The sequence below is a fragment of the Neoarius graeffei genome, chromosome 7 (assembly GCF_027579695.1).
Source record: "Neoarius graeffei isolate fNeoGra1 chromosome 7, fNeoGra1.pri, whole genome shotgun sequence".
NCBI lineage: Eukaryota > Metazoa > Chordata > Actinopteri > Siluriformes > Ariidae > Neoarius > Neoarius graeffei.
In genome coordinates this window covers 34,635,249-34,775,219 of record NC_083575.1, presented here as the reverse complement: position 1 = coordinate 34,775,219, position 139,971 = coordinate 34,635,249, and the positions used below count along the sequence as shown (strand labels likewise).

Below are 139,971 nucleotides of genomic sequence, written 5' to 3'. Positions count from 1 at the left end.
CCTAACTCCTAACTGCTGTTAGCATGGCTGCCCACTGCTCTGGGTATGTCTGTGCTCATTGCTCGTGTGTGTGTTCACTGCTTCAGATGGGTTAAATGCAGAGAGGAAATTTCACAAGTGTGTGATGAATAAAGTTGTGCTTTCTTTCTTTCTTTCTTTCTTTCTTTCTTTCTTTCTTTCTTTCTTTCTTTCTTTCTTCAGTCCAAAAAGACATGCAGGTTAGGCAAATTGATGGCTCTAAATTGACCATAGGTGTGAATGTGAATGGTTGTGTGTCTCTATGTGTCAGCCTTGCGATGATCTGGCGACTTGTCCAGGGTGTACCCCACCTCTCGCCCATAGTCAGCTGGGATAGGCTCCAGATCGCCTGTGACCCTGTAGGACAGGATAAGTGGCTATAGATGATGGATGGATGGATATTGCATCAAGTCTTTAAAGGCCCTATATCTTAATATCCATCCATCCATAACCACTTATCCTGTGCATGGGCAAGCTGGAGCCATCCATCCATCATCCATTCATAACCACTTATCCTGTGCAAGGTCATTGGCAAGCTGGAGCCTATCCCAGCTGACTATGAGTGAAAGGCAGGGTACACCCTGGACAAGTCGCCAGGTCACATTCACACCTATGGTCAAGTTGGAGCCAGCAATTAGCCGAACCTGTATGTCTCTGGACAGTGAGGGAAACCGGAGCACCTGGAAGAAACCCATACAGACATTGGGAGAATATGCAAACTCCACACAGAAAGGCCCTCGTCAGCCACTGGGCTTGAATACAGAACCTTCTTGCTGTGAGGCGATAGTGCGAACCACTACATAATATTTTCAGACATTTTTTGATTATTCCTGTGTCTATAAAACACATTTCAAGTGAAAACCATGTCTGTGTGCCTTTAATAAATCGGTGTAAGACTTTTCTCTGCTTCCTTAATTCATAGCCAGTTTTCCCTGACCTGAGTTATTATATCCTTCACAGAAAAATTCCCGTGCAGGGATTGGCCAAGGATGGCTCACATGACATAAAATAGTTCCACCATTGATTAAGCCATGTATCTCGTGACATCAAAAACTAAAAAAAATATATAAATAAATTAAAAATAATATGTGTGTCCAATGTGGTGTGAGTCAGTCATGGTATACCCTGGGTATACCATGAATTGACATCACAATTTCAAGCTATATGGCCGACTTGAGTCGCAGCTGTGGCTCCATGAGCATTTCTGTGCGTGTAGATCTATGTATCATGATCATGCCTAGTGAGGTAGGTGATAGCATGGTACGTTGCACATGTTCAGGTTGAAGGTTGCTCTGATGTAAACAACAAACATGGCTGCCTCCAGTGAGTTTATGCTGAGATTCAATCTTAACACTTTTAGTTTGGAATTTTTTGATGAGGGATATATACCATATACTGAGAAGCACAGGTAATTATGGATTCTCTTCAGTGACTGGCATAGTACTATGTTCTTCAGGGCGCCCTGGAGAACATAGTGCTATGCCAGTCACCGAAGAGAATGTGGTGAAACTTCAAAAACTTTGCCAACTTATGCTGTCATGCAAAAGACTTTGGGCCACCAGCTGAGTGACATTTCTTTGCCACCAGCAATGGAAAATCCCCTTGTGATGGAATTGGAGGGACTGTGAAGAGGTAAGTCACTGGAGCCAGCCTCCAGCACCCTTTGGAGGGACACATAATGTATACAAGAGAACTGTATGTTTGGGCTATGACTAAAATTACTGGAATCCAGTTCTTCTGGGTTGATCAGCATGATGTGGCTGCTGTCACCGTGTCCCAGTAAGAAGGATTTGCACAATACCAGAGTGTTCCACGCACAAGGGAACACTGTCTTGTGCCTTTATCTGATTGCCATCTACACGTAAAACATGCATCACAGGACACCATAGCATTCTCTTTGCAGACATGCAAAGATGTGAGAAAGTGTTAGCCAGTAAAAGCTTCAGCAGAGGCCTTGGATGAGCAGAACATACATATGCATCCTTGCCAGCCTGAAACCACAGTTGAGATAAGTCCTGGCTAGTATGTAGCTTGTCTGTATGATGGATACTGGTGGATAGCAAATATTATTTCAGTCTCCTCAAAAGCTGAATATGACTTTCTTTGATGACATTATGATGACATGATGAAATGAAAGTAGGCCTACAAGTAAATGTCTACTTGTAGGCTATACTTGTTGATTTCTCAGTATTATTTTATCTGTCAAGCTCTCACTCGGTAACGGTAACCTTACTCTGAGAATATTAACGTTAAGGTAGTTTAATGTCATGAATTTGGAATTGAGTCTCATATCGTAAATGTTATGTTTGGAGTTGTTGGAGTTATGCATTGTTATAAAGGCTAATGGTATATGTCCACATGGCATTTGAATCTGAGCACCAGCCTCTTTTTTCAATTTTTCCCAATACAGAGAGAGCATATGCTGCCACATGTGACCGCTTAGAGAAAAGTACTGCACCCAGCGTTGTTGTTTTTTTCACAGCTCTCTGCCATTTTTTGCAGCCGCTCTGAGCGCTTCAAGTTGAAAATGTCTGAAGTTTTCAGAAAGGTGCTGGTGTCATCACTGCCACACCTTTCCAAACAACCCATCATGCTGTCGCTCCTTTCCAAGCAACCCATCATACTGTCGCTCCTTTCCAAGCAACCATCATACTGTCGCTCCTTTCCAAGCAACCCATCATACTGTCGTTTAGTGTTGACATGTTTCAATAGTTTTTGATGAAGAGCTACCCAATGGCTGCTGGCATTTTTCTGCCATTTTAAGGATTTAGCTTTTCTGATGATATTTGTATTACTGTCTCCTCCATGTAGTTATTGAAATATGGTTATTTGAATATTGATTGTTAGAAACTTCCCTGAGGTAACTTGTTAGGAAGCTGCAAGAGCAAGTAAATGTTGACAATGGTTTATTGTATACCTATTTCAAACTATCAAAATTGTCAGAGCTGAAACCTTACTTTCATAAAACTGTTATAATCATTGACGACACTGCCAAACCCAATCTGGGCTTAAGGCAGACCATGTTTGGTTGGCTTGGCCAGAATTGCAGCAGTAGGGTGGCTAGTTCTTTTCTGCACACTCACACACCCACCTATGGACAAGTTAGAGTAGCCAGTTAACCTAACCTGCATGTCTTTGGACTGTGGGGGAAACCAGAGCACCTGGAGGAAACCCACACAGACACAGGGAGAACATGCAAACTCCACACAGAAAAGCCCTGTCAGCCGCTGGGCTTGAACCTTCTTGCTGTGAGGTGACAGTGATAACCACTACACCATCAGAGGCTCCAACTCTCCCGCTTTAGGGAACATTTAGAAAATCCTCCCGACCTCCCGCTGACAACATAAAAACCTCCCGCTCGCCCTTACTACACATGATTAGTTAAAACAATATATAACTTGATACGTTTATGTTGATGAAAATTAATAGTTGACTTTCCGCTTTTCGTGTGCCTGACATTGTATGGCTGGACTCAAGTGTGTACCCCGCGGTATATGCCAATTCCCTGGTCGGTACACCGATCGGCGTAACACGGGGGGATTGGAGGGAATGCCGGAGGCATGCGCACGCAGATCAAGTGTGCATATGAATGGAGCGGAATTCGGTACGCCACAGGGTACACACTTGAGCCCACCCAATGTCTTAGCAGTTACCGATGAAGCATACAGATGGCGCTATTAATGATGCGCGTGAGAGAACGAGAAAACCTGCGACACTCAACCATTTTTTTTTTTGCTTCTGCATTCCGTCTGCATTTATCCTCTGCTCGTCTTTAACTTTATGTTCTCTTGAATGAAATAATGAAATGAAGTTCCGTTGGTGGAAATGGCAAAAGCCAAACTACGAAGAAAAAATATCAGAAAATCACCAAGATAAAGTTGGGTTCGCCCGTCGCGATGGTCGCCAGGGACGAATGGCGGACTATTTTGGACGGCAGCAAGACGACCCTATATCTGACAAGGTTAGATCACCAGACCAGACGTTAGATTCTAACAAACTTGTCTGACTTTTTTTGTCTGACTTTTACTAACTTAGACTTAGAAACAGAATATTATTAGAAGAACATTATCATCAGAAGGTCTACCACTGGCAATTTATAATAGTCATTATTGACATTAACATTGACTTTAGGCATATTAAAGTTTGGTCTGTAGTCACTGGATTTATCTAGATCTGTTACTATTAATAAGATTTAATTGACACGAAATGTGGTGAATCATTCATATATATATATATATATATATATATATATATATATATATATATATATATACACACACACACACACACACACACACATATCATATATATAAAACTCGCCTTTGCGCCTACGGCACTCTCCCTCCGAGCTACTTGCAGAGAGGGAGAATCTCCCTCTTTGCAATTTCCCAAGTTGGAGCCTCTGCACCATTGTACTGCCCAAATCTGTTAATTTAGGATGCAGCGGGAAGTTGCTCGAAGAAGAGAAGGTTTTTCTGCCTGTAAAAAGTCTGTTCTCTGCAGTCAGCATTTTAGAGAAGATGACTTTGAGAGGACTGGACAGATGGTTCAGATCAGAGGAGGAGTCATTCCATTCTCTTTCCCAGGTCATCTTCAAAGGTTAACTGTAACTCAGTAGAAACCCAGTTTCCTAATTTTATTAAAACTAATTTAATTTAATTCAAAACATATTCGTAATTTTATTTTCCTATCACTTTCTTTGGTTTCTGATTCACCAAACTATGTTTATTTGAAGTTATTTGGTTGGTTTATGTGCCTGTCAAGTGTAATTAATTGTAATTGACCAAATCACCCAGTAGCATAATGCTATTGGAGGGAGGAGGCAAACCCCCCCCCCAGGTAGCAGTCGCAGTAGTACACACACACACCGGAGCAGTGAGAGATGAGAAGTAAATCCCTTGGCAGTTATTCCACAAAACTTGGTTCTAACTGTTTAAAAGTGTTCAGAAGTGATACTGGAGGTGACCTGAAGCCTGTTGACATGGGTTTATTGTATGCAGACCATCTTGGCTAAGTTTTTGATTCCACTGGAAACTTCTTGGGATTCTGGAAACCGGAACTGGATTTTCTTCCTGACGAGGGAGATGGCGAGCCACTGGGAGATTTGATTGCTTCATTCATCACTGAGGGAACTCATCTATTCCTTCTTCACAAGTTTACAAGTTCACTGGTGTGAACACGATTTGACACGACATCCACCTGATGTTGACTAAAAGACACTTACCAAACGTCAATAACCTCTTGGACTACACTTAAAGGATCTGACTGACAAACTATATGAGTTGACTGACCTAAACTGTGCAGAACTATAAGTGGTTTCAAGTACTGGAAGCAGAGAAACTGAACTGATCTGAGTTGAAAACTGAACTTTGTTACAATGTTTTAAAAGTGCACTTATTGATGTATTTCCCTTTCACAGAGATGCCGGTTGTTAAGTTGTAAACTTTATTTTTATTTATTTTATTTATTTATTTATTTATTTTTTACAAGATACCTAAATATAAGGTGTTCCTGGGTCTGTGTTCATCCTTCCTGGCTATTACACAGCACAGCATTTACCTCCACGAACCTAGTCACTGGTCCACTACTCAACCAACTAATCAGAGCTTACTTTTGGTCCTCCACCACTACAGGCAGGTTTGCTGGGTAATGGGTTACATTTTCTTGGCGAGCCAGCCAGGACGTAAATGAATGAATTGGCTATTGTAAATTAAGATTGATGTCGAACCAAAATAGATATCATTCAGAAACATTCTATCAAAATTCCAAATGCTGTAATAGTCAGTGGGATAGCTGGGGATGAGAGAGATGAGGGGATTGCAGATTTCCTGAAACAAAGATTCAAAGATTCTTTATTGTCAATTCACTATATATCCAGGACATATAGGAGAATCTAAATGCCGTTTCTCTCTCACCTTACCTGTAAAAAACAAATAAAGATTACACACACACACACACAAGAATAGCTGCAGTTTTGCTGCAGCTAATGGGGATCCTAATAAAATAAAACAATAAAACACACCAAAAAAAATTATGAAAAACAATATATATAAATATTTATAAATATAGATTAAAAAATTAAGAAAAACAATATATATAAATATAGATAAAAATACACTCTAAAATCAAACAATGTGCAAAATAGCAGTAGTGCAATACAGTACAATAACGGAGAAGGTGCTAGAAGAGCAGCTTATGAGGTGTATATGACAGTAGTGCAAATGAGCAATAGCAGCAGATACAGCAGTAATGCTAATGTTTGTGGTGTGATGTGCAAACGGATGAGGTAGTTTTCTTGTGTGAATGAATGTGTTACAGACCAGGGGTAGGTAGTGGACAGAGTTCAGCATCCTGACAGCCTGGTGGATGTAGCTGTTTAGCAGTCTTGTGGAGCAGGCCCGGAGGCTCCGGTACCTTTTCCCTGAGGGCAGGAGGCTGAAGAGTGAGTGTGAAGGGTGGGAGATGTCACCAGCGATGCTGATGGCTCTGCAGGTGAGATGGGAGTGATAGATGTCCATAAGGGAGGGCTGAGGGGTAATGATGATCTTGCTGGCCGTGTTCACTATGCGTTGCAGAGTCTTCCGGCAGGAGCCACTGCAGCCTCCATACCATGCAGTGATGCAGCCAGTGAGGACACTCTCAATGGTGCCCCTGTAGAATGAGCACATGATGGGGGGTGGGACTCGTGCACTCCTCAGTTTGTGGAGGAAGTAGAGGCGAGTTTGAGCCTTCTTGGCCAATGATGCAGTGTTGTTGGACCAGGAGAGGTCCTCAGCGATGTGCATCCCTAGGAATTTGGTGCTGCTCACCCTCTTCACTGCAGCACCATCAATGGTCAGAGGGGGATGCTGTGAGTGACCTCTCTTGAAGTCGACTACAATCTCTTTGGTCTTCTCCATGTTCAGGAAGAGATTGTTGTCTTTACTCCACTCGACCAGTTGGCTCACCTCATTCCTGTAGTTGGCTTCATCATTGTTAGTGATGAGGCCCACCGCAGTCGTGTCATCTGCAAACTTGATGATGTGGTTGGTGTTGTAGATTGGTACACAGTCATGGGTCAGCAGGGTGAAGAGCAGCGGGCTGAGCACACATCCTTGTGGGGCCCCTGTGCTCAGCATGATGGTCCTGGAGGTGTTACTGCCGACCCGCATGTTCTGTGGCCTCCCTGTAAGAAAGTCCAGCACCCAGTTACAAAGAGAGGCATTGAGTCCCAAATGTCTGAGTTTTTGTATTAGCTGCTGGGGAATGATTGTGTTGAATGCCGAACTATAATTCAAGAACAGCATTCGCACATAGGTATTCTTTGAGTCCAGGTGAGTGAGGGCTGGATGTAGAGCAGCGGAGATAGCATCCTCTATGGACCTGTTTGACCTATATGCAAACTGGAATGGGTGATGAGAGGGAGGGAGAATGGACTTGATGTTCTGCATGACCAATCGCTTAAAGCACTTCATGATGATGGAAGTCAGTGCTACGGGCTGATAGTCGTTATAGTTAGATGGGAGGGGCTTCTTTGGCACTGGTATTATGGTTGTAGCTTTGAAACACGTGGGGACAACAGCTTGGTTCAGGGAGATGTTAAAGATGTCAGTGAGGACATCCCTGAGCTCCATGGCACAGTCCTTCAGAACACGACCAGGTATGTTGTCTGGTCCAGCTGCCTTACATGGATTGATCCTGGAGAGGGTCCTCTCCACGTTGGCTGGATCCAGACATACAGCCTGTTCATCTGGGGGAGGAGTGGTCTTCTGTGCTAGTGTGTTGTTTTGTGTTTCAAAGCATCCAAAGAAGTCATTTAGGCAGTTTAGCAATGTGATATCACCCTCACGGGTCTGTGGTGGGGGTTTGTAGTTTGTGAGGGTTTGAATGCCACGCCAGAGAGACTGTGCATCTCTGGTGTTGCTGAAGTGTCCAGATATTTTATTGCTGTACTGACGTTTTGCCTCCCTGGTGCTGCGGGAAAGGTTGGCTCTGGCTGCTGTTAGACTTGCAGTGTCACCGGCCCTAAAGGCTGTGTCTCAAGCCTGCAGGAGCCTGTGAACCTCTCCTGTCAGCCAAGGCTTCTGGTTAGCACGAACAGTGATGGTTTTGCAGTGAGTGACATCATCAGTGCATTTAGCGATGTATGATGTGACGGCCTCAGTGTATTCCTCTAAGTCTATGTGGTCGTTGTAAGTGGCTGCTTCTTTGAAAATGCCCCAGTGTGTAGTGCTAAAACAGTCTTTCAGAGCATAGGAGGCCCCCTCTGGCCACACACGTACCTCCTTTTGTGTTGGTCTGATGGCTCTCACTCTGGGTCTATTGAGGTATTTCACCCACATGACCAAGTCATGTGATGCTGCCATTTTGGACGGCACGGCTCGAATCAGTTTGAATGCGAGGAAGGCGACAAACGAAAAACATAAAAGAAAAAGGAGCGAGATGCAGAAAACACCTTCACTATCCAGCGACGTAGGGCATTTACAGGGCGAGCAGAGGGAGAGGTATTTGCAAAAATTGAGGTTAGCAGGTTTAGAGAACGACGTTTACCTGCTTCCACCAGGATTGTTCACTGACGTACGGAAGTACACGAAGCCCTCGTCTTTACCTGACTTCGGCCCACATGATCTGTATACCTATGTCGTTAAAAACCCATCGCCATACACAGGTATTGATCTGAAAGTGTATGAGTTTGGATACCTACAAATATTTTGTGTCAGGCTGGGTAACATGCCTACATCAGCGGGTCGTCCCTGGAGCCGGTGGTCGCCATCTGATTACAGCTAAGGTTTGTTCACATTTTCATTTACTTTCGGTCCTCAGGATAAACAAAATGTTATTAAATGTCATTGAAATAACTTCTTAGTCTGTTGAGACATGGCCCGTTATAAATTTGCTGTTACCAGGCAGTGACCAAGAACTGTATTATTAGGGTTGGTGTCTGTGTTGTAGCAGTGTACTAGCAACTAGCTGTTAGCACTAGCTAATGTCAACAACATCATAGCTGGTATGTTACTGTAGCAATGTTTACGTTCAGTCATTTGGATGACTGTTAAAACCTTTCAGTCTCAAGTTTTTCCTTTACTGGATTTACTAGTTTACTGAGCTAGCATGCTCGGGCAAGCTGGGAGCTAGCGCGCACTAGCCTGCCAGCGGCTGGCGCGCGCTAGCCTGCTGGCGGCCGGCGCGCGCTACCCTGCCGGTGGCCGGCGCGCGCTAGCTCAGTAAACTAGTAAATCCAGTAAAGGAAAAACTTGAGACTGAAAGGTTTTAACAGTCATCCAAATGACTGAACGTAAACATTGCTACAGTAACATACCAGCTACTGTTGTTGACATTAGCTAGCTTGACATTCAAAATGGCGGACACCGGGGCGTCACGTGACCCTGTGACGTCAGGTGAAATACCTCAATATGCAGGTCTTAGCATGATGGTAATGTGATCAGAGAGACCCAGGTGGGGGAGGGGGGAAGCCTTGTAAGCTCCTTTGTGAGTTGTATACACCAAGTCCAGTAAGTTGTCACCTCTTGTTGGAAAGTCCACATGCTGATGTAATTTGGGCAGTAAAACCTTTAAATCTGCATGATTGAAGTCACCTGCTGTGATGAGGAATCCATCTGGATGTGCTGTCTGTTGTTCACTGATGGCCTGATAGAGTTCACTGAGTGCCTCACTCCTAACATTGGTGTTAGCGGTGGGAGGTATGTAAACAGCGATGAGCAGAATCGATGTAAACTCCCTCGGTAGGTACAACCCCAATTCCAAAAAAGTTGGGACAAAGTACAAATTGTAAATAAAAACAGAATGCAATGATGTGGAAGTTTCAAAATTCCATATTTTATTCAGAATAGAACATAGATGACAGAGCAAATGTTTAAACTGAGAAAATGTATCATTTAAAGAGAAAAATTAGGTGATTTTAAATTTCATGACAACAACACATCTCAAAAAAGTTGGGACAAGGCCATGTTTACCACTGTGAGACATCCCCTTTTCTCTTTACAACAGTCTGTAAATGTCTGGGGACTGAGGAAACAAGTTGCTCAAGTTTAGGGATAGGAATGTTAACCCATTCTTGTCTAATGTAGGATTCTAGTTGCTCAACTGTCTTAGGTCTTTTTTGTCGTATCTTCCGTTTTATGATGTGCCAAATGTTTTCTATGGGTGAAAGATCTGGACTGCAGGCTGGCCAGTTCAGTACCCAGACCCTTCTTCTATGCAGCCATGATGCTGTAATTGATGCAGTATGTGGTTTGGCATTGTCATGTTGGAAAATGCAAGGTCTTCCCTGAAAGAGACGTCATCTGGATGGGAGCATATGTTGCTCTAGAACCTGGATATACCTTTCAGCATTGATGGTGTCTTTCCAGATGTGTAAGCTGCCCATGCCACATGCACTAATGCAACCCCATATCATCATGCAGGCTTCTGAACTGAGCGCTGATAACAACTTGGGTCGTCCTTCTCCTCTTTAGTCCGAATGACACGGCGTCCCTGATTTCCATAAAGAACTTCAAATTTTGATTCGTCTGACCACAGAACAGTTTTCCACTTTGCCACAGTCCATTTTAAATGAGCCTTGGCCCAGAGAAGACGTCTGCGCTTCTGGATCGTGTTTAGATACAGCTTCTTCTTTGAACTATAGAGTTTTAGCTGGCAACGGCGGATGGCACGGTGAATTGTGTTCACAGATAATGTTCTCTGGAAATATTCCTCAGCCCATTTTGTGATTTCCAATACAGAAGCATGCCTGTATGTGATGCAGTGGCGTCTAAGGGCCCGAAGATCACGGGCACCCAGTATGGTTTTCCGGCCTTGACCCTTACGCACAGAGATTCTTCCAGATTCTCTGAATCCTTTGATGATATTATGCACTGTAGATGATGATATGTTCAAACTCTTTGCAATTTTACACTGTCGAACTCCTTTCTGATATTGCTCCACTATTTGTCGGCGCAGAATTAGGGGGATTGGTGATCCTCTTCCCATCTTTACTTCTGAGAGCCGCTGCCACTCCAAGATGCTCTTTTTATCCCCAGTCATGTTAATGACCTATTGCCAATTGACCTAATGAGTTGCAATTTGGTCCTCCAGCTGTTCCTTTTTTGTACCTTTAACTTTTCCAGCCTCTTATTGCCCCTGTCCCAACTTTTTTGAGATGTGTTGCTGTCATGAAGTTTCAAATGAGCCAATATTTGGCGTGAAATTTCAAAATGTCTCACTTTCGACATTTGATATGTTGTCTATGTTCTATTGTGAATACAATATCAGTTTTTGAGATTTGTAAATTATTGCATTCCGTTTTTATTTACAATTTGTACTTTGTCCCAACTTTTTTGGAATCAGGGTTGTAGAAGGGTCAGCACTTGATGATGATAAACTCCGCCAACAGAGAAGAGTGTTTGTGCACAACAGTAGCATTCCGGCACCAAGCATCACTGATGTAAACACATACTCCCCCGCCACGAGTTTTGCCTCCTTCAACAAAGGCTCTGTCAGTGCAGTAGCATGTCAGCCCAGCTAGCTGGATAGCAGAGTCTGGGATGTTGTTATTCAGCCAGGATTCCGTAAAGATGAAAACACAGCAATCCCTCGCATCACGTAGCACAAATTGCATGAGTTCTATGTGATCTATTTTGTTGTCTAGTGCGCGTCCATTGGCCAGAATGAGGGATGGTATCGAGGGTCTGTGCGGGCTAGCAGCTAGCCTAGTGCAGATACCGCCACACTTCTGTTTCCTCTCAAACCGCTTCTGGTGCCTCCTCTCTGGGTGAGACACAGCAGGCGAGTCCGGTGATGTTGTAGTCTGGCGGAGAAGACCCAGGCCTTGAAGTTCCTCAATGACTTTCTGGTCCAAGACAAGATGTTTGGTCATATTTCCTATAGCTAGAAAGCAGTGGCGACAATATCTTGTGACTGACATTGTCAGTGCACTACTCGCACATGTACGTAGACATAAATCACACAGACATACACTAGAACATGCACTTTTAAACACTAAACACAGAGAGAGAGGGGCCGCTGCATCAGTACGCGCCGCCATCTTGAGCTTGAACAATATGATTCAATTAACAGGATCACAAAAGTAGATTATCTTACCTCAGAGCTTGATCAGAACTTAGTTGTGGAATACAACTCAGGAGCTGCTGTAGAGAACTTAAACCTGCAATTGCCATGTGTTCATGTAATTGATGATACTGATATTAGTTATCACATCCAGAGTCTCACTAGTGTCTACACAAAGAGTGTGAGGAACAGCACAACAGAGTCTTACCTTACTGAGCTTAAACAGTAAGGTATAATCCCTCCCACTAAACTGAGTGGGAGGGATTATACCGACATTCGTAAGGACATGATGTCCCACATTAGTGAGTCAATCACAGATCTTTCAACTGCTTCCCCAGAGGGAGAAGAGTTAAATGGTAACACACCTGATTCACCTATAGTCGAACAACCGCCTTCTGCGGTGGCATCTCCTATTAAAGGCACATCTTTGAAAGTTGATGAGCCACCTCGTGTAGCACAATGTAGTGGATCACAGAGTATCCCAGCTCTCACAGCACAGGATTTAAGCCCCCCAGAAGTACAACATGTGGTGGTAGAGCACATTGTGAAAAGGGACGATAGTGCCCTGCAGACGCAGTCTTCACTGAGACTCCATGCTTTTTCTGGCAAAGTCCCTTGACCTTCACATGAACCAGATGGTGTTCCATGGCGTTCCAGTTTTGAACTGATCATGAATGATCCTTCCATATTAGACATCCAGTGATCTAGGAGAATCCTTGAAAGCCTCTTACCTCCAGCAGCTGATGTTGTGAGACACTTGAGTCCCAATAGCTTACCAGCTGATTACCTCCAATTGTTAGATTCTGCTCATGGAGCAGTCCAAGATGGTGACAAGCTGTACGCCAAGTTCCTTGACACTTTCCAGGATGAGGGTGAGAAATGCTCCACATATTTGCAGCGCCTTCAAGTGGCCTTGAATCTTGTTGTGAAAAGAGGTGGGGCCTCAAGTGATGACATTGACAAACAACATCTCACACAATTCTGCAGGGGATGTTGGGATAATTCTCTTCTTACAGAGCTCCAGTTAAAGCAAAAGAGATCAAACCCACCCTCATTTCCTCAGTTGCTATTGCTATTGTGCACAGAGGAAGATCAACATGCAGCAAAAGACAACATCTTGCCATGAAACACAAAATGACATCACATTACAGTCTGTTCATAGCCATGACGAAGGAAAAGATGAATATGCTGCTTTAAGTACCATCACCCAAGAACTCACTAAGCAGGTAGCAGCCATTCAAAGCCAGTTAGCAACAATAACTGCCAAACAACAGAAACCAAGAGCCCCCAATGCTAAGGGAGCTTACAGTAACAAACCAAGAGAGAAACAGAGATCAGAGCAACAGGAAAAAAGGTCTGTTAACTAGATAACCAAAGCTCTAAACCTAAACCATGGTACTGTTTTCATTGTGGAGAAGATGGTCACATTAAACCTGATTGTGAGTATAATGCAAACCCAGCTCTAGTCTCAGAGAAAAGGAAGCTGTTTAAAGAGAAGCTAAGGCAATGGGAGTTGAAAAATCCCACAGCTGCAAATGAACAGTTAAACTAGAGACAGTCTCAGTTATGGGGCGAACAGGGACTGTAGCAGGTCAATCATGTCTGGCTAGAAATAAGAACAAGCAGTATGCGAACCTTAAAAAGTCCTTCACCAGAAAAACAACCTATGAACTGCCCAAATGTTTAGTAGGATCCAAATGCATGGCTTCAGTCAGAATAGCTGGTGCTGATTGCAACTGTATTCTAGATAGTGGTTCACAAGTAACTACAGTCTCAGTCATTTTACAACCACAGCTTTCCTGATCAAGACATCAAACCACTTCACAACCTTTTAGAGGTAGAAGGTGCAGCTGGTCAGTCTGTCCCCTACCTAGGCTACATAGAGATGTCTCTTATATTCCTGAAACACTTTCTTGAAGTTGACATTGAAATACCCACACTTGCTCTTGTTGTTCCATATGTTCACTCTGACAACCAAATCCCTGTGCTAATCAGAACCAACACACTGGATGTGCTCTATGAGCAATACTTAGGCCTTAAATGCCCAAACTACCTACCTGGTCCTTACAGTTTGAGAGCCTTTCTGTACACACTTCAACTGAGATACAAACAGAACAAGGATGGCAAGGCAAGTTTACTCACTTTGTTGGGCAAGACTGCAGCTGTTGTCCCCGCCGGTCACACGGTTGTTCTTGAAGGGGCAGCCAAGGCTTATCACTCTTCAGCAGACAAGTGCATTATTATTGAGCACCCTACCCAGTCCTCCTTGCCTGGTGGCCTCTGTGTCAAAAGTTGCCTGATCACGCTTCCTGCTCATGCGCCATACAAAGTTCCTGTTGTCATCACCAATGAGTCAGAACAGGACCTCACTATTCCACCTACCTGTGTCATTGCAGAGCTTGGAGCCTTTAACTGTGTTTTGTCTCAACACAGTGTGACCAGTGCAAGTGGCTCAGACAAACCCCAAACATCCAAGCTGAACTTTAATTTTGGTGACTCTCCCATACCACCAGAGTGGAAAGAGTGAATCTCCAAAAAGCTGAATGACATCCCTGAGGTTTTTGCTCACCAGGACCTAAATTTTGGTTGCACGGACAAGGTGAAGCATAAGATCAAACTTCATGATGAGACTCCCTTTAAATATCAGGCCAGGTGGATACATCCTCAAGACCTGGAGGCAGTGAGGAAACACCTCCAGGAGCTGCTGGCTGCAGGTGTGACAAGAGCGTCTCAGTCTCCCTTTTCCTCACCAGTTGTGGTTGTAAGAAAACAAAACAATGATATACACTTATGCATCGATTATCGGAAACTCAATCTACAAACCATAAAGGATGCATACGCACTACCTAATCTGGAAGAGACCTTTTCAGTGCTAAATGGATCCAGGTGGTTCACAGTGCTCAATCTCAAATCTGGGTATTACCAGATTGAGGTAGATGAAGGAGACAAAGCCAAGACAGCATTTGTCACACCACTTGGGTTCTGGGAGTTTAACTGCATGCCGCAAGGCATAACTAATGCACCTAGTACCTTCCAGAGACTCATGGAGAAGTGTGTTGGAGACATGCACTTAAAGGAAGTCTTCGTCTTCTTAGACGATCTTATCATCTTCTCAAGGACTCTGGAAGAGCATGAAAACAGGCTGATGCGAGTACTCACCAGACTCAGAGACTATGGTCTCAAGCTGTCTCTGGAAAAATGTAAATTTTTTCATACAACCGTTTGCTACCTTGGGCATGTTGGATCTAAAAATAGAGTAGAGATAGATCTGGAGGAGATAAAACCCTTAAAAACCTGGCCAAGACCCAAGGATCTGAAGGAGCTTAGATCTTTCATAGGCTTCTCAGGCTATTATTGTCATCTCATTAAGGGCTATTCAGCTATACTGTGGCCACTCAACGAACTGACCCCCGGGTACCCACCACTCTGCAAAAGTTCAAAGGTCAAAGTGAGATCTGATGAGTATTTTGACCCCCAATGACCTTTTGAGGAAAGATGGACACCTGATTGTCAGAAAGCCTTTGAGATGATCATTGATAAACTTACCTCATCCTCTGTTCTCAGTTTCGCAGATCCAAAGCTGCCTTACATCCTGCACACAGATGCCAGCACTACTGGTCTGGGAGCAGCATTATACCAAGAACAGGAGGGTCAACTTCGAGCTATTGTTTTTGCCAGTCAAGGTTTGTCATGAAGTGTGTCACGGTACCCAGCCCATAAACTAGAGTTTCTTGCTTTAAAATGGTCTGTGACTGAGAAGTTTCATGACTATTTATATGGCAGCCAGTTTACTGTCATAACAGACAGTAACCCTTTAACTTACATACTCACCTCTGCCAAGTTAGACACCACCAGCTACTGATGGCTCTCAGCTTTGTCCAACTACTCCTTTACACTCCAGTACAGGGCAGGCAAACAAAATCATGATGCTGACAGTCTTTTTAGATGACCTCATGGGGAACTGCTTAATGATGCCCAGTCAAAGAAAGAGCAAGAGCGCATAAGCTGCTTTACTCAACGTCACCTAGCTGACATGGAAACCTTAAAGGTTGTTAACAAGGATGTTGTTTAAGCAATCTGTCAGACCCAGCTTTTTAAAATCCCAGACTCCTGTTCAAATGATTGTGGTATCACATTGGTTGAGTCTCTTGCAGTCTCTACAGATGCCATTCCTGAAAGCTATGTTTCAGAAAACCACCATGGGTTACCAACCATCCCTTCCTTGTCCCATGCTGAGCTCAAGGACAAACAAAGAGCTGATCCAATAATCAGAGAAGTGATAGCTCAAGTGGAATGTGGAGAGACACCTCCTCCTACTTCACATAAGGAACTCCCTTATCTTCCCCTTCTATTAGGGGAGATGAATCACTTAGAGCTACATGATGATGTGTTATATCAGAGAAGGCAAGACACTGATCAAGTAACAGCTCAGTTAGTTCTTCCAAAAGAACTCAGATCATCAGTGCTACACAGTTTGCACAATGATATGGGGCATATGGGCATTGAGAGAACTTTAGATCTTGTCAGAACAAGGTTCTATTGGCCAAGAATGTCTTCTCATGTGGAACTAAAGGTGAAAACGTGATCACTGCACTTGCAGAAAAACTGTCCCTGAAAAGGCGGCCACCCTTGCGAACATCAGGACTTCAAGACCATTAGAGTTAGCATGGGTTTCTTAAGTCTTGAACCTGATAGCAGTAACACCAAAAATATTCTTGTAATGACAGACCATTTTACCAAATATGCAGTTGCCATGCCTACACCCAATCAGAAAGCTAAGACTGTTGCAAAGTGCTTGTGGGACAACTTCATTGTCCACTATGGCATACCAGAGTGGCTACACAGTGACTAAGGTCCTAATTTTGAGTCTAAGTTGATCAAGGAGCTATATGAAGTTTCAGGGATCCAGAAAATCAGAACATCCCCATACCACCCAAAGGGTAATCCTGTGGAAAGATTTAACAGAACATTGCTGAGCATGCTAGGAACTTTGGAGGACAAGCAAAAGTCGCATTGGCATGATTTTGTTAAACCCTTAGTACATGCTTATAATTGCACTCGCCATGATGTTATAGGGTTCACGCCTTATAAGCTCATGTTTGGATGCAAACCCAGATTGCCCGTTGACCTAGCTTTTGGGTTACCCTTGAAAGGAGACCAGCAACAGTCTCATTCACAATTTGTGCAGAATCTCAAATCCCGTTTGGAAGAAAACTACAAATTAGCTTCCAGAAATGCACAGAAAGTCACTTGCAAAAACAAGGCCCGATTTGACAAAAAGATGACGGTCTCTGATCTGGAACCTGGAGACAGGGTCTTAGTAAGAAATGTGCGACTACTAAATAACTAGACAGGACAAATTCCTCAGTGTGTTCACTGCATATCACATGACTGGCTTGATGTAAAAGGTAACACACAAATAGCCTACTCCAGTGATTGCTAACAAACTATCATATGCAAACACTGCCAAATTGCATTTGACAAACTGTCATATGCAAACATTGTAATATGTGTGATATTCACCAGTTTACTGCAAGGCCTTTTCTAAATCCTTTACATAAGCTGAAAGGAAGGATTCGATAGACAGTTTTTTTCCTTATTCATTCTTAATGATTAAGATTCAGTATACTTAATAATAATAATAATAATAATAATAATAATAATAATAATTAAAGCTGCTAGCGGCCTTGACGGGCCCTCGCACGTGTGGTTCCGCAACCCAGGACATCTCGCCACCCAACAAAAGAGTCACATGTCATATATTCATCAAATGTTCATCAGACAGGCCCATAACGGCTAAAGAGTATCAGAATCAGAATCATATTACAAGATATCGAGTTCAACATTCAGCAATATCCTACAGATATCAAATTCAACATTCAGTAATATCTTGGCATATTATATGTTATAATATTTCAACATATTACCATATATCAAAAATCATTGTTCATTTTGTCTGCAACAAAATGCGCAATGATAGAAGGTCACTATTATTGTGTGTGTGTGTGTGTGTGTGTGTGTGTGTGTGTGTCTGTTCGATTATTTGGTCCGCACCAGGCAGTAAAATTGTTACATTGTAGCATACAGACTGTGTGTGGTCTGCGTTCACACATGCAAACGAACCAATGCATCAGAATCAGAATCATATTACAAGATATCAAGTTCAACATTCAGCAATATCTTGGCATATTATATGCTATATTATTTCAACATATTACAACATATCAAAAATCCCTTAGCAATTCAACTTCAGCAATATCTTGGCATCATGTCTGCCAAGTTTGACATGAATTTGATGAACCGTCTAGGAGGAGTATGTTAAAAATGACCATGTGTAATTTCACTCCAAATGGCCTTATGACATCATCATTCCAAAGTTCTACCCATTCATTTCAATGGGAAATGGAAAAAGGGGCACTATGAAGTCCCTGGGCCATGCCCGGGGCCAAAAGTCTGTGGCTGAGTAGCGATGACAATGACTGATGTGTGTAACAAATTTCATGAGTTTTCGTGCATGGGAAATACCTCAAATAAGGCCAAACGCAGCGAATAAATAATAATAAGAATAAGATTTAAAGCTGCTAGCAGCCTTGACGGGCCCTCGCATGTGTGGTTCCGCAACCCAGGACATTCCACCACCCAACAAAACAGTCACATGTCATACATTCATCAAATGTTCAAAGGTGATGTGCATGTTGCAAATGCCATGACTGCTTGACGGATGAGAGATAGACAGACAAAGACTGTAAGTGTGTGTGTGTTTCTGTGGTGTGAAAATGTACATTTATATATGTACAAAACTAGACATGTGTCTCCTCCTTATCTCTATCTCACGCTGTAATCTTAAGTCATCTTAGCTTTCCTGTGTCTGCAGTGTGTGTGTACATGCAGAGTTTTCATATGTCTGCAACAAAATGCACAATGATGGCAGGTCACTAATATATAGATTTAGGCACTGCCTAAAAGCAGAGCTCCCATCTGTTTCTGGGTTGTAGAATTTTCTTATATCCTAGCCAGTCTCTTTTGTTTTATTTTTTTACTGGCTAGCACTGGCCACTAGGCAGTGTGTATGACTGGTAATTACTAACACTGGCCACTAGGCGGTGTGTATGACTGGTAATTACTAACACTGGCCACTAGGTCGTGCGTATGACTGGTAATTACTAACACTGGCCACTAGGTGGTGTGTATGACTGGTAATTACTAACACTGACCACTAGGCGGTGTGTATGACTGGTAATTACTAACACTGACCACTAGGCAGTGTGTATGACTGGTGGTACACGCACACAGACAAACCACAAAAAATCGACTCGATCGGTTTACCATTTTTTCTTAGGTATGGTGCTCCGCTGGAGCTCCGCTATTATTGTGTGTGTGTGTGTGTGTGTGTGTGTGTGTGTGTGTGTGTCTGTTTGTCAGAGGGAGAGATAGAGAGAGAAAGTGTGTGTGTGAAAGAGAGTGTGCTCATAGATGTTGCGTGTGCATGTGAGTGCATACTTGTGAGAGAGTGTATGTGTGTATGCATAAATATGCATATGACTGTGATTGTGTGTATAAGTGTGCACAGAATTGTATATGTTATATCATCAGACTCATGATATCCAATATTTTGTAAAGTTTCAGATCAATCCATCAATGAATTGAACATTTTTCCCCATTTCCTGCTCGGCCAGATGGTGGTGCTGTGCTAGGCATCTGAATTACACATGTGAATATCATCACAATCATAATACACAATATTTTGTAAAGTGTCAGATCAATCAGTTAAGGCATTCCCAATTTCTGGCACATTTCCTGCTTGGCCAGGTGGTGGCGCTATAACAGGCAGGCCCATTGGGCATCAGGTTATCATAATAATCATAATACCTATTGAAGTGAGAAGTGTCCGACCATACAGTCAATGCACTGTGGCTTTCTGACACATTTCCTGTTTATGTGGCAAGATATTAAAATCATAAGGCCATTTCAACATATTACAAGATATCAAAAATCCCTTCACAATTTAATATCAGCGACATCTTGGCATCACGTATAACAAATTTCACATGAATCTCATGAACCATCTAGGAGCATGTTAAAATTCATCATGTGTCAAAACACACATATTCAAAACCCTATTCTTTCCTTGGCCAGTTGGTGGCGCTATACCAGACAGGCCCATAATGACTAAAGAGTATCAGAATCAGAATCATATTACAAGATATCAAGTTCAACATTCTGCAATATCTTGGCATATTATATGTTATAATATTTCAACATATTACAACATATCAAAAATCCCTTAGCAATTCAACTTCAGCAATATCTTGGCATCATGTCTGCCAAGTTTGACATGAATTTGATGAACCGTCTAGGAGGAGTATGTTAAAAATGACCATGTGTAATTTCATTCCAAATGGCCTTATGACATCATCATTCCAAAGTTCTACCCATTCATTTCAATGGGAAATGGAAAAGGGGCGCTATGAAGTCCCTGGGCCATGCCCGGGGCCAAGTCTGTGGCTGAGTAGCGGTGACAATGACTGATGTGTATACCAAATTTCATGAGTTTTTGTGCATGGGAAATGCCTCAAATAAGGCCAAACACGGCAGAATAATAATAATAAGAATAAGAATAATCCTTCGAAAAACAATAGGGTCAATGGTGCTCGGGCCCTAATAATAATAATCCTTCTTCTCATCTTCATGTGCTAGATTGGGACTTATACAATTCAAAGTTCTACATAGAGTTCACTTAAGCAAGGCGAGACTTGCAAACATATACCCTGGGACAGACGATAGCTGTAATAAGCGCTCTCTCTCTCCAGCCAACTTAACACATTCTTACTGGTCCTGTCCGCAACTTTCGCACTACTGGGGAATCGTTTTCAAAACACTTAGTGAGGTGCTTGGACTGAGGTTGGAACCCTCTGCTCTTGTAGCAATATTTGGTGAGGCAGATAAGGCTTTGAGTTTAAATACAAACCAGTCTGACATCATAGCTTTCACATCCCTTCTGGCCCATAGGAGAATTTTGTTAGGTTGGAAATCTCCCTTTCCCCCGTCAGCTTCTGCTTGGCTAGAAGATGTAATGTATTTCTTAAAGCTGGAAAAGATTAAATTTACATTGAGAGGGTCTGTGGAAAAGTTCTATTCCAAATGGAAACCATTTTTGTCATATTTTGACAATCTGAAAGAATTGCCCATGGACTGAGTATCCCTCATACCTGTTTATCTTTTCTTTACTCTCCTCTTTAATGTTTATTCTCATCTGGTTTTCTAATTCCTCAGTACATATGTATGTATGTGTAGATATACTATGTATATATCTTTGAATGCCTCATGGGATGGCAAGGACTGTCATTATACCACCTAGTTGGTTATGGACATATATGGACCCATGCTTAAAATGAATATTGACACACGACTGTGAAAACATATATCTACATTTGGGAGATGGAACTGTACACAGTAATGTATACTGTACATTGTTTTACTTTTTTATTTAATTTTTTTTGTATTTGTATATATGTTGCATTTATTTTTGCTTCTATTACTATATTTGCTGCAAAAGGTGAATGGGGAGGGTGGGTGAGGGTTGTGTTCGTGTTTTGTCTGTTGATTTAAAAGAAAAACCTGGAGGAAAAATATTTTCTGATATTACCTGTATTGTTTAAATCCTTCAATAAAAATATATATTTAAAAAAAATCCTTCAAAAAACAATAGGGTCTCGCACCGAACGGTGCTCAGGCCCTAATAATAATCCTTCGAAAAACAATAGGGTCTCGCACCGAATGGTGCTCGGACCCTAATAATAATAATCCTTCGAAAAACAATAGGGTCTCGCACCGAACGGTGCTCGGGCCCTAATAATAATCCTTCGAAAAACAATAGGGTCTCGCACCGAACGGTGCTCGGGCCCTAATAATCAAGACATTGCAAACTTTCATGAAGGCCCACAAGACCCTGTCAACTGCCGGTTTAGAAGAAATGGAACCTCTGCCCAACAACATGGGTATTTGTACTAACCATATACAAAACAGCTATGAATGGGATGACAGATATTATTCAAACTAATTTCCTTTCTTTTTTGACAAGGACCATGTCTATGCATTGCATGGTTCCCCCAGTGTTGTGAAGGCCAGGTTCAATCAAGCACTGGCTAGAGTGAAAAGTCTAGACAGAGTAAACAAAGTTTTGTGATATATTGGCAAACAGTGTGTGGCAGTGGGGGCGTGGCTGAGCATCAGTCTGTGAATGGAGGGTGGAGTCAGGGAACGTGAGTGGTCGTATCGCTACACCTGTTGTCAATTAACATGTGTTTGTGTGTCTCTTCCAGTGACTGTGCCCCATAAAAGAAGAGTGAGAAGGGGAGATTGGCGCCGAGGGCTTGATAATAACTTGTGTGTGTGTGTGTGTGTGTGTGTGTGTGTGTGTGTGTGTGTGTGTGTGTGTGAGAGAGTTCGAGTGTTTTGTGCTGAAAAGCCACAATAAAGAAAATAATTAAGGAACAAACAACTGCCTGCCGTGCTTCTGTGCTCCACCCACATCAGGGTCTCACTATAGTGGTACCGAAACCTGGGAGTGCAGAAGGGAACAGCCCCATGGAGTCCTCTCCATTCAAGGACCTGATCCATGCCCTCGCCACAGCCCAGCAGAACCAGCACCAAGTGCTGGTCGCCCTCCGAAAGGAGCAAGAACAACGGTTTGAAGCCTTGGTGCTGGCCCAACAGGAAGACCGCCAGGCGTTCCGGCACCTGCTCGTGTCGGCGGGGTCCATGACCGCCACCGGAGCGGACCCTCCCCACCTCACCCTAACAAAGATGGGTCCACACGACGATCCAGAAGCCTTCCTCATGCTCTTTGAGCAAGCAGCGGAGGCGTGGGGTTGGCTGGTTGACCAGCATGCAGCACGCCTCCTCCCCCTGCTGATGGGCAAGGCGCAGCTTGCTGTACTGCAGCTCCCTGCCGACGGCCGGCTTGTGTACATGGACCTCCAAAGAGCCATCCTCCAGCGTGTCAGCCGCTCCCCAGAGCAACAGTGGCAGCGCTTCTGCTCGCTGCGCTTGGAGGAGGTCGGCCGACCGTTTGCGTTCGGGCAACAACTCCAGGACACCTGCTGGCGGTGGCTGAGGGCAGATGACTGCGACGCCAAGGGAGTTATCAACTTGGTGACACTGGAGCAATTCATCGCGTGACTTCCGGAAGGAACAGCGGAGTGGGTCCAGTGTCATCGCCTGGTGTCGCTGGACCAAGCTATCAAGCTGGCAGAGGACCACATGGCAGCAGTTCCGATGGCAGGAAGATGTGTTTCCTCTTCTTTTCTGTCCTCACCCCATTTCCCCACTGCAAAGGTGGGGGCCGGCTCCCCCCCAGCCAGCCCGGCGCACCCGTGGAGTCCTCCCATTTTTCCCTTCCTGGTCTGTGTCTTCTCCCCCCCAGGTGAGTGATGTCCGTAACACCTGTGCAGAGGGAGAGCCTGGGCCAGTGTGCTGGCCCTGCGGTGAGCTGGGACATCTCCAAAATCAGTGCTCCATGATGGAGGTGGGCGCGGTGGTCCGTGTCCCCGACATGCCAGAAACCGCCCTCGATCGGGCCAGAGCGTATCATATACCGGTAAGTGTCCAAGGGGATACGTACCAGGCTTTGGTGGATTCCGGTTGTAACCAGACCTCAATCCACCAAAGCCTGGTGCAAGGTGAGGCATTGGGGAGAGCACGAATGGTGAAGATGTTGTGTGTGTACGGGGATGTTCACAACTACCTTTTAGTGTCCGTCCACATTCTATTTTGGAGGGAAAAGCATAGTGTAAAGGTGGCAGTTAACCCTTGTCTCACCCACTCGCTGATTTTGGGGACTGATTGGCCGGGTTTTAAGGAATTAATGATGCACATAGTAAGGAGTGGGTCCTGCAGTAATCCATCTGGGGAAGACCCTGGACTAGCATTGGTGGGAGAAGCTGTCACAGAGCCGTCTACGTCAGCACAGCGTCAGGGCGATACGTGGAGTGAGGAGCACCCCGCCCCTCATCCCTCTCTCGGGGATTCCCTTGGGGATTTCCCGTTAGAGCAGTCATGAGACGTGACTCTGCGGCATGCATTTGACCAAGTGAGAGTAATCAAGGGTCATATTCTCCAGCCAAATGCGATGCCAGCCTTCCCCTACTTTGCTATTATTAAGGATAGGTTATACCGAGTGACGCAGGACACTCAAACTGGTGAAAAGATCACACAGTTATTAATCCCAAAGAGCCGCCGGGAACTCATATTCCAGGTGGCTCACTTTAATCCCATGGCTGGATACTTAGGGCAGGATAAAACACTAGCCCAAATAATGGCCCGGTTCTATTGGCCAGGGATTCGTGGAGATGTCCGTCGGTGGTGTGCGGCGTGCCACGAATGTCAATTAGTAAATCCCGCTGCCACTCCAAAAGCGCCTTTAGGCCCTCTCCCTTTAATCGAGACCCCTTTTGAAAGAATTGGGATGGATCTCATCGGGCCATTAGATCGGTTGGCACGGGGATATCGCTTTATTTTAGTTCTGGTGGACTATACAATGTGATACCAAGAAGCAGTGCCTCTTCGCAATATCTCAGCAAGCAGTATTGCGGAAGCGCTCTTCTGCTTTATCTCCCAGGTCAGGATTCCGAAAGAAATCCTGACAGACCAAGGCACTATAGTTATGTCATGCACACTGCATGAGCTGTATGGGTTACTGGGGATTAAGCCTATCCACACCAGCATCTATCACCCACAAACTGATGGCTTAGTGGAACGGTTTAATCGAACTCTCAAAAATATAATTCAAAAGTTCGTAAGCGAAGATGCATGTAATTGGGATAAGTGGCTCGAGCCCCTGTTATATGCAGTACGGGATGCCCCGCAAGCCTCCACAGATTTCTCACCATTTGAATTATTATATGGGCGTAAGCCACGTGGCATTTTGAATGTGCTACGTGAAAATTGGGAGGAGGGACCTTCACCTAGTAAGAATGAGATTCAATACATTCTCGACCTGCGCACCAAACTCCACACACTCACGCACTTAACCCAGGAGAATTTGCGGCAGGCGCAAGAACGTCAAGTCCGACTGTACGACAGGGGCACGCACCTTAAAGAGTTCACACCGGGAGACAAAGTACTCGTATTACTGCCCATGTCGAGCTCCAAATTTAATGCCAAGCGGCAAGGGCCCTTCAAGGTCACACGGTGAGTCAGGGACGTCGACTGTGAGGTGAGGCGAACGGACAGGGGTGGGGCATTGCAAATTTACCACCTCAATCTATTAAAACGTTGGAATGAGGAGGTCCCCGTGGAGTTGGTGTCAGTAATCCTGGAGAAGGCGGACCTAGGGCCGGAGGTTCAAAAAAGAAAATTGACATCACCCAATACTCCGGTTCCCTGTCGAGACCACCTCTCCCCAGCCCAACTTACGGAGGTAGCCCAGTTGCAGAAAGAATTTTCCTTGTGTTTTCGCCCCTGTCTGGCCACACCCTCCTCATAGAACACCACATTGAGATGCCCCCAGGGGGTGGTAGTGCGCAGCTGCCCTTACTGCCTGCCCGAACACAAGAAAAAGGTGGTCCGGGATGAACTCGAGGCCATGCTCGAAATGGGCATAATCAAGGAGTCCCACAGTGACTGGAGCAGCCCAGTGGTCCTGGTCCCCAAGACTGATGGCTCAGTCTGGTTCTGTGTGGACTATAGGAAAGTCAACGAGGTATCTAAATTTAACGTGTACCCAATGCCTCGCATTGATGAGCTGCTCGATCGATTAGGCATTGCTCATTTTTATTCGATACTGGATTTAATGAAGGGATATTGGCAGATCCCCTTGACTCCTCTGTCCCGAGAGAAAATGGCCTTTTCCACACCGCTTGGCTTACACCAATTCGTCACACTTCCTTCTGGGTTGTTTGGGGCGCCCGCTACGTTCCAGCGACTTATGGACAGGGTCCTCTGCCCCCACACCACCTACGCAGCCACGTATCTTGATGATATTATCATCTACAGCAATGACTGCCCGCGGCACCTCGAACACCTTAGGGCCATCCTAAAGTCGCTGAGGTGGGCGGGTCTCACAGCTAACCCAAAGAAGTGTGCAATTGGGCGGGTGGAAGTATGGTATCTGGGTTTCCACATAGACCATGGGCAGGTGCGTCCCCAAATTAATAAGATGGCAGCGATTGCGGCCTGCCCGAGGCCCAAGACCAAAAAGGGGGGTGAGACAGTTCCTGGGGCTGGCTGGCTACTATCGTAGGTTCATACCTAATTATTTGGACATCACCAGCCCGCTGACTGATCTCACTAAAAAGGGAGCACCAGATCCAGTCCAGTGGATGGAGCAATGCCAACAGGCTTTCTCTAGGGTAAAGGCTGCACTGTGTGGGGGGGGCACTGTTACACTCCCCTGACTTTTCTCTCCCCTTTATTTTACAGATGGACGCAGCGGGCAGAGGGCTGGGGTCCATTCTGTCCCAGAAGGTGGAGGGGGAGGAGCGTCCTGTGCTGTACATTAGCCAGAAGCTGTCAATGCGGGAAGGAAGGTACAGCATGATAGAGTGCCTAGCCATCAAGTGGGCAGTCCTCACCCTCCGGTACTACCTACTGGGATGCCCGTTCACCCTCTGTTCGGACCACACGCCCCTCCAGTGGCTCCACCGCATGAAGGATGCCAACACGTGGATCACCCGTTGGTATCTTGCCCTCCAGCCATTTAAATTCGAGGTGGTCCACAGGCCGGGGGCGCAGATGGTGGTGGCAGACTTCCTGTTCCATCAAGGGGAGGGGGAGTCTGCTGCAGGCCGGACGGCTCCCTGGCCTGAGTCGGGCGGTGGGGGTATGTGGCAGCGGGGGCATGGCTGAGCTGTCTGTGAATGGAGGGCAGAGTCAGGGAAGGTGAGTGGTAGTATCGCTACACCTGTTGTCAATTAACATGTGTTTGTGCATCTCTTCCAGTGACTGCGCCCCATAAAAGAAGAGTGAGAAAGGGAGATCGGTGCCAAGGGCTTGATAATAGCCTGTGTGTGTGTGTGTGTGTGTGTGTGAGAGAGAGAGAGAGAGAGAGAGAGAGAGTGTTTTGTGCTGAAAAGCCACAATAAAGAAAATAATTAAGGAGCAAACAACTGCCTGCCGTGCTTCTGTGCTCCACCTACATCAGGGTCTCACTACACAGTGTAATGTGACATGTTTAGAATTAAGAAGTCTGATGGCATCAAGAACAGTTTTTATTATCAGGGCATCAGACTTCTTAACTTCAACACCTAAACATTCCACATTGCACTGTTTACCAATATATCACAAAACTGTTTACTTTGTCTGTAATGTTAACTGTGCAACCACTAATTGGTACTCATATTTAATTTGTCTTTCCCCAATGTGCAATTATTGGTACTCACATGCGTCACTTTCTCCAATGTGCAATACTGGTGTTTATGCTACACCCCTCCCCCCAAGATAATGCATGTACACACTTTCCCTTATATATGACTTTTAATCATTTCTATTTTTATTTTAATTTAATTTCTAGTTTATATTTATGACTTAATTTTTATATCGCTCTACTTAAAGTTCTGTAAGGCTCCAATCCTGAGATACTTATTTCTGTTTCTTCTCTCATGCAATGCATTTCATTGTAAAGCTGACAAGATAAGTGTGGCAGCGGGGGCGTGGTCAAGCGCCGGTCTGTGACAGGAGGGCGGAGTCAGGGAGGGTAAGTGGCAGAATCACTACACCTGAGAGCAATTAACCTGTTTGTGTGTCTTCCCAGTGACCACGCCCTACTTAAGGAGGGAGAGCGAGAGCAGAGGGGCTGATCCCTGAACTAGACGCCAGTTGTGTGTGTCGTTTTGGTGTTGCAATTGTTCACTGCAAAGTGTGGCAATAAAGCCTATTTTGAACCTGATCTCTGTCCTGCCGTCCTCTGTGCTCCACCCCCGCATACAGAAGTGTTACAATAAGATAGCCTTTTATTATCCTACAAGGGGAAATTTGCATTAAAATTTCCCTTTGTTAACATACATATGACAAATCAAAACTGAACTGAGAACTGAGAAATTTGAAGGACAGAGAACAGAGGTCAGGGAGTACTATACATGGTCTTCTGGAGGAACTGAAAGAGAATAATCAGAAAAATGAGGAGCTAAAAAAACTTGTATTTTACTTGGATAAAATTCCCATCTCATCTCATTATCTCTAGCCACTTTATCCTTCTACAGGGTCGCAGGCAAGCTGGAGCCTATCCCAGCTGACTATGGGCAAGAGGCGGGGTACACCCTGGACAAGTCGCCAGGTCATCACAGGGCTGACACATAGACACAGACAACCATTCACACTCACACCTACGGTCAATTTAGAGTCACCAGTTAACCTAACCTGCATGTCTTTGGACTGTGGGGGAAACCGGAGCACCCGGAGGAAACCCACGCGGACACGGGGAGAACATGCAAACTCCACACAGAAAGGCCCTCGCCGGCCCCGGGGCTCGAACCCAGGACCTTCTTGCTGTGAGGCGACAGCGCTAACCACTACACCACCGTGCCGCCCCTTGGATAAAATTAAAAAATAAATTTTAACTTCATGTCTTATGTTTAAACTTTTCCTGATGATTCTTTTAGGTGCATGGAACACTCATGGTTCTTGGGAAAAATAGGAACTGGAAGACAGACTTGTGACAACTTTATTGAGATTAAAAGACTCTTCATATTTTTTAATTAATAAAAATGACTTCATGAACATAATCATGGACTCTTGTTTCTTGTTACTTCGTCGAGCGGTTCTTGACGTGATATGGATTATTACGGTTGTCGAATAAGGCTATTTACTGTATTTATTATTATTTACTCCGTCTCAAACACACTAAGAAGGCAAGAAATCCACTAATTAACTTTTGATGAGGCACACCTCTTAATTGAAAAGCATTCCAGGTGATTACCTCATGAAGCTGGTTAAGATAATGCCAATATTGTGCAAAGATGCCATCAAAGTGGGGCGTTGTGGCTCGGGTGGATAAGGCGCCATGCCATAAATCCGGGGACCCGGATTTGATTCCAACCCAGGGTCATTTCCTGACCTCTCTCCTGCTCATTTCCTGTCTCTACGCTGTTCTATCCAATAAAGGTGGAAAAATCCCAGAAAAAATCTTTAAAAAAAAAGACATCATCAAAGTAAATGGTGGAAAGTAAAACTTTGAAGAATCTAAAATATGGAGCATATTTTGTTTTTTTAACCATTTTTTGTTAACCACATAATTCCATATATGTTCCATATGTTATTTCATAGTTTTGATGTCTTCAGTATCCTATGTAGAAAACAGTCAAAATACACACAAAATTATGCATGAGTAGGTGTGTCCAAACTTTTACAGGTATTGTACATAATCTGAAATTTTTAGCCATCTTTAATGGTTCACACACATGCACACACACATAGCATTATGCTTGCTCTCTGTCTCCTCACTGGCTTCTTTGCAAACGCACACACACACACACACACACACACACACACACACACACACACACCCACATTACTCCGTTGCCAGTGATTACACACAGGTGAGACTCATCATGTGTTACCTGCTGGTTCTACCTGACTCCTCCCTACCCAAAACCAATGCACGATCATGACCCTGCTGCCAGATACCCCCACTGCCTGACTCAGACCAAGGGGCTGTTTGGCCTGCAACTGACTCCCTCTCCAGCGGGAGAGGTAATCAGCCACCACCATCTGTGCCCAAGGCCTGTGGACCACCTCGAATTTGAAGTGCTGTGTAGCTAGATGCCGATGGGTGATCTGCACATTGGCATCCTTCATGAGGTGGAGCCACTGGAGTGGGGCATGATCTGAACAGAGGGTGAAAGAGCACCCCAGCCCTCTGTCCAATGCATCAGTCTGCAAAATAAAAGGGACAGAGAAGTCAGGGGAGTGTAATAGTGGCCCACCACACAGTGCAGCCTTTAAGCCTTTCACAGTCTTCACACAGTGAAAGCCCGTTGGCAGAGCTCCACAGGACCGAATCTGGTGCCCCCTTTTTAGTGAGATCAGTCAGCAGGCTAGTGACGTCTGAATAGTTAGGCATAAACCTACAATAATAGCCAGCCAATTCCAGGAATTGTCTCATCCCCTTTTTGGTCTTGGGCCTCAGACAGGTTGCAATGGCTGCAGTCTTATCAATTTGGGGACGCACCTACCCATGACCCAAGTGGAAGCCCAGATACCATACTTCCACCTGTCCAATTACCCACTTCTTTGGGTTATCCATGAGCCCTACGCACCTCAACAACTCTAGAACAGCCCCAAGATGTTTTACGTGCTGTGACCAATCATTACTCTCTATGATGATGTAATCGAGGTAGGCCACGGCATATACAGCATGCAGGGGCAGGACTTTGTCCATGAGCTGCTGGACCATCACCAGGGCCCCTGAATAACTCGAACAGAAGAGTACCAAACTGGTGTAAACCGGACATGGTGGAAAAGGCTGTTTTTTCATGGGATAGGAGAGTCAAGGGGATCTGCCAATATACCTTTGTTAAATCCAGTGTTGAATAAAAATGAGTTGTGCCTAACCAATCGAGCAACTCATCAATGCGAGACATCGGGTACATGTCAAATTTAGACACTGCATTGACTTTTCTGTGGTTCATGCAGAACCAGACTGACCCGTTGGCCTTGGGGACCAAGACCACTTAGCTGCTCCAGTCACTGTGTGACTCCTCAACTATTCCCATTTCGAGCATGGCCATGAGTTCATCCCAAACTATGTTTTTTTGTGTGTGTTTGGGTAAGTGGTATGGGCAGCTATGCACCACCACCCCTGGGGGCATCTCAGTGTGGTGTTTAATGAGGTGGGTGTGACTGGGAAGGGGTGAAAACAAGTCGGAAAATTTTGCTTGCAACTTGGCAATCTTTGTGAGTTGGGATGGTGAGAGGTGGTCTCCACAGGGGACCAGGGTGTATTGAGCGGCTACATTTGTTTTTACCTTCGGTCCCAGCTCCTCCCTCTCTGGAACTACCATCGCCAATGCCACGGGGACCCCCTTATTCCATAGTTTAAGTAGATTGAGGTGGTATATCTACAGCACCCTGCCCCTATCTGTTCGCTTAACCTCATACTTGACATCCCCAACTCACTGTGTGACCTCGAAGGGCCCTTGCCACTTGGTGAAGTAGGTACAGCGTCACAGTCCATCTAAGAACTACAGATCCCATCAACTAACTTCTGCGTTGACCTACGTCACGGCTGGGCGGGATCACCTACGTCACTTCCTCCCTGACCCCATAAGTGACGGAGCCACGCTTCCGCTCTCTCTCTCGTCTGGACCATCGCGTCTTCAGGCACAAAGAGACCTGCTCATCAGAACACCCAAGATAAAGACATCTTTCTTGCGAGTAAAAGAGATTTAGCGCGCTTTCGTGTTTTCCGCTGGCCACGGTAAAATTACTACCTAAGTGCGTTGTCTCACTCATTTTGAGTTACAACCGGTTGTTTTTTATTTGTTCATTATAAGTAACGTTACGACTGCAGCCCAAAGCAGTTTAATTAAAAGTTAGAAGCGACCGGATTCCTTCTGACTTAATCGCTGTGCACATTGTTTGATCAGAGAATCTTCCTCACGAATGACGAAGCGTCGGACCAATAATTCTCTGCGCTTTTCACAGAAAACAACCCACATTATCTGTGAACTCCAACCTCTTCAGGACATCCCGGCATCCTACACAGAGGCAAAGTACTAGAAAGTAAGACTGGCATTTTGGGCAAAACTAGTCTTAGGAACTAACTTTATGAAGTAGTGTGAATTTAAACTCAGGAACAGTTTAACTGTGCACACACTGTAAAAAAAATCCCGTTGTTTTTACGGAAAAAAACTGGCAGCTGGAGTCACCAGAAAAAATCCGTAAAATATACAGCAAAACGGTAATTGCTTTTACAGCACAGCATGTACATTTTACAGTTTAAAGTAGCAAATATAACAGAAGTCCAGTGTTTTATATGCTGGATTTAACTGTAAAATGTACAAGCTGTACCGTAAAAGCAATTACCGTTTTGCTGTATATTTTACGGATTTTTTCTGGTGACTCCAGCTGCCAGTTTTTTTCCGTAAGAACAACGGGATTTTTGTATGCTGGTTTCAATGATCTACTAGACAGATATTTTTTTGGGGGGGCTTTTTTCACCTTTATTGAATAGGACAGTGTAGAGACAGGAAATGAGCTAGAGAGAGATTGGGAAATGACCTTGGGTCAGAATCGAACCCAGGTCCCCAGATTCACGGTATGGCGCCTTAGTCGACTGAGCCACGACAGTGGCCGTTTTTGTATTTTTTTTAACAGGGCAATTATGTAATTTTAACTATCACATTCTGTTTTAGTATTACAGTTTGTCTGTGTTTAAACTACAACAATTTGTAAATTCTACAAAAAAATATGATCAATTCAACATATTCTTACTGTTAAATTAACAGTGGTATTTGGTGAGGAGTTTTACAGTATATTGATGTAAATTACACACTGCTTCATTGTTTTTGTATTTACAGTTTTTTTATGTCATGATTTTACATAAATTCCCTGTTAATTCTACGGACATTTTTTACAGTGCACTGTAGACACTCAGGGTGTTGAATTGATCATTGTTCTATTTTTGCTATCTCAGTTGTTTAATAGATAGGCTTTTGCATGCTTCTCTATCCTTTCTAACACTTTTAATTTCATTATTACACATATTTTGACCTCATCAAGATTTCAGTGAATTTGGTAATGTTGTAAGCTAGTGAATTAGCAATCTGGGCTAATCCTTTGTTCTCCTCAACCCCACGTGGTGACCCCCCTTCGTCCTTCACCACGAGGTCCTTTGTCTCAACCTTAGATAACATTCCAAGCTCTGATTCATTTCAAACTTTGCAGCGCATTCTCCCGGGCTCACATTCAAACCCTCTTTGTCTCCTTCTTCCCATACTGCGCAGTCGCGCACACACACACACCCTTTTCTCTCTCTCTCTCTCTCTCTCTCTCCTCGAACACACACACATACACACACACTCTCTCACACACACACACACGCTCTCACATATACACACATACCTCACTGTTTGCTGCTGACTTATTGAATGTATTCTAAACCACTATTACTCAATTTTATCATTTTTACAATAAATTCAATTAATTGTTAAACTGTGTCTGTGTTGCTTCTATATATTTTTGAAGTCATCCAATCTCAAAAGACCTCCAAATTGCCTTCAGTGTGCCATTGGCTGTAGCATTTATGTAATTCGGTAAGTGATACATTATTGCTGCATTGGAAGTGATCATAATAATTTGGAATATACCATCATTTAGCTGTTTGGTAATTTATTATTACGCACCAAAATTAATGGTATTATTAATGAGACTGATTTAATGAGACTGATTTACTGATTTAATGAGACTGATTTAATGATTTAATGACATTGATCACTTAAGACCAATAGCACCCTACAGTGATTAATTTAGAGCACGATGTGGGCAATAATATGTGAACCTTATCTCCTGGTGTGAACTCTCACAGGCATGCACCCCTGTTGTGCAGCTGGGACTGATGTTCCTGCACCTGCCGCAAATTCTCCTGGGTTAAGTGATCGAGTGTGTGGAGTTTTACACGCAGATCAAGGATGTATTGAATTTCGTTTTTACTATTAGAAGGTCCCTCCTCCCAAATTTTGCACATGACGTCTAGTACACCACATGGCTGACACCTGTACAATAGTTCAAATGGGGGAAACTCTGTGGAAGCTTGAAGAACCTCTTGTACTGCCAATAACAGGGGCTCATGCCATTTATCCCATTTACGAGTGTTTTCGCACACAAACTTGTGAATTAAGTTCTTTAGAGTTTGGTTAAATTGCTCAACCAAGCCATCTGTTTGTGGATGATAAACACTTGTGTGGATTGATTTAACCTTCAATAACTCGTAGAGTTCATGAAGGGTGCATGACATAAACTCAGTGCCTTGGTCAGTTAGGATTTCTTTTGGAATCCCAATTCGGGAGATAATTTTTAACAGTGCCTCTGTGACATAATGTGCAGAAATGCTATGCACCGGTACTGCTTCCAGGTATCGTGTTGCATAATCCACTAGGACTAAAATAGAGTGCTGCCCTCATGCTAATTGATCTAATGTTCTGATGAAATCCATCCCAATTCTTTTGAAGGGGTCTCAATTAGGAAAAGAGGGTGCAATGGCACTTTTGGTGTGACTGCTGGATTCATCAGCTGGCATTTGTGACATTCCGCACACCACCTACTGACATCCCTATGAGCTCCTGACCAGTAGAAACAAGCCATGAGACAGTTGAATGTTTTATCTTGTCCTAGGTGTCCTGCCATAGGGTTATAATGAGTGGCATGGAATACGAGTTCCCTGCAGCTCTTTGGGACCAACAACTGTGTCACTTTTTCACCAGTCTGAGTGTCCTGCATCACTCAGTATAGTCTGTCCTTAATCCTAAAAAATACAGGCAGGTGAGCACAACGTTGGGCTGGAGGGTTTGACCATCGACTACTCTCACTTGGTCAAAAGCATGTTGCAAAGTCTCATCCCGCCCCTGCTTGAGAGGGAAATCCTCTGAGAAATCCCTGAGAGAAGGGGGGGCTTGGGTGCTCCCAACTCTCCATGTCACTATGACGTGGAGCTGATGTATATGGCTCTAGGACCACCTCCCCAGGCAACGCTATGCTGGGATCCCCTTGTGACGTGTTACTGCAGGACCCACCCACCACTACTCACTCCATTAAATCCTTAAACCCCGGCCAATCTGTTCCCAGAATTAGTGAGTGGGTGAGGCTCAGACTAACCGCTGCCTGCACACTATGCTTTTTCCCCCGAAATTGGATCTGGACAGTCACCAGTAGGTACTCATGAACAATCCCATGCACACACAGAACCTTCACCAAATATGCTGTACCCAATGCCTCACCTTGCATCAAACTTTGGCAGATGGAAGTCTGATTACATTCTGAATCCACCAACGCGTGGTATGTACCCCCTTGGATACTCACTGGTATACAGTATGCTCTAGCTTTATCAGTGGCTGTCTCTGGCACATCAGGAATCTGGACCACTGCCCCCACCTCACGTGGCACTGGTCCTGGAAGAGCCCAGGCTCCCTGCAGCACCAGCACACCGACCCAGGCCTCACCTCTACAATGGTGGCATGGGGATCACTCACCTGCAGGAGAGGAGACATAGATACACAAGGGGAAGGGGGGACCATGGGCTCGTTGAGCTAGCTGTGGGGGTTTGGCCCATGCTTCCATAGTACAGGGACAGGGAGGGGGCAGGAGGAAGAGAGAGAGAGAGAGAGAGAGAGAAGAGGCAGGATGCCCACCTGCCACCGGAACTGCTGCCAAATGGTCCTCTGCCAGGGCAATGGCGTGGTCCGCTGATGCTGGGTGGTGGCACTGGACCCACTCCACTGTTCCTCCCGGCAGCAGAGTGATGAATTGTTCCAGCACCAACGTATCACTGATCCCCTCAGGCCAGTCAACCTCCTCCTGATTCAGCACATGAAAGTGCTGACAATGTTGCTCGGGGGTGTGGCCGATGCCCTGCAGTATGGCTCGCTTCAGGGCAGGATACTTCAGCCTGCTGTTCGGAGGTATTTGTTGTGCAGCGAGCTGTGCTTCCCCGGTCAGAACCTTCAAGCCGCCACACCTTGCCTGAAGAGAGTGAGGAAGGCCTCTGGGTTGTCGTGGGGCCCCATCTTTGTCAGCGTGAGGTGAGGAAAGCCCACTGACACTGCAGCTGGGGTACCTGCCAATGCGAGCAAGTTCTGGAATGCCTGGCAATCCTCTTGTTGGGCCTGCAGCAGCACTTCGAAGCACTGCTTCTGTTCATTGCACAGTGCAACCACTGCCTGCTGCTGATTCCGTTGGGCGGTGGCAAGGGCATGGATGAGGTCTTTAAATGGAGAGGACTCCATGTCTGCAATCCACTTCAGAGTTCCTGATTTCGGCACCAGTGTATTGGACCCTGCAGTGGGGTAGAACACTGAAGCATGGTGACAGGTGGGTGAATTCCAAAACATTTTATTGAGGCTTTTGAGCTTAAATGCACCTACCCACACATCTATCTATCTATCTATCTATCTATCTATCTATCTATCTATCTATCTATCTATCTATCTATCTATCTATCTATCTATCTATCTATCTATCCAGTGGTGCTTGAAAGTTTGTGAACCGTTTAGAATTTTCTATATGTTGGGGTTCACCCAGAAAGAGACCCCGATTCCTTCATGAGCCACCCTCGGATCCGAGGACGATAATGATCAGGTCGAGAAAAACAGACAAAGAATCAGAGATTCACATGCCAGTTTATTCGCACAGTCACTTCGTCAAAGATGAAAGATTACAAACACCTTTTATAACAAATCATAATCTCTCCAAATGGCTATTGTGTCTGTCAAATGTGTGTGTGTTTGTATGTGACCTCAGAGAGGGGTGTGTGTGTGTGTGTATGTGTGTCTGTCTATGGGAGGGTGTGAGTGAGTGACATCATTTTGATATCTGAGTCTATGTGCTAGGTCAGCAAATCACATCTTAATTCCATATGTATGTGTGTGTGAATGAAACCTTCAATCATAAGCAAAATAATATTTCAGCAATTCAGCAATTTCATTTACGTATGTCAAAGCGCGTGAGATGTTTTTACGACAATGTTTTAAACAAAGACTATGTTTGGTCTAACAAAGAAGTGTTCTTCTCCACTGGACGAAGGTCAGGCTACACAGGAACAGTTTAAAATCACTGCCATAGTATATGCAATAGTCCAAAATAATAAAGGATCTTAAAAAGCTCTAAAATATACTATAAGTAATATATACTATAATATATACTATAAAAATATAATATAAGAGTCTTAACTCTTTGTTTAGCAATAAGGCTACCATTACATCCAACATTAAAGTGTGTGTGGGTCGATCTGACACTAAAACAGACCTTGGTGGGTCCTTCAGACACTTCTCTGTTCAAAATACACATTTCATAAACAAAATGTTCCCAAACAATGTCCAGCTGAGACAGAAGGTCATTTTTAACTGAACCTTAAGTTAACTCTTAATTTTGTCACCATTTTAATAATAATACTTATAAGAATAATAAGAATAATACTTATATAACCCTAACACTATATTTCTGCATAAATATGACCTAAAACGTCATCAGATTTTCACACAAGTTCTAAAAGTAGATAAAGAGAACCCAGTTAAACAAATGAGACAAAAATATTATACTTGGTCATTTATTTATTGAGGAAAATGATCCAATATTACATATCTGTGAGTGGCAAAAGTATGTGAACCTCTAGGATTAGCAGTTAATTTGAAGGTGAAACTAGAGTCAGGTGTTTTCAATCAATGGGATGACAATCAGGTGTGAGTGGGCACCCTGTTTTATTTAAAGAACAAGGATCTAACAAAGTCTGATCTTCACAACACATGTTTGTGGAAGTGTATCATGGCACAAACAAAGGAAATTTCTGAGGACCTCAGGAAAAGCATTGTTGATGCTCATCAGGCTGGAAAAGGTTACAAAACCATCTCTAAAGAGTTTGGACTCCACCAATCCACAGTCCGACAGATTGTGTACAAATGGAGGAAATCCAAGACCACTGTTACCCTCCCCAGGAGTGGTCGACCAACAAGGATCACTCCAAGAGCAAGGCAGGTAATAGTCTGCAAGGTCACAAAGGACCCCAGGGTAACTTCAAAGCAACTGAAGGCCTCTCTCACACTGGCCAATGTCAATGTTCATGAGTCTACCATCAGGAGAACACTGAACAACAATGGTGTGCATGGCAGGGTTGCAAGGAGAAAGCCACTTCTCTCCAAAAAGAACATTGCTGCTCATCTGCAGTTTGCTAAAGATCATGTGGACAAGCCAGAAGGCTATTGGACAAATGTTTTGTGGACGGATGAGACCAAAATAGAACTTTTTGGTTTAAATGAGAAGCATTATGTTTGTAGAAAGGAAAACACTGCATTCCAGCATAAGAACCTTATTCCATCTGTGAAACATGGTGATGGTAGTATCATGATTTGGGCCTGTTTTGCTGTATCTGGGCCAGGATGGCTTGCCATCATTGATGGAACAATGAATTCTGAATTATATGAGCGAATTCTAAAGAAAAATGTCAGGACATCTGTCCATGAACTGAATCTCAAGAGAAGGTGGGTCATGCAGCAAGACAACAACCCTAAGCACACAAGTCATTCTACCAAAGAATGGTTAAAGAAGAATAAATTTAATGTGACCTTAATCCAATCGAAATGTTATGGAAAGTCCTGAAGTGAGCAGTTCATGTGAGGAAACCCACGGAGGAATGGGCTAAAATTCCTCCAAGCCGGTGTGCAGGACTGATCAACAGTTACCGGAAACATTTAGCTGCAGTTATTGCTGCACAAGGGGGTCACACCAGATACTGAAAGCAAAGGTTCACATACTTTTCCCACTCACAGATATGTAATATTGGATCATTTTCCTCAATAAATAAATGACCAAGTATAATATTTTTGTCTCATTTGTTTAACTGGGTTCTCTTTATCTACTTTTAGGACTTGTGTGAAAATCTGATGATGTTTTAGGTCATATTTATGCAGAAATATAAAAAATTCTAAAGGGTTCACAAACTTTCAAGCACCACTGTGTGTATATATATATATATATATATATATATATATATATATATATATATATATATATATAAAATGTGTGTGTGTGTGCACATGCGCGCGCGCACACACACACACACACACACACACACACACACACACTCCTATATATAGGTATACCAAAAGGCATACAAAAGGTACAGTATCTTGCAAACGTATTCATCCCCCTTGGTGTTTGCCCTGTTTTGTTGCATTACAAGATGGAATTAAAATGGATTTTTAGAGGGTTAGCACCATTTGATTTACACAACATGCCTACCACTCTAGAGGTGCAAATTGTTGTTTTATTGTGACACAAACAATAATTAAGATGAAAAAAAAAACAGAAATCTGGAGTTTGGATAAGTATTCACCCCCTTTTGTATGAAACTCCTAAATAAGAGCTGGTCCAAACAATTCACTTCATAAGTCACATAATTAGTTGATTAAGCTCCACCTGTATGCAATCAAAGTGTCACATGATCTGTCAAATGATGGTTTGTATAAATCAACCTGTTCTGGAAGGACCCTAACTCTGCAACACTGCTAAGCAAGCAACATGAAAACCAAGGAGCACTCCAAACATGTTAGAGACAAAGTTGTGAAGAAGTATGGATCAGGGTTGGGTTATAAAAAAAATCCCAAACTTTGAATATCCCAGGGAGCACCATTAAATCCATCATAGCAAAATGGAAAGGATATGGCACCACTACATATCTGACAAGAGAAGACCACCCACCAAAACTCACAGACCAAAACTCACAGCAGAGATGGGAGTATCTGTCTATAGGACCACTTTAAGCCATACACTCCACAGAGTGGGACTTTATAGAAGAGTGGCCAGAAAAAAAGTCATTGCTTAAGAAAACACGTTTGGAGTTTGCCCAACAGCATGTGGCAGACTCCCCAAACACATGGAAGAAGATTCTCTGGTCAAATGAGACTAAAATTGATCTTTTTGGCCATCATGGGAAATGCGATGTGTGGTGCAAACCCAACACCCTGAGAACACCATTCCTACAATGAAGCATGTTGGTGGAAGCATCATGCTGTGGGGATATTTTTCATTTGCAGGGACAGGAAAGCTGGTCAGGACTGAAGGAAAGCTGGATGGCACTAAATACAAGGCAATTCTGGAGGAAACCCTGTTTGAGTCAGCCAGAGGTTTGAGACTGGGACAAAGGTTCACGTTCCAGCAGGACAATGACCCTAAACATATGGCTAAAGCTACACTAGAGTGATTTAAAGGGAAACATTTAAATGTCTTGGAATGGCCTAGTCAAAACCCAGACCTCAAGCCAATTGAGAATCTGTGGCATAACTTGAAGATTGCTGTACACCAACACAACCCATCTAACTTGAAGGAGTTGGAGCCGTTTTGCCTTGAGGAGTGGGCAAAAATCCCAGTGGCTAGATGTGCTAAGCTAATAGAGACATACCTCAAGAGACTTGCAGGTGTAATTGCAGAAAAAGGTGGCTCTACAAAATATTGACTTTTGGGGGGTGAATACCTATTCATGCTCCAGATTTCTGTTTTTTTTCATCTTAATTTTTGTTTGTGTCACAATAAAACAACAATTTGCACCTTTAAAGTTGTAGGCATGTTGTGCAAATTAAATGCTGCTAACCCCCTAAGAATCCATTTTAATTCCAGCTTGTAATGCGACAAAACACAAAGGGGGATGAATACTTTTGCAAGACACTGTATGTCCCATGCTGCCTGCACAGCTGCCACAATGCCACCAGGCAACAGCACTTAGTGCGCTGCTCCATGCACACACATTTACACCTGGGTGCAGATAGTGTAGCCAATCCACCACCTACTTGCATGTTTTTAGACAGGGGCAGGAAACTGGAGACCCCGGAGGAAACCCATGGGAGCACAGAGAGAACTTGCACAGAAACTCCACGCAGACAGTGACCAGAGCTCAGGATCAAACCCAGGACTCTACAGCTGTGAGACAGCAATGCTACCCATTGCACCACTGGGCCTTGAACATGTGCTCCAAATAACCAAACATCACTAAAAGGCTAGCAATTTTTTTCTTTTGTATGTAGATAGATAGCGCCATGTGGATTTCAAAAGTTTATCATGTGTTGGGATATCTGTTTTACAAAGGGTTTTGACAAGGTGGTGAATTAACTGTGTGGGACACATTCTCCTTTAGGTCTAACCTTTTCCTACCTAAGAAACATCACTAGGTGGCAATGTTACATTAAGTTAAACGACACCAACCCAAGCAAAGTTTGGAAATTTGTGAGCCTAATTTATCGGATTAACAACTGTAATCAAACAGTGAGTTTTCTCAAACATCATACTTTACACCTCTATGGAGTTGTCCGTAGAACAAGATGATATGCACAGATGAAATGGTGACAGGCATAATTTGGTTTAAATTGGCTATGATTTTCGTAACATGACGGCGTGGTGCGTTTAGGATGTCCCAGAGCGGATTGCTCTTTAGGACCAGGAGGAAAGCGAGCGGACTTATATAAAAGGACAGTACACACGCACCCACACAGCCCCGACACCCTGGATGAAGCGTGTTTGAAATGCAGGAGTGTGTGTAATAGCCTACGCTGAGAAGAAGAAGAAGAAGGAGAAAAACAGTGTCACCATGCAGCATCCTTTACACCGCTTCTACACGAAAGGCGCGTCCACTCCATCTGTCTGATTTTCCATCTCATTTCACAAATAATGACACTTTGGATTGAGGTTTTTCTTTAACCTTCTCTACACACATACAAGACGGACATAAAACAGAAAATTCCGCGAATGAATGTCAAATGGCACGCGCTTGGCTCGGAAGGTAAGCGCTTTGCTTTGCCAGTCAGATCACGAACTTGTACAGCAAATGAATGATTGCACCAAGATGCCGCCGACGCATAACAGCCTCCTGAAGCCAGGTCTATTTGATTTACGTGTTTCAAAAGGTTTGGTATTTGTCTCTTGAAATGTTGGTGTTAATTCATAGCACTGGCAATTTTACGCGTAACTGAATGTAATTGCCAGGTCTGTCTGTGAAGGTACCTATTAGGAATCTTATTCTAGTTTTTCTGTCTTTCTTCCTGGAAGGTTATATTTCAGCACCACGGACAGCTCTCACCGCGGCCCCAAAACGCCTGAGAGTCTGATAGTAAAAAATCAGGCTACTTAACCAAAGCGTGAGGAAGCAATTCATTGTGTGCTGTTTGCATGCATTCTTTTCGTAATGAATCATTTGGTGCAACTACAAACCTACCTACTAGCCTATTCATGTACAGTACTGTGCAAAAGTCTTCAGCATCCGATTTGTTTTTCATACAAACTTTGTTATAGATTTATATTTTATGACTTCTAGAGTTCCAAACATTCATTTTCCAGCATAAAATTAAATGTTACAGAAAAAAAAAATGTTTGTATCTGAGCAGCATATTACATAAGAGACCACTTTTCAGATTTTAAAAAAGAAAACATAATGAAGGCTACTGGGTTTTGCTGCAAAATTAAGAAGCAAGTGTGACAGTCAAAGTGTCCAAAAGAACTGTGGCTGGTTCTGTAAGATCTCATCTCATCTCATCTCATTATCTCTAGCCGCTTTATCCTGTTCTACAGGGTCGCAGGCAAGCTGGAGCCTATCCCAGCTGACTACGGGCGAAAGGCGGGGTACACCCTGGACAAGTCGCCAGGTCATCACAGAGCTGACACATAGACACAGACAACCATTCACACTCACATTCACACCTACGGTCAATTTAGAGTCACCAGTTAACCTAACCTGCATGTCTTTGGACTGTGGGGGAAACCGGAGCACCCGGAGGAAACCCACGCGGACACGGGGAGAACATGCAAATTCCGCACAGAAAGGCCCTCACCGGCCACTGGGCTCGAACCCGGACCTTCTTGCTGTGAGGCGACAGCGCTAACCACTACACCACCATGCCGCCCGGTTCTGTAAGATGCTTAGTAAAACCTACAGCTCATTTCCTTATAAAACTGCACTCACTGTACCTGAGACTACTTTTTTTTTAAAGCAAAGGGTCGTCTCACACCAAATATTGACTTTGTGTCATTTATTATGGCTGACTGCTGTATATGTTCTTTTTAAACATCGAAACGTTTCATTTCATTATTTTTAAGCCATTTTTGGTCTAAAGCATTTCTCATGTGCCTACGACTTTTGCACAGTACTGTACTTTCAAAGTGATGGAACATTATCACAAAAAACTTTCTATTCAAAACGATTGTTGCTATTTGTATTTGTATTAACCCTTTGTATTCAGCTTATTATTTACTTAAGCATTGTAACTAAACTCATTTGTTGTGATCAGTTTCCATCAAGGCTTTATTTGGAATCTTTTCTGTTGTATAACATATAACCTTTTAGAGTTTCCCCCAGAGGGAGAAACAGAACAAATCATTTAGGGTGCTCAGCAGAACCTTTTATTCTAAGAGTGTATAGTGTTACTAAACAGAAAAGGGATTGTAATTACATAAGTAAGCACTGTGACTCTGGACTCACCAATGGGTACTTGAAATTTAAAAGGTTAAGTAGACACTACTATGGCAATAAATATTGTGTAAAGAATAATGTTAATCATTGTCAACTTAAATAGGTCGCGCATCGACATTTGTATTCTTAGTGATGATATGCATATTCCATATCATATTATGTTAAAACACTCCCATGCCTCTTGAGGTCAGAGAATAAACAGAACAAGAGGTAGAGCTGCTACGAGAGATATGATTTGATTATAGTGATATTTACAGACAGGCAATAACCATAACAAGCAACAGAAGAAGTTATTTGCTGCAATAACATGAATAACAATATAGCAGTCCAGAAACTCTGGAGTACAATCAAAGCTCATGGAGAGCAGACACCACCACATCTGACATATTAAGTACTACAGGTGTAGCATTTACAATTAAACTCAATTAAGCACTCATACTTTTAACAAGCCCTATGTTCATGGGCATTTAGTAATTCCTAAATACTTTGGTTTTGCTTTACAATCATAATTACAGCTTACCTTTAGTCACATGTGAACATATTCACTTATATACTCCTGTGTATGAATTTGTACTCTCTACCAGAAGAACTGAATATTGTGGTTTACACAGTGAATAAGTCCAGAACCTTTTATTACCATTTGGCAATTTCTAAATATAGTCATCCTGGATAGCTCTTGATAGAGCAGAATAGTGGAATATACTAAGATCTAGCCTCCAGATCTTGTCTCCATATCTTGAGCAGTATCTACTGAACTAGGGAACTGAACAAGGAGCAAAAGTCAGTTTATGTTCTGTTAGCACCACATTTGAAAAGAAAGACCCACAACTGAGCAATGAATACTGTTTTCTTTTACAAAGTCTACATTTTTTTTTCTTCATAGGATTCAAAAGTAAAACCAACATAGCTCTTACTGCTGGGCTGTCTCAGTAGTGAGTTCTTTATAAAATACTTCTCAACTATGTACTGTATTTTGCTATTCATGAGACCAAATTTAGAAGGCTCACTGACTCATCGTTATGATCTGCCATGAATAACATTGGTATGTTCCAACTGGAAAATAATGAGTATTAGAGCTATTTTGAATTAGCTCTAAGATTGGTTAGAAATTTTATATGACATGTTTACAGTGCACTAGACGCAAAATACGGTTTACATGGAGTGCATTGGGGGAACAAGAGAACATCTCTTAACCTAGAGAAAGGGTTTTCTTGCTGAGCTTAGCAGAAAAGCGTGTGTACATCCCCTGGAATGGGGCCATACAGTTTCAGATTATTCTGAGGCACACAGAGAAGAATCAATGACTTAAGGAAGTATGATATTTTGTACAGCAGAATTTGCTTGACTGAAGGGTTGGATTGTTGTTTTTTTTTAAAAAAAAACTTCAATTCCGATAAATAGTTTTAATTACCATCATATTATTTAAAAATAGATTATATAGTCAACCATACATCAGGATCCATTTTTGCATTTCAGTATTTTTGTAATGAATTATTTGAATAAAATGAATAAATAAAATCGTTTTCATGAATATGGGTGGCATTACAACACAGAATTGCTAACTTGTGCACTGATGTAAAGTAATACATTAACCATAACGAATGCCATTATTGATCACTAATATATCTGTAACATCACATAGCAATAGAAAAATATTGATCTTGCGCAGTCCTGATTATTATGATTGTCTATAACAGACATTCCAAGCACAACTTTTTAAACTCTTAAAAATCAATATTTTTTAAGAGAATAGATAATATATGTTAAGCCAATAGATATTTCTTCTGAAGAATGTATGTGTTGATCCTGGGGCCTCATTTATAAAGATACATAAGACTTGCATAAAAGAAATCTAAATGAGGATGCATGATTGTTCATTTGAAAATCTGATTTATAGAATGTCTATGCACAGAAAAATATTCCTAATTGCTTTTTAAATATGTAAAAATATTGATTTGTATGTCACTTTTTAACAAAAAAACAAATTGGTAGGTAATAGGAAATTTTATTTTATTTACATTTTTACAAATGAGGCCCTGGGGCTGGTGGTAGCCTTGTGATAAGAAAAGACTCCTGACTTTATGTAATTTGGGAGCTACATATAGAAAAATGTCTTCACAATTGAGTTGATTGTGAATATTAAAAAAAAATAAGAAGCTCTAATTCTAAATCATTATTGACCCTGTTTGCTGTGGTTCTATATAGGAGAGAACAGGGCAATGCTTCCACCTCATGTTTTCTCTCATGGATCACTCATGAGGCAAACTAGTGCCTGGACAGGGACCATCCTCAGCATCAGCTCTCACTAGGCCAGAATGGAGACAGGGATCAGAACTGCCTCCAGAGCAGAAGAGGAGAAAGATCCTCCTGCTCAGAGGAAGTTATCAACAGCAGGTGGTGGTGACCTGGGACCTGAGTGCTGCAAATGCAAAGGTCTGATCAACACCCGAAGCGTAATGGTGGAGACCAAGGAAGGACGGGTGTCAGTGTACTCGGCTCCACAGTATCAGGGCCATGTGGTGGTCAATTATTCCCCTGAGCATGCAGGTCAGGACAGAAATGGGACACGGATAAGTGGGCACCATCCGCAACTGCTCAACCCCAGTGCCTTGCCCCAGGCTCTGGACCCTTTTTATAAGCCCAACCTCATCCTGTACCCAGAAGGAGTGCTGAGAGTGTGGGGGGAGGGAAGCGACTGCTGCGAGACCACGTTCATTGAGGATATGGCTCCTGCCAACTCCGCTGCTACCGTTACTAAAGATGGACTCGTGCTCACTGACAACAAATTCCTGGATTTATCGATGGAGGATACCAAGATTCATACACTGTCCTATGATGTGGATGATGACGATGAGTTTCAAGAGCTGGAGGTAGGATTTGGACATATGTTATTGTTATAATCTATAAACTTGATGATGATTTATTTATATATAAAACTTTATTCATATAGTGCATATCATAGTATATAACTTTTATTTATAAAGCACCTTACAGTGAGTGAAAACCAGTATAGATAATAAGCATAAGTATACAAATATAGACACAAAGATAAACATAAAAGTGGAGCATTAAGCTTACAGTTTCAGCATGAAGACAGACTGTGATTTGTCAATTCCAAACAGTACAATTCAGCATTTTTTGGGATCTGAAGTAACTTGTAATTTGTCATCATTTCTTTCTTAACCTTCACTGGGAGCAGGTTTCTTGAAATCTATCCAGATGCCTAGCTGTTTTTGTGTGTGTGTGTGTGTGTGTGTGTGTGTGTGTGTGTGTGTGTGTGTGTGTGTGTGTGTGGTGGAAGAGAGGGGAGGGATCTGAGTGTAGGGGCAGTCTGGACAGCCAGTTTCCTGCTGTTTCCAACCTGTCTCGGCCACATGTTCTGAGACTGCTGCATATTCTGCAGGTTTCTGTGTAGTGACAATAATGTTTGGAGAGGAAGGAAGCATACAGATGTGCTGTGGTGTACTCAGGTTGTGATCTATTCACTGTCATCAAATAACCTCTAAAAAACCTTGAGCTGATGTTCAAATGAGCGTCACACTCATAACCTGCTGGTATTCATATTGGCATATAATACTTACATGCAGGGTTTTGCCGCAACCCAAACAGGATGGATGGATGGATGCAGGGTTTTGTCCAATACTCTGAAAGGTTTTGTAGTCAGGTGCATAATTACTATAAGTAGAAGAAAGGAATTTAATTGTACTTCAGAATGATGTTATGAACAATGCTTAATGTACAATACCTGATGTGTTAAAGGGACACTGATATGCTTATGAACCTTTGTATAGTGAAACCTAACACACAAGTTGAAAATGTGTAAACAATGCAGAATAAACAGAGGTTGCACAAGTACACACATTCTTTGCTTAAGTAGAAGGACAGATACTTGTGTAAAAATACTCTGGTAAAAGGAGAAATACTGATTCATATGACAGTGTATTAGGGCCATTGTAGGTATTAAAAAAAAGTGGAGCTGAGGCAGGGGTAATATTCTGAGAAAAAAAAAACCCTCAGAATTTCCACGATTAAAGTTGTACATTTATGAGAAACCTCGGATATTCTCAGAGATTATAAAGTCATAAATTTGCACTATCATGCTTCCTGGCTGCAGCACATTCTGGAAAATGTAGGAGAAACACTCTTAGCACTTTAATCATTATATTGCGAGCTCCAGGAGGAGATCACGCCTTGCTCCGCCATTTCAAAGTAACAGATTTGGGCAGATGAGAAGAATCCATGCACTGAAAGTAATGAGATACTAGTCCTGCATAATAATTATATGTTTATAAACAGCTATGACAAAAAAAAGGATAAACAAACCTATGTGGTTTATACATTCATCTCCTGTTAAATCCATGAAGTGCAACAATTAATCACATGTGTCCCGGCTGCATTGCATTCTGGGAAATTCAGTTGAAAATCTCTTAGCACTTTATTCTTCTAATATTGCGTGATCGAAGAGGAAAGACTACATTTCCTATAGCTCTTGGGTCAGCTGTGGCATGATGATGTTGATCCAGTCTGGCACAGTGAAGCAATCTGGTTCCTTGACAAACAAGCAAAAAAACAACAACAAAAAACAAACAAACAGACAAACAAACAAACAACCCCCCCCACACACACTATTTTCCCGTGTTTTCCCTGTAAATTTGTGACTTTTTAATCACGGAATTTCTGAACATTTTTTGTGGAATTTCTGGGTTTTTTTTCCTTATAACTTTATGACTTCTTATTCTTGGAATTTCTGACTTTTTAATCCTGGAATATCCAAGCTTTTTCTTGCAAATTTATAAGACTTAATTCTTGGAAATTTTGAGGTTTTTTTGAAGGGTACTGTTGATGTCATACTGTTATCATTGCATTCTAATGGCTTATTGTATTGGCTTATGCAATTTATGAATTGACATGGCCTACCTTTAGTTCACTACCACTGGTAGCTGGGACCCTATTATTAGGAACCTACTAGTGCAGTATTGAAAGGTTTATATGATTTCCTTATTACTGCTGTATCCCAATACAGAATGTTTTTCCAACACTTAAATAGATGAGATTATAGATGAAAGACTGATAAAGAGCCTGTTTGGTATTTTTGTATTAATGTAACATATTGTGACATGAACTGACTACCAGCTGGGATTGGTTCTAGTTTCCCCCTGACAGATATGTGGTATAGATAATGGACTGATTACCTATATTGACAAAAATCAGGTACATAAGCACACATAAAATGTGTTTATATGATTTCAGAACATTTTATATCGATATATGCATCCTTATGTAGAGAGAGATAAATTATATTCAAATAAATGCTACGGTATGCAATGCCTGCAGGTTTATCATTTCAAATGTATACATTCTAATTTTGAGCCTTTTATGTCTCATGAATATATATGAATTCATACTTCACCCTCTTGTCATGTTGAATGGACCACAGTAATATTCATTCTTTACATATACTTTCAAGGACAGATTAATGATTCTCGTAATGAAAAAAAAGAAAATTTCATTATACTGTCAAATAGAAATACTGCATAATTTTACTTACTGTTTGAGTGTCTTAAATGATTTATGTCGTTAACTGCTCTCCGTTTTTATGGACCAAGTGCTCCTGATCGCTGAACAAATTGCATTTGGCGAGTCTACATAGCATTGGTACAAGTCTCTCTCAGTACTGAAAGTTCCTTACATCCTTTAATATATATTATAGAGGTTTAGGATATATATATACACACAGTGGTGTGAAAAAGTGTTTGCCCCCTTCCTGATTTTCTTTTTCTTTTGCATGTTTGTCACAATAAAATGTTTCAGATCATCAAACAAATTTAAATATTAGACAAAGATAACACAAGTGAACACAAAATGCAGTTTTTAAATGAAGGTTTTTATTATTAAGGGGGGAAAAAATCCAAACATACACGACCCTGTGTGAAAAAGTGATTGCCCCCTAAACCTAATAACTGGTTGGGCCACCCTTAGCAGCAATAACTGCAATCAAGCGTTTGCGATAACTGGCAATGAGCCAGTTCCTCCACACAGCGCTGTGGAGGAATTTTGGCCCACTCATCATTGTACAATTGTTGTAATTCAGCCACATTGGAGGGTTTTCGAGCATGAACCGCCTTTTTAAGGTCATGCCACGGCATCTCAATCGGATTCAGGTCAGGGCTTTGACTAGGCCACTCCAAAGTCATTTTGTTTTTCTTAAGCCATTCAGAGGTGGACTTGCTGGTGTGTTTTGGATCATTGTCCTGCCGCAGAACCCAAGTGCACTTCAGCTTGAGGTCACAAACAGATGGCCAGACATTCTCCTTCAGGATTTTTTGGTAGACAGCAGAATTCATGGTTCCATTTACCACAGCAAGTCTTCCAGGTCCTGAAGCAGCAACACAGCCCCAGACCATCACACTACCACCACCATATTTTACTGTTGGTATGATGTTCCTTTTCTGAAATGCTGTGTTACTTTTACGCCAGATGTAATGGGACATACACCTCCCAAAAAGTTCAACTTTTGTCTTGTCAGTCGACAGAGCATTTTTCCAAAAGTCTTGGGGATCATCAAGATGTTTTCTGTCAGAACTGAGATGAACCTTTTTGTTCTTTTTGCTCAGCGGTGGTTTTCGTCTTGGAACTCTGCCATGCAGGCCATTTTTGCCCAGTCTCTTTCTTATGGTGGAGTCATGAACACTGACCTTAACTGAGGCAAGTGAGGCCTGCAGTTCTTTGGATGTTGTTATGGGGTCTTTTGTGACCTCTTGGATGAGTCGTTGCTGCGCTCTTGGGGTAATTTTGGTCGACCAGCCACTCCTGGGAAGGTTCACCACTGTTCTATGTTGTCGCCATTTCTGGATAATGGCTCTCCCTGTGGTTCGCTGGAGTCCCAAAGCTTTAGAAATGGCTTTATAATCTTTCCCAGACTGATAGATCTCAATTACTTTGTTTCTCATTTGTTCCTGAATTTCTTTGGATCGCAGCATGATGTCTAGCTTTTGAGGATCTTTTGATCTACTTTGTCAGGCAGGTCCTATTTAAGTGATTTCTTGATTGAGAACAGGTGTGGCAGTAATCAGGCCTGGGTGTGGCTAGAGAAATTGAACTCAGTTTTCCAAAGATGTGATAAACCACAGTTAATTTATGTTTTAAGGGGGGGAGGATCACTTTTTCACATAGGGTCATGTAGGTTTAGATTTTTTTCCCCTTAATAATAAAAAAACCTTCATTTAAAAACTGCATTTTGTGTTTACTTGTGTTATCTTTGTCTAATATTTAAATTTGTTTGATGATCTGAAACATTTAAATGTGACAAACATGCAAAAAAATAAATCAGGAAGGGGCAAACACTTTTTCACACCATTGTGTATATATATATATATATATATATATATATATATATATATACGGGCGTCTTGGCTTGGCGTAGTGGTTAGCGCTGTTGCCTCACAGCAAGAAGGTCCGGGTTCGAGCCCCGTGGCCGGCGAGGGCCTTTCTGTGCGGAGCTTGCATGTTCTCCCCGTGTCCACGTGGGTTTCCTCCAGGTGCTCCAGTTTCCCCCAAAGACGGTTAGGTTAACTGGTGACTCTAAATTGACCGTAGGTGTGAGTGTGAATGGTTGTCTGTGTCTATGTGTCAGCCCTGTGATGACCTGGCGACTTGTCCAGGGTGTACCCCGCCTTTCGCCCGTAGTCAGCTGGGATAGGCTCCAGCTTGCCTGCGACCCTGTAGAACAGGATAAAGCAGCTAGAGATAATGAGATGCTATATATATACAGTATATATATAATAAAAAGATAAATTTGAAGTTCATTTTGGCATCTAGTTAATGAAGCAAATACCATTCATGGTATGCAGCCTCACTTGTGAATCTATGGTTACTGCAATGGTCATTTCTTTTTATGACTGTCAGTAAACCTGGTGAGAACATCCAAACTACAAACATGGACACTGAACTGTAATCCCCAAGAACCACAGCACCCTCTGTCACCAGACTATTGATTACAGCTGCCACTCATCTCCCTAGTTACCTCTCTCCCTACTTAAGCCACTCTCTCATGCAACTCCAGTGCAAAGTATCATTCTGTTTCATCCAGTTCATACCAAGCCTTGTACTTTCTGTCTGCCTCTCAACTTTCTGACCTTTGCTTGCCCTATTTCATTTATGCTCTTTGTCTTGCCTCTACAACTTTGTTTGGTGATCGCCTGACCCTCGCTACTTTCCTGACCTTGCTTCCTGTCTCTCGTCTTGGCTTTGTCTACAGTCTGCACCCCACACTCCTCTGCACATACATCCGTAAGTGCCTGCACTCTGGCAGGATACTTCGCCGACCATGGGTGTAGCGGAAGAGGCGAAGCAGACTGCTCTGAATGCTCAGGGATGCTTATTAGGAGAACATCAACAGATGCTAGCAGACCTCAACACCTGAATGATGCAACTAGCAACCGTGATGTCACAGGCCCTCCTACCACACCCTGAGTCCATTCCTAGCCCCAGTCTACAGCTCCCTACACCAGAGAAATTCGCCAGAGATGCTCTTGACTGTAAAAGTTTTTTACTTCAATGCTCCATGTATTTCGCTACCATGCCAAACCTTTCTGATAAACACAAGACCGCTAAGTTCCTTTCCTTTCTCACAGGTAAAGCACTCCACTGAGCAAGTGCCATGTGGAACAAGGACAATGAGCAGATGACATCATATGAGCAGTTCCTCTCTCTGTTTAAGAGAGTGTTCGACCATGAACCTGAAGGGATTGAAGTAGATGAAAGTTTGCTCACCATTTCACAAGGTTCCCAAAGCATGGCTAAGTATTTAAGCCCTGAAAGCTATTTTCCGCCAAAGTCTGCACCCAGAGATCCTTAGCCAACTAGCCTGCAGAGATGAACAACTCACGCTGGACTCTCTCATCGACTTAACCATTCATCTTGATCATCTATTAGCACACTGACCCTCCATTCAGGAAAGTGCTAAGCCGGTTACAATTTCTGAGGACAGCTCACCCATGGAAGTAACATGCACCCAATTAACATGCTCAGAGGGTAAAAGGAGGAAAAGGGAGGGTTTGTGCTTCTACTGCGGGAGCTCCGAGCATCAGCTCAATCACTGTCCTATCTGTCCATCCCCTGCAGCTCCAGCAGAAGGTCCAACACACACTGTGAGTCCGGTGAGAAAGTTCAATGCCAAATCATTTAAAGTTCCATGCAGTGTTACTAAAATTGACATCCTCCACACGTTCTTTTGGCTTTTATTGATTCAGGGGCAGAGGGGAACTTTATCAGCCGCACTATCGTACAGAAGTTCAACCTGCCCACAACCTCTCTGCAAAGCGCACTCAGCATTAGGACCATCAACGGAGGACCTCTAGGAGATGATTTCGTCACTATGCATACCACACCAATTCATATCCAAGTGGGAGTCCTACATTCAGAGCATATCTCCCTTTATGTCACCACCACTGTAAGTCATGATCTCATTCTTGGTCACCCTTGGCTTCAGCTTCACGACCCCTTGATATCATGGCAGAACAAGGAAACTCTCCAATGGTCGTCCACTTGCTTTCAGAACTGTATTTCTCATCCCCAAGTCAATCTTTCATCCACCTCTGTGGAGAGTCCTCAACCAGACTCCATGGATAAGTTTCCTGAATGTTGCATGGACCTGCAGGAGGTCTTTAGCAAGGGAAAGGCTTGCAGGCTACCATTACATTGGCCCTATGACTGTGCTATTGACCTACTGCCAGGCATGTCACCACCACGGGGGCGTATATATCCCCTGTCCCAGAAGGAACAGGCAGCCATGGAGGAGTACATTCAAGAGGCCCTTAAGCAAGGATACATCCACCCTTCTAAATCTTCAGTTTCTGTGGGCTTCTTCTTTGTGGAGAAACAAGGTGGTGGACTTTGACCATGTATTGATTCCAGAGGTTTGAACCAGGTATCTGGCAAATATCCTTATCCCCTTCCTCTTGTTCCTGCGGCCTTAGAACAACTCAGATCAGTAAAGATCTTTTCAAAACTAGACTTATGCAGTGCGTATAACCTAATCAGGATAAAAAAGGCAGTGAATGGAAGACTGCTTTTAGCACCACTGCCGGCCATTTTGAGTACCGGATAATGCTGTATGGCCTTTCTTTGGCACCTATAGTGATCCAGTGTCTAATTAACGATGTAGTACGGGACATGCTAGGTAGATATGCCATCGGGTACGTAGACGACGTCCTGATTTACTCCCCAGACAAAGGAAGTCACCAGGAGCATGTCTGAGCTGTTCTCAAACGCCTGCTAGAGAATCACCTCTACGTCAAAGCAGAGAAATGTGAGTTTCATTAAGTTCGTATCTCCTTCTTAGGATACATTATTAGCACAGATGGAGTTAGCATGGATTCATCCAAGGTCTCTGCGGTTATGTCCTGGCCCACACCCTCATCCATAAGGGATCTTCAGTGTTTCTTGGGTTTCATGAACTTCTATCGTCGGTTCATTAGGGGTTTCAGTAGGATAGCTGCTCCCTTAACAGCTCTGCTTAAAAAGGGACCTAAGCGCCTCCAGTGGAACCCCATGGCCGAAGAAGCATTCCAGCGTCTCAAGCAGGCCTTCACCTCTGCTCCGGTCCTCCATCATCCTGATCTAACCAAACCTTTCACCTTGGAGGTGGATGCATCCAACACTGGAGTAGGGGTGATTCTGTCTCAGTGTTTTGGGGAGAAACAGAAACTTTATCCAGTAGCCTTCTTTCCAAAACCCCCCCCCCCCATTTCTGCAGAAAGGAACTATGATGTTGGCAACAGAGAACTGCTCACCATTAAACTAGCCCTTGAAGAGTGGTGACATTGGCTAGAGGGAGCCACTCACCCATTTGTAATTCTCACTGACCACAAGAACCTTGAATATCTCAAGAAAGCCAAGAGGCTAAATCCTTGCCAGGCCAGGTGGGTGCTCTTTTTTATGAGATTCAATTTCACAATTTCATTTCGCCCTGGTTCTAAGAATACCAAGGCAGATGCCCTATCTTGAACCTTCGGTCCTTCTCACCAAAATTCTCTCACTGACCCCATTCTCCCACCCCACTGTTTTGTACAGTCCATCACCTGGGACCTAAACAGAAAGATAAGAAGTTCTCAACTGCAAACTCTCCCCACTAACCTCCCACCTGGCTTACTCTATGTGCCTAATTGGCTTCAAGGTTGACTCATCACATGGGCCCATGTATCTCCCGCCATGGGACATCCTGGTAGTCAATGTACTCATCAAATGCTGAAGAATAAGTATTGGTGGGAGAACATGCTCACTGAGATTAACCAGTTCATTGCATCATGTTCTATTTGTGCCCAAACAAAGGTTCCTAGAACCCTTCCTGCCAGCAAACTGTGCCCCTTCCCTATTCCTCAGAGACCCTGATCCCATATAGCCATTGACTTCATCACTGACCTCCCTCCCTCAGAAGGTAACACTAGCATTATGGTAACTATTGGCTGTTTCTCTAAAGCTCTCAAGCTCATCCCCTTACCTGGCATCCCAACGGCATCCCAAACAGCAGAACTACTCTTCTAGGAAGTATTTAGATACTATTGTATCCCCAAGGATATAGTCAGTGACTGGGGCTCTCAGTTCATTTCACGTTTCTGGACCTGCTTCATGGAAAGGTTAGGGGTATCAGTGAGCCTTACATCTGGCTACCATCCTCAAGCAAATGGCCAAGTTGAGAGAGCCAACCAGGAAATTGGTTGCTTCCTGAGGATCTTCTGCATGCGTAACCAGGGGGACTGGGCACATTTTCTCCCATGGGCTGAGTATGCACAAAACTCTCTCAGACATTCTGTAACACAGTTAACATACTCAGTCATACTCGGCTATCAACCGCCCTTGTTCCCCTGGGACAATATAGCAAGTACAAGCTGTGGAAGACTGGTTTGCATGTAGTCAGACAGTATGGGAGGAGGTACACCAACATCTGGAGACAATCAATGCCAAGTATAAAGAATATGTGGACAAACACAGAGGAGACAATCCAGACTTTTCTCTGGGTGACAGATTATGGGTGGCCACAAGAAATCTCAGAGAGCCCAACACCTGCAGAAAACTTCAGCTACATTACATTGGGTCACTCAAGGTACTGCGTCGCATTAATGAAGTCTCTTATTGCTTAGAACTCCCCCCTCACAGCAGGTTATCTCCCACGTTCCATGTCTCCAATTTGAAATCGGCTATCCTGGGCCCTCTTGCCAAAAACGCACCGGTTCAAGAACACCCAGAACACTACTTAGAGGGTGAACCCATCTACCAGGTAAATAAGATTCTTGACTCTAGACGTAGAAGAGGGCAAGTCAAATACCTGGTAGATTGGGAGGGTTATGGACCTGAAGAACAAAGCTGGGTTTCCACCAAGGACATTCTAGATGTAGGTATCATGCCGCCATCTTGTGTCAGAACTACAATTCCCAGGCAACTTCCGTGTGACCTACGTCACGCGTGGGCGGGATCACCTACGTCAGTCTGCCATGCACGCATAAATCCAAGCGGAAGCTCCACCATCTTTGTCTCTCACGTCTGGCTTCCGATGAATCTGGACGTATAAAGAGGCGCTCTCCACCCAAAAAGACGTCTTCTTTCTTGCAAGATCCATCACTCAGCGCGATTTTTCTTTCTTACCCTTGGCAAAGGTAAACTCTAGAGTCGCGCGATCTTTAAACTCAACCTGAGTTACAACCGGTTTACTTGCATTAGAAGTGACGTCACGACTGCAGCCCAGGCAGTTAAAAGTTAAGAAGCGATTGAATCCTTTTTAACTCAAAAGCGCTGTGCATCTTATTCTGATCAGAGACTTTTCCTCACGAACGCTGAGGTTCGGACCAAGAATCCTCTGCTTTCCACGGGACCCACCCAAGTGCTCCGCTGGACCCGAAAGTTTCTACGCCTCCATCACGAGCGGCTCACGTGCTCCCACGGCGAGGCCTGAAACTACACCGGCGAATAGTTCTTCATATTTTGCTAAAGGCAGGATTAAGTAAGATTTTGGCATTTGGGCATAATTAGGATAGTCTTAGGAATTTGCTTTTATTTGAAATAGTGTGAATTTAAACCCAGGTTTATTCATTACACTATTAGACACGCAGCGTGTTTTATTTTGGTTCTATGTTCTCTCAAGTGTTTAATAGATAGGCTGCGCATGCTTCTCTCTCTCTCTCTCTCTCTCTTATTCTGACTAACACTAATTTCTTTATCATACATTTTGACCTTATCAAGGTTTCAGTGAGTTTGGTAATGTTGAGTGTGGAATCTTTTGTTACTGAGAGAACACGTGCTCACCAGGCCTGATACACTTTAGATAGCTTCCCTTTGTCTTTAGCAACACGTGCTCAGTAGGCCTCACCAGGCCTAACAAACACACTTTAGCTAGGCCATAGGGCCTTTAGCAAACTCACACTAGCAACACAAAGCTAAACACAGAGCTAATCCTTTGTTCTGTTTAGATAACATTCTTTTGTTTAGCTACCAACAAGCTAGGCCTCCACCACGTGTAGTTAGCTACACGGGGCTAAACACATGGTCAAGTCCTACACACACACACACACACACACACACACACACACACACACACACACACACCCCTACCTCACTGCTTGTATATATTGATTTATTATTTTATCTTTTTATCTTTGTATAATTTCATTTATTAAACAAACTGTGTTTATTTGTGTGAACAACAATATCTGAAGTCCCCAATCTTCTCAAAGAATTCAAAAAGGGTGCATATGTTATGTAATATGGTAAGTGATCGTAATAATTTGGAAATATACCATAATTTAGCTGTTTGGTAATTTATTATTAAGCACCAGGATTAATGGTATGATTCACTAAACGATTCATTGAATGATTCACTAAATGATTCATTGAACGATTCACTAAATGATTCACTAAACGATTCACTGAATGATTCACTTCAAATGAGACTGATTCTATGGTATGATTCAATTCAAACGAGTCAAATTAAACGATTCAATGGGATTGATTCATTTTAATTATTAACCTTCAAAATTTAATGAGACTGATTTAACAAGATTGATCACTTAATATCAATAATTAACTGATTGCACCCACAGTTAAATTGGTGCCCCGTGTGAGGCAGATCGGTTTGTTGACTTCTGGAATATTGTTCAACAACAAATAAAGTCAGTTTAATTCAGCAACTGCTAAGGTATATCCCCAGGTGTGTTAAAACGGTTAACAGTAGTGTGATAACCATATCACCAATACTCATAACCTATTCAACTTAGGATAAGAGAGCATTTCCAAATAAACCTTATTAATTAATTACATAGTTAATTAATAATGATTAAATTAATAATTAACTTGATTAATTATCTAGTATCCAGCCTAAGAAAAATGGCATCCCCTCGTGTCTCAAAAATGGAAGACAACGCTCAAGACGTGTCTCTCCTTGAGGTCATCGCAGACCATATTCACTGCTCTGCCTCCGAAACGGCAAACATTAAGTACACGAGTGAGAGTGAATGCCAAAACAACTTAGATAATTCAAACAAACATACGAGAGATCCAAAAAGAACAACTATTAGTGTCCAAGCGGCACTAGGTAAGCTATTCCTATCATACTTCCAAAATGCTGATTCAGAAATCAGATGCCTTCGCAGAGAGGTTGAAAGGCTGACCACCAGCAACGCCAAGCTGACAGCCGATAATAATGATTTACATAGGGAGTGTGAGCTCTTGAAGACCTCCCTTGATGATTGCACCGAACGGCTAGAGAAAGCCGAAATGGTTGCTAAGAGGGCTGCCCAGGAGCAGACCCCCCAAGAGCAGCGCGAGGGGCATGAAAGACCCCCAACAATGCGCCAAAGCTCAGAGCGGAAAGAGGCATCCGAACCGGACACTGTAAATGATCTGGTCGAGAACCAGACACCCCGCCAAACTCCAACTCGCTACACGACTCCGTCGTCTAGCCAAGATGGAGCCATCCTGCGCTCATCCGGAGCCCAGGCCCGTAGCACACCTAGGTCAGTGCGCTTCAGTTTCCCTGATCAATCTCCAGATGAATCAGATTATGAATCTAGTGCGAAACGGGAACAACACCAGAGTAGCTTAGATAGTGAGTGCTCAGAAGAGCCAAGAAAGTCGCACAAGGACGTGCACCAAACCCTTCGCTTACGGCAAATTGACCTACTTGCCCAAGATATCGAACAATTCGATCCCGACAATCAAAGAACTAACGTAAATGATTATTTACGAGGAATTGACCGATGCCTGATGGACCTGCCGAATGCCACAACACGTGAAAAACTGAGACTAATCTGGAAGACCTCCAGTAGTAGCGTTCGTGCCTTTTTAGAGACACTACCCCCAAACATTTGCGATAGTTATTCGAAACTTCGCAATTACATGAGGGAAGAATATGCGCCATACACGGACGAAACCTCCACGATATTGTGTGCATTACAAGTCAAACAAAAACGGTCTGAGGCGCCTCGTGAATATTACAGACGGCTACGTACCGCCTATTTCCAAGGTAGTAGCGCACCAGGGTTGGAAGAAGATAGAGGTTTCATATCTCTCTTCTTACATAACCTCCACCCAAGCGTGCGGACCCATGTCACACTGACGTGTCGACAAGGTCGCTATTCGATGAGGGAAATTAGGCGACTAGCCCAAATGACCTGGGAGACCATCGTCAAAACCGCAAACGGAAACGATGATGACCCCAGAGTCCTTAGGCTCCAGGATGCAAATGGGCCCCCGCTAACCTTAGGAGGCGACGCTCCAAAAGGGGGACCTACCTGGAAAAATTCCGGTCCAGCCCGATCCTTGCCGAGCCATCACAAGGGTGAGTGGAAAAATTGACAAGGTAAGGCCAGGAGGGACCGAGGGCGAGTCCACAGTGACGATGGCAATCGCCCATCACATGAAAAGGGTCATAGGGAACAAAACGGTTGGCAGCAAAACCGTCATCCCCACTCTGACCAGAAACGGCAGAAGCATTCTGACCGTAGCTCTAAACGCAAGGGTAGAGACGACCAACACAGTGACTCAGACCAACCTGGTGAGTTCCACTCAGAGCTGGACTCTTTAAAAGCCCAGTTGGCTGAGATTAAAGAACTGTTACAGGAGACGTCAGACCCCTCAACAGATAAAACAAAAGAGCCCAAGAAAAATGGCAAAAAGCTATTTGCTGGCATGACTAGGCCAGGAACCACGGGTATATCTCGTGAAAGGGGGAGGAGATCCCTCTGAAACAGCAGGCGAGGGTCAGGATGTAGGGCCCCCCCCCGGTGGCGAAGGCAAACACACAAAACGCACCTCTCATGTGCGCTAAAGTCTTCACCACCATTTCTCAGACACACGGCTCTCACAAGGCGACCCAATCCCAACCAAGCCCTGTGACATAAACTTAGTCAGCTTCACACAAAACCCCACAGTCGTTGGATCCCACAAAATATGCACAAAACCGTTGTGACGAGATTAGTGCGAACACCGATCAACCGAGTGCCACGCAAGATCAAATTTCTGATGAACTTCAGTTCATGTCTTTGCGCACCGAGTCCGGTGTCGAAACACCCGACATCGCGATTCCCCCTAGTGGCCACAACTCTTTGAAAAACCTCCCTCTATCCATCGACTCAGAAACAGACACCCATTTCACCACTGGTGTAATGGCTGCGCTGTGGAACATGTTAGGTGTCGAGGCGAAATTCCATATCGCGTACCACCCTCAATTCTCTGGTCAGACTGAACGAGCCATTCAAACCATTGTGAGCATGCTGCGAAAGTATATCACAAACCATGGTAAAATTTGGGACGTGAAACTTCCCTTGGTGCTAAGGACCATTCGGTCCACCCCTCATTGCGCCACTGAAGTCACACCCTTTGGGATGATGACTGGGCGAGAGTCGGTTCTTCCCCCGCATCTCCTATACAAACCAGAGGCCATGAGCGTCGCGATTGCATACACCGCACGTCAACATGTCGCCGACCTACAACGCCACCTACAGTCAACCTTTACAGGTGCCCAAAAGAATCTCGATTCGAGAGTAGAAGGACACAAAGCCTACTACGCCCAAATCTCAGAGAAGTTCCTACCACCCTGGTCGAGACCTTTCGATCGTGGGAAAACCGTTCCCCGTCGCGTATCACATTAGGACATCTAGGCCTAATCAAATGCTTTCATGTCGATTTCCATGATAATCAAATCAAACCTTTTGAACAGTCCTCACTCCAAAAGGGGGTGGACGACAGCTAGGCCCATCATGTCCACCTAGCTTGTACGCATCACTCAACCATAAGTGTACGCTAACATTCCCGGTCAGACTTCACCAACACAATGAAGTAACCCTTCAGTATAACATGGTAGATAAAATACTAAAATCCGCTATTATTACTAGTGTGTATTCATCGCAAATACACCTGGCATATAGTCTTGGCAGTGCTATCCTCACTTTTGTGAATCCACAAAACTTAGAGATGTGCACCTTCACGAAAGACATCCACTGGGTCTGCCCAGGCAACCCATACATAACACTACACACCTAGCTAGATAAGATGGTCTGTGTCCCCGACAGCTAGCCGCAGTAGCGCACGCTTTCTAGCCAGACCCCCCACTGCTATCACCTTCCCAGAAGATTAGGTTTGCCAACCCAAACACTAATACTTCTTTCCTTCCTTCATTTCTTCTCTTTTCTTGTTTTTTTTATGCATAAGAAATTGAACACTACATGTTTCATGTTCCATGTTTAGTTTTTTTGATGTGGTTTTGATCTAGTTAGTTAGTGATTATATGCCCAAAATGCCCATAGTGATATGCCCAAAATGCCTCTGTCTCCAACTGTCTTACTGGAACTCACAAGTTTACACAGTCTCCGCAGGACACCATGGACTGTGCAGAGCAAGTCTACCTCAAGGACTATGGACACGGCGATGATACGATACGGTGCTCTCAGTGCTACGACTCCGTCATACCCCTGAGACCAAAAGGGGGACTGTAGGTATCATGCCGCCATCTTGTGTCAGAACCACAATTCCCAGGCAACTTCCGTGTGACCTACATCACGCGTGGGCGGGATCACCTACGTCAGTCTGCCATGCACGCATAAATCCAAGCGGAAGCTCCACCATCTTTGTCTCTCACGTCTGGCTTCCGATGAATCTGGACGTATAAAGAGGCGCTCTCCACCCAAAAAGACGTCTTCTTTCTTGCAAGATCCATCACTCAGCGCGATTTTTCTTTCTTACCCTTGGCAAAGGTAAACTCTAGAGTCGCGCGATCTTTAAACTCAACCTGAGTTACAACCGGTTTACTTGCATTAGAAGTGACGTCACGACTGCAGCCCAGGCAGTTAAAAGTTAAGAAGCGATTGAATCCTTTTTAACTCAAAAGCGCTGTGCATCTTATTCTGATCAGAGACTTTTCCTCACGAACGCTGAGGTTCGGACCAAGAATCCTCTGCTTTCCACGGGACCCACCCAAGTGCTCCGCTGGACCCGAAAGTTTCTACGCCTCCATCACGAGCGGCTCACGTGCTCCCACGGCGAGGCCTGAAACTACACCGGCGAATAGTTCTTCATATTTTGCTAAAGGCAGGATTAAGTAAGATTTTGGCATTTGGGCATAATTAGGATAGTCTTAGGAATTTGCTTTTATTTGAAATAGTGTGAATTTAAACCCAGGTTCATTCATTACACTATTAGACACGCAGCGTGTTTTATTTTGGTTCTATGTTCTCTCAAGTGTTTAATAGATAGGCTGCGCATGCTTCTCTCTCTCTCTCTCTCTCTCTCTCTCTCTTATTCTGACTAACACTAATTTCTTTATCATACATTTTGACCTTATCAAGGTTTCAGTGAGTTTGGTAATGTTGAGTGTGGAATCTTTTGTTACTGAGAGAACACGTGCTCACCAGGCCTGATACACTTTAGATAGCTTCCCTTTGTCTTTAGCAACACGTGCTCAGTAGGCCTCACCAGGCCTAACAAACACACTTTAGCTAGGCCATAGGGCCTTTAGCAAACTCACACTAGCAACACAAAGCTAAACACAGAGCTAATCCTTTGTTCTGTTTAGATAACATTCTTTTGTTTAGCTACCAACAAGCTAGGCCTCCACCACGTGTAGTTAGCTACACGGGGCTAAACACATGGTCAAGTCCTACACACACACACACACACACACACACACACACACACCCCTACCTCACTGCTTGTATATATTGATTTATTATTTTATCTTTTTATCTTTGTATAATTTCATTTATTAAACAAACTGTGTTTATTTGTGTGAACAACAATATCTGAAGTCCCCAATCTTCTCAAAGAATTCAAAAAGGGTGCATATGTTATGTAATATGGTAAGTGATCGTAATAATTTGGAAATATACCATAATTTAGCTGTTTGGTAATTTATTATTAAGCACCAGGATTAATGGTATGATTCACTAAACGATTCATTGAATGATTCACTAAATGATTCATTGAACGATTCACTAAATGATTCACTAAACGATTCACTGAATGATTCACTTCAAATGAGGCCCTGTCCACACGGCAGCGGATTCGTGTGACTCCGATACAATTGCTTATCGTTTAGGCCTGGCGTCCACACGGCACCGGCGTTTTGGGTGCCCAAAATGCAATCTTTTTGAGAACGGGTTCCAGAGTGGAAAGATCTGGCAACGTTGCCGTTGTGAAGTCGTCTGGATGAGTAAAACGGATTTGTTTACGATGACGTCACAACCACATGACTGTGAGTGCTTCACGCCAGGTAGAAGTGTAATGAATATCACCAGGAAAAAGCCTTACAGAGCACTAGTGAGAGTGAAACATGAGCTTGGATATTATTATTATTATTATTATTATTATGTTCAGTGTTAGTGCACAGTAGTAAGGCAAGAAGCAGAATAGTGACAGTAATAGTGAAGCAAAAACATGCAATTGTACAAACACTGCAGCTCTACAGCAAAATATTCATTTATAAAATGGTCTGATTCTTAACACCAGTAGTGCCAATGATCTCATTGCGATGCGAGTTGTCAAGAAATCCTATAACTTGGTTCATGAAACGCGCTTACAAAATATTTTCACTGTGAATATTTATTGTGTAATGCCTGGTGCAAAGTGAGAGAGAGAGAATAGCCCTTAGGGCAGAGTCAATCCCGCCAGCAAAAATAAGGGGAAAAAAGGAGCGATCTCACCTCTTCAGATGATGGTTTAAGTCCTACAATACATTCCTCAAAAAAGGGCGTAGAAAAGCAAATTAATCCATCAACGTGTATCATTCAATTTATTCCGGACAATTAAAGACGCCGCCTTCCGCGTACGTCATCCTCGTCGCCATTTTGGAAAGGTCAAAGCGGAGAATAAAGATTAGCTGCGTTTAACTGTACCAACAGGTTTACCGTCCAAAGGAGATCACATGGGATTACCTTTCACAGGTGAGAAACAGCAAATTAATCCATCAACGTGTAGTATTCAATTTATTCCGGACCATTAAAGACGCCGCCTTCCGCGTAGAATCATACGTCATCCTCGCCGCCATATTGGAAAGGTCAAAGCGGAGAATAAAGATTAGCTGCGTTTAACTGTACCAACAGGTTTACCGTCCAAATGAGATCACATGGGATTACCTTTCACAGGTGAGACTGGAAAAATACTTTTCATTGTATTTGGTCATTATAATGTAATTTTACGAACAGATTTTCCTGACTTTGTGGCTAATATGAAGTCTCGCGCATAATAGTTTATGCGCATGCGTCCTTACTTCTATTCCCATACGAAAAAGAACAGTAAAGAACTTATAAGAGTTTACCACTGTCTTAGTAGTAAATCCTTATAAATATAAGGATAAATCCTTATAATGATTTATAAATAAATATATATGCCATGTATGATTTACTCCTGAAAGTGGCCCATTTTGCATTTTCCTCATGCAAATTTTTTATGAAAATCTAGTATGTATGAAGTGAACATTGTGCATGGTTTTTACAGATAATGTGTATGATGAATTACACTGTCTTTGTATGCTTCATGTAATGTTTGTAGTTTTAAATTATATTTTACAGTTTAAAATGTATATGCCTTTTATATGTAAATAGTTGGATTTACATATAAAAGGCATGTACATTTTAAACTGTAAAATATAATTTAAAACTACAAACATTACATGAAGCATACAAAGACAGTGTAATTCATCATACACATTATCTGTAAAAACCATGCACAATGTTCACTTCATACATACTAGATTTTCATAAAAAATTTGCATGAGGAAAATGCAAAATGGGCCACTTTCAGGAGTAAATCATACATGGCATATATATTTATTTATATTTATAAGGATTTACTACTAAGACAGTGGTAAACTCTTATAAGTTCTTTACTGTTCTTTTTCGTATGGGTTGTTCTGGTGTGTCCGAAGGGACCGTCTTACAGCGCCCCTAGAGGTGTGGCATGTGTATTGCATCGTTTTCAGCAAGCGTTGCGTTGCCATATGGACCTGATTTCTACTGATCGTTGCCCATTTGGAGGCGATATTTTTTTTAAATAACATCACGTTGCCGTTGTCGTGTGGATGTGGCCTGAGACTGATTCTATGGTATGATTCAATTCAAACGAGTCAAATTAAACGATTCAATGGGATTGATTCATTTTAATTATTAACCTTCAAAATTTAATGAGACTGATTTAACAAGATTGATCACTTAATATCAATAATTAACTGATTGCACCCACATAGACCTGCTCCTCAAGCAAGAATTCCATGCTGTACACCCGGACAAACCAGTACCTAGAGGTAGGGGGTGTCCTCAAAAGAATATAGCTCCCAGAGGGAGCTCATGGGGGGTGGGGTGGGGGTTTGTTCTGTCAGTAAACCTGCTGAGAATGTCCAAACTACAAACATGGACACTCTGAACTGCAATCCCCAAGAACCACAGTGCCCTCTGTCACCAGACTATTGATTACAGCTGCCACTCATCTTCCTAATTACCTCTGTCCCTACTTAAGCCACTCTCTCATGCAACTCCAGTGTGAAGTATTGTTCTGTTTCATCCAGTTCATACCAAGTCTTGTACTTTCTGTCTGCCTCTCGACTTTCTGACCTTTGCTTGCCATATTTCGTTTACGCTCTTTGTCTCACCTCTACTACATTGTTTGCCGATCGCCCGACCCTCACTAGTTTCCTGACCTCGCTTCCTCGCTAGGTTCATGACAATAAATTCATTCCTTCTTTAAGTACACTCACTGGCCACTTTATTAGGAACACCCATACACCTGCTGTTTTATACAGTTCTCTAATCAGCCAATCCCTTGACGGCAACACAATGCATAAAATCATGCAGATAAAAATCAAGCCCTTCAGTTAATGTTTACTTCAAACATCAGAATGGGAAAAATTGTGATCTCAAAGTGTGACTTTCACTGTGGCATGGGTTTTAGTGCCAGATGGACTGGTTTGAGTATTTCAGAAACTGCTGATCTCCTGGGGTTTTTACACACACAACAGTCTCTAGAGTTTACACAGAATGGTGCAGAAAAAAAACCCCATTGAATTCTGTGGGTGGAAACACCTTGTTCATAAGAGAGGTCAGAGGAAAATGGCCAAATTAGTTTGAACTGCTAGGAAGGACATAGTAACTCATATAATCACTCTTTACAACCACAGTGAGCAGAAAAGCATCTCAGCATGCAACAGCAGAAGACCACATTGGGTTCCACTTCTGCCAGCCAAGAACAGGAGGCTTAGAATCAACAGCAAGTTCCTATTAAAGTGGCCTGTGAGTGGATACTACATGGGTTGCATTCTACCTTACTTGTATTTACATAAATAAATGTACATTTTAATATTATACAAGTAATGCAAAAGAAGTCGTCAAAAGAAGAGGTCAGTGTAAAAGATTACAGCTTATTTATTACGATCTATTTGATGGCTTGTGGCAGCTTTATGGAAGCTCTAGTGCTGGAGTTAAACAGGTGTACATTATAAGCTGTGTGATAGTGGCATTGGCCTTACACTGAACCCTAGTCCCTCAGCCTTCTCATGATAATTGTGGTTTATTTAATAATTTAATCTTGTCTGTTATATGTCATCTCTTCATTTGGGCTTCAAACTCTGAATGTTATGATACAGTTTATGCAGATGCCACACAATTCTTTATATATATATATATATATATATATATATATATATATATATATATATATATATATATATATAAGTTTAAGGGTTTTTACACACATCTGATAAAGAAAAAAATTGGAAATTCATTTGTTATATATGTAAACATTTCTGCTTGCTTTTGACTTCTTTCTGACTGATATATTTTGCTGGGCTTATGTGGGGGTTGGTGTGAAATCCTCCACACTGTTACAGGTCTTCATTGTCTCTTCCTCTGCAACATGTTTCCCTAATATTCCAAAAATTATGTTGCCATGGCACATAGAGTATGGCTTAGAACTGAACAGCGTTGTGTAATTGAGAGAGAGAGAGAGAATGAATCACTGTCCACTATGTCCCTGTGTATGAATATATGCAAAAGGCCATCTTGGTACAAATTGGTGTCAAGAAAAGCATGTGGTGCAATCTGTTTCAGCTTAGACATGTAAATAGTAAGGTGACAGTAAGTAACAACAGCCATCTGGAGTTCACAGATAAATCATATATATATATATATATATATATATATATATATATATATATATATATAGTGGCAGCGGGGGCGTGGTCAAGCGTCGGTCTGTGAATGGAGGGCGGAGTCAGGGAAGGTAAGTGGCAGAATCACTGCACCTGACGTGAATTAACCTGTGTTTGTGTGTCTCCCCCAGTGACCACGCCCTATAAAAGGAGAGAGAGAGCAGAGAAAGGGGGTCTCTCCCCAACCTGGACACTTGTGTGCATGTGTGGGCGAGCGAAGTAAGCCGCTGAAAAGTGCAAAATAAAGTTTTTGTAAGAACTCAGTTTTGGCCTGCCATGCTTCTGTGCTCCACCCACCTTCAACTATTTCTACAGTGGTGCTGAAACCCCGGGATGGAGTACAGAAGAGAACAGCCTCATGGAGTCCTCCCCCTTCAAGGACCTGGTCCATGCCCTCACCACAGCCCAACAGAGCCAGCACCAGGCGCTGGTCGCCCTCCGGAAGGAGCAGGAACAACAGTTTGAAGCCCTGGTGCTGGTGCAGCAGGAAGATCGCCAGGCATTCCGGCACCTACTCGTGTAGGCGGGGTCCACCATCACCACCACCGCGGACCCTCCTCACCTCACTCTAATGAAGATGGGTCTGCAGGATGACCCCGAAGCCTTCCTCGTTCTTTTTGAGCAGGCAGCAGAGGTGTGGGGTTGGCCGGTGGAACAGCGCGCGGCGTGCCTCCTCCCCCTGCTAACGGGCGAGGCGCAGCTGGCCGCGCTACAGCTCCCCGCTGACAGCTGGCTGATCTACGCCGACCTCCGCAGGGCTGTTCTCCAATGTGTGGGGCGCACCTTGGAGCAGCAACGGCAGCGCTTCCGTGTGCTGCGCCTGGAGGAGGTTGGCCGGCCATTCGCTCACTTTTGGCCAGCAACTCTGGGACGCCTACTGGCTGAGGGCCGACAACTGCGATCCCGAGGGAATTATCGACCTGGTGGCGCTGGAACAATTCATCGCCCGTCTTCCAGAAGGAACAGTGGAGTGGGTCCAGTGCCATCGCCTGGCGTCGCTGGATCAGGCCATCGTGCTGGCGGAGGACCATATGGCGGCTGTTCTGACGGCAGGACAGTGTGTCTCCTCTTCTCTCTCTCTCTTCCCTTCTGTTCCTCGTCCTCGCCCCATTCCCCCACCGCGGAGGCGGGGGCCGGCTCCACCCCAGCCGGCCCACTGCACCCTCAGTGCCCTACCATTTCCTACTTCCTTGTCTGTGTCTCCCCCCCCAGATGCAGTGATTCTGCCACTTACCTTCCCTGACTCCGCCCTCCATTCACAGACCGACGCTTGACAACGCCTCCGCTGCCACACACACACACACACACACACACACACACACACACACACACACACACATATATATATATCTATATATATCTATATCTATCTATCTATCTATCTATCTATCTATCTATCTATCTATCTATCTATCTATCTATCTATATAAAATGTGTGTGTGTGTGTGGTTACAAGTCAAAAAAAATTTCAACCTTGGTGATTTTTTTTTTACCTGGGTTAAAATGTTTAACCTAGTTCATTATTTCCAACCTCGGTAAAATTTTGGATTCTCTAAGATTCTTAAAAGGGACTTTCCATCACTTTTTTGTCTCTCTTTCTTCCATCCCTTTCCTCTCTATCTCCACCTACCTAGTATTTCCTCTTGTCTGTTTGTTTACCTAATTATCATTTTTTAAAAATGTCTTTTTTCATACTTAATTGGGATTTGAACTCATAACCTTCTGATTCTTAACCCAAATCCTCACCCTAAACAGAGTAAGTCTCCCTAATACAAGTAACAAATTATGAACTGGGTTAAAAATTCTAACCTAGGTTGAAAAATTCCACCTGACCTACAATTCTGGCCCATAACATATACAAACTCTATTATAAGGATGTAACAAATACAATTTGAGGTCTTCCTCTCTGGACAGACCTACAGGGTGCTTTGTATAAGGGAGGTAGCCGTGTTTTATCAAGTCATAGTCAGTATTTCCTAGGGATCAGTACACAACTTTTCTAGGTCCAATCATCCACTCAAAGCACCGACCCACATATAGTCACCCATACAACCCAGTGTTCCATGATCTGTGGATGAACATCATCTAGATTTACATTCATTGCATGGCTTATTGTTTCATTCATTCTATTCCTTATACATGGTTCCACAGTGATGGAAAGAGCTCCTACCACGCTGGATCTTTCAGAATCTCTTGCAATCCTCAGTAGCATCAATGTTGTCTATTATCTGTAGTCTGTATTATGAGCTGTATGCTTGAATCACACTTGCCTCATGTGTAAGTTGCTTAGGATAAGGTTCTGCCAAACAAATAAGTATAAATGATTAGAGGAATGTACCTTTAGAATCATTCCTGTGTGTCTTCTACTGTGTGACTAAAGTATGATGTGATGTTTGATCAATGACAGCCACCATCCAAGATATTATATGGCAGTCATCTCGAAAAGAAAATTACATTTCTATTCAAAAACAGATTATCTTTCCCTTTAATTAGAGCCATAAATTCCAATGTCATATTCATCCATCCATCCATTATCTGTAGCTGCTTATCCTGTACAGGGTCACAGGCAAGCTGGAGCCTATCCCAGTTGACTATGGGCAAGAGGCAGGGTACACCATGAACAAGTCGCCAGGTCATCACAGGGCTAACACATAGAGACAAACAACCATTCATACTCACATTCACACCTACAGTCAATTTAGAGCATGTCGTATTCAATGGTTACTTGAACAGCTGGCTATTCTATTGTTTTGGAGGAGCAATATGATATACCTTCGGGAATAACACAGATGTATATAGCACAGATGAATAAATAGTTATTGGTCAATGATTACATGTTCTTCTAAATGTGCTGTGTGATCCTAAATGTGCATCTGAAAAGTAGTGTGAGCGGCTTCACCTCAGTATCAATTCATCTGACATACAAACAGATGATATTAGAGACATCAAAAATCAGCCAATAGGCTGATGTTTTCTTTGGCTTGGAAAGGAAATAAACATGTACAGAATCCAAATGAAGTAGAATAACCTGCCCTTGATAAGATGTCTAATCTGTTTAGCCTTCCTTGTGTCTTTGTGTACTTTCTGCAGAGTGAGTACTCAAGTGACTCAGAGAGTGAGGACAACTTTTTGATGATGCCCCCGCGAGACCACCTGGGCCTCAGTGTCTTTTCAATGCTGTGCTGCTTCTGGCCCCTGGGCATTGCTGCCTTCTACCTGTCTCATGAGGTAAAGCTCTCTCAAAACCTGCTCCTCATAGCACAGAGATAGCATAGAGATATCAATTATTATTTGATCCACATTCACTGGATATGAGCAATTGCGCGCTCTCATTGGCGACTCTACTACTAGGATATCAACTTATATACTGTGAGTAGAGAAAAACAAAATGGCAGTGCGCATCAAGTCAGATATATCACTTTGCTGTCAAGTATTTAAAAGAAACAGAAATAGCTAAATAAAAAAATGGTCCCCCCCCCACACCAAGTATCTCCTGTTCCACACTCCAGCCCAGTCGGCAGTGGTAATGCACCTTTAAATTGGTTTGCCAACCACCAAAAAACAAAAGGAAAAAAAAAAGACTGACCATGTCACTGACCCAACCGAGAATGAAATAAAAACACTACTCGAAAACAATACCCCAAAAAATACACAAAAAAGCAACAAAATATGATATAAAAGTATTTGATGGTAAGAACATATCTTTTTTAGTTTTCAAGAATTATTACTATAGTATTTTTTTTACAAATTGCTACTGTCATTTCGCCGGTTTGTTTACATTCTGTCAGGGATGGGTAGGAGATGGACATATGTGCAGAATAAGTAATATTTATTAATAAAATCATTTCACATCAGCAGGCAATATCATAAACGAGGAACGAGCAAAGGGTCAGGCGAGGCACAAACAGAATATCACAGGCACAGAGAAAAAACGGAAACAAGGAACAGGAACAAGAATCAGGAAACCAGGAAATCTACTATGGAAACAAGGCTCGGTAAAGTGTCACAAAGAACTCGATACTTCGCACTGAATGTGCATTTTCTCAGTCTTTATATAGGTGTGCGGATGTGCCTTAATCCAGTGCAGGTGTGCATGATTAACGGCGCGCATGCAGTCCGGAGCGCTCCCGAGAGTCTGACAGATGCACCCGCCACGGCGCGCAGGTGTGACAAATTCTAAGTGGAAATTATTTTGTCAGATGTTTTGTATAAAGTTTTAATTTATCAAATTTGCAAAAAATAAAAATGCTCTGTTTCTCAAAATCCAGTGAATGTGGATAGAATAAAACAGTTATTCCACTCAATCTCGTCGTACATGGCTTATAGCCAACTCTGTGCTACGCGCCTCATTAGCTATCAGCTCATGTATGACTTGATTTCGTGGAATAACTGTCAATTATTGTTATCTCATTACTGTTTATTGAAATTGAAGATCACTGGAGCAAAAGTGAAATCCTTAATGAGCTTTGTTTTTTTTGTTAAAGGTGTGCATATGAATACATGTCTCATTTATTACTGTAAACCCAACAACAGCAATACAGGATAAAGATTCATTGGTACATTATCCTGTCCAAAAAAGGTGACTTCTCCTTTCTGCATAGTCAAGTGTGTTTTTAGCTCTCTGTGATGTACACTCTGGAGTACAGCATGAAAAAGAAAAGGAGAAGTGGCATTTGTCAGTGGTTCCAAGAGAATGTATTTTACATCTTTATTTTATCGTACAAATACTACTCTTTTTTTTTTTTACCACAGATAAATTATGAATAGAGTATTACTGAAATCAAGTAAAATTACTACTTTGTTTGCATTTGAAACAAGTCATTATGTTTGCATTCTGGGTAAATTGCCCTGGCTTTTAATCTTATTTAAATGCTGACTTTAAAAACAGCAAGCAGCTCAGCAGCATCTCACTTGCTCACATCACATCACATCACATCACATCACATCACGACTAAACACCTACAGCTCTCTAATTCTCCATATGAAAGAAAAAAAGTTTACTCAGCCTGGCCCTAGCAACTAAGCCCACGCCAAAATCAATTCCCTTAAACCCCCTATGAATCCTCTGAGCTTATCTCATACACTGGAATGGTAAGAAAACAGGTTCTCTGAAGTATTTTGGAAGCCATATTTCTGCACAGTAGTGTACTATAGTACATGAATAATTTATTCGTATGCATGAAATTTTGGATTAGCATAGAAGAGCAATAAAAACATCATTTGTCCCCCTTTTTTATGTCTAGTGGACATTAGGTAACATTTAAAATCCCAGAATTGCTGTACTGCTCAAATTACATGACATTTATTGCTTGCAGGCTGTTGTGTTCTCAGTGTAGCAGTGTGCACACTAAATAGTCAAGTGCAGAGAAGTCTCCCACACACTGCATGATCTTTCACATGCAGAGATCCCTGACAAACAGAGCATGAAAATAAAATGGTCACAGAAAAATAAAGGCAATAGATAATCAAAAATAAGCAGGAGAGATTGGGGATTTTTTGCTCTGAATGTCAAATAATGTTTCCTCCATTTCCTGGTTACACAGACTGGGAAGAGTCTTCATTGCTGTTCTAGTTTATTACTGATCAATCATTCTAGAAAAATATCAGGGTCCGTCACAATGCCTGCTTGGAAACTATATAACTTGCATTGCAGCATTGCTCACACTTGTCTGTGAAACATGTTTGTGTCTTGATTAGTGACAAAAATATGTAGCAGCCTGTGAAAATCTGTCGCATGTCACTGAACAGCTATAAAAATCAGGTTTTGACCAAAATCGAGTTTCTCAGCCAACAAAATACTTTGACAAGAAATTGTTAAAGTTATGTGGAAATGTATTTATTTAGGTTACAACCCTGATTCCAAAAATATTGGGACACTCAATAAAACGTAAATAAAAAACAATGATTTACAAATCATTTTTGACCTATATTCAATTTAATACAATACAAAGACAAGATGTTTAATGTAATACATTTTATTTTATTTTTTTATTTTTTGTAAATATACACTCTGAATTTGATGCTTGCAACACGTTCCAAAAAAGTTGGAACAGGGCATGTTTACCACTGTGTTACATCACCATTTCTTTTATCAGCACACAGTAAGTGTTTGGAAACTGAGGACAATAATTACTGAAGTTTTGAATGTGAAATTCTTTCCCATTTTTGCTTGATATACAACTTCACTTGCTCAGTAGTCTGGGGTCTCTTTTGTTGTAGTTTGCACTTCATAATGCACCATACATTTTCATTAGGTGGCACGCAGGCCAGTTTAGCACCTGCACTCTTTTACTACAAAGTCACGCTGTTGTAACATGTGCAGAATGTGGCTTGGCATTGTCTTCCTGGAATAAGCAGGGATGTCCCTGAAAAAGACATCATCTGGGTGGCAGCATATGTTGCTCCAAAATCTGTATGTACCTTTCAGCATTAATGGTGTCTTTAGAAATGTGCAAGTTACCTGTGCCATGGGCACAAACATACCCCTATACCATCACAGATGCTGGCTTTTTAACTTTGTACTTGTAACAATCTGGATGGTCCTTTTCCTCTTTTGGACACAACATCCATGATTTCCAAAACCAATTCTAAATGTGGACTCGTCAGACCATAGCACACTTTTCTGCACTGCGTCAGTCCATCTCAGATGAGCTCTGGCCTAGAAAATGTGTCGGTGTTTCTGGATGTTGTTGGTATATGGCTTTTGTTTTGCATGGTAGATGCAACAATGAACTGTGTTTACTGACAATAGTTTCCCAAAGTGTTTCCGAACCCATATAATAATATCCTTTGTGCATGTTTTATCATGTTGGTACAATGTTTTAATGCCTTAACATAAACAAATCTATATAAAAACACAATTTAACCAGCAGACAGACAAACCTGGCTGAATTAATTAGTGATTATTTCCTTACCAATTAGCGTGAATAGAGCTTGAGCAAATGAAATGACACTGATGAGGCTTGTGTTTAAATGCCATAGATGTATTTTACCTCAGGTGATGAGATAGACTGGTGTAGATGATGCTGATAATTAGCGTGATAACTAATTTCCCAAACTGTCAGTAATATTTTCCATAAATAGGTTAGGTTACAGATGTAGACGTATTTGGAGCATTTGCTTGCCTGTATTCTTAGGGTGATATCACATTAAGATCATTCCAGTTGAGATAATATTGAGATGAACAGTTTACAGTGTACATTTAATCATTTGTAATAATCTACAAATGTCTGCCTTTTAAAAATAAGGGATAATATTATTAAACAGATGGGCAGGACATCTGCCAGTCAGTATTCTGAAAATAAAGGCTGCTATAAAGAATGCCATAGTTCTCATAATATTATTTCTAATTTGTATATTTATTTATTACATTTTAAATTCAAACCATTAAATGGAATTTAGCCTTTTTTTTTTTTTTACTCTTGGGGAAAACCAGACTTTAAAATGCAATATCTTTACTTTTCATTTCAATTCCAGTTCAGGAAAGCTTGTATTTTTCAGAATTATATACTGTATGTAAAAAATTGGACCATTTGAAGAGTTTTCCAGGCTGCCAGACATAAATTACTTACAGTCACACAGAGGCTTTTTTGTAGCACTTTTCAAAACTTTAGGGTGATATGTCTTGCAAAGAGTCAGCTAGATGTTTCATTTGAACAGTTTGTTCCTGCTTAGAATGCCTAGAATATCAGCATGATTCCTCCATAACTCTCTGATTTTCTTCTCATTGTGTATGTTCCAGCATCATTTTGTAGATGTGCACATTTATGGAGATGACTTCACAAAAAATTCCATCCTCAAACAAATTCTCAGTTATGGAAAAAGAAGCCTTGGAACTGCTATTCTGCATGTGTGTATATGAACTGCAGCAATCTGTTTTTGCTAATCTTGTGTACATAATCTGATTTATTGGTTTTCGAGCATGCTCTGTGAGTAAACACTTTATGTAATATACTGGCTTGGGAATGTGCGAGAGTAGGACTCGTATGGCATAAGCTGTGAAAAATACCTTTAATGCATTGAATGCACGCATTAAAAACAGCACTTTCCACTTTACATGTATATACTTACAGCCGTGGGTGTTCTCACAGTCTTGTTTGTTCAGGAGATATTTACTCTGCCCTATTTCATTACTTTATATGCATCATTATAATATTTTAAATAGTGTGACATACTTCATACATCTTCAGTTTTATCTTCAGTTATGCTTGCAGTTAGCTTGGTGGAGCTAAGGCCTATCCTGAGAACACTGAGCATCCATGAGTCCATCACAGGGCATCATGCACACTTAATCACACACTCATTCACACCTTTGGGAAATTTAGAATTGCCAATCCACCTACTGGCATGCTTTATTGGAGGTGTAAGGAAACCAGAGAACCCAGATGAAACCCACAGGGACATGGGCAGAACATTCAAAACTCCTGAACTCAGGATGGATAAATATCTAAACTGGAAACCCTGGAACTGTGAAGCGACATCTCTACCCACTATGCTACCATGCCACCCATGTACTTATGCTTTGCAATAATATCCTCCTCGTATTCAGTTTTAGAGATACACTAAACAGGCAGCCATGACCTGAAGGTTAGAGAAGCATTCTTGGGCCCAAAGGGTCACTGGTTTGATTTCTGGGACCAGCAGGAAAAATGTGAGGGGAGTTCATGGCTGAAGTGCCCTTGTGCAAGGCACCTAAACCCCAACTGCACCCTGGGTGCTGTAGCATAGCTGTCCACTGCTCTGGGTATGTGTGTGTGCTCATTGCTCACTTGTGTGCACATACGTGTGTTCTGTGTTCGCTGCTTCAGATGGGTTGAATCCAGAGGAGGAATTTCGCTGTGCTTGAGTGTACATGTGACACAAATAAAGGCTTCTTCTTCTTAAATCTACTGCTTCATTTTGAAGCATGTCCCCCCCCCACACACACACACATATTATCATTAATCTTTTCCTTGTATCTCCACTACTGAGCCATTGTTAATCAGGTTTGCTTTGATTTAGTGTTAATCAGGAGTACTTAAAGTAAGACAGTAATTACAAGAGTTACTCATCTGTCCAGAACAATAGAATTGTTAATCTTATTTGCATAGTAAGTGCCTGCTTATGCCTCAAGGGAAAGAATTTCAAGAATATTTTTTTGATATGAACCCAACTTAATTTGCTCTCTTTGTTCAATGTTGGCCAGAGAAGGATTTTTAAATCAGCCATCTGTAGGCTATTCATATTAGTTTCATAATAAAGCCTCCAATACCTGTCTGATTTAAGGCATGAATCAATCAGTGTATAATAATAATAATAATAATAATAATTTTATACAGTGCCTTTCACAGACCCAAGGTCACTTTACAGGAAAAAAATTGCAAGACTAAACAGAGGAGGAGGAAGAGATGTATTAATGGAAAAGAAAAGTCTTTAAATCAGATTTGAAGGTTGAGAAACAAGAGCAATCAGGGAGAAACTGAGGGAGAGAATTCCATAGCTTGGGGGCCATGGCACTGAAGGACCTGCCTCCCAAGGTGGATAGTCTGGTGCGTGGGACAGTAAGTAAGTTACAGGAAGAGGACCTGAGAGAATGAGAGGGAGAGTAGGGAGTCAGGAGTTCACGGAGGTAGAGGAGAACCAGGTTATAGAGCTTTAAAAGTGAGAAGCAGTATTTTGAATTTTATCCGGGACAGGACTAATAACCAGTGTAGCTGAGAGAGGATGGGAGCGATATGGGCCATGAGTTTTGTGTAGAGTATGGAAGCTGAGAATGTCCGTGCTTACATTAATAGTTTAATGCATTTTAATCTGGTTTCTCGAGATTACAAGTTAGTGATTTATTATTGATGATTAATTATTAATAATTGTATTTAATTTTATTCATTTTGTTTTGTCTAGTTATTTATGTATTTTATTCATTAATTTTTTCTTCATTCGTCCATTATTGACAGAATGAATGAATGAATGAATGAATGAATATGAAATCACTCCCACCCAGAAACTGAACATTTTTTTAATGTTTTTAGAACGTTTGCATAGAATTGTTCGCGAACATGAAACGAACATTGCACAAACATTACATAAACAAAGAATGAGGACAGGTAATGTTCGTATGCGAACATTATATGAACATTATACAAATGTTCACAAACATCATATGAACAGTTGAAGCAGAACATTCTATGAACAGTTGAAGCAAAACATTCTATGAACATTTGTAGCAGGTGTCCATCCAACCACACCAGGGAGCTGCTATTCACAGGGAATCTGGATATTTACATACAGGCAGTGGGCCTACAATTTTTATGATTGTATTAGAGGCTTACTCTCCAATATTGAGAACTAAAAATAAAGTAAAACAAACTTTATCAATGTTTTAAAATTCAATGTTTTATTCCAATAATGACTTGCAAACAATACGCCGGATAAACAAACACTACTAAATCTCCACTTGACAAAACAAACTCTACACCAAACTTTTCATGTAGACATCTACATACAATTAATAATACATCATCATATTTAAGAGCAAAACTGAACAGTTTTAACACAAACACATTACAATCAATAAATTTCCTGAGAAAATTCATATGAAAAAATACTGTAAGTTTTTATCACAAAGAGTTGAAGACTCAGTATTGCAGTAGTCAGATTCAACACAATGCAACTGAACACGTGCATCATTTTTAAGAGCAAAACTGTGAACAGTTTTAACACAAACACATTACAATCAATAAATTTCCTGAGAAAATTCATATGAAAAATTATATCATACAAAAAAAAACAAATTTAATAATTAAAATTAATGTTTAATCTCCAGAGAAAAAGTTTCTCCGGAAGTAAAATTCAATTTTATCAAAAATATTGTATAATGCAAATCAAATGCATGCTGCTAATCTGCCCGAAAGCTTTGATATTATAAAAAAATAGTCGTTCTACAGATAATACGACAAAACAGGCATGTATCACAAAAATAAACTTTGCAAGATTGCCACTAAAGTGACCAATATTCCCCCACCACAAGCCATCAGAAACTCTTAAGTCAAGGTTGAGATTTTTTCAAAGTTAAATTTTACCACGTTTTTCTCAAAAAATCTTGAATTTACGAAGAAACAACTAAAGCAATATTATTACCTTTCTTGCAAAATTATAAATTGTTTAAAACCAATAAATATTTCAAGCATAAGCACATTCTGAAAAACTTTAACCAGACGGACAGACGGCCCCTATTTCTATATATGTCCCCTCGCTCCTTTTCAGAGAAAAGGTGGGGGGACAAAAAAATTTAGATACAATATCTAAAAATAAAAAGGCCTCTTAATAAATTTAATACAAAATGTGTGTAAAAAAAAAAGTACAAGTTAATAATATATAAAGGAACACACATCCTATTAGAAAAAATGTTACGGTTTCTCAAACCTGTAATCTGGGTCATCATCAGAGTCATCTGAGTAACCCACTTCCAGTTCTACCTCTTCGGATTCAGAAGAATTCTGACTAGAAAGCAGTACATGACACACACTGATGTCCGAATTTAAAACGAGAAAAATGTAGCCCACACTACTGATGCCTGTGTGGTAATACACACTACTTAGAGATTTAACCTGAAAGATAGCAGATGGACAAACAACCCAAAAACATGTCTTTGCTAGTGCAACATGGGGGCATAAAACACTGCATAAATATCTATATCCCTGACATTTGGCCATGCAAATAAAAATATATCCTCAGTACTATGTTATATAACTGCACTAAGTAATTGCTATCATGCAATGTTTATACAATCAAATTATGTTTTATAGCAAATGCCATGCAATTTTCAAGTCTAAAAAGGGTTTTGACACTATATTATCAAATCATGACTAGTCAGAAGTACATAAGCATGCATCAATCCAAGCAGTGTTTGGGCACAAGTTTCATCTTCATTTTCCTGATAAAGCCTTCAAAGCAGTGACAGATCTGCAAAATAAATAAAGCATGCAAATGATAAAATACTCATGCATAATTAAGGCCTGCAAAGGCTATTGTAATACCAGAATGGATAAAAACATGGACAAAATTTTAATTCTAAAGGCCTGTCAAAAAAATTGCTTGTTTCCTGTCACTCGCCCGACCCTGCCTAAATATTCCCAACCCTAAGTTTTAAGTCTGGGAGCATGAAATTTCAAGTCGAGCCATGCTCAGTTTGACGTCAGCAAAAGTAGAGGAATTTTGCAAATCAACATCATGCTAGCTGAAAACAAGCATGCAAATACATGTACATCAGAAACTATCACATAACAATTTTGTGGGCAGTGTTGCAAGAAAACATATAAAAAAAATTTATTTGACAAAAAAAAAATCTGAAAATAATTTTTTTTTTTTAAATTTCCGACCGTCCGCCCCTGAATTTTTTTGAGGCTGTGACAGGAAACACACAATATTTTTGATAGGCCTTAATTAAAGGACTGCAATTTTTATCCATATGATATTTTACATTTCAGCTGGCTAATATTACTATTATTAGGCAAAAGAGACATCTTATGGGAGAAAAAATGCCAAAAATGGCACTTTATCATATATACTAGAATCTATATCATACACAGTGAAACCTGTCATTCAAGATCACTACTTTGTCCACAAAAATGTGGTCTTCGTTTTTCAAGACAGATGGTCTTAAGATACATGGATAATTTATAAATATGAACTGTTAACTTAAAACAGGTGGTCTTACAATCAAATGTCAGCCAGACTTAGGCTTAATTCAAATTTCAAATTATGAATGCGTTAAATATCTAGTAGGGCCCATTTTGTTTTTTTGCTATTACTTTATTATCATTTTCACTGTATTCTAAAAATTTTCTAAAACTCCATAAAAAAAATTTCTATATTATACAGTGGGGCAAAAAAGTATTTAGTCAGTCACCAATTGTGCAAGTTCTCCCACTTAAAAAGATGAGAGAGGCCTGTAATTTTCATCATAGGTATACCTCAACTATGAGAGACAAAATGAGAAAAAAAAAAATCCAGAAAATCACATTATCTGATTTTTAAAGAATTTATTTGCAAATTATGGTGGAAAATAAGTATTTGGTCAATAACAAAAGTTCATCTCAATACTTTGTTATATACCCTTTGTTGGCAATGACAGAGGTCAAACGTTTTCTGTAAGTCTTCACAAGGTTTTCACACACTGTTGCTGGTATTTTTGGCCCATTCCTCCATGCAGATCTCCTCTAGAGCAGTGATGTTTTGGGGCTGTCGCTGGGCAACATGGACTTTCAACTCCCTCCAAAGATTTTCTATGGGGTTGAGATCTGGAGACTGGCTAGGCCACTCCAGGACCTTGAAATGCTTCTTACGAAGCCACTCCTTCGTTGTCCGGGCGGTGTGTTTGGGATCATTGTCATGCTGAAAGACCCAGCCACGTTTCATCTTCAATACCCTTGCTGATGGAAGGAGGTTTTCACTCAAAATCTCACGATACATGGCCCCATTCATTCTTTCCGTTACACGGATCAGTCGTCCTGGTCCCTTTGCAGAAAAACAGACCCAAAGCATGATGTTTCCACCCCTGTGCTTCACAGTAGGTATGGTGTCCTTTGGATGCAACTCAGCATTCTTTCTCCTCCAAACACGACAAGTTGAGTTTTTACCAAAAAGTTCTATTTTGGTTTCATCTGACCATATGACATTCTCCCAATCCTCTTCTGGATCATCCAAATGCTCTCTAGCAAACTTCAGATGGGCCTGGACATGTACTGGCTTAAGCAGGGGGACACGTCCGGCACTGCGGGATTTGAGTCACTGACGGCGTAGTGTGTTACTGATGGTAGCCTTTGTTACTTTGGTCCCAGCTCTCTGCAGGTCATTCACTAGGTCCCCCTGTGTGGTTCTGGGATTTTTGCTCACCGTTCTTGTGATCATTTTGACCCCACGGGGTGAGATCTTGCGTGGAGCCCCAGATCAAGGGAGATTATCGGTGGTCTTGTATGTCTTCCATTTTCTAATAATTGCTCCCACAGTTGATTTCTTCACACCAAGCTGCTTACCTATTGCAGATTCAGTCTTCCCAGCCTGGTGCAGGTCTACAATTTTGTTTCTGGTGTCCTTTGACAGCTCTTTGGTCTTGGCCATAGTGGAGTTTGGAGTGTGACTGTTTGAGGTTGTGGACAGGTGTCTTTTATACTGATAACGAGTTCAAACAGGTGCCATTAATACAGGTAACGAGTGGAGGACAGAGGAGCCTCTTAAAGAAGTTGTTACAGGTCTGTGAGAGCCAGAAATCTTGCTTGTTTGTAGGTGACCAAATACTTATTTTACCGAGGAATTTACCAATTAATTCATTAAAAATCCTACAATGTGACTTCCTGGATTCTTTCCCCCCATTCTGTCTCTCATAGTTGAAGTGTACCTATGATGAAAATTACAGGCCTCTCATCTTTTTAAGTGGGAGAACTTGCACAATTGATGGCTGACTAAATACTTTTTTGCCCCACTGTAGGTAATAAATAGATTCATCAGTTAAATTTTTTACCTGCTTGGATAGTGGACGCTAAGTCAATATATAGGGGATTACTACAGATTAGGCCTAATTTGTCAAATTTATGGAATTATATTTAATAAGCCAGGTATTAAAATGCAAAAATGTGCATGGTTTTAGACTTACTGACTACACATTTGTATGGTAAAATATATAGTAAAACCAGGGGGAATGCGCTTGCTTGTCTACTATAGGCCTAAATAGCGCTTTATATTATTTTACGTTTGTAGAATGTAGTTTCTCAATATATATGGAGAAAAGAAACAGCATTTCATGTCATTTATCTAATATTTTGGCCTAAAATTCCAGACACTACTTGTAAACATACACATAGAAGCATCATAGGTTTGATATTTATAAGAACTATTTGTATTTATAACACGCCTATATAGAACACGTCTAAGTACAACACATCTGAACAGCATACCATCCATTAAGTGGGGCTAATTTTGAGCGTGTCTATTTAGACGATTTACGGCGATAACCCTCCCTGGCGAAAACCTGTCATTGAAGTAGACGAAAACCTCCCAGCAGAAAACAAAGGAGGAAGTCGACCATAACAATGGCGAGTCAGGGAGGTTTTCAATCATAATTTTAACTGTTGAGCAAACAAACCTTCCATCTGTTGACAGACAACAGGGACGTTTTCGACTTTTGTGAAATTAGTAAATGTCAGATAAACAAAATCCCAGGCCAGGACCTTTTGAAATCTTTTGAAGATTATTGCCAGTATTAAAGTAATTAGCCAACTGGATAACATGATATGTTTATGTTTGTTTATGCCTACATGCAATTAGGCAATTCATATACATTTAGTAAATTATATAAAAATATTATTTACAAGTATGAATAAATATAAATATAGTAAATAAATAGTCCCAACAGCTTCAATTGCGAATAAACAATAATAGATAATCACATGATTACTGCAGTGATTGATTTATAAAAGGCATCTTGAAAGATTTATATCCGTAAGCTGCTTACTGTATTTACACTTAAAAATATAAGGAATATAAGGTATCTTTACACTCATAACTCAAAGCACTTAGGCCGATTTATCTGCTTAATATCTCTGGGTTGTGAAAAGGTCTTTAAAAATGCAAGTCTTAAATTTAATCTTATTTTTTATATAATTGCCAGAGGCCAGGGTAGGTAAGGAGGTTATTATTTTCACATTTTTAGTTATGTATGGTGACAGTAAGTAAGTTAAGTCAAAATATGTATGATTTATGTGTTAAAATATAAACTATAGTATAAAACATAGGCTAGTATCAAAAAACTCCTAAATAATATACACCAGCCCAGTTGCAGCTTTTTAGTAGGCCTAAAAAACACAAGTGACGAGTGTCGGACAAAATGCTCACTTATGAAACTGGAAATATTATGATCTTCCAAATAACGACTGATTAGGACAACCTTAACATTATACCAAAGATGCAAAAATATACATTTAAAATTTTATTATACATTTAAAATATTATCATATAAATTAATAAATGGTGAAGTGGCTCATGCAGTTTTCCAGCACTGTTTATTGTTAGATTAGAATACTTCTTTTTATACTAATTTTAATATATTTAATTTGTTGATTTATTTTTGTAATTTTATTGAATAAAATCATTATTGTCTTCACAGTAATAAAATATTTCATGATCATAAAATGCTATGTTGTTATCTTTTATTCAGTGAATTGCATTGGTACATACTCAATCTTGTCCCCCTACAGTACATATTTAATGTTCTGAAAATCTCATCTCATCTCATTATCTCTAGCCGCTTTATCCTGTTCTACAGGGTCGCAGGCAAGCTGGAGAAAAGAATTATTGACTGAAAAAAGGAAAAAGGGCAATGCCAGGGCAATCAAACAAAAGATGGCACGAACATTTCCTTACCAAAGACATGAAGTTATCAACCTGTGCCCCAGTGACAGAATTCAGGGAAAGATGGCCTGCTATTTTTGAAACATCTCATCTCATTATCTCTAGCCGCTTTATCCTTCTACAGGGTCGCAGGCAAGCTGGAGCCTATCCCAGCTGACTACGGGCGAAAGGCGGGGTACACCCTGGACAAGTCGCCAGGTCATCACAGGGCTGACACATAGACACAGACAACCATTCACACTCACATTCACACCTACGGTCAATTTAGAGTCACCAGTTAACCTAACCTGCATGTCTTTGGACTGTGGGGGAAACCGGAGCACCCGGAGGAAACCCATGCGGACACGGGGAGAACATGCAAACTCCACACAGAAAGGCCCTTGCCGGCCACGGGGCTCAAACCCGGACCTTCTTGCTGTGAGGCGACAGCGCTAACCACTACACCACCGTGCCGCCCCGTTCTGAAAATAATTAAAATTATTCAAACAATAGTTTAATGACGGAATAAAAAAAAGAAAGAATTATAGTATGTTCATCGCCCTGTTACAAAAGAAAGTTCTGCTATTGTTTATATAAAACGGTACTCACACTGTTAATTACCCTTATTAAGCTTGGCCTTGATTAAACCATCTCCTAATTCTTGTTTGTACAAGCTGTTGGTCAGTGGATGCTTGACAAACAAATCCAACTTAATTACAATTGCTCACAGACTGTATAGCCACTGGATAACAAAATGGACCAATGAAATTCTTTCACCACAGAAGAATGAGTTGTACAAGTCAATTCCTGTTGGCCAGTTAGGGTTTGGGAGTCTAAAGGAATCATGTCAAATTTCAAGTTAATTCATTTATTTTCATTTGATTAAACTTTAGTGAAATAAACCTTCTATATTTAAATATATCTAAATAAACCTTCTATTGCATTCATTATTAAATTTTGAGTCACAATTTACATAGTTTGCTAAAATAATTTGGCCTAAATAAATTTACAAGGAACACGTACATTTTAGAAATATTGGCATACCGTATGTTAAAAGAATGATCTCTAATGCTATTGCTTTCATTATTAAATTTTAACAGTCACAGTTTAAATAGTTTGCCAAAATAATTAGGCCAAAATAAATTTACAGGGAATATTTTGTCTCTTTAAAATATTGGCCTATTTTAAAATAATAATTATTAGAATATGCCAGTCAGTATAATAAAAACAATTATTTTTATAGATTTTATTAAAAGGACCAAATAAGTATGTTTTTTGGTATATTGGTGACCACTGGGATTTTTAACATAAAGATGCAACAAAATTATGCCACAAGCTATTAGTCCATTAATTGATCAAGGATTTATAGATCTGCTCAGATTTGGGGGGGGGGGGGGGGGGGGGGGAGAGTGGGTTTGACTGATGAGGGAGGATTTCAACTGATTTACTCAATTAACGCCTGAGATTAATCAGTTGAAAACCCCCTCGTGTCAGGCGAAAACCCCACAAAGTGAGTAGAAAACCTCCCTGTGAGGTTTCTGATGGGAGGTTTTGGACAGGGGAGGTTTTCGCCGGATCCCATTTAGACTCGTGTCTATCCAAACTTTTAGACAGATTAACTATGTCGTGATCATCACATATTTATACCATTTCATCGTTATGTAGGCCCAAAGTGGGATTCTTATGAAATTAAAGTCGGTAAAGCAATGTAATTTCAAAGGCGCACACGTCAGATCAATTTGAAAAGAAAACATAATAACGTAATAACAAAGACAATAATTATAATATGTAGACCTACGTAAAACCACGAAGTGCAGATAATGTTTCTAGTGTGCTTTAAAGTGTAGTAATAGATATTTCTTACCTGATGGCACTAGATTTTAATCCACAAATTGGCTCAATTTCAAGTCAGTCTCGATCAACAAAACGGCGACGGGAAGTCAACCACAAGGCTGTGCACAGGTGCATACCATCCAGGGCAGTCTGTAGCCTTCCGGGTACCGTCCGGAACCGTCCAGGTACCGTCCGGACACTTTTATGGGGTATCGAACGTATGATATGATTGTCAACATGTAAATGCTATACTATAGGCCTAGGCCTAATTGCAGTTTCACTTAGGGCCTATGCACCCGACCTATTATAGGCCTACATGTCTGTTAAAGTGCAATTGCAACATTTTGTCAGCCGTTTGTAGGCCTATCTGTATGCAAAATTTATTTATTTATTTATTTATTTATTTATTTTATTTAAGTTTTATTGAGCACAGTTAAAGTTGGGGGCTGGTGCAGAAATATTCCAAATATAACATGTAAACATTCAAAATATAAAATAAAAATTAAAAATAACCATTAAGCCATTAAAAAAAATCATAATTAGGGTTCATGTAATGAGGTATGTACAGAGTCCATAATATTAGACCTATAACTATCACCAACAAAAATATTTTTTATTTTTAATTTTAAAAATGAAGTTTCAAGTAATGATTTCATATGTATATGAATATCGTTTAAAAACGTAGCATAGGCTAAATTTGCTACAAAATTCCTAGCTACATATACATTAATTTTGTAAGCATAGGATATAATTATAAACTATACAAGCATTTATTTTCAAGTTTTATAATACACCGTGTCAATTAAGCTGACTCTGATATCTATAGTAAAATCATAAAGTGTAACTTTTTATGAAGTTTGTTTTAATAACTCTCTAAACACAAGCACAACAATTAACAAATTATAATGAAAACGTGCCATGAAATAACGAGATGTTAATACACCATGTCAATTATTCCCATGCCATGATGTATGTACATATAGATCTTCCTATGGCAAAAGCTAAATAAATTAAATATATATATATACCACTACCACTCTGGAATGCATTTTAGCACTTATCACATGCTCTCCAAACTAGCAATACAATCAGAGAACTAACCAGCCTTCTGAACCTGTGACCTTCAGAATCAGACCCACTCTATTGTTGGCTGGTTACTATGCTTCTGTACGATTTTCCAATGAAGTGTAATACTACAGAGCTTAAAAGTATAACATGGCAACAAGCAAAAAGGTGAGAGACAAGGCCTTTTGTTAGGGTTCATTCTCCACCTAGTATGTCCTTTTCCTGTTGGACATTGGTTATGTGTGCCTGGAGAAAGAGAGAAACAAGACATACGCAGTTGCCAGGTTTTGCTCAATCTAAAATTTGGGACATTGATTGCACAGCTAAGATTCTCTCTTCTGTTTCTCAAGAAATAAACACACAAAAAAGACAAAATATGTATTTTCTTATTCTGGAATGGGAATCAAGTACAACTGCATCCGTTTTTACATTTTCTTCTGTTAAAGGCCACTGAAGCTAATTTCAGGTCACAAGCCCTTTATAGTAATGATGAAAGTAAGGGACTATCTAAAAAGTGCATGACATGGGCAACTACAGTTGTGGTCAGAAGTTTACATACAGTGAAATGTCATCTTGGATATGAATATCACGGTATCAGAATGCAGGCACTTATGAATGTAAATGCAGAGGAGAGTGGGGAAGCAGACTGTCAACAATGCCAAAATGATAGACTAGAAGCAAGATCAGGAAGCAAGTGAGGGTCGGGCAATCGGCAAACAGAGTAGAAGAGACAAAGAGCATAAATGAAATAAGGCTAGCAAAGGTCAGAAAATCGAGAGACAGATAGAGAATAGCAAGATTTGATATAGACTGGATAAAACAGAATGATACTTCACATTGGCGTGGTGTTTGAGAGTGGCTTAAGTAGGGGAAGAGCTAATTAGGGAGTGTCAGCTGTGATTAATACTCTGGTGACAGAGGGCGCTGTGGATCTTGGGGCTTGTAGTTCTGAGTGTCCATGTTTGTAGTTTGTGTGTCTTCAGCAGGTTTACTGACAGAGACCCCCCCAAGGAGCTCCCTCTAGGAGCTGAAGTTTTTTGAGGACACCCCCTACCTCAAGGTGCTGGTATGTGTAGATGTTGGGCATGGAATTCTTGCCTGAGGAGAGGGTCTAGGATGTCTTTGGTAGGAACCCAACTTTGTTCTTCTAGTCCATAACCTTCCCAATCTACCAGGTATTCGACCTGTCCTCTATGTCTGGAGTTGAGGATGTTATTTACCTGGTAGATGGGTTCCCCCTCTAGAAGGGGTTCAGGGTGTTCTTGGACTGGAGTGTTTTCAGCAAGAGGGCCCAGGATAGCTGATTTAATGTTGGAGACATGAAACATGAGGGATAATCTGCTGTGAGGGGGGAGTGCTAGGCGGTAGGAAACTTCATTAATGCGTTGTAATACCTTGAATGGCCCAATGTAGCGTGGCAGAAGCTTTCTGCAGGTGTTGGGCTCTAAGATTTCTAGTGGCCACCCATACTCTGTCACCTGGGGAAAAGTCTGGATTTTCTCCTCTGTGTTTGTCCACATATTCTTTATACTTAGCATTGATTATTTCGAGATGTTGGTGAACCTCCTCCCATATCGTTTGGCTGCGTGCAAACCAATCCTCCATGGCCTGTACTTGGCTTGGTGCATCGTCCCAGGGGAACAGGGGTGGTTGATAGCTGAGTATGCACTGAAACAGTGTTAATTGTGTTGCGGAGTGTCTGAGGGAGTTTTGTGCATACTCGGCCCATGGGAGAAAGCGTGCTCAGTCCCCCTGGTTGCGCATGTAGAAGTTTCTTAGGAAGCAGCTGATTTCCTGGTTGGCTCTCTCAACCTGGCCATTGGATTGTGGGTGGTAGCCTGATGTAAGACTCACTGTGACCCCTAACCTCTCCATAAAGCAGGTCCAGAAGCGAGAAATGAATAGTGAGCCCCAGTCACTAAATATATCCTCTGGGATACCATAGTACAGGGGTGTTCAAATTGATCCATAAAGGGCCGTGTGGCTGCAGGTTTTCATTCCAGCCATGCAGCAGCACCCTGATTTGGCTTATTCAATTAACTGACACACCCACCCTTTAATCAAGGGTGGGTGTGGCTGCAAGTATTTGACTGTGTGAAGACAGTTCAGTTGATTGAATGAGCTAAGTCAGGTGTGCTGCTGCATGGCTGGAATGAAAACCTGCAGCCACACGGCCCTTTATGGATCAATTTGAACACCCCTGCCATAGTACCTAAACACATACTGGAAGAGGAGTTCTGCTGTCTGAGATGCTGTTGGGATGCCCGGTAGGGGGATGAGCTTAAGAGCCTTCCAGAAGTGGTCAACGGTTACCATGATGACAGTGTTCTCTTCTCAGGGAGGGAGGTCCGTGTTGAAGTCAGGCTTAGCACTTTCCTGAATGGAGGGGCGGTGTGCCTACAGATGATTGAGTTGAATGGCTAAATCGATAAGAGAGTCCAGCGTGAGTTGTTCCTCCCGGCAAGCTAGTTCACTAAGAATTGCGGGACATAGACCTTGGTGAAAGACAGCTTTCAAAGCAGGTTTGTTCCATCCACTGGCTGCTGCTAGTGTTCTGAAGTTGAGAGCATATTCTGCCATGCTTCGGGGACCTTGTGAAATGGAGAGCAGACTTTCACCAATTTTGATACCCTCCAGTTCATGGTCGAAAACTCTCTTAAACAGAGAGGAATTGTTCATAAGAAGTGACTTACTCTTGGTCCTTGTTCCACACTGCACTTGACCAGTGTAGCGCTTTGCCAGTGAGGAAAGAAAGGAATTTGGTGCTCTTATGTTTATCAGAGAGGTTTGGCATGGTAACAAAATACATGCAGCATTAAAGCAAGAAACCTTTAGAGTTGAGAGCATTTCCGGTGAACTTCTCAGGTGCAGGAAGTTGTAGCGTGGGGCTGGGAAAAGACTCAGGGTGTGGTAGGAGGGCCTGTGACATCACACTTGCTAGTTGCATCATACAGGTGTTGAGATCCGCTAGCATCTGTTGATGTTCTCCTAATAAGTGTCCCTGAGCGTTCAAAGCAGTCTGCTTCACCTCTTCCACTACATCCATGGTGGTGAAGTATCCTGTCAGAATGCAGGCACTTATGGATGTAAATGCAGAGGAGAGCGGGGAAAGCAGACTGTCGATGATGCCAAAATGATAGACTAGAAGCGAGGTCAGGAAGCAAGCGAGGGTTGGGTGATCAGCAAACAACGTAGAATAGAAGACACAAAGAGTGTAAATGAAATAAGGCTAGCAAAGGTCAGAAAATCCAGAGGCAGATAGAGAATAGCAAGGCTTGGTATAGACTAGATGAAACAGAATGATACTTCACATTGGAGTGGTGTTTGAGAGTGGCTTAAGTAGGGGAAGAGCAAATTAGGGAGATGAGTGTCAGCTGTGATTAATACTCTGGTGACAGAGGGCGCTGTGAATCTTGGGGCTTGTAGTTCTGAGTGTCCATGTTTGTAGTTTGTGTGTCTTCGGCAGGTTTACTGACACACAGCAATATTTGGGCTTTCAGTAATTTCTTTGAACTGTTCTTTTTTTTATGGCAGAATGTACAGCATACATATTTAATAAAAAAAAACACTAGAATTTGGTGCACAAATTTTAATTTTCTTTGGGTTTTCTGAAATCAACACAGGGTCAAAATTAAACATACATGGTCAACAATATACATACAGCACACCTAATATTTGGGTAGAATGCCTCTTCGAAAGATTCACCTTGACCAAACATTTTTGTTTACCATGAACAAGCTTCTGGCAGAATTCTGGTTGGATATTTCATGACTCTTCATGGTAGAATTGGTAGAGTTCAATTAAATTTGTTTTTTTTTTCCTTGGTATGGATTCGACTTATATGCACCGTTCATATATTTTCAACAGGGTTGAAGTCAGGACTTTTTTTAAGCTTAATGTTAGCCTGCTTTATCCTCCACAACCAGCTCTAATGCGTGTTTGGCTTAATTGTCCTGTTGTAACTCCCAAGTCCCAAATTGTGTTCAAGTTTCTGATGGTTTATGTTGAAGAATTCTGAGGTAGTCCTCCTTCTTCATTATTCCATCCACTTTGTACAATGAACCAGTTCCACTGGCAGTAAAACAGCCCCAATGGAACAGGGCTGTGCCATGGTGGTTCCCAGGTTGTTCCTGACCATCCAAACCAATTTCCTTTCAGCTGAGGGTGACAGTTTGGGTTTTCTTGAAGCAAAGTGGCTTGGGAAAGTGACTTGACAAACAGGAATGAATAAGCAGTACTATATTACTATATTAACACCTAAATCACTACTATTAACTGCTTATGAATACTGGGATTGTCATCAATTGTGAAACTCCAGGAAATATATAACACTCTGTAATTATTGTTTATATCATAATGAACTGCACAACAATTAGTTTAATATTATTACTGAGTAATTACTGAGTATTCATTTGGAATTTATAAAACAGTCTTGGTTGTTAATATAGTACAAGTAATTAATTTCTGCTTCATTACCTGGATTATTGAATAATATTGTAGTCTTGCTCTAGGTAGTTTCACTGTTGTTTCTGAATGATTTAGCGCAGTTAATAAATAACATGCTGCTAAGTGAATTTGAAGAAGTGAATTTCAGTGAGAGGAACAGCGCACAAAGCAGCATGGTGGTGTAGTGGTTAGCACTGTCGCTTCACAGCAAGAAGGCTCTGGGTTTGAGCACAGGGGTCGACGGGGGCCTTTCTGTGTGGAGTTTGCTTGTTCTTGCAGTGTCTGCATGGGTTTCCTCCGGGTGCTCTGGTTTCCCCCACAGTCCAAAGACATGCAGGTTAGGCCAATTGGTGGCTCTAAATTGGCCATAGGTGTGAATGTGAGTGTGAATGGTTGTTTGTCTCTATGTGCCAGCCCTGCGATGATCTGGTGACTTGTCCAGGGTGTACCCCGACTCTTGCCCATAGTCAGCTGGGATAGACTCCAGCTTGCCCGTGACCCTGCACAGGATAAGCGGTTATGGATAATGGCTCGATGGATGGAACAGAGCACAATTGTGATGCCATATGCGTGTAAATGTGTTCGAGCACTTATGTGCAAATGTGTTAGAATGATTATGTGAAAAAGCACTTATGATAACATTAAGCTTGATTTTTTAGTAATGTATTACCTTGATACTGACTGTATTTTTTAAATTCCCCTTTGTAAGTATTTTGAAAAGCAAATGGATAATGCACTGTTTGCACAAAAGCATGAGTAACTGATTAAGGGCTACAATTTTGTAAACATCCAACAGGATACCAATGAACAATGTAAAATATAATTCTACACTATAGGAGGTAATTCAGCATTGGCATATTACCCGTGTTCCAGTAAGAAAATATGAATGAAGAGAAATAGTCAACAGATATGATAAGAAATGGAATGTTACAGAAAGCAACTGCTTTTTGTTCTCTTAACAAAAATAAAGTTATTTTAAAAACAGGATAAGAGTATAAGCAGATATAATGTGATATACATAGAGGATATTACATGGTTGCACAAAAAATATGAAGTTTATCTTTGAGTGGTGAATATTTTCACAGGTGAGTGAAGCAATATTTTCAACATGAGAAGAAACTTCATAACACTGTGTAATGTTCTTTATATTATATGGACGCAACCACAAAAAAATATACACAAGTTAAAAGAATTTTAAGTTTGAACCGGTTTGCCGTTTTGACAATGTGCGTCTAGTCAGCGGGAAAACACTAGGAGTGACTGTCATTGGAATGAAGATATTGGGAAATATATCACTCAGCTCCATGATATATTTCATATGAAAAATGTGAGTTTTTTAACACGAGAAGACAGACTTCAAATCTTCAAACCATTGTGTGATTTTCTTTTTATTATTTCGACACATTCACAAACAAAAAGTACCCAAATTTATCAAAACAGTTCACCAAATTCCTCGTGAGTGACATACAGAGATTTATGTCACGGTTTTGGTTCTCCATGTCCCGGATGTAGCTCATATGAAAAATATGAGTGCTGTATTTCCCAGTAAAACACTCGTGTCCACATAATATATTGATTTCTCCTGCCTACATTGGTCAAGGACAGAGGATGCCTGTTAAACCAGCATGTGATAGTCCCTAAGGACAGCAGTGTATGTTGCATACATATGGACTGTATAGATAGTTTTCACATGACGTCACAGAGTCGGGGATTCCCTAGTGGCGGCCATCTTGCGGGTCAAGCTTACCGTACGGGTCACTGAGCACACATTGTAAAGCATGAGTACAAAGTCTTCAGAAGAACCCAAGCAGGCTATTTAAAGCTAGCAATGGTGCACACCTGTTGTATTCACGGCTGTCGTAATAGGTCAGATGATGACGTCAAACGGAGCTTTTATGGAATTCCCACTGTATGAGAGCACGAAGGCGAGCAAACAAACAAACTCAGCATACAAAGGAGAAATCTATGGCTTGCAAGAATCAACCGCAAGGATTATCAGCATTCCAAACACAGCAAAGTCTGCTCCGATCATTTTATAAGTGGTAAGTTGTTTAAATAAACAATCAATTGTGTTTAAGTTTGTTTTTGGTAACCAAAACATCATGTAAACAATCTCTGGAGAATGCCTAACTGGAACCGCTGAGTGTACGTTTATATTGTAATGTACACTTAATATTGCTCGTTTGTCACGTTTCTATTTGAAACTTGTCACTGCACTCATGCAAGGGTCATTTTTGAAAAACATTTTAGGTGTATTCTGTATGATTTGATTTGTGTTTGGGATGCAAACAGCGCGCCTTTTGGCGGATGCCGCCTGAATCGCGCAAATCCGATTTTTTTTTTAGGGGGGGCATTGGAGTGTCTGATTATAATTTCAAAGTAAATTCTGTATTAAAATTACTAAATAAGCAAATCCGTTACAGTCCATGAAACAGGAAGTATAAGGATGAGAAAAAAACAGTTTAAATTGGAAAGCTGCGCACATTTGCGCAGCCCGAGCGGTGTGCAGGACTGCGCAAATGTGCGCAGCTTTACGATTTAAACTGTTTTTTTCTCATCCTTATACTTCCTGTTTCATGGACTGTAACAGATTTGCTTATTTAGTAATTTTAATACAGAATTTACTTTGAAATTATAATCAGACACTCCAATGCCCCCCCTAAAAAAAAAATAAAATCGGATCTGCGCGATTCAGCCGTGAAAAAGGCGGCATCCGACAAAAGGCGCGCTGTGAATATATAAAGTTGTATATATCAGACAGCCTTTAAAGTTTGATGAAGTCAGTTTCAGGCTTTGGAGCAGGCTTTGGCAGTTTCAGGCTTTGGCAGCCCTGCATAGTCACTTGAAAATGCATCTTTGTCCACTTCGTAGGGGTCAATTCCCCCAATCAAGGCCAGTTTGGCTGCATACCGTTGTCGTGAGATGTCATCTAATGTATCTATATACTTCTGTTTGCTTGATTTTGCCGACATTGATCTTTATTTTAGAAAGCTGACTATATAACTTCATAAATTCGTCTGAGATAACGTAGCCGGTAATGGCGATGGTCCGTTTTGTTTGCCCCACAAGATGGTGGCTGGAGGGCATTCCCCGGAATGCCGTGACGTCAGTGAAAACTATCTATATGTAGGATTTCTATAATAATGAACAATTCCTCTATTGTTTCAAGCAGTATGCCTCAGGAAAGAAAAAGGATGACAGAGCAATGGATAACAACTAGTTGGATTGTCCCTGTTGTTCAAGACTTAATATTTATATCCTGACAAAATCATATATGCTTATCTTCTTAATAGGTTTGCAGGGCTGATATACAGGTTTGCACTGTACACCCAGCAAGGCTTCTGTGTTTTTCAAAGTGTCATGATGATGTCATTCAGTGTTTTAGTAGATTAAATTCTTAATAACAGAAAAAAACAACCAAGGACCCAAATCAGATTCAGTATACATCAGAAATAAAGATACATAACTCTAACAAAGATTAAGCTCTGTTGCCACAAGATATTTTTTTATAATCCCAGTTTTTACTGAGATTTGTAAATTGAACTTAACAACAGAAGACGTCTCACAGAATACAATGTGACGACATCTAAAGTTCGGTTTGTTCAGAGGAGAAGACACTTATTAGTGCAAATTATACTTGAAACAAGTGACTGTGAAACTTCAGCATAAAATAATGTGCACACAGGTCCCACTATTCCCTCATGCTCTGCAACCTCTCAAATTCCCATGCCCTAAATTATTCTATGCTCTGGAGAAAGTGAAATGGATTGCATTTTCATAATCCACCAGTTACAAAGGGTTACTGCCTAAAATCAGCTCCCCGAAATTGAGATAATCCTCACACTCAGTTGGGATATCAGTGTGTGACACAACAGCTGGAGCAACACAAAAGAGATCTTGCAGAAGAAGCTATAGTTAAAAGCTCATGCAAAAGCACAGCAACAGTTACAGTAAATGCTATACTTTTCTTTACTCACTCGTACTGATTGCCAACTTGCTTGTGAACTCAGCAGGTACACTGTAAAAAATGATAATGTTAAACTTACTTAAAAAAACGAGGTAACAATTTACACTCACTTTAATTGAGTTGATCTTACTTCCAGCCTTTTTAAGTAAATTGACTTAGAAAGACTAAGTAGATACAACTCACCTAAAATTTGTTCAGACTACAAGGACAGCCTAGAATTACATTTAAGATTACTCACTTATATTAAACTAGCGGGTTACCTGGCCTTGCCTGGGTTTTGCAAAATTCTGGGTTGCCCCCAGACTTCCATGTCAAATTTGGTGAAGATCCATCAAGAAATGGTGATTGTTAACCCAAGACAAACAAAAATCCAAACATCCACCACCCAGGGGCCCACCGGGGACCCCCTGGGGCCCAAATATGGAATTTCTGAGTTCCGCCAAATTGTGGCTATCTCCTGTACTTACGTGCCAAGTTTAGTGATGATCTGTCGAGAGTTTGTGTTGATAAATGTAACGTGAAAGGCATTGAGGGAGGAGGTGGGTGGATGTTGTGCCTCCCAGGGACCTCCCTGGGGCCTGTACACGAATTTTGTTTATATCTGCAAAATTCTAGGGCATCCCCTGACCTACTTGCCAAATTTGGTGAACATTTGTCAAGAAATGGCAACGTTAGCTTAAGACAAACAAACAAACAAACAAACAAACAAACAAATATAGATTAAAAATATGAATATGTGAATAGTTTGTTTTATATGTACTTAATAATTATGATAACTTGTACTTCTATGTAATTAATAATTAAGTTATTATTACTTAAATAATCCCAAATTAAAATTTTGTATTACAAAAAAAAGTTTGTATATACTTAAATACAAAGCATTACAGACACTACAGAATTTTTTGACAGCACATTCATTTTATTTAGTCTTTGCTAAAAAACTTGTTTCCAAACATATCCTCAGTAGGGTGATAACCTTATGAGTTTTACAAGAAAACTTTATGAGAGAACCTCATGAGCCTAAATGAGCTTAAATTTAAGTGGCAGTATTCACCATACATATTTTTACCATACAAAACTAATATAGAATGCCTCCTTACTGAAAAAACATGGAAGAAAAAGGATTTTATAAAACACTGCAAACTTTTTAAAGACTTCCAAAAATTAGAAAATATGAAAAGAAACCCCTCAATAATCAGGACTCCTTTGTACAATAAACCCAGCAGTAACAGAAGTCCCAGCAAGGCCAGTGCCTCTTAAGCCAATAGTTTGTTCTTTAGAATCTTATAAGTCTTACAAGAGAAAGTTATGAGAGACGCTCATGAGCCTAAAAGGAGCTTAAATTTTAGTGGCAATATTAACCATGCAGGTGGTATACTGGTTAGCACTGTCATCTCACAGCAAGAAGGTCCTGGGTTCTAGCCCAGTGGTTGACGGGTGCCTTTCTGTGTGGAGTTTGCATGTTCTCCCTGTGTCTGTGTGGGTTTCCTCCACAGTCCAAAGACATGCAGGTTAAGCTAATTGGTGGCTCTCAATTGACCGTAGGTGTGAATGGTTGTTTGTCTCTATGTGTCAGCCCTACGATGACCTGGCTACTTGTCCAGGGTGTACCCTGCCTCTTGCCCATAGTCTGCTGGGATAGGCTCCAGCTTGCCTGTGACCCTGTACAGGATAAGTGGCTACAGATAATAGATTGATGCAAAAATTGCAAAACATAAAAAATCAATAACCAGGACTCCTTAGTACAATAAACCCAGCAGTGACAGAAGTCACTATACACATGTTTAATCTCATTGTACATGTGTATAGTGACAATAAAGGCATTCTATTCTATTCTATAAGTCCCAGTAAGGCCAGTGCCTCTCAGGCCAATAGTTTATTCTTTAGGCTGTGCAGCTTGCCTGAGAGCTTTGCATCTTCCACTTCCACCAAAAGTTTCTGAAAAGCCTCAAATGTGTACCTCAGCTCTTTGGGGTAACTGAGGTTCAGTGAGTAGGTCAGGCCAAGAAAAGTGGAGCATGCCCGTGCCACACTTCCCAGACCACTCATCACCTTGACACCCTCTAGGACGATTCCAACATCTTCTGGGCTGTCAGTTTCTGAGGGACACACACACTCACTCGAACACATGCATGCACACACTTATGTGCGCACCTTTCCTGATGACATAGATTTTCATCACCTGTTGTGCAATGTCCTCTTGGACGAGGTCATCTGCCTCCTCTAAAAACCAGAAATTGATGCATTCAGGACCATGTTGTTGGATGTGCAATGTCACAACTTCCTAAAGACATATTAGTTCAGTAGCCCTTTACTCACACAGTATTCTTTTGTCAGGGCCATTTTGTTCTCCCTCAGGTAGTCCATCAGGCACTGAATAACCACTTCTCTTTTGAGATCAATACTGGTAGGATCCTGTGAAGATAGTAACAAACATTTCTTTCTTCGCTGTACCTCCTTCAACACAGCACTCTCTCCACAGAATATTCTGTTTGCCAAAACAAAAAGACTGAGAAGTCTCCTCAAGCCATTTGGATTCTTAACAATTCATCTTGAGAGCATGGACATTGTGTGTGTGTGTGTGTGTGTGTGTGTGTGTGTGTGTGTGTGTGTGTGTGTGTGTGAGAGAGAAAGAAGAGAGAGAGTGTGTGTGTGTGTGTGTGTGTGTGTGTGTGTGTGTGTGTGTGTGTGTGTGTGTGTGTGTGTGAGTGAGTGAATGAATGAGTGTATGTGCATGTGTGTGTGTCTGTTGGTCTGTGTGGCAGTGAGTGAGTGAGGAAGTGATACTGTGGGTGCACGTGTGTGTGTGTGTGTGTGTGTGTGTGTGTGTGTGTGTGTGTGTGTGTGTGTGTGTGTGTGTGTGTGTGTGCACACGTGTGTGGGAGCAAATGAGTGAGTGTTTGTATGTCTGTCTGTGGGTGTGTGGGTGAGTGCGCACATAAGTGTGTGCATGCATGTGATCAAGTGAGTGTGTGTGTGTGTGTGTGTGTGAGAGAGAAAGAGCAAGGGAGTGAATGAGTGTGTGTGTGTAAGAGCAAGAGGGTGTGTATGTGATAGGGAGTGTGTATGTGTGTGTGCGTGTGTGCGTGCATGAGAGAGTTAATAAGAGTGTGTGTGTGAGAGAGAGAGAATGAGTGCCTAAATTGAACCAGTTCAGTAAGACCACCATTCAGCATCAGTAAATTTGTTATCTTCAGTAGAACACCCATTTTTGCAAGTCTTTCCCCTAAAGCGCCTCCTTTGGATTGGAAAAGGCCTAGAAGCTTGGGAGTGTACTAGCCTAACACTGACATGAACTTCGGCTCTAGAGGTTTTGTAGTCAATCTATGGAACTCTTTATTGATCTGAAAATCAGTAAAATATGCTTTTTATTGAACATTTACTTTCATTACAGTTTACTGAACATTCATTTAATAAAATATTGCAATTAATAATTTCAAATGTGATTTATTTTTTGCATCTTGTTAGATTTAAATTAAAATGCATTTTTAAAACAAATACCCTTTTCAAATTTGAATTGAGCTCTTGGGAAGATATTTTGTTCAGAATAGATTGATATTTACCCTGAGATGTTTCAAAAATGGCGGCACGGTGGTGTAGTGGTTAGCGCTGTCGCCTCACAGCAAGAAGGTCTGGGTTCGAGCCCCGTGGTCGGCGAGGGTCTTTCTGTGCGGAGTTTGCATGTTCTCCCCGTGTCCGCGTGGGTTTCCTCCGGGTGCTCCGGTTTCCCCCACAGTCCAAAGACATGCAGGTTAGGTTAACTGGTGACTCTAAATTGACCGTAGGTGTAAATGTGAGTGTGAATGGTTGTCTGTGTCTGTGTCAGCCCTGTGATGACCTGGCGACTTGTCCAGGGTGTACCCCGCCTTTCGCCCGTAGTCAGCTGGGATAGGCTCCAGCTTGCCTGCGACCCTGTAGAAGGATAAAGCGGCTAGAGATAATGAGATGAGATGTTTCAAAAATAGCAGGCCATCTTTCCCTGAATTCTGTCACTGGGGCACAGGTTGATAACTTCATGTCTTTGGTAAGGAAATGTTCGTGCCATCTTTTGTTTGATTGCCCTGGCATTGCCCTTTTTCCTTTTTTCAGTCAATAATTCTTTTCTCTCTTGTTCTAGGCTATCCTCTGTTTCATTTGCTGGATATGGTGGTAGATAGCTGACCTCTGCTTTTTTGGCCTTCTTAATGTTCTTGGCAAGTTTTCTGTCACTAGGATATTTGTGCTTTAGTGCGTTGCACGTAGCCTCAAGAATCTCTAGGTTTCTGAGTTTCAAGTGGTAATTCCCCATTTTGTACTTGAGGCTGTATTGCCAGCTGTAGAAGCCCGAGAAAGAGAGAGAGACACACACTATTAAAGGGGAACTGAAGTCATTTTTAAACTTGCTTTATTTCTTAATTAATGTGTTATTCAATTACATTTTTGGTTTTATTAACCTTATATCGTGACTTGTATTGGCATATTATATTACACTTATCGGGCTTTTCGGTTTTTAGCCATGTTGAATGTAGAACGTGTGGTCCACGGCAGGCGTCACTTATCTGCGCGATCTTCACGAGACTTGTGCAAGACTTCAAACATGAAGTGTCAGCACCGCCATTTTCAAAACTGTTTACACAGCGGCCAGATTGCCATATCATTCCAATTTAGATTAATTTCGAGATTTGCCAGCTTCATCAGTGATGGAGATTATTCCATACAACTTCGAACCAACGTGGAGTAGAGAAGAGTTGGAAAGATGACAGGATAAGGACTATTCCGTTGCGCTGGTATTTCCGTCGTTACTGTTGCACAATTAAAACATGCCACATCAGGCGGCTGGTGGGTTTTCAAAATAATAAATACATGCATGTATTTTTGTGATAAATCCATATTATACTGAGCGCATTTCCCACATAATCCTCACTAAGGTTTCGGACAGCACTGCAAAATGGCGTCCCCACTATATAGTGCCCTATATAGTGAGTAGGGAGCGATTTCAGACACAGGGAAAACTTCCAGCTTCATTATGTCAGCATTCGAAAGAGGGCACGCGTTCGTCTTTTGACAACGTTGGCAGATGTTGGTCACTTTGATTTCCGCTGTACGTTTTACTTCCATCCTACGATGTCTCGCACAGGTCTCAGCGAATCTCATTTACGGCCATTGCTTTGACATATGGACTGATATATTGTGTAGCATATTTCAAACACTCATAACTTGCTATAGCAGTGACAAAATAGCTGTCAGAAATGCATTCCTACATTTTATAAAATGAGATAAATAGAATTTTGATAATAAAAAATTTCTCTTCAGTTCCCCTTTAAGCACAGTAGTAGCTCACATGCATAGGCCTTTCTGTTATGCAGGCAAATTCAATAGCTAGAAATTTGAAATAATACCGATACTAATATTGATTAACACTGCAAGTACATATGACTATCTGACTTCAAATGAGAAGGAATTTGAATTTGTTCCACCCAAAGCGGAAAAAATGCTTGCATTTTAGTTATCCACCTGTACACGTGTAAGGTTTTCCATTCAATTTAGGCGCTGTTTACAGCAATCAACCTATGACGCCAGTTCAAAATCTAAAAGCCAACAGCAAACGTTTAATCCAGCTGGAAACTCACAATTTGAAACAATACTCATGCCGATACAGAATAACACATTCTGTTAAAAAAAAAAACACAACATGTTCGAACTGTGGCGGAAAAAAGATTGCCATTTTAAGTAACCTAAGCTTAGTTAACCTATGTTCGTTGCTAGTCTGCTCTGGCTACAGGCTACGTTTTCCACTTGGTTCAACAAGGTGTCCTCCTAATAATATTATTGTTACAACTAGCCCTAAATGACAACGTTTTGCTGGCATTACCTTTCTAACAACAAAAGAGTCATGAAACTAACGTACCAATGAATGATAGCCTGAACAAGGTAACATCCTGCATTAGCTGTCTAGCTACAGTAACTATATCCGACTAACATGGTTGTAGATATTTTCATTTAGTTTTACATTTGCAAAGCTAAGTACAGAAGGTTAACATAACTTTACTATACAGTATTGAATGCATGTGGTCTTAACTCTCCTCAGCAACTCCAAATTGGTGCTGCAGCGAATAATTTTCTGTAAGAATGCGTGCAAGTGTGGCTTGATAGTCGTGGCGCCAACCAGAAATGCTTGAAACGATTGCCCAGCAAAGTCAAGCTCATGTCACACAGGAAATGCAAGACATGTTACTCTACTTCTTCAAACTAAGTTCGAGTCAATGTATACTTTTCCTACTTGGATTAACTCTTAAACTATGTGTTAATTTTTGCCAAATAAATTAAGCATGACTTTATATTAACTTTTTAAATTCAAATGAGGGCGGCACAGTGGTGTAGTGGTTAGCACTGTCGCCTCACAGCAAGAAGGTCCGGGTTCGAGCCCCATGGCCGGCGAGGGCCTTTCTGTGTGGAGTTTGCATGTTCTCCCCGTGTCCGCATGGGTTTCCTCCGGGTGCTCCGGTTTCCCCCACAGTCCAAAGACATGCAGGTTAGGTTAACTGGTGACTCTAAATTGACCGTAGGTGTGAATGTGAGTGTGAATGGTTGTCTATGTCTATGTGTCAGCCCTGTGATGACCCGGCGACTTGTCCAGGGTGTACCCCGCCTTTCGCCCGTAGTCAGCTGGGATAGGCTCCAGCTTGCCTGCGACCCTATAGAACAGGATAAAGCGGCTAGAGATAATGAGATGAGATGAAATTCAAATGAAACAATTTTTAATCAAAATGAAATATTTTAAATATCTCGTCTCGTCTCGTCTTCTTCCGCTTTATCCAGGGCCGGGTCGCGGAGGCAGCAGTCTAAGCATGGAAGCCCAAACTTCCCTTTCCCCAGACACCTCGGCCAGCTCCTTGGGAAGAACACCGAGGCGTTCCCAGGCCAGCTGAGAGACATAGTCCCTCCAGCGTGTCCTGGGTCTTCCCTGGGGCCTCCTCCCAGGGGGACATGCCTGGAACACCTCCCCAGGGAGGCATCCAGGAGGCATCCGAAAAAGATGCCCGAGCCACCTCAGCTGATTCCTCTCGATGTGGAGGAGCAGCGGCTCTACTCCGAGCTCCTTCCGAGTGACTGTGCTTCTCACCCTATCTCTAAGGGAGCGCCCAGCCACCCTGCGAAGGAAACTCATTTTGGCCGCTTGTATCCGCGATCTTGTTCTTTCGGTCATTACCCAAAGCTCATGACCATAGGTGAGAGTCAGAACGTAGATCAACCGGTAAATTGAGAGCTTCGCCTTTTGGCTCAGCTCCTTCTTCACCACGACAGACTGGTAAAGCGACCGCATCACTGCAGAGGCTGCACCGATCCGCCTGTTGATCTCATGCTCCATCCTTCCCTCACTCGTGAATAAGATCCCGAGATACTTACCCTAGGCTGACACTTGCATGACTTTTGGCCACGATTTTGTCGTGGCAAGTCGTGCCATTTTGGGGCATGAACTGGGAGGCTCCCGCACTGTTCACGACTAGTTCACGCATAGTTCACGACGAGTTCACGAATGCGTGCCCGTCCACATTCACGAACTGGCACGACGAGTTCACGCATAGTTTGCGCATAGTTTACGCACTTCCCGCATTGGCACGATGAGTTTGCGCAATTCAGACGGTGTCGTGCCGACTTGGGCACGCCTGTGTCATGCACAACCTCATCCTCATCAGATACCCACACGCAATTTCAGAAGTGGACCGCGAAGATCCGGACACACATGATCTGATCCCTGGTGGATGGAGGACTGACCGACACCTGCAGGGGCTGCTGCCTCTAACCGGCCATCATACCCAGAAGGATGCAAAGGATCAGCGAGACTACCTGTCACATTACTACATGTCCCCTGCTGGTGCTGTCCCTTGGCAAGAAAGAATGGTAGTAGCTTCATGAGCTGCATCCACAGTTGTTCCATTTTTGAAATAAAAGAAACGAAACTCCCCCCCCAAAAAAAGTCATGAAGGAATAGAAAATAAAAGACATATTAAAGAAAAAAGCAAGAAAAAAAATTGCGAATGGCGAGAAGTGTCCGGGAAGCCCTATATATACCCCCGCACCGACGCGAGCGCCACTGTCATGCAGTAGTCGTGAACTGCTCGTGAACTGCTCGTGAACTCGTCGTGAACTGCTCATGCCATGCGCAAACTGTTCATGAAGTGCGTAAACTAGTTGTGAACTGCTCGTGCCATCAATGCGTGACCGTGTCAGTGGGAAGGCACGGCCACGCTGCGACGCGCACCAATTCGTGAACATGTCGTGAACTACTTGTGAACTCGACGTGAGCTGTTCGTGAACTATTTGTGGCAGTTCGTGACAGTCGTGGCATGGCACGCACTTCCACGCACTGGCACGCATCCTCCCGCATCGTCCCGACGAGTTCACGATGAGATCACGAACAGTTTGTGCATAGTTCACGACCCGGTTGCGAAATTTTGTCGTGACCAAAATTTTGAACATTTCAAAATACTCGTCCCAACATGGCACGCAGTCACAACGGGTTTACGCACACTTCACGCCAGTTTATGACTAGTTTGTGCACTGGCACGACTCGAGTCATAACAATGCGTGCCACGGAATCGTGCAAGTGTCAGCCTAGCCTTAAACTCCTCCACTTGAGGCAGGACTTCTCCACCAACCTGGAGAGGGCAAGCCACCCTTTTCCAGTCGAGAACCATGGCCTCGGACTTGGAGGTGCTGATTCTCATCCCAGCCGCTTCACACTCAACTGCAAACTGCCCCAGTGCATGCTGAAGGTCCTGGTTTGAAGAAGCCAACAGGACAACATCATCCGCAAAAAGCAGAGATAAAATCCTGTGGTTCCCAAACAGGATTCCTTCCGGCCCCTGGCTGCGCCTAGAAATTCTGTCCATAAAAATTATGAACAGAACCGGTGACAAAGGGCAGCCCTGCTGGAGTCCAACATGCACTGGGAACATGTCTGACTTACTGCTGGCAATGCGAAGGAGAGTCCTGCTCCTCGAACGTCCCCTCCTAGAACTGCCACCTTATTGTGGTGGAGGGGTTTGTGTGCTTGAATGATCCTAGGAGCTATGTTGTCGGGGGCATTATGCCCCTGTCAGGGTTTCCCAAGGCAGACAGGTCCTACGTGACAGGCCAGACCAAGAGCAGTTCACCAAAACCCTTATGGAGAAACAATCGAGGACCGTGACATCGCCTGGTATGGCGCAGCTGGGGCCCCACCCTGGAGCCAGGCCCGGGGTTGGGGCTCGTATGCGAGCACTTGGTGGCCAGGCCTTTGCCCATGGGGCCCGTCCGGGCTCAGCCTGAAGAGGTGACGTGGGCCCGACCTCCTGTGGGTTCACCTCCCACAGAGGTAGCAGTAGGGGACTGGTGCAGTGTGGATTGGGCGGCAGTCGAAGGCAGGGGCCTCGACGACCTGATCCCCGGACACAGTGGCTAGCTGTTGGGACATAGTCTAAGTATAATGTCTACATTTCACTATTATTTTCTAATTACATGTACTATAGGGGGGCGGCACGGTGGTGTAGTGGTTAGCGCTGTCGCCTCACAGCAAGAAAGTCTGGGTTCGAGCCCTGTGGCTGGCAAGGGCCTTTCTGTGTGGAGTTTGCATGTTCTCCCCATGTCCGTGTGGGTTTCCTCCGGGTGCTCTGGTTTCCCCCACAGTCCAAAGACATGCAGGTTAGGTTAACTGGTGACTCTAAATTGACCGTAGGTGTGAGTGTGAATGGTTGTCTGTGTCTATGTGTCAGCCCTGTGATGACCTAGCGACTTGTCCAGGGTGTACCCCGCCTTTCGCCCGTAGTCAGCTGGGATAGGCTCCAGCTTGCCTGCGACCCTGTAGAAGGATAAAGCGGCTAGAGATAATGAGATGAGATGAGATGTACTATAGGGGGGCAGCACGGTGGTGTAGTGGTTAGCGCTGTCGCCTCACAGCAAGAGGGTCTGGGTTCGAGCCCCGTGGCCGGCAAGGGCCTTTCTATGCGGAGTTTGCATGTTCTCCCCATGTCCGCGTGGGTTTCCTCCGGGTGCTCCGGTTTCCCCCACAGTCCAAAGACATGCAGGTTAGGTTAACTGGCGACTCTAAATTTACCGTAGGTGTGAGTGTGAATGGTTGTCTGTGTCTATGTGTCAGCCCTGTGATGACCTGGCAACTTGTCCAGGGTGTACCCAGCCTTTTGCCCGTAGTCAGCTGGGATAGGCTCCAGCTTGCCTGCAACCCTGTAGAAGGATAAAGCAGCTAGAGATAATAAGATGAGATGTACTATAGGCATGCCTATACAGTGGTGCTTGAAGGTTTGTGAACCCTTTAGAATTTTCTATATTTCTGCATAAATATGACCTAAAATGTCATCAGATTTTCACACAGTTCCTAAAAGTAAAGAGAACCCAGTTAAACAAATGAGACAAAAATATTATACAGTACTTGCTCATTTATTTATTGAGGAAAATGATCCAATATTGCATATCTGTGAGTGGCAAAAGTATGTGAACCTCTAGGATTAGCAGTTAATTTGAAGGTGAAATTAGAGTCAGGTGTTTTCAATCAATGAGATGACAATCAGGTGTGAGTGGGCACCCTATTTTATTTAAAGAACAGGGATCTATCAAAGTCTGATCTTCACAACACATGTTTGTGGAAGTGTATCATGGCACGAACAAAGGAGATTTCCGAGGACCTCAGAAAAAGCGCTGTTGATGCTCATCAGGCTGGAAAAGGTTACAAAACCATCTCTAAAGAGTTTGGACTCCACCAATCCACAGCCAGACAGATTGTGTACAAATGGAGGAAATTCAAGACCACTGTTACCCTCCCCAGGAGCGGTCGACCAACAAAGATCACTCCAAAAGCAAGGCGTGTAATAGTCAGTGAGGTCACAAAGGACCCTAGGGTAAATTCTAAGCAACTGATGGCCTCTCTCACATTGGCTAATGTTAATGTTCATGAGTCCACCATCAGGAGAACACTGAACAACAATGGTGTGCATGGCAGGGTTGCAAGGAGAAAGCCACTGCTCTCCAAAAAGAACATTGCTGCTTGTCTGACGTTTGCTAAAGATCACGTGGACAAGCCAGAAGGCTATTGGAAAAATGTTTTGTGGACGGATGAGACCAAAATAGAACTTTTTGGTTTAAATGAGAAATGTTGTGTTTGGAGAAAGGGAAACACTGCATTCCAGCATAAGAACCTTATCCCATCTGTGAAACATGGTGGTGGTGGTATCATGGTTTGGGCCGGTTTTGCTGCATTTGGGCCAGGATGGCTTGTCATCATTGATGGAACAATGAATTCTGAATTATGCCAGCGAATTCTAAAGGAAAATGTCAGGACATCTGTCCATGAACTGAATCTCAAGAGAAGGTGGGTCATGCAGCAAGACAACGACCCTAAGCACACAAGTCGTTCTACCAAAGAATGATTAAAGAAGAATAAAGTTAATGTTTTGGAATGGCCAAGTCAAAGTCCTGACCTTAGTCCAATCGAAATGTTGTGGAAGGACCTGAAGCAAGCAGTTCATGTGAGGAAACCCATCAACATCCCAGAGCTGAAGCTGTTCTGTACGGAGGAATGGGCTAAATTTCCTCCAAGCCGGTGTGCAGGACTGATCAACAGTTACCGGAAACGTTTAGTTGCAGTTATTGCTGCATAAGGGGGTCACACCAGATACTGAAAGCGAAGGTTCACATACTTTTGCCACTCACAGATATGTAATATTGTATCATTTTCCTCAGTAAATAAATGACCAAGTATAATATTTTTGTCTCATTTGTTTAACTGGGTTCTCTTTATCTACTTTTAGGACTTGTGTGAAAATCTCATGATGTTTTAGGTTATATTTATGCAGAAATATAGAAAATTCTAAAGGGTTCACAAACTTTCAAGCACCACTGTAGGCATTTTCTCTCCACTCTGTGTTTACATGTAGCGCCCAATGGATTTTGCAGCACTATCTGCTATGCTGATGTGCCTGCTGTTATCTCATGGGACGTACAAAAATACCAAACATTTCAGCACTGACCATTTTCACACCCACACTCATGTTTGGATGAAGCTTTTGAGAAGGATGAGATAATTAGTGTTTTATGGAGTCATACTATGGATTATTTTTTTAAGAATATGGACTAATGATTCCCTTTTTTCAGCATTTCCTCCTTTTACATGTACCTCTGCATTTCAAAGACGTTTCACTGACTCACTCTACTTTTTATAGGAAAACTGGGGTTCCCGTGAGAGGAAGTGTGTGTGTGTGTGTGTGTGTGTGTGTGTGTGTGTGTGGTGTGAGAGAGAGAGAGAGAGCCTGTGTATATACTTTAAAACTAATTTATTAAGCATAAGAGAAATTCTCCAGTGCTCTAACTCTATTCCAAATTAACCTGCATGCTGTTTCATTCTCCTTAGTTTGCCTAGTCTCAAACAGGCACTTCTGCTGAATAAGAACAGGGAACAGAGAGTTATAAAACTCATAAAACATTAAATGGGACCAATATTTACTGAGAACTTGATTAATGTAACATGCAGAGGTGGCTAATTGTAGCTGAAGGGTTTGGAGATAGCAGAACTGTATAGGAGGAATAACTGTAATCCTCTTCCCTGACCCACAGATCACTGTGATTGGTGATGCATGCTTGCAGTAATCCGCTTTCGTCTTTTGATGCAGCTAGGTTGGCTTTTCCTAATAAGATTGGCTGATAGATTAGAGCTTAGGTCTGACAATTAACATTATCAAGTGACTGTATGTTCAGTGTGCTGCTGCTTGTTTTGATGGCTGCATGCTCAAGCAAAGATGTAAGCCAAAAGGCTAGAGGCAGATAGCCTGGGTTTTCTCTTGCCATTATACAGTAAATCAAATGAATAGAAAAAGAAATTATTGAAGAGGTTATAAAGAAACATCTGCCATATTGGAGGAGAAGAACTAACTAAGCAGAGTGTTTAGATATAAATTAATTCATTTAAAAAAGTCCTAAATCTTGGCAAGATTTTCTGAACTTCAAAGGCTTGGGTGCCCTCAGGAGAGCAGTGAATCATAGCACTCGAATTATTTATGCAACTACTCTGTACTAGAACCCCCTGTCAATCAGCTTCTGGAGAGGAACCAATTAATAATTTCTACTCACTCTTTACTCTCCTTTTCATCACTCCCTTATCATAATCATCTCATTTTTCCATTTTTACTCTCATAATGTTCTCTGTTGATTATTATCAATGTATTCTCAATACTGTGGCATTTACTGAAGCATTTCTTTTTGCCTCTGTATCTCTGTCTTTCTCCACCAGACTAACAAAGCAGTAAATAAAGGGGACTTTCACCATGCCAGCTCCAGCTCCAGACGTGCTCTCTTCCTAGCTGTGCTGTCCATCACCATTGGTACCGGCATCTACGTTGGCGTAGCAGTGGCTCTTATTGCATACCTTTCCAAGAACAACCACTTGTAGCATTGCCTTGCCTCCCATCTTGCCACTGACTGTCAATGTGGATTTATTGTAAGGGCCACTTAGGGGTACTGCATTGAGTAATGATCTACATACTCTACAGCACTTTTACAAATCATATGGAATTACTGAGTGGATCCACATTTGTAAACATTGTGATATTGTAAATCATGGCATTTCTTTTTTCGTATTCACTGTATATCACAGTGGCAATGGTGTTGAGATACTGTAGTAATAGACTTTAATTCTTGTTTTCAAGGTGACAACATTGATACACTTTGATCAACCACAGTATTTATTGTGCCAGTCTAGTCTTTTGAGCATTTAATGTAGTCTTATTTTATTTCTGGATGATGGTGAAGTATGAAAATCTATATGAAGTGCCACAGTTCTTTGAAGCCTTCTTATAAAGAGCTACAATATTATAAAGATCACAAGAAGGGGCTTATTCAACACTCAAGGGTAAGATGGATGCAAAGCCATATAGATGGGCTGCAGGACTCTGAATGTGGACTTTCCTGGTCTAGCAGTAACATTCTGATCTGAGAGGGCTGTAAATATTTTTAAACCTTTTTTTGGTGAGATAATACTTGGTGTCTCAAAACAAGGCCATATGCTTTCAGTTTCCACATGCTAAATTATGATGGTGTACATGCTTACACTGTATTATGGAGTTTCATCATGTGGGAGAGTTTAACCACCACTAAACTGCAACCTCTTGCCAATTAAATGTCGTCTTTTCATTCCCAAATCTAGTGTCTATGTGATTATCATACCCACCTCAATGAATGCTTAACCTGCACCACATGCTCAAACAAATAAACTTCACTGTCTTTCAATACCCAGTACTCAGGGCATCACAGATGGTCACATTTTGCTCTCTGCCAAATCCCAACACATCTGAACCATGTTTCAATGGGGAAAATGACATATTTTGTCACTCTAGTGGCATGATCATTCAGTGGGCCTTGTATGTTACCACTGAATCTTAGTACATAGATGTTAATTTTCCAAACTTCCCTTAATCATGGTATGGAAGGAGGCCAAACAGAACAAAGTCTGTGTATATCTGGTTTGAAAATACTACCTTATACCAAACATAAAGGTATATGTATTTGTGAGAGTAACTAAAAGCAACTTACATGCGCAGAAAAATATACCCCTCCCTTAAAAGCTGTAAGTTTCTCTTAATACAAATCAGTATTATATCATCATTAAATATAGTCAGTCCAGTATTTTAGTATTTTTGCAAAAGTATATGAATCCCTTTAATATATCATACTTGAAACATCCTTTTCCATAAGTCATCTGGTATAGTATAGGCTATGGCAAATGTAGCTGTGTCTTACAAGTCACTTCAACAGGAGGCGACATCATCCCAAGCTATCCATCCATCCATTATCTGTAGCCACTTATCCTGTACAGGGTTGCAGGCAAGCTGGAGCCTATCCCAGCTGACTATGTGCGAGAGGCGGGATACATCCTGAACAAGTCGCCAGGTCATCACAGGGCTGACACATGGAGACAAACAACCATTCACACTCACATTCACACCTACAGTCAATTTAGAGCCATCAATTAGCCTAACCTGCATGTCTTTGGACTCTGGGGGAAACCGGAGCACGTGGAGGAAACCCACGCGGACACGGGGAGAACATGCAACTCCACACAGAAAAGCCCCCGTCGGCCACTGGGATCGAACCCAGGACCTTCTTGCTGTGAGGCAACAGTGCTAACCACTACACCACTGTGCCGCCCCATTCCAATTTAGCCAATCCTAAGATTGTGGGAAGAATAAAAGTAAGTTATCTCATTATTTTTCTGTTTTTTTTAAATGATATTGTGATATTGACTGGCAAGATCAAACAATTTCAAGTACAACTATGTTGCCCAAATTATATACTGAAAGTATATGAATGAATGAATGAATGAATGAATGAATGAAAACTTTATTATCACTTGTCACAAGTACCAGTGAAATTGACCATCAACCTGTCCTTACATACACACAATTGAGAGAGGGGGAGTAGACAGGACAGAAAGACAGGGATGAAAAGAAAAAATACAGAGTAACATGAGGAGAGGGGAGGAGAAAAAAAAGCAACCCCCACACTATGCTCCTGTGAGGAGTACAGTGTGGGAACATTAAAAAAAACACCTTAGCACATAAGCACAAAATAACACAAGTACACTTTACAACATGAAAACTCGGGACTTGAGGGGGCGATCAGGGGTGGGGGGAAGGGGGGAGGGGAGGAGGTAGAGGTAACCCAGCGCAAGTAAGCAGCCGTCCGCTCCTGCAGCCATGATGGCGCTGGTCACGCACCTGCTTGTCACACTGGGGGTAAAAGCGGCGATCGCGGGAAGTGGGGGAAGGAATACGAGAGCATCTCACAGCAGTGACCTTCAGGAGGAGATGTTGTCCCAGCAACGGCCTTGGCCGAGGCCAGTGCTGTCTGAAGGAGCCGAAAGCAGATAAGATTGGGATTGTTTGGTCTTGGGGCGAGTAGACACATTCTTTTACACGACCACTCTGTCTGTCCATTCTGTCTATTCTGGTCTCCGAATCAATCCATTTCCTTTGCAAAGCTGAAAGCTTCTCCATGATGTCATCCATGTTGCAGTTCAAGTTCTGAATAGCCACAGTCTGAGTGCCGACAGCTCTGCCCACCGCTTCAATCATGTCGGGCAGCTTTATGGGGCTTTGAACAGCTGTCACCGTTTTCTGATTTTCTCGATAAACCAGGGCAATGCCTAATCCAATCAGCAAAAGTCCTGTAATCATGGTTCCGAATAAGTAGATGTCTTCAATGTCCTCCACAGAAAGAATCGCCAGGCACACAACCCACCACTGCTCCCACGCATCCATTGTGTAGCCAGCCGCGAACGTTCCAGCAGGACAGGCGGGTTCCCCGAACCCAGGCTTCTCGTCGAGAAAACTGTGTCAATTTTGTGAGGAGACCAGTTTATCAATTCCATGATTTTTAGTTTAGAGAGCAGTGTGGAGTGTGGTCTCTCAAAAGTATAGACAGACGAGATGAAACAAAGGAGCACAAGCAGGGAAAATAAGGGAGAGGAGAGGAGAGCAGAGAAATGCGACTGCCTTCCATGAAAGCATGGAGGAAAAAGAATTTATATATAATTTTGTAAATTATTTAATCAGTGAATCAGTGGAAAGGTTTTAATGTCCTTATGCCAATAGCATGAATGCTAGTTACCCACAGTTTGTGTATTTGTGAATTCTATGTGTTAGAGCTGAGTCAGAGAGGGATAAAAATACAGGTTTTGGGTATTTTATTTAAAAAAAAAACACAGAGTAAACAGATCCATAATGGGAAGTAGACTCAAGAATCAGGTGCAGGCTTAAGGTGAGGCAGACAGCAAACAGAGCAACAAAGACAAAGGCAAAAATCCAAAAACATGAATCAGCAAGACAAGATCAAAACCAGAATGCTAGGCTTGATAAATTAGGTAAACATACACTGAGCATTACTTAGCAATTGAGGTATTGTCCAAAATCTGTTTATATAATGTTAGGTGTGATTGTGAACAGGTGTGCATAATTAACCCTCTGGGGTCTGAGGGTATTTTCTGGCACTCTAATGATTTTGGTATGTTCTGATTTTGTTGTCAGTTTCAACAAATTTAAGCAGTATTTTCAAAGTCATATGACTTTTTTGTATTCAGCACAAGTTCAGCTACAATAATATCTATGTAGTATGTATGTCATGATTGTACTTTAAAAAAATAACAGATAAGTTAAGATGCTGTAAAAAGCAGTTTTCGAACGGTGTTGGAATGTATGAAAAAAACATGACCTTACCCATTGTGTCGAACTATTTTGGTCACTTGAGGTGATTCTGTTCAGCTTTAAGAATGTATCAAGCACAAAAACTTAAATCTGCTCCATTAATTTGGACAATTAACTGGCCATCAAAACATTTATGACCTATTGTTTTGGGATAAAGGGTTGGCAGTGGGAGGGGTATTCAATGAGAAGTGTGAAAAATTTCCATTCAATGAAAAGAGTGAAAAGCCCTCCCACTGACATCTCTTAATTCCATCAGATTAATTCTTAATCCCATCAGGTCAAGTCACAATGGGTAAGGTAATGTTTTTCACACATTCCAACACAGTTCTAAATTGCTCTTTACACCTTCATTTTTCTGGTATTTGACTTTATTTTGGTATTTGATTCTATTTAGTGTGCCTTGAAATTAACTCTTGTACAATTTTACTCAGTTCAGAGCTACAACCAACTCTGTTACTCTGTTACACAAATAATCTGTAATTTTGCTCCCACTCTAACTCCAAATTTTACCCCTCCTAAAACTGCCACCTTATTGTGGTGGAGGGGTTTGTGTGCTTGAATGATCCTAGGAGCCAAGTTGTCGGGGATATTACACCTGTTAGGGTTTCCCAAGGCAGACAGGTCCTAGGTGACAGGCCAGACCAAGAGCAGTTCACCAAAACCCCTTATGGAAATAAAAAAATCAAGGACCGTGATGTCGCCCGGTATGGCGCAGCCGGGGCCCCACCCTGGAGCCAGGGTGTACGCGAGCGCCTGGTGGCCAGGCCTTTGCTCACAGGGCCCAGCCGGGCTCAGCCCAAAGCGGTGACGTGGGCCCAACCTCCTGTGGGTTCACCACCCACAGAGGTGGCCGTAGGGGGCCGGTGCAGTGTGGATTGGGCGGCAGTGGAAGGCAGGGGCCTCGATGACCTGATCCCCGAACACAGCGGCTAGCTGTTGGGACATGGAATGTCACTTCGCTGGGGGGGGGGGGGGGAGCCTGAGCTTGTGCGGGAGGTTGAAAGGTACCAGCTAGAGATAGTCGGGCTCACCTCCACACACAGCTTGGGCTCCGGAACCCAGCTCCTCGAGAGGGGCTGGACTCTCCACTTCTCTGGAGTCGCCCACGGTGAGTGGCAGCGGGCTGGGGTGGGCTTGCTTATAGCTCCCCAGCTCAGCCGCCTGTGTGTTGGAGTTTACCCCAGTGAACAAGAGGGTCGCCTCTCTGCGCCTTCGGGTCGGGGAGAGGGCTCTTGCTGTTGTTTGTGCCTATGGGCCGGATAGCAGTATAGAGTATCCAGCCTTCTTGGAGTCCCTGGGAGAGGTACTGAGAGATGCTCAGACTGGGGACTCCATTGTCCTACTGGGGGACTTTAACGCTCACCTGGGCAACGACAGTGACACCTGGAGGGGCATGATTGGGAAGAACGGCCTCCCCGATCTGAACCCGAGTGGTGCTTTGTTATTGGACTTCTGTGCTAGTCACGGTTTGTCCATAGCAAACACCATGTTCGAGCATAGGGGTGTCCATAAGTGCACTTGGCACCAGCACACCTTAGGTCGGAGGTCGATGATCGACTTTGCTGTTGTTTCATCTGATCTCCGGCCCTATGTCTTGGACACTCGGGTGAAGAGAGGGGCTCAGCTGTCAACTGATTACCACCTGGTGGTGTGTTGGATCCGCTGGCGGAGGAGGAAGCCAGACAGACCTGGCAGGCCCAAATGTATGGTGAGGGTCTGCTGGAAACGTCTGGCCAAGCACTCTGTCGGGGAGGTCTTTAACTCCCACCTCCGGGAGAGCTTCTCCCAGCTTCTGAGTTAGGCGGGGGACATTGAGTCTGAGTCGACCATGTTCTCTGCCTCCATTGTCGATGTGTCTGTTCGGAGCTGTGGCCGCAAGGTCTCCGGTGCCTGTCATGGCATCAATCCCTGAACCCGGTGGTGGACACCAGAAGTAAGGGATGCCATCAAGCTGAAGAAGGAGTCCTATCAGGCCATGTTGGCCTCCGGGACTCCTGAGGCAGCTGACGGGTATCGGCAGGCTAGGCGTGCCACAGCTCAGGCAGTTACGGAGGCAAAAACTCGGAACTGGGAGGAGTTCGGTGAGGCCATGGAGGAGGACTATCAGTCAGCCTCAAGGAAATTCTGGCAAACTGTCCGGCGCCTCAGGAGGGGGAAGCAGTATTCTGCCAACACTGTTTACAGTGTGGGTGGGGAGCTGTTGACCTCAACTGGGGATATTGTCGGGTGGTGGAAGGAATACTTTGAGGATCTCCTCAATCCCACCGTCACATCTTCCATTGAGGAAGTGGAGGCTGATGACTCAAAGGTGGACTCGTCCATTACACAAACCGAAGTCACTGAGGTGGTTTGCAAGCTCCTTGGTGGCAAGGCACCGGAGGTGGATGAAATCCGCCCTGAGTATCTCAAGTCTCTGAATGTTGTGGGGCTGTCTTGGCTGACACGCCTCTGCAACATCGCGTGGCGGTTGGGGACAGTGCCTCTGGAGTGGCAGACCAGGGTGGTGGTCCCTCTTTTTAAGAAAGGGGACCAGAGAGTGTGCTCCAATTATAGGGGAATCATACTTCTCAGCCTTCCCGGGAAGGTTTACTCCAGGGTACTGGAGAGGAGAATTCGGCCAATAGTAGAACCTCAGATCCAGGAGGAACAATGCGGTTTTCATCCTGGTCGTGGAACACTGGACCAGCTCTATACCCTTCATAGGGTGCTCGAGGGTTCATGGGAGTTCGCCCAACCAGTCCACATATGCTTTGTGGATCTGGAGAGGGCATTCGACCGTGTCCCTCATGGTATCCTGTGGGGGGTGCTTTGGGAGTATGGGGTTCGGGGCTCTTTGCTAAGGGCTGTCCGGTCCCTGTACGAACGGAGCAGGAGTCTGGTTCGCATTGCCAGCAGTAAGTCAGACATGTTCCCAGTGCATGTTGGACTCCAGCAGGGCTGCCCTTTGTCACCGGTTCTGTTCATAATTTTTATGGACAGAATTTGTAGGTGCAGCCAGGGGCCAGAGGGAATCCTGTTTGGGAACCACAGGATTTCATCTCTGCTTTAGGCGGATGATGTTGTCCTGTTGGCTTCTTCAAACCAGGACCTTCAGCATGCACTGGGGTGGTTTGCAGTCGAGTGTGAAGTGGCTGGGATGAGAATCAGCACCTCCAAGTCCGAGGCCATGTTTCTCGACCGGAAAAGGGTGGCTTGCCCTCTTCAGGTTGGTGGAGAGGTCGTGCCTCAAGTGGAGGAGTTTAAGTATCTCGGGATCTTGTTCACGAGTGAGGGAAGGATGGAGCGTGAGATCGACAGGCGGATCGGTGCAGCCTCCACAGTGATGTGGTCGCTTTATCAGTCCATCGTGGTGAAGAAGGAGCTGAGCCAAAAGGCGAAGCTCTCAATTTACCGGTCGATCTATGTTCCGACTCTCACCTATGGTCATGAGCTTTGGGTAATGACCAAAAGAACAAGATCGCGGATACAAGCGGCCGAAATGAGTTTCCTTTGCAGGGTGGCTGGGTGCTCCCTTAGAGATAGGGTGAGAAGCACAGTCACTCTGGAGGAGCTCGGAGTAGAGCCGCTGCTCCTCCACATCGAGAGGAATCAGCTGAGGTGGCTCAGGCATCTCTTTCGGATGCCTCCTGGACGCCTCCCTGGGGAGGTGTTCCAGGCATGTCCCCCCAGGAGGAGGCCCCGGGGAAAAACCAGGACACGCTAGAGGGACTATGTCTCTCGGCTGGCCTGAGAACGCCTCAGTGCTCTTCCCGAGGAGCTGGCCGAGGTGGCTGGGGAGAGGGAAGTTTGGGCTTCCATGCTCAGACTGCTGCCTCTGCGACCCAGCCCCAGATAAGAGGAAGAAAATGAGATGAGATGAGATGAACTCAAAATCGAGCAAAATTAACTATTTTTGAGGAAAATACTTTTAACTCTGGAAAAATTGCTTAGTCATTTTTCCTGTATATGCACTACAGCGCACGCATATCAACTGATCTGCTCAGAAGAAATAGAAGAAATATTTACACTTACTCGAGTTGATCTTGGGTTGGATCAAGTCAAAGTTTTTTTAAAAAAAGTGCCACTGCTCATAATCAGTGTCGCAGTTCTCAAGATTGAACTGAATCACTGTGCTGAATCTTGAATTGAATCATGAATTGATTCACTGTCCTGAAATTGAATCGCTGTCCTGAATCATGAAATGAATCATGTATTGAATCGCTGTCCTGAAGCGCATAAAATCCATGTGCCATCTCGCAACAAGTTTTACCTCCAAATAACCTGAACAGATTTTATCCTGTTTACAGTGGGCATTCCCACCACGAAAGAGAAACCAATTGAAACCGAAAGAGTGAAAATGATTATCATGCTGTCACCATGTGAATAGTCTTTTATGAATTTGTAAGTGGGCACTCAGCACTCTGACTCCGGTGTGACTGAGTAAGGTGACAAGTTTTATGTTTCATCTAATTTAGGTCATTTAAAAACTATAATAATATTTGGCAGTGGGCACATAGGAAAGTGTAAGTATAAAGTTTCTGTCAATAAGTTTATCATGCTTGTATGATGAAAAAATCAGAAAGGTATTTATCTAAATACATGACCTACTCATTCTAAACCTGCTGAGCTTCACTGGCGAAGCTCTCGACCTCAAACAGTTAATACTCAGGTGAGTGTGAATGTGCCAGTGTAGTGTGGTGCTGGAGATTGTAGTCTGTGGCAGCCATGTTTGTAGGCCATGGTGTGCACTGGGAAGTAGGGATTCAGGTGGATTCCAGCACTGGCATGACAGATCCTCCCCACTTCCAACCCCCCTGAAGAAGAGCTCACTCCAGGAGCTGAACTCTTTCTAGGTCAACCTCTGGGGAGAGGGCCTGATTTTTCTGGATTATTGGGATGAAACTCTTGACAGATGAAAGGGTTAAGAAGGTTGCATGCAGGCACTGGAATCCAACATTGCTCCTCGGGGCTGTAGCCCTCTCATTCTATGAGGTACTCCAACTTCCTACCTTTGTGGCATGAGTTGAGGATGGCTTTAACTAGGTATGCAGGTTGTAACTATTTACTGGTGTGTGTACTTCCACACTTGTGCACTCCACCTAAACAATTTGCCGACGAAGGTAAATCTGTGGGATTAATGTTCCAAGGAAATACTGGTTGCTGGTAACCAAACATGCACTGGAAGGGGGTCAAGAGCATGGCTGAGTGGCTCAGAGTGTTTTGGGCATACTTGGCCCATGGGAAGAACTGTGCCCAATCATCCCGATTCTCTGAACAGAAGGTTCTCAGAAAGCAGTTGCTCTCCTGGTTAGCACATTTCACCTGTCCGTAAGATTGTGGGTGGTACCCAGATGTGAGGCTTACTGAGACCCCCAGTTTCTCCATAAAATGTGACTAGACTCTTGAGGTGAACCATGTGGCCCAATCACTCACAATGTCTTCAGGGATTCCAGAGTAATGAAACACATGGTTAAACATAAGTTCAGTGGTTTCAAAGGAGGTGGGGAGGTTGATGACCACCGTAGTTATGGTGTTACCTCTGGATTCTGGGAGGTCTGTGATGAAATCAATGGCAATGTGTGACCAGGGGCACTGCAGAGTGTGGAGAGGCCATAGCATTCATTTCAATTAAATTCAGGTTTATTGTTTTCTCCGGGTACACAGTAACACTGTAGTGTCACAAGCAGTGATAGGTACCAAAGGTATATTAAAGAAATCTAGAATAAATGTAACTTAGAAATGAAGTTTCACAAGACTATAATAACAATGATACACAGCCTTATATCAGGACATCAGAAAAAAACACTATCCTACATGAGCACATTTATACTGTGAAAAAACCCCCACATCCAGTCCTATTAGAGGTCATCTCAGCCTACATTATCAGCATCACAGACAGGATAAATGACAAAAATTCTGGACACAATATGTCTGTTTCATAGCAGTGGAAACAACCTGCTTGCTGCTTTCAACTAATTTATGGCCTACGTTTGCCAGAGGAAATAAGTGAGATGACAATAGCTGTTTTGTGAAGTAGTTTTGTAGCAAGGTGATGAGGACCCTGAGGAGAAAGATTAAACAAGGCTGAAGTTGTTCTGTAATTAAGGAAATTGTCATTCAACCCAAGCAGGCTGCTCATCTTGAGGTAATTAGGAAAGTGTTTAGTGCTCCATTGAGTGAGTGGATAAGAAAGACATAGATTTAGCTTGCTTGAAGCAAAAATCATTAAAAAACTTCCATTCATCATGGTTTGAGACATTAAACATTGTTTTAAATACAACATTTGAGTTACAAGTGATAGTTATACCTTGCATGCATGAATGTTGGATTCCTTATGTGCTTTCCAAAGTCATTTGGCATGCCATGGTCTTGAGAGCAAACAGAATTCATGTTTTCTTCACACCAAATTCCCTATTATAAAATTAATATCTACAGTGTTTACTGAAGTCCAGCCAGATGAAAATAAATGTGTGATTTCTAAACAACTGTAGCATGGTGGTGGTAGCATCATACTCGGGGGCTGTTTTGCTGCCAGCGGAATTGGTGTATTGCATAAAGTGGTTAGAATAATGAAGATGGAGGACTACCTCAAAATTCTTCAGCATAACCTCAAACCATCAGAAGCTTGGACACAATTGGGTGTTTCAACAGGACAGTGACCCCAAAAACACATCCAAGCTGGTTGTGGAATGGATAAAGTAAGCTAATATTAAGCTCAAACAAGTTCCAACCTCAACCCTATTGAAAATATGTGGATTGTGCTTAACAATTGGGTCTGTCTGGCCAGGCAGTATATATACAGTGCCCTTCATAATTACTGGCACCCTTTTTAAAGATTAGTAAAAAGTGTTTTAAAAATCCACCTTTTGTTGAAGTAGCGTCATCAATTAGAAAAATCCAAGGTTTAATTGAAATGAATTTATTCAGGGAAAAACAAATCCCTCATCAAGAAATAATTATTTCAACAAAAACACATGCCACTATTATTGGCACCCCTGGAAATTATAGTGAACACAATGTAACTGAAGCGTGTTTCCCTTTAAAATTGTACATTTTTGAGTTGATTGGAGGATGTAGGAACTTTCAGGCTGTAATCCATGACTTCTTGATTAACTGGAGTACGAATATGAGTTGACACAGAGGCCAAATTCCCTTAGTCATCCATCAACATGGGAAAGATAAGAGAACACCCAAACCAAATAATGGAGAAATGTGTTCACCTTCATAAGTCAGCGAATGGTTATTTAAAAAACAAACAAACAAACAAACAAACAAACAAAGAAAACAACAACCCAGCTACTCACCTGAAAATGTCCATTTCTACTGTTAGGGCAAAAATAAAAAAGTGGACATCAACTGGAACTGTTACAAACTTACCTGAAAGAGGACCCAAGTTGATTTTGCCCCCATGTACAGTGAGGAGGATGGTAAAAGAGACAAAAAATCCACAAGAATCACTGTTGGTGAATTCCAAGAAAAAGTTAAATCTTGGGGTTTCCAAGTCTCCAAAACCACCATTAGATGCCACCTCCATGCCAGCAGAAGGTATGCCAGAAAATGCCTTTTCTGTCAGTTAACCACAAATGTAAGCACCTGGAGTTTGCAAAACATTATGGCAACTTTCACTGGAACTGCATTCTATGGTTTGATGAAACAAAAATGGAGCTTTTTGGCAATGAACACTCAAGATGGGTTTGTTGAAGTTCTGTGATGTTTTAGGGCTGTTTTTGATCAAAATGCCCTGGAAACTTTGCTAGCATACATGGCATCATGGACTCCATGAAATACCAGGACATTTTAAATCAAAATCTTGCTGGCTCTGCCAGGAAACTAAAACTGGGTCATTATTGGATCTTCCAGCAGGACCATGAGCATACGTCCAAAAAAAAAAAGGTTAGCAGACCAAAGAATCAAGCTTCTGCCATGGCCATCTCAGTTTTCTGACCTGAATCCCATTGAAAACCTGTGGGATGAGCTGAAAAGGAGAGTACACAAGAGAGGGCCTAGGACTCTGGATGATCTGGAGAGATTCTGTAAAGAGGAATGGTCTCAGATGCCCTGCTCTATATTCTCTAAACTTATAAAATGTTACAGGAGAAGACATTATATTAACCAGCTTCATGAGGTAGTCACCTAGAATACTTTTCAATTCACATGTATGCCTTGTCAAAAGTTAATTAGTAGTATTTCTTGCCTTCTTAATGCATTTGAGACCATCAGTTGTATTGCGTTGTATTGCAAGGGAGTGTTGGTATACAATAAATAGCCCTATTTGGCAACTGTAGTAATCCATATTATGTCAAGAACTGTTCAACTAACAAAGAGAAATGACAGTTCATCACTATTTTGAGAAAAAAAGGTCAGTCAATAGTCAATCCAGAAAATTGCAAGAAATTTGAATGTACCTTTAAGTGCAGTAGCAAAAACCATCAAACTCTTTGATGAAATGCTCTCACAAGGACCATCGCAGGAAAGGAAGACCAAGGCCCTGTCCACACGGCAACGGATTCAGGTGACTCTGATACAATTGCTTATCGTTTAGGCCTGGCGTCCACATGGCACCGGCGTTTTGGGTGCCCAAAACGCAATCTTTTTGAGAACGGGTTCCAGAGTGGAAAGATCTGGCAACGTTGCCGTTGTGAAGTCGTCTGGATGAGTAGAACGGATTTGTTTACGATGACATCACAACCACATGACTGTGAGTGCTTCATGCCGGGTAGAAGTGTAACGAATATCACCAGGAAAAAGCCTTACAGAGCACTAGTGAGAGTGAAACACGAGCTTGGATATTATTATTATTATTATTATTATTATTATTATTATTATGTTCAGTGTTAGTTCACAGTAGTAATGCAAGAAGCAGAATAGTGACAGTAATAGTGAAGCAAAAACATGCAATTGTACAAACACTGCAGCTCTACAGCAAAATATTCATTTATGAAATGGTCTGATTCTTAACACCAGTAGTGCCAATGATCTTCTCATTGCGATGCGATGCGAGTTGTCAACAAATCCTATAACTTGGTTCATGAAACGTGCTTACAAAATATTTTCACTGTGAATATTTATTGTGTAATGGTGCAATCCCGCCAGCAAAAATAGGGAAAAAAAGGAGCAATCTCACCTCTTCAGATGTTGATTTAAGTCCGACAATACATTCCTCAAAAAGGGCGTAGAGGAGCAAATTAATCCAATTTATTCTGGACCATTAAAGACGCCGCCTTCCACGTAGAATCATACATCATCCTCGCCGCCATATTGGATAGGTCAAAGCGGAGAATAAAGATTCATGTGCTGCCTTTAACTGTACCAACAGGTTTACCGTCCAAACGAGATCACATGGGATTACCTTTCACAGGTGAGAAACAAATTAATCCATCAACGTGTAGTATTCAATTTCATCTCCCATCTCATTATCTCTAGCCGCTTTATCCTTCTACAGGGTCGCAGGCAAGCTGGAGCCTATCCCAGCTGACTACGGGCGAAAGGCGGGGTACACCCTGGACAAGTCGCCAGGTCATCACAGGGCTGACACATAGACACAGACAACCATTCACACTCACATTCACACCTACGGTCAATTTAGAGTCACCAGTTAACCTAACCTGCATGTCTTTGGACTGTGGGGGAAACCGGAGCACCCGGAGGAAACCCACGCGGACATGGGGAGAACATGCAAACTCCACACAGAAAGGCCCTCGCCGGCCCCGGGGCTCGAACCCAGGACCTTCTTGCTGTGAGGCGACAGCGCTAACCACTACACCACCGTGCCGCCCCTAGTATTCAATTTATTCCAGACCATTAAAGACGCCGCCTTCCACGTAGAGTCATACGTCATCCTCGCCGCCATATTGGAGAGGTCAAAGCGGAGAATAAAGATTAGCTGCGTTTAACTGTACCAACAGGTTTGCCGTCCAAACGAGATCACATGGGTAGTGAAAATTCATTATGTCTGATAATTATAACTATTCTTTTAAGTTCGTTTCTTAAGACACGTATTTTTAAGTATGTTACCTCGCTTGTTGACAGTTTCGGCGAACACTTCCGCCTTCTTCAAAACAGTCACCAGATGTCGAGTGGTGACGTGCCTTATCAGCTGATGTTACTCTATGGAGGCGTGAACGTCCCGCCCAATTTGACAGGTAGTCCACGCCTCCTGCTGTCAGGTCGCTGCCCCAGGACTGCGCTCCAGGTATGTGACAGCGCGTACGCTCCCTCATCCCGGTTCATGGTCCTCTGCGCCCGCTTACGTATCTCCACTGCCTCCAAAATCCAACGCTGATATCTATTCTCTTCAGCGCGAATGACTCTGGCCTCTTCCCAATTCATAATATGATTTTGTCGTTTACAGTGGTCTGAAATGGCTGATTTTAAGTTTTCTTGGCTTGCTTTTTCTTTTTCGGATCTTTATCAACAAAATTGATAAACAAACATACAATCACCTCATCCCCACAGCAGACATCACCCCCCGGATATACGGCACACTGAAAATTCATAAACCCGGAGCACCACTAAGACCCATAGTAGACAGTATAGGATCAGTTACTTACAACCTTTCCAAGACGCTGGCAGACATAATTAAACCACTCCTCGGACTCACGGAATACCACTGCAAAAACTCAAAACAACTGGCGAAAGAACTAAAGGAAATCAAGATAAAAAAGGATGAAATCTTTGTATCACATGACGTCATATCCCTCTTTACAAAAACACCGGTCACAAACACTCTTAACATAGTAGAAAACCGGTTAAAAGCAGACAGAACCCTGAAAAAACGTACAAAACTTACAGCACAGGACATAACAAAACTATTACATTTCATTTCCACATCCACATATTTCCAATACAGAGGTACAATCTAAAGACAAAAAGAGGGATTTGCAATGGGGGACCCGCTATCTGCCACTCTATGCAACTTTTTTATGGAGGATCTGGAAACCCGAGCCATAGAAACAGCACCGGATGACTGCAAACCTATCTTCTGGAAAAGATATGTTGATGACATTCTTGAAATAACCAAAACAGGCCACACACAACAACTCACGGATCATCTAAACTCCATAGACAAGACAGGCAACATCAGATTCACACACGAAGAGGAAACGGACAAGACAATAGCATTTCTGGACCTAAAAATACACCACACAGAAGAAGGGAACATCAGAATTACAACATACAGAAAACCTACACATACTGACCAATATCTTCTCTGGACATCTGAACATCCCATCGCACACAAAATGTCAGTAATCAGAACACTATACGACCGAACACAGAACATCACGGAGGAGAAAGACAGACAGGAGGAGGAACAACACATCCAACAGGCATTAAAAAACTGCCAATATCCACCGTGGGCAATTCGAAAAGGAAAATCACAGACACAAAAAAAGGAAAGAAACAAACAGACAAGAAAAAACAGAAAAAACAAACCGGGGCTTTGTCACATTACCATACATAAAAGGAGTTACAGAACGCATCCAACGATCCATGAGGAAATAACACATCAACACCCCGGTCAAACCATACAAGAACCTCCGACAGCTGCTAGTTCACCCCAAAGATAAAATACAACTGGACAATAAATGCAATATCATATATGAAATTCCTTGCCGGTCATGCAATAAAGTCTATATTGGTGAAACGGGCAGATGCTTCCACACTCGCAGGAAAGAACACCAATTAGAATGTGAAAAAGAAACAACAAAAAGACTCACAAGATCCGAAAAAGAAAAAGCAAGCCAAGAAAACTTAAAATCAGCCATTTCAGACCACTGTAAACGACAAAATCATATTATGAATTGGGAAGAGGCCAGAGTCATTCGCGCTGAAGAGAATAGATATCAGCGTTGGATTTTGGAGGCAGTGGAGATACGTAAGCGGGCGCAGAGGACCATGAACCGGGATGAGGGAGCGTACGCGCTGTCACATACCTGGAGCGCAGTCCTGGGGCAGCGACCTGACAGCAGGAGGCGTGGACTACCTGTCAAATTGGGCGGGACGTTCACGCCTCCATAGAGTAACATCAGCTGATAAGGCACGTCACCACTCGACATCTGGTGACTGTTTTGAAGAAGGCGGAAGTGTTCGCCGAAACTGTCAACAAGCGAGGTAACATACTTAAAAATACGTGTCTTAAGAAACGAACTTAAAAGAATAGAGATCACATGGGATTACCTTTCACAGGTGAGACTGGAAAAATACTATTCATTGTATTTGGTCATTATAATGTAATTTTACAAACAGATTTTCCTGACTTTGTGGCTAATATGAAGTCTCGCGCATTATGCGCATGCGTCCTTACTTCTTCTATTGTTCTGGTGTCTCCGAAGGGACCGTCTTACAGCGCCCCTAGAGGTGTGGCATGTGTATTGCATCGTTTTCAGCAAGCGTTGCGTTGCCATATGGACCTGATATTTTATTGATTGTTGCCCATTTGGACGCGATATATTTTTAAATAACATCTCGTTGCCGTTGTCGTGTGGATGTAGCCCAAGACTTACCTCAGTGACAGAGGGTAAGTGTATTAGTTACCAGCCTCAGAAATCACCAATTCACAGCACCTCAGATTAGAGCCTACATGAATGCTTCACAGATTCCAAGTAGCAGACACATCTCAACGTTAACTGTTCAGAGGAGACCATGTGAATCAGGCCTTCACTGTTGAATTGCTGTAAAGAAACCACTACTGAAGGAGGCCAATAATAAGAAGAGCTTCTTCTTTCTTGGCTTGGGCCAAGAAACAGAAGGAATGGACATTAAACCAGCGGAAATCTGTACTTTGAGTCCAAATTTTAGATTTTTGGTTCCAACGACCGTGTCTTTGTGAGATGTAGAAAAGAGGAACATATGGTTGTTGCATGTGTTGTTCTCACCATATAGCAAGAAGGTGAAGGTGTGATGGTGTGGTGGTGCTCTTCTGGTGACACTGTTGGTGATTTATCCAAAATTGATGGCACACTTAAGTAGCATCACTACCACAGCATTCTGCAGTGACATGCCATCCCATCTATTTTATGATTAGTGGGACCATCATTTGGTTTTCAACAGGACATTCATCAAAACACACTTCACCCTTAACCAAGAAAGAGAGTGAGGAAGTGCTGCATCAGATGATTTAGACTCAACAATCACCTGACCTAAACCCAATTGAGGTGGTTAGGGATGAATTGGACCACAGACTAAAAGAAAAGCAGCCAACAAAGTGCTCAACATATATGGGAACTCCTTCAAGACTGTTGGAAAACCATTCCAAGTGACTACCTCATGAAGCTGGTTGAGAGAATGCAAAGTGTGCAAAGCTGTCGTCAAAGCAAAAGGTGGCTACTTTGAAGAATCTAAAATATAAAACATTTTGCTTTGTTTATATATATATTTTTTGCTTACTACATAATTCCATATGAGTTTTCATAGTTTTGATGCCTTCAGCATAATTCTACAATGTATAAAATAATTTTAAAAAATTATAATTATATAATTTTTTAAATTATATAATTAACAAATTATAGGTATTATATAACTATATGTGGCAGCGGGGGCATAGTCAAGTGCCGGTCTGTGACTGGAGGGCGGAGTCAGGGAAGGTAAGTGGCAGAATCACTACACCTGATGTCAATTAACCTGTATTTGTGTGTCTTCCCAGTGATCGCGCCCTATATAAAGAGAGAGAGAGCAGAGGAAGTGAGCTCTCTCCCCAGCCAGACGACTTGTGTGTGTGTGTGTGTGTGTGTGTGTGTGCGCGTGCATTGCTGAGAGAGTGATTTTTGCATCTGAAAAGAGCAAAATAAACAAGTTACTGAACTTTATTCTGGCCTGCCGTCTTTCTGTGCCCCTCCCCCTCCTAAGAACTGCTACAGTGGTGCCGAAACCCGGGACCTCTCGCAGGAAAAGAACAGCCCCATGGAGTCCTCCCCCTTCACAGACTTGGTTCACTCCCTCGCCATGGTCCAGCAGAGCCAGCACCAGGTGCTAGTCACCCTCCGGAAGGAGCAAGAGCACCGGTTCGAGGCCCTGGTGCTGGCGCAGCAGGAAGATCGACAGGCGTTCCGGCACCTCCTCGCGTCAGTGGAGTCCACCATCTCCAGCGGGTGGGGCACACCTCCAAACAATAGCGACAGCGCTTCCGCACTCTGTGTCTGGAGGAAGTCGGCCGGCCGTTCGCTTTTGGCCAGCAGCTCCAGGACGCCTGCTGGCAGTGGTTGAGGGCCGACAACCGCGACGCCGAGGGAATCATTGATCAGGTGGTGCTGGAACAGTTCATCGCCCGCCTACCAGAGGGAACCGTGGAGTGGGTCCAGTGCCACCGCCCGGCGTCGCTGGATCAGGCCATCGAGTTGGCAGAGGACCATTTGGCGGCTGTTCCGACGGCAGGACAGCGGACATTCTCTTCTTTCCTCCAGCCTTTCCTCCTCTTCTTTCACCCCAGCCGGGCCGTCGCACCTGTGGTGCCCTCCCGTTTTGCCCTTCTGTGTCTGTCTCTTCCCCCCCCCAGGTGAGTGAGTCCCAAAGCGCCGGTGCAGAGAGGAAGCCTGGGCCAGTTTGCTGGCACTGTGGGGAGCCGGGCCACCTCCAACAGCAGTGCTCGGCAATGGAAGTGGGCGAGGTGGTTCGGATCCCCGACGCGCCAGGAGCCACCCTTGATCGGGCCGGAGCGTATCGCATACCGGTGAGTATCCAAGGGGATATATATCAGGCATTGGTGGACTCTGGCTGTAATCAGACCTCAATTCACCAAAGCCTGGTGCAAGACGAGGCATTGAGGGGAGCACAAGGGGTGAAGGTGTTGTGTGTGCACGGGGATGTTCACAGCTACCCTTTAGTGTCGGTCCACATTTTTTTCTGAGGGGAAAAATTTAGAGTAAAGGCAGCGGTTAATCCTCGCCTCACCCACATGATAATTTTGGGGACTGATTGGCCAGGATTCGGGGAGTTAATGAGTCATTTAGTGAAGAGTGGGTTCTGCCATAGTTTAGCAGGGGGAAATCCCGGTGTCGCATTGGCGGGAGCAACTGTCACAGAGCCGTCTATGTCATCTCTGCGTCAGAGTGAGGAGCCGCAGGCTCCTCCTCCCTCTCTCGAGGAATCCCTTGCGGATTTTCCGTTAGAGCAATCGCGAGACGAGACTCTGCAGCATGCATTTGACCAAGCGAGAGTAATTGATGGTCAAACACTCTAGCCAAACGCCACCCCGTCCTTCCCCTATTTTTCTATTATGAAGGATAGATTATACCGAGTGACGCAGGACACTCAGACTTTAGCCTAGGTCACAACCGGACGTACGATTTTTTGGCCATGCGATTTTTGGCGTATCCCAAATCTCTGCATTTTTTTTGTTCATGGAGAAAGACGCACTTTGGCTGTAAGTTTGTCTTGCAACCTGAAAAAAACATAAGTGCCCGTAGAGTTTGTCTGACATGACAAAGAACCTCTGCGGCCGGTCTGCGGCCAGTCTACGGCTCGAAAATCAGCATGTCACATGCGCACCCTCCATGCGTTTCTTGCGTTTTTTGCACGTAGACCAGCCGTAGGAGCACGTACAGCCGGTTGTGACCTAGGCTTAAAGAGCAAGTCACACAGCTTTGATTCCGAAGAGCCACTGGGAATTGGTATTCCAGGTGGCTCACTTTAATCCCATGGCTGGACACTTAGGGCAGGATAAGACACTAGCCCGACTAATGGCCCGGTTCTATTGGCCAGGGATTCACGGCGATGTCCGTAGGTGGTGTACGGCGTGCCGTGAATGCCAGTTAGTAAATCAAGCGGCCATTCCAAAAGTGCCTTTATGCCGTCTCTCATTAATCGAGACCCGGTTCGAAAGAATTGGGATGGATCTCGTCGGGCCATTAGATCGGTCAACACGAGGGTACCACTTTATTTTAGTTCTGGTGGACTATGCAACGCGATACCCGGAAGCAGTGCCTCTTCGCAATATCTCAGCATGCAGTATTGCGGAAGCGCTCTTCCGCATCATCTCCCGAGTTGGAATCCCGAAAGAGATTCTGACTGACCAAAGCACCTCGTTTATGTCACGTACATTGAACGAACTGTATGGGTTATTAGGTATTAAGCCAATCCGCACCAGCGTGTATCACCCACAAACGGATGGTTTAGTTGAATGGTTCAATTGCACCCTCAAGAATATAATTAAAAAATTCATAAGTGAGGACGCACATAATTGGGATAAATGGCTCGAACCCTTGTTGTTTACAGTGCGAGAGGTCTCCCAAGCCTCCACGGGGTTCTCCCCGTTCGAATTGTTATATGGGTGTAAGCCGCGCGGCATTCTAGATGTGCTGTGAGAAAATTGGGAGGAGGGACCTTCACCAAGTAAAAATGAAATTCAATACTTTATTGACCTGCACGCAAAACTCCACACACACACCTAACCCAGATTTGCGGCAGGCCCAGGAATGGCAAACTCGCCTGTACGACAGGGGTACGCGCCTTAGGGAGTTCACACCGGGAGATAAAGTACTCGTACTGTTGCCCACATTGAGCTCCAAATTGATCGCCAAGTGGCAAGGACCCTTTGAGGTCACACGGCAAGTCGGGGACGTGGACTATGAGGTGAGGCAGATGGACAGGGGTGGGGCGCTACAGATTTACCACCTCAACCTGCTCAAACTCTGGAATGAGGAGGTCCCTGTGGCATTGGTGTCGGTGGTTCCGGAGAAGGCGGAGCTGGGGCCGGAGGTTCAAAAGGGAGCATTGGCATCGCATACCTCTCCGGTCCCCTGTGGAGACCACCTCTCCCCGACCCAACTCGCGGAGGTTGCCCAGTTGCAGACCGAGTTTTCGGACGTGTTCTCACCCCTGCCCAGCCGCACCGACCTCATAGAGCACCACATTGAGACGCCCCCGGGGGTGGTAGTACGTAGCTGCCCTTACAGGCTACCTGAACACAAGAAAAAAGTGGTTCGGGAAGAACTCAAGGCCATGCTCGAAATGGGCATCGTTGAGGAGTCCCACAGTGACTGGAGCAGCCCAGTGGTCTTGGTACCCAAGGCTGACGGGTCGACCCGGTTCTGTGTAGACTATAGAAAAGTCAACGCGGTGTCTAAATTCGACGCGGACCCAATGCCTCATATTGATAAGTTGCTCGATCGACTAGGCACGGCTCGCTTTTACTCGACACTGGATTTGACAAAGGGTTATTGGCAGATCCCCTTGACTCCATTATCCTGAGAAAAAACGGCCTTTTCCACACCGTTCGGCTTACACCAGTTTGTCACACTTCCTTTTGGGCTGTTTGGGGCGCCTGCTACGTTCCAGCGGCTGATGGATAGGGTCCTCTGCCCCCACGCCACCTGTGCGGCCGCGTACCTCGACAAGATCATTATTTATAGTAATGACTGGCTGCGGCACCTACAACACCTGAGGGCCGTCCTTAGGTCGCTGAGGTGAGCGGGTCTCACAGCCAACCTGAAGAAGTGTGCGATTGGGCAGGTGGAAGTACGGTATCTGGGCTTCCACTTGGGCAACGGGCAGGTGCGTCCCCAAATTAACAAGACAGCAGCAATTGCGGCCTGCCCAAGGCCCAAGACCAAAAAGGGGGTGAGACAGTTCCTGGGGCTGGCTGGCTACTATCGTAGGTTTATACCTAATTATTCGGATGTCACCAGCCCGCTGACTGATCTGACTAAAAAGGGGGCACCAGATCCGGTCCAGTGGACGGAGCAATGCCAGCGGGCTTTCTCTGAGGTAAAGGCTGCACTGTGCGGGGGGCCACTTTTACACTCCTCTGACTTTTCTCTCCCTTTTATGTTACAGACGGATGCGTCGGACAGAGGGCTGGGGGCCGTTTTGTCCCAGGAGGTGGAGGGGGAGGACCGTCCAGTGCTGTACATCAGCAGAAAGCTGTCGGTAAGCATGGGGTGCTACAGAACCATCGAAAAGGAGTGCCTCGCACCCCTCCAGTGGCTCCACCGCATGAAGGATGCCAACGCGCGGATCACCCGTTGGTATCTGGCACTCCAACCATACCTGTCAACCCTCCTGTTTTTCCCGGGAAATCCCTTATTTTGACTTATTTCCCGCTGTCTTCCCGTTTTTTTTATTTTCCCGAAAATATCCCGTATTTTCACATTATATAAAAGTCGGTAGGTCCAGAATTCATGACGCGCCTCTGACAGGAGTTTACAGCAGGAAGTCGGGCCATGAATTCACGTCCCCGCCCTCTCCAGTACAGCAGGTGGCAGTCTAGTAATTACACATTGAATTTAATTGCATGTCTGTGAAGAAGACTGTCAGAACCATAGCGCTAGTCTGACCCATAGATTTACATAGAAGACTAGATTCCTCACCGCGTATTCCAGAACGTCCGCACAGGGCGGCCATCTTACCACAGACAAGGGGTATGAACATAGACATCCTATGGGTATGAAGACTTACGCAAGCACAGCCCAGCACTCACATTATGATTTACAGGAAATCAAAGTACTGACTTTGATGACAAGCTGATGTGTGTGTCTGTTTTAATTGTAGACGTTTATATCAGTATGTTTAGTTTTATTTTAACTGCACATTGGAGCCTAGTCAAATGAAATTTCAGTCTTCTGTGCTAACATATATTGACTTTGACATGATATTCAGCTTTGAATGTTCTTTTTGTAAATGTAAAGATATCTTTTTATCCTTGGAAGTATAACCACATGTGATTAATTATGTGCTTTTTTTGTCACAAACTACCGTGAGTCGCTGTCACTGTTTTATACTATTACTTACTTGGGCAGTGCATTTGTTATGCTATGATGTGAGTTTACATTTGTTATTATGCTATGATGTGAGTTTACATTTGTTATTATGCTATGATGTGAGTGCATTAGGTTTTTGAGGTGGATGAAGTATTTCTGAAGTTTCAGAATTGAGTAAGCTGTTTATTTAACTTTAGCTTCCCCTACGGCCCTATCACATGTAAAAATATTTTCACTAAAAATTGGAAATAAATTGTATGATTATTTGTCCTAAGGCCGCAGTTATCCATAAGTAAGCAGTGTTAGGCTTCTCACAGCATAGGAATTTCAGCATGCATCCTGTCTTACAGTCTGTAGTATACTGAAATATTTTCGCCAAGCTATGCGTATTTTTTTAAAACATAAAATGATTATTCATCATTAATATCATAAATACATACTTCTGTTTGTTTGTTTTATATAACAAACTAAACCGTTTGAATATCGATTGAAATTTGAGGAAGTTGCGGTCATCTGAAAAGTACATATCGCTACCAACACAATGTAATGGGTAAGCCAGCTGTCTGAGGTAAGATGGCCGCCATGTCCGGATGTTCGACTTTGTTGACGGGCAACGGGGACGAGGCATCTAGTCTTCTGTGTAAATCTATGGTCTGACCAAGGTCACTGCTCGGAACTTCTCACAAAACTAAAAGATGGTCGTAATTCTTTCCTCAGGGAGCGAGTTTCAGTAGACGGCGAGACTAGAGACATGAATAAAGAAAGGAGCGAGGCAAAACCAAAAAAGGTGTATTGCCACTACTTGCCCAAATGGCAGGACGAATTTAATTTTGTGAAGAAAAGTCAGTTCGATTACCGACTTTCTGAAATTTTCCCTTATTTTGAGTTAAAATCTGGGAAATATCCCTTTTTTTCAAACCTCAAAGTTGACAGGTATGACTCCAACCCTTTAACTTCAAGGCGATCCACAGGCCGGGAGTGCAGATACTTGTGGCGGACTTTCTCTCCCATCAAGGGGGGGGGGGGGGGGGGGGGGGGAGTCGGCTGCAGTGTGTGTGTGTGTGTGTGTGTGTGTGTGCGCGCGCGCATAGCTGAGAGAGTGATTTTTGCATCTGGAAAGAGCAAAATAAAGAAGTTACTGAACTTTATTCTGGCCTTCCGTCTTTCTGTGCTCCTCCCCCTCCTACAAACTACTACACTATAATTATAAAAATTATAGTTATTACAACCCCGATTCCAAAAAAGTTGGGACAAAGTACAAATTGTAAATAAAAACGGAATGCAATAATTTACATATCTCAAAAACTGATATTGTATTCACAATAGAACATAGACAACATATCAAATGTCGAAAGTGAGACATTTTGAAATTTCATGCCAAATATTGGCTCATTTGAAATTTCATGACAGCAACACATCTCAAAAAAGTTGGGACAGGGGCAATAAGAGGCTGGAAAAGTTAAAGGTACAAAAAAGGAACAGCTGGAGGACCAAATTGCAACTCATTAGGTCAATTGGCAATAGGTCATTAACATGACTGGCTATAAAAAGAGCATCTTGGAGTGGCAGCGGCTCTCAGAAGTAAAGATGGGAAGAGGATCACCAATCCCCCTAATTCTGCGCGGACAAATAGTGGAGCAATATCAGAAAGGAGTTCGACAGTGTAAAATTGCAAAGAGTTTGAACATATCATCATCTACAGTGCATAATATCATCAAAAGATTCAGAGAATCTGGAAGAATCTCTGTGCTTAAGGGTCAAGGCCGGAAAACCATACTGGGTGCCCGTGATCTTCGGGCCCTTAGACGGCACTGCATCACATACAGGCATGGTTCTGTATTGGAAATCACAAAATGGGCTCAGGAATATTTCCAGAGAACATTATCTGTGAACACAATTCACCGTGCCACCCGCCATTGCTAGCTAAAACTCTATAGTTCAAAGAAGAAGCCGTATCTAAACATGATCCAGAAGCGCAGACGTCTTCTCTGGGCCAAAGCTCATTTAAAATGGACTGTGGCAAAGTGGAAAACTGTTCTGTGGTTAGACGAATCAAAATTTGAAGTTCTTTATGGAAATCAGGGACGCCCCTCCTTGAACTGCCACCTTATTGTGGTGGAGGGGTTTGTGTGCTTGAATGATCCTAGGAGCTATGTTGTCGGGGGCATTATGCCCCTGTCAGGGTTTCCCAAGGCAGACAGGTCCTAGGTGACAGGCCAGACTAAGAGCAGTTCACCAAAACCCCTATGGAGAAAAATCCGAGGACCGTGACGTCGCCCGGGATGACGCAGCCGGGGCCCCACCCTGGAGCCAGGCCCGGGGTTGGGGCTCGTATGCGAGCGCTTGGTGGCCGGGCCTTTGCCCATGGGGCCCGGCCGGGCTCAGCCCGAAGAGCTGACGTGGGCCCGACCTCCTGTGGGTTCACCACCCACAGAGGTAGCAGTAGGGGACTGGTGCAATGTGGATTGGGTGGCAGTCGAAGGCAGGGGCCTCGACGACCTGATCCCCGGACACAGCGGCTGGCTGTTGGGACATGGAATGTCACTTCGCTGGGGGGGAAAGAGCCTGAGCTTGTGCGGGAGGTTGAGAGGTACCGGCTAGAGATAGTCGGGCTCACCTCCACGCACAGCTTGGGCTCTGGAACCCAGCTCCTCGAGAGGGGCTGGACTCTCCACTTCTCTGGAGTTGCCCATGGTGAGCGGCGGCGGGCTGGTGTGGGCTTGCTTATAGCTCCCCAGCTCAGCCGCCATGTGTTGGAGTTTACCCCAGTGAACGAGAGGGTCGCCTCGCTGCGCCTTCAGATTGGGGAGAGGGCTCTTGCTGTTGTTTGTGCCTATGGCCCAAATAGCAGTATAGAGTATCCGGCCTTCTTGGAGTCCCTGGGAGAGGTACTGAGGAGTGCTCAGACTGGGGACTCCATTGTGTTACTGGGGGACTTCAATGCTCACGTGGGAGATGACAGTGACACCTGGAGGGGCGTGGTTGGGAGGAACGGCCTCCCCGATCTGAACCCGAGTGGTGTTTTGTTATTGGACTTCTGTGCTAGTCACGGTTTGTCCATAACGAACACCATGTTCGAGCATAGGGGTGTCCATAAGTGCACGTGGCACCAGGACACCTTAGGTCGGAGGTCAATGATAGACTTTGTAGTCGTTTCATCTGATCTCCGGCCCTATGTCTTGGACACTCGGGTGAAGAGAGGGGCTGAGCTGTCAACTGATCACCACCTGGTGGTGAGTTGGATCCGCTGGCGGAGGAGGAAGCTGGACAGACCTGGCAGGCCCAAACGTATGGTGAGGGTCTGCTGGGAACGTCTGGCCGAGCACTCTGTCGGGGAGGTCTTTAACTCCCACCTCCGGGAGAGCTTTTCCCAGCTTCCGAGGGAGGCGGGGGACATTGAGTCTGAGTGGACCATGTTCTCTACCTCCATTGTGGACGCAGCTGTTCAGAGCTGTGGCCGCAAGGTCTCCGGTGCCTGTCGTGGCGGCAATCCCCGAACCCGGTGGTGGACACCAGAAGTAAGGGATGCCGTCAAGCTGAAGAAGGAGTCCTATTGGGCCATGTTAACCTCCAGGACTCCCGAGGCAGCTGACGGGTATCGGCAGGCCAGGCGTGCTGCAGCTCGGGCAGTTGCGGAGGCAAAAACTCGGAACTGGGAGGAGTTCGGGGAGGCCATGGAGAAGGACTATCGGTCGGCCTCGAAGAAATTCTGGCAAACCGTCCGGCGCCTCAGGAGGGGGAAGCAGTACTCTGCCAACACTGTTTACAGTGCGGGTGGGGAGCTGTTGACCTCGACTGGGGACATTGTCGGGCGGTGGAAGGAATACTTTGAGGATCTCCTCAATCCCACCGTCATGTCTTCCACTGAGGAGACTGAGGCTGATGACTCAGAGGTGGACTCGTCCATTACCCAAGCCGAAGTCACTGAGGTGGTTTGCAAGCTCCTCGGTGGCAAGGCACCGGGGGTGGATGAGATCCGCCCTGAGTATCTCAAGTCTCTGGATGTTGTGGGGCTGTCTTGGTTGACACGCCTCTGCAACATCGCGTGGCGGTCAGGGACAGTGCCTCTGGAGTGGCAGACTGGGGTGGTGGTCCCTCTTTTTAAGAAAGGGGACCGGAGAGTGTGCCCCAATTATAGGGGAATCACACTTCTCAGCCTCCCAGGGAAGGTTTACTCCAGGGTACTGGAGAGGAGAATTCGACCAATAGTCGAACCTCGGATCCAGGAGGAACAATGCGGTTTTCGTCCTGGTCGCGGAACACTGGACCAGCTCTATACCCTTCATAGGGTGCTCGAGGGTTCATGGGAGTTTGCCCAACCAGTCCACATGTGCTTTGTGGATCTGGAGAAGGCATTCGACCGTGTCCCCCGTAGTATTCTGTGGGGGGTGCTTCGGGAGTATGGGGTTCGGGGCTCTTTGCTAAGGGCTGTCCGGTCCCTGTACGAACGGAGCAGGAGTCTGGTTCGCATTGCCGGCAGTAAGTCAGACCTGTTCCCAGTGCATGTTGGACTCCGGCAGGGCTGCCCTTTGTCACCGGTTCTGTTCATAATTTTTATGGACAGAATTTCTAGGCGCAGCCAGGGGCCAGAAGGAATCCTGTTTGGGAACCACAGGATTTCATCTCTGCTTTAGGCGGATGATGTTGTCCTGTTGGCTTCTTCAAACCAGGACCTTCAGCATGCACTGGGGCGGTTTGCAGTCGAGTGTGAAGCGGCTGGGATGAGAATCAGCACCTCCAAGTCCGAGGCCATGGTTCTCGACCGGAAAAGGGTGGCTTGCCCTCTCCAGGTTGGTGGAGAAGTTCTGCCTCAAGTGGAGGAGTTTAAGTATCTCGGGATCTTGTTCACGAGTGAGGGAAGGATGGAGCGTGAGATAGACAGGCGGATCGGTGCAGCCTCCGCAGTGATGCGGTCGCTTTACCGGTCCGTTGTGGTGAAGAAGGAGCTGAGCCAAAAGGCGAAGCTCTCAATTTACCGGTCGATCTACGTTCCGACTCTCACCTAAGGTCATGAGCTTTGGGTAATGACCGAAAGGACAAGATCGCGGATACAAGCGGCCGAAATGAGTTTCCTTCGCAGGGTGGCTGGGCACTCCCTTAGAGATAGGGTGAGAAGCACAGTCACTCGGGAGGAGCTCGGAGTAGAGCCGCTGCTGCTCCACATCGAGAGGAATCAGCTGAGGTGGCTCGGGCATCTTTTTCGGATGCCTCCTGGACGCCTCCCTGGGGAGGTGTTCCAGGCATGTCCCCCCGGGAGGAGGCCCCGGGGAAGACCCAGGACACGCTGGAGGGACTATGTCTCTCGGCTGGCCTGGGAACGCCTCGGTGTTCTTCCCGAGGAGCTGGCCGAGGTGTCTGGGGAAAGGGAAGTTTGGGCTTCCCTGCTTAGACTGCTGCCTCCGCGACCCGGTCCCGGATAAAGCGGAAGAAGACGAGACGAGGGACGCCGTGTCATTCGGACTAAAGAGGAGAAGGATGACCCAAGTTGTTATCAGCGCTCAGTTCAGAAGCCTGCATCTCTGATGGTATGGGGTTGCATTAGTGCGTGTGGCATGGGCAGCTTACACATCTGGAAAGACACCATCAATGCTGAAAGGTATATCCAAGTTCTAGAGCAACATATGCTCCCATCCAGACGACGTCTCTTTCAGGGAAGACCTTGCATTTTCCAACATGACAATGTCAAACCACATACTGCATCAATTACAACATCATGGCTGCGTAGAAGAAGGGTCCGGGTACTGAACTGGCCAGCCTGCAGTCCAGATCTTTCACCCATAGAAAACATTTGGCGCATCATAAAATGGAAGATACGACAAAAAAGACCTAAGACAGTTGAACAACTAGAATCCTACATTAGACAAGAATGGGTTAACATTCCTATCCTTAAACTTGAGCAACTTGTCTCCTCAGTCCCCAGACGTTTACAGACTGTTGTAAAGAGAAAAGGGGATGTCTCACAGTGGTAAACATGGCCTTGTCCCAACTTTTTTGAGATGTGTTGTCTCATCTCATCATCTCTAGCCGCTTTATCCTGTTCTACAGGGTCGCAGTCAAGGCTGGAGCCTATCCCAGCTGACTACGGGTGAAAGGCGGGGTACACCCTGGACAAGTCGCCAGGTCATCACAGGGCTGACATGAGATGTGTTGCTGTCATGAAATTTAAAATCACCTAATTTTTCACTTTAAATTATACCTTTTCTCAGGAATATGGAATTTTGAAACTTCCACATCATTGCATTCCATTTTTATTTACAATTTGTACTTTGTCCCAACTTTTTTGGAATCGGGATTGTATATAAGTTTATATACAACTAAATAAAAGTATTTAACATGTGACTTTTCTGCCTGGGATTAGCTTGGTCTATAATCTGACACAAAAAGATGTTCAAAGGGGTTCATCAGGGGGTCCAAAGGGGTTCAAAGGGGTCATCACCTCCTCAGTATTCCAGTGCAGTCTGCTGGCAGTGGCCAATTTTTTGTGATAGTTTTTGCTCGACATCAAAAAATTAGGTGTTTGCATCAATTTTAATAGGTATAAAATGTTAGAACACTGTTTATCTTCATTCACTGATGACAGGAAAATACAAGCTTTCAAGTTGTATACACTACTATTAGTCATCACAGCAAGCATCATGACCCTATTCATTTAAAAGGGTTAGGCGGAACCAAGGGCAGCTGCAGAATTAGCTTAATGTGTGCTCAGATTGGTCTTTGTTTTAATAGCTCACTGAGACAGACTCTGAGGACATGAAAAAAAATCAGCACAGCTTGTTTATGTATAGCACTTTCAAAGTTATTACACCAAGAGTATAATTGAGCTGAATAATCAACACAAATTAGTTATGACACCATGATGCTTGTTTTGAATAATGTGTGTGTGTGTGTTCACACTGGGATGGGCAGTTAGATATAATTTTGTAACTCTGCATATACAAGCCTAAATCAGAAAAATTTGGGACAACACATTGAAATTAAAACATAACACTTGACCTGTATCATACTCAAAACAATACAATAGTCCCTCCTGTGCCAGGGCCTGGTCTTCCCAGGCAGTCTCCTGTCCTAGTACTAACCAGGACCTAAAGGCGTACTGGGTGGTACCAAGCTCCATTTCTCCAGCCCTCAGCCTCTTGTCTATTACATAATTAGGGTTACAGCAGGGGGACAATACTCTGGTAACCATGAGAGTTTGACTCCCTACTCACAGCTGTATTGCGGCATGCCTTACCAGAAGATACCATTTTATGATGGTCTTTGGTATGACCCAATTGTGAGTAGAACTTGCAATCTCCCAGTCAAGAGGCAGACACGCCAACCACTAGGCCAGCTTATCAGGGACTTGAAGGAGGTGGATGTATGTGCAGAAGTGTTCAGTTTAATAATGTGCATATATATGTACACAACCCTGATTCCAAAAAAGTTGGGACAAAGTACAAATTGTAAATAAAAACAGAATGCAATGATGTGGAAGCTTCAAAATTCCATATTTTATTCAGAATAGAACATAGATGACATAAATGTTTAAACTGAGAAAATGTATCATTTAAAGAGAAAAATTAGGTGATTTTAAATTTCATGACAACAACACATCTCAAAAAAGTTGGGACAAGGCCATGTTTACCACTGTGAGACATCCCCTTTTCTCTTTACAACGGTCTGTAAACGTCTGAGGAGACAAGTTGCTCAAGTTTAGGGATAGGAATGTTAACCCATTCTTGTCTAATGTAGGATTCTAGTTGCTCTACTGTCTTAGGTCTTTTTTGTCGTATCTTCCATTTTATGATGCGCCAAATGTTTTCTATGGATGAAAGATCTGGACTGCAGGCTGGCCAGTTCAGTACCCGGACCCTTCTTCTACGCAGCCATGATGCTGTAATTGATGCAGTATGTGGTTTGGCATTGTCATGTTGGAAAATGCAAGGTCTTCCCTGAAAGAGACGTCGTCTGGATGGGAGCATATGTTGCTCTAGAACCTGGATATACCTTTCAGCATTGATGGTGTCTTTCCAGATGTGTAAGCTGCCCATGCCACATGCACTAATGCAACCCCATACCATCAGAGATGCAGGCTTCTGAACTGAGCGCTGATAACAACTTGGGTCGTCCTTCTCCTCTTTAGTCCAAATGACACGGCATCCCTGATTTCCATAAAGAACTTCAAATTTTGATTCGTCTGATCACAGAACAGTTTTCCACTTTGCCACAGTTCATTTTAAATGAGCCTTGGCCCAGAGAAGATGTCTGCGCTTCTGGATCATGTTTAGATACGGCTTCTTCTTTGAACTATAGAGTTTTAGCTGGCAACGGAGGATGGCACAGTGAATTGTGTTCACAGATAATGTTCTCTGGAAATATTCCTGAGCCCATTTTGTGATTTCCAATACAGAACCATGCCTGTATGTGATGCAGTGCCGTCTAAGGGCCCGAAGATCACGGGCACCCAGTATGGTTTTCCGGCCTTGACCCTTACGCACAGAGATTCTTCCAGATTCTCTGAATCTTTTGATGATATTATGCACTGTAGATGATATGTTCAAACTCTTTGCAATTTTACACTGTCGAACTCCTTTCTGATATTGCTCCACTATTTGTCAGCGCAGAATTAGGGGGATTGGTGATCCTCTTCCCATCTTTACTTCTGAGAGCCGCTGCCACTCCAAGATGCTCTTTTTATACCCAGTCATGTTAATGACCTATTGCCAATTGACCTAATGAGTTGCAATTTGGTCCTCCAGCTGTTCCTTTTTTGTACCTTTAACTTTTCCAGCCTCTTATTGCCCCTGTCCCAACTTTTTTGAGATGTGTTGCTGTCATGAAATTTCAAATGAGCCAATATTTGGCATGAAATTTCAAAATGTCTCACTTTCGACATTTGATATGTTGTCTATGTTCTATTGTGAATACAATAACAGTTTTGGAGATTTGTAAATTATTGCATTCCGTTTTTATTTACAATTTGTACTTTGTCCCAACTTTTTTGGAATTGGGGTTGTATATACACAAATACACACAAAGGCAAACAGTCCAAATCGGCAGGCTAGAATCAGAGACGTGAAAACAGGCAAAAGGGTTGGTCGAGGCGCAAACAGTACATCAAAGGCTAAGCGGGAACAATAACGAGAAACAGGCACAAGAATCAAGAAACCAGGAAACCAAGAACATGGGTAAAAAGGCTCGGTAATGCGTACTTAACGTAGCGTAATACTTCGTGATGCACATGCATCAGCCCAGTCCTTAAATAGGCAAACACAATGTTCCTTAATTGAGCTCAGATGCGCCTTGCTCACGGCGCTCATGCTGGAGTCCGCTCGGCGTACGCGCAGCCCGAGGCGCGCCTTCAGGTGCATGCGCCACAGCATGCAGGACTGACACAGCTCATGATGAAAACAATACAATAGCACATTATTTGATGTTTGACCTTATGAATTTATTGTTTTTTTTTAAAGAAGTACTTCAATTTCAATTCCAACTTTGACTATTGCAACACATTTCAAAAC

At 43.0% G+C, this 139,971-nt stretch overlaps 1 protein-coding gene across 1 annotated transcript; it reads left to right on the top strand.

Moving 5' to 3' along the window:
• The first annotated feature begins 45,534 nt into the window (after nt 1-45,534).
• On the top strand, nt 45,535-107,992 carry LOC132888598 (synapse differentiation-inducing gene protein 1). Its single transcript, XM_060924645.1, has 3 exons — nt 45,535-46,089; nt 69,993-70,130; nt 107,834-107,992. The coding sequence occupies exons 1-3, from the start codon at nt 45,535-45,537 to the stop codon at nt 107,990-107,992; spliced, it is 852 nt and encodes a 283-aa protein (XP_060780628.1).
• Nucleotides 107,993-139,971: the final 31,979 nt, after the last annotated feature.

What these genes read in the sequence shown, in the direction of transcription:
- LOC132888598 (XM_060924645.1), top strand. Translation starts at nt 45,535, where the DNA reads ATGGAGACAGGGATCAGAACTGCCTCCAGAGCAGAAGAGGAGAAAGAT. An exon ending in ATGAGTTTCAAGAGCTGGAG is followed by an intron (nt 46,090 to 69,992) that starts GTAGGATTTGGA and finishes TACTTTCTGCAG; the next exon opens with AGTGAGTACTCAAGTGACTC. An exon ending in CCTTCTACCTGTCTCATGAG is followed by an intron (nt 70,131 to 107,833) that starts GTAAAGCTCTCT and finishes TTTCTCCACCAG; the next exon opens with ACTAACAAAGCAGTAAATAA.